This window comes from Ovis canadensis, chromosome 21 (genome assembly GCF_042477335.2).
Source record: "Ovis canadensis isolate MfBH-ARS-UI-01 breed Bighorn chromosome 21, ARS-UI_OviCan_v2, whole genome shotgun sequence".
In the NCBI taxonomy this organism is placed as follows: domain Eukaryota; kingdom Metazoa; phylum Chordata; class Mammalia; order Artiodactyla; family Bovidae; genus Ovis; species Ovis canadensis.
Genome location: NC_091265.1, coordinates 5,067,604 through 5,208,506, shown reverse-complemented (window position 1 = coordinate 5,208,506; position 140,903 = coordinate 5,067,604).

The window sequence follows — 140,903 nt, the reverse complement described above, 5'->3', positions numbered from 1 at the left end:
GGCTTCTCGAGGCTAATCACGTCTAACCACTGGAACTTGCAAAGGGTCATTCACACCCTTGCTGCAACTCAAGAAGTTCCCCGACATACCCGTCTCCACTCGAGAGGAAGCACGAGGGTCCCGCACACATGCAGGGGAGCCCCGTTTCCGCCTCCTAGCTCGAGATGAGGGATCCTTTCCCCGTTTCGTAGGGAAAGAATTCCCGGCGTTCCCGTCGCATCTCAAGAGGAGGCGCTCTCCACAGGAAAGGCGAGAGGAACTCCAGGGTCGTGCCACCATTCCAAGAGTCCCCCAGATGTGTCAGTCCATTCCAGAGGAATCTGTTTTCCCTGCACTGCCTTGACGTTCAAGCCGAGGATCGACTCCCACCACGTGTGCACGTGGGACCGCCCTGAGGGAAAGCCTCGTGGGAAAGCCTCGTGGGAAAGACTCGAGGGAAAACCATAGATTCTTTGATCCACGCGGCGGACTGCGTGACACAGCTGCTACCGCACTGGAGGAAAGCGCAAGTGCATGCCCGCATTCGAGACGAGCACTGACTCCCCTGGGGAGACTCCAGAAGTACACCAAGATCCACGTCAGCACTGGAGAGGAATCCTCAGGTTCCGGCCCCGACTCCACACAAGGGCTTAGGCCCCGGCATCGACGGCAGAGGAATCCCGAGAGGCCCCCGAGGAACTCGCATGGGGACTGGCCTTTCATGAGGCCACCAGAGCGGGTCCCTGAGGTCCCCGTCGTAAGTCGAGAGCACCTGCCGCAACTCGAGAAAATCCAGGAGGTTTTGCCCTCCAGGCGAGATGAGGACCATTTCCGCTGAGGCTTCTCGAGGCTAATCACATCTAACCACTGGAACTACCAAACGGTCCTTCACACCCTTGCTGCAACTCAAGAAGTTCCCCGACATACCCGTCTCCACTCGAGAGGAAGCACGAGGGTCCCACACACATCCAGGGGAGCCCCTTTTCCGCCTCCTAGCTCGAGATGAGGGATCCTTTCCCTGTTTCGTAGGGAAAGAATTCCTGGCGTTCCCCTCTCATCTCAAGAGGAGGCGCTCTCCACAGCAAAGGCGAGAGACACTCCAGGGTCGTGCCACCATTCCAAAAGTCCCCCAGATATTTCAGTCCATTCCAGAGGAACCTGTTTTCCCTGCACTGCCTTGACGTTCAAGCCGAGGATCCGCTCCCACCACCTGTGCACGTGGGACAGCCCTGTGGGAAAGCCTCGTGGGAAAGCCTCGTGGGAAAGACTCGAGGGAAAACCATAGATCCTTTGATCCACGCGGCGGACTGCGTGACACTGCTGCTACCGCTCTGGAGGAAAGCGCAAGTGCATTCCCACATTCGAGGCGAGGACTGACTCCCCTGGGGAGACTCCAGAAGTACCCCAAGATCCATGTCAGCACTGGAGAGGAATCCTCAGGTTCCGGCCCCGAATCCACACAAGGCCATAGGCCCCGGCATCGACGGGAGAGGAATCCGGAGAGGCCCCCGAGGCACTCGCATGGGGACTGGCCTTTCCTGAGGCCACCAGAGCGGGTCCCTGAGGTCCCCGTCGTAATTCGAGAGCACCTGCCGCAACTCGAGAAAATCCAGGAGGTTTTGCTCTCCAGGCGAGATGAGGCCCATTTCAGCTGAGGCTTCTCGAGGCTAATCACATCTAACCAGTGGAACTTCCAAAGGGTCCTTCACTCCCTTGCTGCAACTCAAGAAGTTCCCTGACATACCCGTCTCCACTCGAGAGGAAGCACGAGGGTCCCGCACACATCCAGGGGAGCCCCGTTTCCGCCTCCTAGCTCGAGATGAGGGATCCTTTCCCTGTTTCGTAGGGAAAGAATTCCCGGCGTTCCCGTCGCATCTCAAGAGGAGGCGCTCTCCACAGGAAAGGCGAGAGGAACTCCAGGGTCGTGCCACCATTCCAAGAGCCCCCCAGATGTGTCAGTCCATTCCAGAGGAACCTGTTTTCCCTGCACTGCCTTGACGTTCAAGCCGAGGATCGACTCCCACCACGTGTGCACGTGGGACAGCCCTGTAGGAAAGCCTCTTGGGGAAGCCTCGTGGGAAAGACTAGAGGGAAAACCATAGATCCTTTGATCCACGCGGCAGGCTGTGTGATACTGCTGCTACCGCTCTGGAGGAAAGCGCAAGTGCATTCCCGCATTCGAGACGAGCACTGACTCCCCTGGGGAGACTCCAGAAATACCCCAAGATCCATGTCAGCACTGGAGAGGAATCCTCAGGTTTCGGCCCCGACTCCACACAAGGTCTTAGGCCCCGGCATCGACGGGAGAGGAATCCCGAGAGGCCCCCGATGAACTCGCATGGGGACTGGCCTTTCCTGAGGCCACCAGAGCGGGTCCCTGAGGTCCCCGTCGTAAGTCGAGAGCACCTGCCGCAACTCGAGAAAATCCAGGAGATTTTGCCCTACAGGCGAGATGAGGCCCATTTCCACTGAGGCTTCTCCAGGCTAATCACATCTAACCACTGGAACTTCCAAAGGGTCCTTCACACCCTTGCTGCAAGTCCAGAAGTTCCCAGACATACCCGTCTCCACTTGAGAGGAAGCACGAGGGTCCCGCACACATCCAGGGGAGCCCCGTTTCCGCCTCCTAGCTCGAGATGAGGGATCCTTTCCCTGTTTCGTAGCGAAAGAATTCCCGGCGATCCCGTGGCATCTCAAGAGGAGGCGCTCTCCACAGGAAAGGCGAGAGGAACTCCAGGGTCGTGCCACCATTCCAAAAGTCCCCCAGATGTGTCAGTCCATTCCAGAGGAACCTGTTTTCCCTGCACTGCCTTGACGTTCACGCCGAGGATGGACTCCCAGCACGTGTGCACGTGGGACCGCCCTGTGGGAAAGCCTCGTCGGAAGCCTCGTGGGAAAGACTCGAGGGAAAACCATAGATCCTTTGATCCACGCGGCGGACTGCGTGACACTGCTGCTACCGCTCTGGAGGAAAATGCAAGTGCATGCCCGCATTCGAGACGAGGACTGACTCCCCTGGGGAGACTCCAGAAGTACCCCAAGATCCATGTCAGCACTGGAGAGGAATCCTCAGGTTCCGGCCCCGACTCCACACAAGGTCGTAGGCCCCGGCATCGACGGCAGAGGAATCCCGAGAGGCCCCCGAGGAACTCGCATGGGGACTGGCCTTTCCTGAGGCCACCAGAGCGGGTCCCTGAGGTCCCCGTCGTAAGTCGAGAGCACCTGCCGCAACTCGAGAAAATCCAGGAGGTTTTGCCCTCCAGGCGAGATGAGGCCCATTTCCGCTGAGGATTCTCGAGGCCAATCACATCTAACCCATGGAACTTCCAAAGGGTCCTTCACACCCTTGCTGCAACTCAACAAGTTCCCCGACATACCCGTCTCCACTCGAGAGGAAGCACGAGGGTCGCGCACACATCCAGGGGAGCCCCGTTTCCGCCTCCTAGCTCGAGATGAGGGATCCTTTCCCTGTTTCGTAGGGAAAGAATTCCCGGCGTTCCCGTCGCATCTCAAGAGGAGGCGCTCTCCAAAGGAAAGGCGAGAGGAACTCCAGGGTCGTGCCACCATTCCAAGAGTCCCCCAGATGTGTCAGTCCATTCCAGAGGAACCTGTTTTCCCTGCACTGCCTTGACGTTCAAGCCGAGGATCGAGTCCCACCACCTGTGCACGTGGGACCGCCCTGTGGGAAAGCCTCGTGGGAAAGCCTCGGGGGAAAGACTCGAGGGAAAACAATAGATCCTTTGATCCACGCGGCGGACTGCGTGACACTGCTGCTACCGCACTGGAGGAAAGCGCAAGTGCATGCCCGCATTCGAGACGAGCACTGACTCCCCTGGGGAGTCTCCAGAAGTACCCCAAGATCCATGTCAGCACTGGAGAGGAATCCTCAGGTTCCGGCCCTGACTCCACACAAGGTCGTAGGCCCCGGCATCGACGGGAGAAGAATCCCGACAGGCCCCCCAGGAACTCGCATGGGGACTGGCCTTTCCTGAGGCCACCAGAGCGGGTCCCTGAGGTCCCCGTTGAAAGTCGAGAGCACCTGCCGCAACTCGAGAAAATCCAAGAGGTTTTGCCCTCCAGGCGAGATGAGGCCCATTTCCGCTGAGGCTTCTCGAGGCTAATCAAGTCTAAACACTGGAACTTCCAAAGGGTCCTTCACACCCTTGCTGCAACTCAAGAAGTTCCCCGACATACACGTCTCCACTCGAGAGGAAGCACGAGGGTCCCGCACACATCCAGGGGATCCCCGTTTCCGCCTCCTAGCTCGAGATGAGGGATCTTTCCCTGTTTCGTAGGGAAAGAATTCCCGGCGTTCCCGTCGCATCTCAAGAGGAGGCGCTCTCCACAGGATAGGCGAGAGGAACTCCAGGGTTGTGGCATCATTCCAAGAGTCCCCCAGATGTTTCAGTCCATTCCAGAGGAACCTGTTATCCCTGCACTGCCTTGACGTTCAAGCAGAGGATCGACTCCCACCACGTGTGCACGTAGGACAGCCCTGTGGGAAAACCTCGTGGGAAAGCCTCGTGGGAAACACTCGAGGGAAAAACATAAATCCTTTGATCCACGCGGCGGACTGCGTGACACTGCTGCTACCTCTCTGGAGGAAAGCGCAAGTGCATGCCCGCATTCGAGACGAGCACTGACTCCCCTGGGGAGACTCCAGAAGTACCCCAAGATCCATGTCAGCACTGCAGAGAAATCCACAGGTTCCGGCCCCGACTCCACACAAGGTCTTAGGTCCCGGCATCGATGAGAGAGGAATCCCGACAGGCCCCCGAGGAACTCGCATGGGGACTGGCCTTTCCTGAGGCCACCAGAGCGGGTCCCTGAGGTCCCCGTCGTAAGTCGAGAGCACCTGCCGCAACTCGAGAAAATCCAGGAGGTTTTGCCCTCCAGGCGAGATGAGGCCCATTTCCGCTGAGGCATCTCGAGGCTCATCATATCTAACCCATGGAACTTCCAAAGGGTCCTTCACACCCTTTCTGCAACTCAAGAAGTTCCCCGACATACCCGTCTCCACTCGAGAGGAAGAACGAGGGTCCCGCACACATGCAGGGGAGCCCCGTTTCCGCCTCCTAGCTCGAGATGAGGGATCCTTTCCCCGTTTCGTAGGGAAAGAATTCCCGGCGTTCCCGTCGCATCTCAAGAGGAGGCGCTCTCCACAGGAAAGGCGAGAGGAACTCCAGGGTCGTGCCACCATTCCAAGAGTCCCCCAGATGTGTCAGTCCATTCCAGAGGAACCTGTTTTCCCTGCACTGCCTTGACGTTCAAGCCGAGGATCGACTCCCACCACGTGTGCACGTGGGACCGCCCTGAGGGAATGCCTCGTGGGAAAGCCTCGTGGGAAAGACTCGAGGGAAAACCATAGATTCTTTGATCCACGCGGCGGACTGCGTGACACTGCTGCTACCGCACTGGAGGAAAGCGCAAGTGCATGCCCGCATTCGAGACGAGAACTGACTCCCCTGGGGAGACTCCAGAAGTACCCCAAGATCCATGTCAGTACAGGAGAGGAATCCACAGGTTCCGGGCCCGACTCCACACAAGGTCTTAGGCCCCGGCATCGACGGAAGAGGAATCCCGACAGGCCCCCGAGGAACTCGCAAGGGGACTGGCCTTTCCTGAGGCCACCAGAGCGGGTCCCTGAGGTCCCCGTCGTAAGTCGAGAGCACCTGCCGCAACTCGAGAAAATCCAGGAGGTTTTGCCCTACAGGCGAGATGAGGCCCATTTCCGCTGAGGCTTTTCGAGGCTAATCACGTCTAACCACTGGAACTTGCAAAGGGTCATTCACACCCTTGCTGCAACTCAAGAAGTTCCCCGACATACCCGTCTCCACTCGAGAGGAAGCACGAGGGTCCCGCACACATGCAGGGGAGCCCCGTTTCCGCCTCCTAGCTCGAGATGAGGGATCCTTTCCCCGTTTCGTAGGGAAAGAATTCCCGGCGTTCCCGTCGCATCTCAAGAGGAGGCGCTCTCCACAGGAAAGGCGAGAGGAACTCCAGGGTCGTGCCACCATTCCAAGAGTCCCCCAGATGTGTCAGTCCATTCCAGAGGAACCTGTTTTCCCTGCACTGCCTTGACGTTCAAGCCGAGGATCGACTCCCACCACGTGTGCACGTGGGACCGCCCTGAGGGAAAGCCTCGTGGGAAAGCCTCGTGGGAAAGACTCGAGGGAAAACCATAGATTCTTTGATCCACGCGGCGGACTGCGTGACACAGCTGCTACCGCACTGGAGGAAAGCGCAAGTGCATGCCCGCATTCGAGACGAGCACTGACTCCCCTGGGGAGACTCCAGAAGTACACCAAGATCCACGTCAGCACTGGAGAGGAATCCTCAGGTTCCGGCCCCGACTCCCCACAAGGGCTTAGGCCCCGGCATCGACGGGAGAGGAATCCCGAGAGGCCCCCGAGGAACTCGCATGGGGACTGGCCTTTCATGAGGCCACCAGAGCGGGTCCCTGAGGTCCCCGTCGTTAGTCGAGAGCACCTGCCGCAACTCGAGAAAATCCAGGAGGTTTTGCCCTCCAGGCGAGATGAGGCCCATTTCCGCTGAGGCTTCTCGAGGCTAATCACATCTAACCACTGGAACTACCAAACGGTCCTTCACACCCTTGCTGCAACTCAAGAAGTTCCCCGACATACCCGTCTCCACTCGAGAGGAAGCACGAGGGTCCCACACACATCCAGGGGAGCCCCTTTTCCGCCTCCTAGCTCGAGATGAGGGATCCTTTCCCTGTTTCGTAGGGAAAGAATTCCTGGCGTTCCCCTCTCATCTCAAGAGGAGGCGCTCTCCACAGCAAAGGCGAGAGACACTCCAGGGTCGTGCCACCATTCCAAAAGTCCCCCAGATATTTCAGTCCATTCCAGAGGAACCTGTTTTCCCTGCACTGCCTTGACGTTCAAGCCGAGGATCCACTCCCACCACCTGTGCACGTGGGACAGCCCTGTGGGAAAGCCTCGTGGGAAAGCCTCGTGGGAAAGACTCGAGGGAAAACCATAGATCCTTTGATCCACGCGGCGGACTGCGTGACACTGCTGCTACCGCTCTGGAGGAAAGCGCAAGTGCATTCCCACATTCGAGGCGAGGACTGACTCCCCTGGGGAGACTCCAGAAGTACCCCAAGATCCATGTCAGCACTGGAGAGGAATCCTCAGGTTCCGGCCCCGAATCCACACAAGGCCATAGGCCCCGGCATCGACGGGAGAGGAATCCGGAGAGGCCCCCGAGGCACTCGCATGGGGACTGGCCTTTCCTGAGGCCACCAGAGCGGGTCCCTGAGGTCCCCGTCGTAATTCGAGAGCACCTGCCGCAACTCGAGAAAATCCAGGAGGTTTTGCTCTCCAGGCGAGATGAGGCCCATTTCAGCTGAGGCTTCTCGAGGCTAATCACATCTAACCAGTGGAACTTCCAAAGGGTCCTTCACTCCCTTGCTGCAACTCAAGAAGTTCCCTGACATACCCGTCTCCACTCGAGAGGAAGCACGAGGGTCCCGCACACATCCAGGGGAGCCCCGTTTCCGCCTCCTAGCTCGAGATGAGGGATCCTTTCCCTGTTTCGTAGGGAAAGAATTCCCGGCGTTCCCGTCGCATCTCAAGAGGAGGCGCTCTCCACAGGAAAGGCGAGAGGAACTCCAGGGTCGTGCCACCATTCCAAGAGCCCCCCAGATGTGTCAGTCCATTCCAGAGGAACCTGTTTTCCCTGCACTGCCTTGACGTTCAAGCCGAGGATCGACTCCCACCACGTGTGCACGTGGGACAGCCCTGTAGGAAAGCCTCTTGGGGAAGCCTCGTGGGAAAGACTAGAGGGAAAACCATAGATCCTTTGATCCACGCGGCAGGCTGTGTGATACTGCTGCTACCGCTCTGGAGGAAAGCGCAAGTGCATTCCCGCATTCGAGACGAGCACTGACTCCCCTGGGGAGACTCCAGAAATACCCCAAGATCCATGTCAGCACTGGAGAGGAATCCTCAGGTTTCGGCCCCGACTCCACACAAGGTCTTAGGCCCCGGCATCGACGGGAGAGGAATCCCGAGAGGCCCCCGATGAACTCGCATGGGGACTGGCCTTTCCTGAGGCCACCAGAGCGGGTCCCTGAGGTCCCCGTCGTAAGTCGAGAGCACCTGCCGCAACTCGAGAAAATCCAGGAGATTTTGCCCTACAGGCGAGATGAGGCCCATTTCCACTGAGGCTTCTCCAGGCTAATCACATCTAACCACTGGAACTTCCAAAGGGTCCTTCACACCCTTGCTGCAAGTCCAGAAGTTCCCAGACATACCCGTCTCCACTTGAGAGGAAGCACGAGGGTCCCGCACACATCCAGGGGAGCCCCGTTTCCGCCTCCTAGCTCGAGATGAGGGATCCTTTCCCTGTTTCGTAGCGAAAGAATTCCCGGCGATCCCGTCGCATCTCAAGAGGAGGCGCTCTCCACAGGAAAGGCGAGAGGAACTCCAGGGTCGTGCCACCATTCCAAAAGTCCCCCAGATGTGTCAGTCCATTCCAGAGGAACCTGTTTTCCCTGCACTGCCTTGACGTTCACGCCGAGGATGGACTCCCAGCACGTGTGCACGTGGGACCGCCCTGTGGGAAAGCCTCGTCGGAAGCCTCGTGGGAAAGACTCGAGGGAAAACCATAGATCCTTTGATCCACGCGGCGGACTGCGTGACACTGCTGCTACCGCTCTGGAGGAAAATGCAAGTGCATGCCCGCATTCGAGACGAGGACTGACTCCCCTGGGGAGACTCCAGAAGTACCCCAAGATCCATGTCAGCACTGGAGAGGAATCCTCAGGTTCCGGCCCCGACTCCACACAAGGTCGTAGGCCCCGGCATCGACGGCAGAGGAATCCCGAGAGGCCCCCGAGGAACTCGCATGGGGACTGGCCTTTCCTGAGGCCACCAGAGCGGGTCCCTGAGGTCCCCGTCGTAAGTCGAGAGCACCTGCCGCAACTCGAGAAAATCCAGGAGGTTTTGCCCTCCAGGCGAGATGAGGCCCATTTCCGCTGAGGCTTCTCGAGGCTAATCACATCTAACCAGTGGAACTTCCAAAGGGTCTTTTACACCCTTGCTGCAACTCAAGAAGTTCCCCGACATACCCGTCTCCACTCGAGAGGAAGCACGAGGGTCCCGCACACATCCAGGGGAGCCCCGTTTCCGCCTCCTAGCTCGAGATGAGGGATCCTTTCCCTCTTTCGTAAGGAAAGAATTCCCGGCGTTCCCGTCGCATCTCAAGAGGAGGCGCTCTCCACAGGAAAGGCGAGAGGAACTCCAGGGTCGTGCCACCATTCCAAGAGTCCCCCAGATGTGTCAGTCCATCCCAGAGGAACCTGTTTTCCCTGCACTGCCTTGACGTTCAAGCCGAGGATCGACTCCCACCACGTGTGCACGTGGGACAGCCCTGTGGGAAAACCTCGTGGGAAAGCCTCGTGGGAAAGACTCGAGGGAAAACCATAGATCCTTTGATCCACGCGGCGGACTGCGTGACACTGCTGCTACCGCTCTGGAGGAAAATGCAAGTGCATGCCCGCATTCGAGACGAGCACTGACTCCCCTGGGGAGACTCCAGAATTACCCCAAGATCCATGTCAGCACTGGAGAGGAATCCTCAGTTCCCGGCCCCGACTCCACACAAGGTCTTAGGCCCCGGCATCGACGGCAGAGGAATCCCGAGAGGCCCCCGAGGAACTCGCATGGGGACTGGTGTTTTCTGAGGCCACCAGAGCTGGTCCCTGAGGTCCCCGTCGTACGTCGAGAGCACCTGCCGCAACTCGAGGAAATCCAGGAGGTTTTGCCCTCCAGGCGAGATGAGGCCCATTTCCGCTGAGGCTTCTCGAGGCTAATCACATCTAACCACTGGAACTTCCAAAGGGTCCTTCACACCCTTGCTGCAACTCAAGAAGTTCCCCGACATACCCGTCTCCACTCGAGAGGAAGCACGAGGGTCCCGCACACATCCAGGGGAGCCCCGTTTCCGCCTCCTAGCTCGAGATGAGGGATCCTTTCCCTGTTTGGTAGGGAAAGAATTCCCAGCGTTTCCGTGGCATCTCAAGAGGCGCTCTCCACAGGAAAGGCGAGAGGAACTCCAGGGTCGTGCCACCCTTCAAAGAGTCCCCCTGATGTGTCAGTCCATTCCAGAGGAACCTGTTTTCCCTGCACTGCCTTGACGTTCAAGCCGAGGATGGACTCCCAGCACGTGTGCACGTGGGACCGCCCTGTGGGAAAGCCTCGTCGGAAAGCCTCGTGGGAAAGACTCGAGGGAAAACCATAGATCCTTTGATCCACTCGGCGGACTGCGTGACACTGCTGCTACCGCTCTGGAGGAAAGCGCAAGTGCATGCCCGCATTCGAGACGAGGACTGACTCCCCTGGGGAGACTCCAGAAATACCCCAAGATCCATGTCAGCACTGGAGAGGAATCCTCAGGTTTCGGCCCCGACTCCACACAAGGTCTTAGGCCCCGGCATCGACGGGAGAGGAATCCCGAGAGGCCCCCGATGAACTCGCATGGGGACTGGCCTTTCCTGAGGCCACCAGAGCGGGTCCCTGAGGTCCCCGTAGTAAGTCGAGAGCACCTGCCGCAACTCGAGAAAATCCAGGAGATTTTGCCCTACAGGCGAGATGAGGCCCATTTCCACTGAGGCTTCTCCAGGCTAATCACATCTAACCACTGGAACTTCCAAAGGGTCCTTCACACCCTTGCTGCAAGTCCAGAAGTTCCCAGACATACCCGTCTCCACTTGAGAGGAAGCACGAGGGTCCCGCACACATCCAGGGGAGCCCCGTTTCCGCCTCCTAGCTCGAGATGAGGGATCCTTTCCCTGTTTCGTAGCGAAAGAATTCCCGGCGATCCCGTCGCATCTCAAGAGGAGGTGCTCTCCACAGGAAAGGCGAGAGGAACTCCAGGGTCGTGCCACCATTCCAAGAGTCCCCCAGATGTGTCAGTCCATTCCAGAGGAACCTGTTTTCCCTTTACTGCCTTGACGTTCAAGCCGAGGATCGACTCCCACCACGTGTGCACGTGGGACAGCCCTGTGGGAAAGCCTCGTCGGAAGCCTCGTGGGAAAGACTCGAGGGAAAACAATAGATCCTTTGATCCACGCGGCGGACTGCGTGACACTGCTGCTACCGCTCTGGAGGAAAATGCAAGTGCATGCCCGCATTCGAGACGAGCACTGACTCCCCTGGGGAGACTCCAGAAGTACCCCAAGATCCATGTCAGCACTGGAGAGGAATCCTCAGGTTCCGGCCCCGACTCCACACAAGGTCGTAGGCCCCGGCATCAACGGCAGAGGAATCCCGAGAGGCCCCCGAGGAACTCGCATGGGGACTGGTCTTTTCTGAGGACACCAGAGCGGGTCCCTGAGGTCCCCGTCGTAAGTCGAGAGCACCTGCCTCAACTCGAGAAAATCCAGGAGATTTTGCCCTCCAGGCGAGATGAGGCCCATTTCCGCTGAGGCTTTTCGAGGCTAATCACATCTAACCACTGGAACTTCCAAAGGGTCCTTCACACCCTTGCTGCAACTCAAGAAGTTCCCCAACATACCCGTCTCCACTCGAGAGGTAGCACGAGGGTCCCACACACATCCAGGGGAGCCCCGTTTCCGTCTCCTAGCTCGAGATGAGGGATCCTTTCCCTGTTTCGTAGGGAAAGATTTCCCGGCATTCCCGTCGCATCTCAAGAGGAGGCGCTCTCCACAGGAAAGGCGAGAGGAACTCCAGGGTCGTGCCACCATTCCAAGAGTCCCCCAGATGTGTCAGTCCATTCCAGAGGAACCTGTTTTCCCTGCACTGCCTTGACGTTCAAGCCGAGGATCGACTCCCACCATGTGTGCGCGTGGGACCGCCCTGTGGGAAAGCCTCGTCGGAAAGCCTCGTGGGAAAGACTCGAGGGAAAACCATAGATCCTTTGATCCACGCGGCGGACTGGGTGACACTCCTGCTACCTCTCTGGAGGAAAGCGCAAGTGCATGCCCGCATTTGAGACGAGCACTGACTCCCCTGGGGAGACTCCAGAAGTACCCCAAGATCCATGTCAGCACTGGAGAGGAATCCTGAGGTTCCGGCCACGACTCCACACAAGGTCTTAGGCCCCGGCATCGACGGGAGAGGAATCCCGAGAGGCCCCCGAGGAACTCGCATGGGGACTGGCCTTTCCTGAGGCCACCAGAGCGGGTCCCTGAGGTCCCCGTCGTAAGTCTAGAGCACCTGCCGCAACTCGAGAAAATCCAGGAGGTTTTGCCCTCCAGGCGAGATGAGGGCCATTTCCGCTGAGGCTTCTCGAGGCTAATCACATCTAACCACTGGAACTTCCAAAGGGTCCTTCACACCCTTGCTGCAACTCAAGAAGTTCCCCGACATACCCGTCTCCACTCGAAAGGAAGCACGAGGGTCCCGCACACATCCATGGGAGCCCCGTTTCCGCCTCCTAGCTCGAGATGAGGGATCCTTTCCCTGTTTCGTAGGGAAAGAATTCCCGGTGTTCCCGTCGCATCTCAAGAGGAGGCGCTCTCCACAGGAAAGGCGAGAGGAACTCCAGGTTCGTGCCACCATTCCAAGAGTCCCCCAGATGTGTCAGTCCATTCCAGAGGAACCTGATTTCCCTGCACTGCACTGACGTTCAAGCCGAGGATCGACTCCCACCACGTGTGCACGTGGGACAGCCCTGTGGGAAAGCCTCGTGGGAAAGCCTCGTGGGAAAGACTCGAGGGAAAACCATAGATCCTTTGATCCACGCGGCGGACTGCGTGACACTGCTGCTACCGCTCAGGAGGAAAGCGCAAGTGCATGCCCGCATTCGAGACGAGGACTGACTCCCCTGGGGAGACTCCAGAAGTACCCCAAGATCCATGTCAGCACTGGAGAGGAATCCTAAGGTTCCGGCCCCGACTCCACACAAGGTCTTAGGCCTCGGCATCCACGGGAGAGGAATCCCGAGAGGCCCCCGACGAACTCGCATGCGGACTCGCCTTTCGTGAGGCCACCAGAGCGGGTCCCCGAGGTCCCCGTCGTAAGTCGAGAGCACCTGCCGCAACTCGAGAAAATCAAGGAGGTTTTGCCCTCCAGGCGAGACGAGGCCCATTTCGGCTGAGGCTTCTAGAGGCTAATCACATCTAACCACTGGAACTTCCAAAGGGTCCTTCACACACTTGCTGCAACTCAAGAAGTTCCCCGACATACCCGTCTCCACTCGAGAGGAAGCTCGAGGGTCCCGAACACATCCAGGGGTGCCCCGTTTCCGCCTCCTAGCTCGAGATGAGAGATCCTTTCCCTGTTTCATAGGGAAAGAATTCCCGGCGTTCCCGTCGCATCTCAAGAGGAGGCGCTCTCCAAAGGAAAGGCGAGAGGAACTCCAGGGTCGTGCCACCATTCCAAGAGTCCCCCAGATGTGTCAGTCCATTCCAGAGGAACCTGTTTTCCCTGAACTTCCTTGACGTTCAAGCCGAGGATTGACTCCCACCACGTGTGAACGTGGGACAGCCCTGTGGGAAAGACTCGTCGGAAAGCCTCTTGGGAAAGCCTCGAGGGAAGACCATAGATCCTTTGATCCACGCGGCCGAATGCGTGACACTGCTGCTACCGCTCTGGAGGAAAGCACAAGTGCATGCCCGCATTCTAGACGAGGACTGACTCCCCTGGGGAGACTCCAGAAGTACCCCAAGATCCATGTCAGCACTGGAGAGGAATCCTCAGGTTCCGGCCCCGACTCCACACAAGGTCTTAGGCCCCGGCATCGACGGGAGAGGAATCCCGACAGGCCCCTGAGGAACTCGCATGCGGACTGGCCTTTCGTGAGGCCACCAGAGCGGGTCCCTGAGGGCCCCGTCGTAAGTCGAGAGCACCTGCCACAACTCGAGAAAATCCAGGAGGTTTTGCCCTCCAGGCGAGATGAGGCCCATTTCCGCTGAGGCTTCTCGAGGCTAATCACATCTAACCACTGGTACTTCCAAAGGGTCCTTCACACCCTTGCTGCAACTCAAGAAGTTCCCCGACATACCTGTCTCCACTCGAGAGGAAGCACGAGGGTCCCGCACACATCCAGGGGAGCCCCGTTTCCGCCTCCTAGCTCGAGATGAGGGATCCTATCCCTGTTTCGTAGGGAAAGATTTCCCGGCGTTCCTGTCGCATCTCAAGAGGAGGCGGTCTCCACAGGAAAGGCGAGAGGAACTCCAGGATCGTGCCACCATTCCAAGAGTCCCCCAGATGTGTCAGTCCATTCCAGAGGAACCTCTTTTCCCTGCACTGCCTTGACGTTCAAGCCGAGGATCGACTCCCACCACGTGTACACGTGGGACAGCCCTGTGGGAAAGCCTGCTGGGAAAGCCTGGTGGGAAAGACTCGAGGGAAAACCATAGATCTTTGATCCACGCGGCGGACTGCGTGACACTGCTGCTACCGCTCTGGAGGAAAGCGCAAGTGCATGCCCGCATTCGAGACGAGGACTGACTCCCCTGGGGAGACTCCAGAAGTACCCCAAGATCGATGTCAGCACTGGAAAGGAATCCTCAGGTTCCGGCCTCGACTCCACACAAGGTCTTAGACCCGGCATTGACGGGAGAGGAATCCCGACAGGCCCCCGAGGAACTCGCATGGGCACTGGCCTTTCCTGAGGCCACCAGAGCGGGTCCCTGAGGTCCCCGTCGTAAGTCGAGAGCACCTGCCGCAACTCGAGAAAATCCAGGAGGTTTTGCCCTACAGGCGAGATGAGGCCCATTTCCGCTGAGGCTTCTCGAGGCTAATTACATCTAACCACTGGAACTTACAAAGGGTCCTTCACACCCTTGCTGCAACTCAAGAAGTTCCCCGACATACCCGTCTCCACTCGAGAGGAATCACGAGGGTCCCGCACACATCCAGGGGAGCCCCGTTTCCGCCTCCTAGCTCGAGATGAGGGATCCTTTCCCTGTTTCGTAGGGAAAGAATTCCCGGCGTTCCCGTCGCATCTCAAGAGGAGGCGCTCTCCACAGGAAAGGCGAGAGGAACTCCAGGGTCGTGCCACCATTCCAAGAGTCCCCCAGATGTGTCAGTCCATTCCAGAGGAACCTGTTTTCCCTGCACTGCCTTGACGTTCAAGCCGAGGATCGACTCCCACCACGTGTGCACGTGGGACCGCCCTGTGGGAAAGCCTCGTCGGAAAGCCTCGTGGGAAAGACTCGAGGGAAAACCATAGATCTTTGATCCACGCGGTGGACTGCGTGACACTGCTGCTACCGCTCTGGAGGAAAGCACAAGTGCATGCCCGCATTCGAGACGAGCACTGACTCCCCTGGGGAGACACCAGAAGTACCCCAAGTTCCATGTCAGCACTGGAGAGGAATCCTCAAGTTCCGGCCCCGACTCCACACAAGGTCTTAGGCCCTGGCATCGACGGGTGAGGAATCCCGACAGGCCCCGAGGAACTCGCATGGGGACTGGCCTTTCTTGAGGCCACAAGAGCGCGTACCTGAGGTCCCCATCGTAAGTCGAGAGCACCTGCCCCAACTCGAGAAAATCCAGGAGGTTTTGCCCTCCAGGCGAGATGAGGCCCATTTCCGCTGAGGCTTCTCGAGGCTAATCACATCTTACCACTGGAACTTCCAAAGGGTCCTTCACACCCTTGCTGCAACTCAAGAAGTTCCCCGACATACCCGTCTCCACTCGAGGGGAAGTACGTGGGGTCCCGCACACATCCAGGGGAGCCCCGTTTCCGCCTGCTAGCGCGAGATGAGGGATCCTTTCCCTGTTTCGTAGTGAAAGAATTCCCGACGTTCACGTCGCATCTCAAGAGGAGGCGCTCTCCACAGGAAAGGCGAGAGGAAGTCCAGGGTCGTGCCACCATTCCAAGAGTCCCCCAGATGTGTCAGTCCATTCCAGAGGAACCTGTTTTCCCTGCACTGCTTTGACGTTCATGCCGAGGATCGACTCCCACCACTGTGGCATGTAGGATAGCCCTGTGGGAAAGCTTCCTGGGAAAGCCTCGTGGGAAAGACTTGAGAGAAAACAATAGATCCTTTGATCCACGCGGCGGACTGCGTGACACTGCTGGTACAGCTCTCGAGGAAAGCGGAAGTGCATGCCCACATTCGAGACGAGGACTGACTCCCCTGGGGAGACTCCAGAAGTACCCCAAGATCCATGTCAGCACTGGAGAGGAATCCTAAGGTTCCGGCCCCGACTCCACACAAGGTCTTAGGCCTCGGCATCCACGGGAGAGGAATCCCGAGAGGCCCCCGACGAACTCGCATGCGGACTGGCCTTTCGTGAGGCCACCAGAGCGGGTCCCCGAGGTCCCCGTCGTAAGTCGAGAGCACCTGCCGCAACTCGAGAAAATCAAGGAGGTTTTGCCCTCCAGGCGAGACGAGGCCCATTTCGGCTGAGGCTTCTAGAGGCTAATCACATCTAACCACTGGAACTTCCAAAGGGTCCTTCACACACTTGCTGCAACTCAAGAAGTTCCCCGACATACCCGTCTCCACTCGAGAGGAAGCTCGAGGGTCCCGAACACATCCAGGGGTGCCCCGTTTCCGCCTCCTAGCTCGAGATGAGAGATCCTTTCCCTGTTTCATAGGGAAAGAATTCCCGGCGTTCCCGTCGCATCTCAAGAGGAGGCGCTCTCCAAAGGAAAGGCGAGAGGAACTCCAGGGTCGTGCCACCATTCCAAGAGTCCCCCAGATGTGTCAGTCCATTCCAGAGGAACCTGTTTTCCCTGAACTTCCTTGACGTTCAAGCCGAGGATTGACTCCCACCACGTGTGAACGTGGGACAGCCCTGTGGGAAAGACTCGTCGGAAAGCCTCTTGGGAAAGCCTCGAGGGAAGACCATAGATCCTTTGATCCACGCGGCCGAATGCGTGACACTGCTGCTACCGCTCTGGAGGAAAGCACAAGTGCATGCCCGCATTCTAGACGAGGACTGACTCCCCTGGGGAGACTCCAGAAGTACCACAAGATCCATGTCAGCACTGGAGAGGAATCCTCAGGTTCCGGCCCCGACTCCACACAAGGTCTTAGGCCCCGGCATCGACGGGAGAGGAATCCCGACAGGCCCCCGAGGAACTCGCATGCGGACTGGCCTTTCGTGAGGCCACCAGAGCGGGTCCCTGAGGGCCCCGTCGTAAGTCGAGAGCACCTGCCACAACTCGAGAAAATCCAGGAGGTTTTGCCCTCCAGGCGAGATGAGGCCCATTTCCGCTGAGGCTTCTCGAGGCTAATCACATCTAACCACTGGTACTTCGAAAGGGTCCTTCACACCCTTGTTGCAACTCAAGAAGTTCCCCGACATACCTGTCTCCACTCGAGAGGAAGCACGAGGGTCCCGCACACATCCAGGGGAGCCCCGTTTCCGCCTCCTAGCTCGAGATGAGGGATCCTATCCCTGTTTCGTAGGGAAAGATTTCCCGGCGTTCCTGTCGCATCTCAAGAGGAGGCGGTCTCCACAGGAAAGGCGAGAGGAACTCCAGGATCGTGCCACCATTCCAAGAGTCCCCCAGATGTGTCAGTCCATTCCAGAGGAACCTCTTTTCCCTGCACTGCCTTGACGTTCAAGCCGAGGATCGACTCCCACCACGTGTACACGTGGGACAGCCCTGTGGGAAAGCCTGCTGGGAAAGCCTGGTGGGAAAGACTCCAGGGAAAACCATAGATCCTTTGCTCCACGCGGCGGACTGCGTGACACTGCTGCTACCGCTCTGGAGGAAAGCGCAAGTGCATTCCCACATTCGAGACGAGGACTGACTCCCTTGGGGAGACTCCAGAAGTACCCCAAGATCCATGTCAGCAATGGAGAGGAATCCTCAGGTTCCGGCCCCGACTCCACACAAGGTCTTAGGCCCCGGCATCGACGGGAGAGGAATCCCGAGAGGCCCCCGAGGAACTCGCATGGGGACTGGCCTTTCCTTAGGCCACCAGAGCGGGTCCCTGAGGTCCCCGTCGTAAGTCGAGAGCACCTGCCGCAACTCGAGAAAATCCAGGAGGTTTTGCCCTCCAGGCGAGACGAGGCCCATTTCCGCTGAGGCTTCTCGAGGCTAATCACATCTAACCACTGGAACTTCCAAAGGGTCCTTAACACCCTTGCTGCAACTGAAGAAGTTCCCCGACATACCCGTCTCCACTCGAGAGGAAGCACGAGGGTCCCGCACACATCCAGGGGAGCCCCGTTTCCGCCTACAAGCTCGAGATGAGGGATCCTTTCCTTGTTTCGTAGGGAAAGAATTCCCGGCGTTCCCGTCGCATCTCAAGAGGAGGCGGTCTCCACAGGAAAGGCGAGAGGAACTCCAGGGTCGTGCCACCATTCCAAGAGTCCCCCAGATGTGTCAGTCCATTCCAGACGAACCTGTTTTCCCTGCACTGCCTTGACGTTCAAGCCGAGGATCGACTCCCACCACGTGTGCATGTGGGACAGTCCTGTGGGAAAGCCTAATGCGAAAGCCTCCTGGGAAAGCCTCGTGGGAAAGCCTCGAGGGAAAACCGTAGATCCTTTGCTCCACGCGGCGGACTGCGTGACACTGCTGCTACCGCTGTGGAGGAATGGGCAAGTGCATGCCCGCATTCGAGACGAGGACTGACTCCCCTGGGGAGACTCCAGAAGTACCCCAAGATCCATGTCAGCACTGGAGTGGAACCTCAGGTTCCGGCCCCGACTCCACACAAGGTCTTAGGCCCTGGCATCGAAGGGAGAGGAATCCCGATAGGCCCCCGAGGAACTCGTATGGGGACTGGCCTTTCCTGAGGCCACCTGAGTGGGTCCCCGAGGTCCCCGTCGTAAGTCGAGAGCAGCTGCCGCAACTCGAGAAAATCCAGGAGGTTTTGCCCTCCAGGCGAGACCAGGCCCATTTCCGCTGAGGCTTCTGGAGGATAATCACATCTAAAGACTGGAACTTCCAAAGGGTCCTTCACACCCTTGCTGCAACTCAAGGAGTTACCCGACATAGCCGTCTCCACTCGAGAGGAAGAACGAGGGTCCCGCACACATCCTGCGGAGCCCCGTTTCTGCTTCCTAGCTCGAGATGAGGGATCCTTTCCCTGTTTCGTAGGGAAAGAATTCCCGGCGTTCCCGTCGCATCTCAAGAGGAGGCGCTCTCCACAGGAAAGGCGAGAGGAACTCCAGGGTCGTGCCACCATTCCAAGAGTCCCCCAGATGTGTCAGTCCATTCCAGAGGAACCTGTTTTCCCTGCACTGCCTTGACGTTCAAGCCGAGGATCGACTCCCACCACGTGTGCACGTGGGACAGCCCTGTGGGAAAGCCTCGTGGGAAAGCCTCGTGGGAAAGACTCGAGGGAAAACCATAGATCCTTTGCTCCACGGGGCGGACTGCGTGACACTGCTGCTACCGCTCTGGAGGAAAGCACAAGTGCATGCCCGCATTCGAGACGAGGAGTGACTGCCCTGGGGAGACTCCAGAAGTTCCCCGAGATCCATGTGAGCACTGGAGAGGAATCCTCAGGTTCCGGCCCAGACTCCACACAAGGTCTTAGGCTCCGGCATCGACGGGAGAGCAATCCCGAGAGGACCCCGAGGAACTCGCATGGGGACTGGCCTTTCCTGAGGCCACCAGAGCTTGTCCCTGAGGTCCCCGTCGTACGGCGAGAGCACCTGCCGCAACTCGAGAAAATCCAGGAGGTTTTGCCCTCCAGGCGAGATGAGGCCCATTTCCGCTGAGGCTTTTCGAGGCTAATCACATCTAACCACTGGAACTTCCAAAGGGTCCTTCACACCCTTGCTGCAACACAAGAGGTTCCCCGACATACCCGTCTCCACTCGAGAGGAAGCACGAGGGTCCCGCACACATCCAGGGGAGCCCGGTTTCCGCCTCCTAGCTCGAGGTGAGGGATCCTTTCCCTGTTTCGTAGGGAAAGAATTCCCGGAGTTCCCGTCGCATCTCAAGAGGAGGCGCTCTCCACAGGAAAGGCGAGAGGAACTCCAGGGTCGTGCCACCATTCCAAGAGTCCCCAAGATGTGTCAGTCCATTCCAGAGGAACCTGTTTCCCTGCACTGCTTTGACGTTCAAGCCGAGGATCGACTCCCACCACGTGTGCACGTGGGACAGCCCTGTGGGAAAGCCTCGTGGGAAAGCCTCGTGGGAAAGACTCGAGGGAAAACCATAGATCCTTTGCTCCACGCGGCGGACTGCGTGACACTGCAGCTACCGCTCTGGAGGAAAGCGCAAGTGCATGCCCGCATTCGAGACGACGACTGACTCCCCTGAGGAGACTCCTGAAGTACCCCAATATCCATGTCAGCACTGGAGAGGAATCCTCAGGATCCGGCCCCGACCCCACACAAGGTCTTAGGCCCCGGCATCGACGGGAGAGGAATCCCGAGAGGCCCCCGAGGAACTCGCATGGGGACTGGACATTCCTGAGGCCAGCAGAGCCGGTCCCTGCGGGCCCCGACGTAAGTTGAGAACACCTGCCGCAAATGGAGAAAATCCAGGAGGTTTTGCCCTCCAGGCGAGATGAGGCCCATTTCCGCTGAGGTTTCTCGAGGCTAATCACATCTAACCACTGGAACTTCCAAAGGGTCCTTCACACCCTTGCTGCAACTCAAGAAGTTCCCCGACATACCCGTCTCCACTCGAGAGGAAGCACGAGGGTCTCGCACACATCCAGGGGAGCCCCGTTTCCGCCTCCTAGCTCAAGATGAGGGATCCTTTCCCTGTTTCGAAGGGAAAGAATTCCCGGCGTTCCCGTCGCATCTCAAGAGGAGGCGCTCTCCACAGGAAAGGCGAGAGGAACTTCAGGGTCGTGCCACCATTTCAAGAGTCCCCCAGATGTGTCAGTCCATTCCAGAGGAACCTGTTTTCCCTGCACTGCCTTGACGTTCAAGCCGAGGATCGACTCCCACCACGTGTGCACATGGGACAGACCTGTGGGAAAGCCTCGTGGGAAAGCCTCGTGGGAAAGACTCGAGGGAAAGCCATCGATCCCTAGATCCACGCGGCGGAGTGCGTGACACTGCTGCTACCGCTCTGGAGAAAAGCGCAAGTGCATGCCCGCATTCGAGACGAGGACTGACTCCCCTGGGGAGACTCCAGAGTACCCCAAGATACATGTCAGCACTGCGGAGGAATCCTCAGGTTCCGGCCCCGGATCACACAAGGTCTTAGGCCCCGGCATCGACGGGAGAGGAATCCCGACAGGCCCCCGAGGAACTCGCATGCGGACTGGCCTTTCCTGAGGCCACCAGAGCGGGTCCCTGAGGGCCCCGTCGTAAGTCGAGAGCACCTGCCACAACTCGAGAAAATCCAGGAGGTTTTGCCCTCCAGGCGAGATGAGGCCCATTTCCGCTGAGGCTTCTCGAGGCTAATCACATCTAACCACTGGTATTTCCAAAGGGTCCTTCACACCCTTGCTGCAACTCAAGAAGTTCCCCGACATACCTGTCTCCACTCGAGAGGAAGCACGAGGGTCCCGCACACATCCAGGGGAGCCCCGTTTCCGCCTCCTAGCTCGAGATGAGGGATCCTATCCCTGTTTCGTAGGGAAAGATTTCCCGGCGTTCCTGTCGCATCTCAAGAGGAGGCGGTCTCCACAGGAAAGGCGAGAGGAACTCCAGGATCGTGCCACCATTCCAAGAGTCCCCCAGATGTGTCAGTCCATTCCAGAGGAACCTCTTTTCCCTGCACTGCCTTGACGTTCAAGCCGAGGATCGACTCCCACCACGTGTACACGTGGGACAGCCCTGTGGGAAAGCCTGCTGGGAAAGCCTGGTGGGAAAGACTCCAGGGAAAACCATAGATCCTTTGCTCCACGCGGCGGACTGCGTGACACTGCTGCTACCGCTCTGGAGGAAAGCGCAAGTGCATTCCCACATTCGAGACGAGGACTGACTCCCTTGGGGAGACTCCAGAAGTACCCCAAGATCCATGTCAGCAATGGAGAGGAATCCTCAGGTTCCGGCCCCGACTCCACACAAGGTCTTAGGCCCCGGCATCGACGGGAGAGGAATCCCGAGAGGCCCCCGAGGAACTCGCATGGGGACTGGCCTTTCCTTAGGCCACCAGAGCGGGTCCCTGAGGTCCCCGTCGTAAGTCGAGAGCACCTGCCGCAACTCGAGAAAATCCAGGAGGTTTTGCCCTCCAGGCGAGACGAGGCCCATTTCCGCTGAGGCTTCTCGAGGCTAATCACATCTAACCACTGGAACTTCCAAAGGGTCCTTAACACCCTTGCTGCAACTGAAGAAGTTCCCCGACATACCCGTCTCCACTCGAGAGGAAGCACGAGGGTCCCGCACACATCCAGGGGAGACCCGTTTCCGCCTACAAGCTCGAGATGAGGGATCCTTTCCTTGTTTCGTAGGGAAAGAATTCCCGGCGTTCCCGTCGCATCTCAAGAGGAGGCGGTCTCCACAGGAAAGGCGAGAGGAACTCCAGGGTCGTGCCACCATTCCAAGAGTCCCCCAGATGTGTCAGTCCATTCCAGAGGAACCTGTTTTCCCTGCACTGCCTTGACGTTCAAGCCGAGGATCGACTCCCACCACGTGTGCATGTGGGACAGCCCTGTGGGAAAGCCTAATGGGAAAGACTCGTGGGAAAGCCTCGTGGGAAAGCCTCGAGGGAAAACCGTAGATCCTTTGCTCCACGCGGCGGACTGCGTGACACTGCTGCTACCGCTGTGGAGGAATGGGCAAGTGCATGCCCGCATTCGAGACGAGGACTGACTCCCCTGGGGAGACTCCAGAAGTACCCCAAGATCCATGTCAGCACTGGAGTGGAACCTCAGGTTCCGGCCCCGACTCCACACAAGGTCTTAGGCCCTGGCATCGAAGGGAGAGGAATCCCGATAGGCCCCCGAGGAACTCGTATGGGGACTGGCCTTTCCTGAGGCCACCAGAGTGGGTCCCCGAGGTCCCCGTCGTAAGTCGAGAGCAGCTGCCGCAACTCGAGAAAATCCAGGAGGTTTTGCCCTCCAGGCGAGACGAGGCCCATTTCCGCTGAGGCTTCTGGAGGATAATCACATCTAAAGACTGGAACTTCCAAAGGGTCCTTCACACCCTTGCTGCAACTCAAGGAGTTACCCGACATAGCCGTCTCCACTCGAGAGGAAGAACAAGGGTCCCGCACACATCCTGCGGAGCCCCGTTTCTGCTTCCTAGCTCGAGATGAGGGATCCTTTCCCTGTTTCGTAGGGAAAGAATTCCCGGCGTTCCCGTCGCATCTCAAGAGGAGGCGCTCTCCACAGGAAAGGCGAGAGGAACTCCAGGGTCGTGCCACCATTCCAAGAGTCCCCCAGATGTGTCAGTCCATTCCAGAGGAACCTGTTTTCCCTGCACTGCCTTGACGTTCAAGCCGAGGATCGACTCCCACCACGTGTGCACGTGGGACAGCCCTGTGGGAAAGCCTCGTGGGAAAGCCTCGTGGGAAAGACTCGAGGGAAAACCATAGATCCTTTGCTCCACGGGGCGGACTGCGTGACACTGCTGCTACCGCTCTGGAGGAAAGCACAAGTGCATGCCCGCATTCGAGACGAGGAGTGACTGCCCTGGGGAGACTCCAGAAGTTCCCCGAGATCCATGTGAGCACTGGAGAGGAATCCTCAGGTTCCGGCCCAGACTCCACACAAGGTCTTAGGCTCCGGCATCGACGGGAGAGCAATCCCGAGAGGACCCCGAGGAACTCGCATGGGGACTGGCCTTTCCTGAGGCCACCAGAGCTTGTCCCTGAGGTCCCCGTCGTACGGCGAGAGCACCTGCCGCAACGCGAGAAAATCCAGGAGGTTTTGCCCTCCAGGCGAGATGAGGCCCATTTCCGCTGAGGCTTTTCGAGGCTAATCACATCTAACCACTGGAACTTCCAAAGGGTCCTTCACACCCTTGCTGCAACACAAGAGGTTCCCCGACATACCCGTCTCCACTCGAGAGGAAGCACGAGGGTCCCGCACACATCCAGGGGAGCCCGGTTTCCGCCTCCTAGCTCGAGGTGAAGGATCCTTTCCCTGTTTCGTAGGGAAAGAATTCCCGGCGTTCCCGTCGCATCTCAAGAGGAGGCGCTCTCCACAGGAAAGGCGAGAGGAACTCCAGGGTCGTGCCACCATTCCAAGAGTCCCCCAGATGTGTCAGTCCATTCCAGAGGAACCTGTTTCCCTGCACTGCTTTGACGTTCAAGCCGAGGATCGACTCCCACCACGTGTGCACGTGGGACAGCCCTGTGGGAAAGCCTCGTGGGAAAGCCTCGTGGGAAAGACTCGAGGGAAAACCATAGATCCTTTGCTCCACGCGGCGGACTGCGTGACACTGCAGCTACCGCTCTGGAGGAAAGCGCAAGTGCATGCCCGCATTCGAGACGACGACTGACTCCCCTGAGGAGACTCCTGAAGTACCCCAATATCCATGTCAGCACTGGAGAGGAATCCTCAGGATCCGGCCCCGACCCCACACAAGGTCTTAGGCCCCGGGATCGACGGGAGAGGAATCCCGAGAGGCCCCCGAGGAACTCGCATGGGGACTGGACATTCCTGAGGCCAGCAGAGCCGGTCCCTGCGGGCCCCGACGTAAGTCGAGAACACCTGCGGCAAATGGAGAAAATCCAGGAGGTTTTGCCCTCCAGGCGAGATGAGGCCCATTTCCGCTGAGGTTTCTCGAGGCTAATCACATCTAACCACTGGAACTTCCAAAGGGTCCTTCACACCCTTGCTGCAACTCAAGAAGTTCCCCGACATACCCGTCTCCACTCGAGAGGAAGCACGAGGGTCTCGCACACATCCAGGGGAGCCCCGTTTCCGCCTCCTAGCTCAAGATGAGGGATCCTTTCCCTGTTTCGAAGGGAAAGAATTCCCGGCGTTCCCGTCGCATCTCAAGAGGAGGCGCTCTCCACAGGAAAGGCGAGAGGAACTTCAGGGTCGTGCCACCATTTCAAGAGTCCCCCAGATGTGTCAGTCCATTCCAGAGGAACCTGTTTTCCCTGCACTGCCTTGACGTTCAAGCCGAGGATCGACTCCCACCACGTGTGCACATGGGACAGACCTGTGGGAAAGCCTCGTGGGAAAGCCTCGTGGGAAAGACTCGAGGGAAAGCCATCGATCCCTTGATCCACGCGGCGGAGTGCGTGACACTGCTGCTACCGCTCTGGAGAAAAGCGCAAGTGCATGCCCGCATTCGAGACGAGGACTGACTCCCCTGGGGAGACTCCAGAGTACCCCAAGATACATGTCAGCACTGCGGAAGAATCCTCAGGTTCCGGCCCCGGATCACACAAGGTCTTAGGCCCCGGCATCGACGGGAGAGGAATCCCGAGAGGCCCCCGAGGAACTCGCATGGGGACTGGCCTTTCCTGAGGCCACTAGAGCGGGTCCCTGAGGTCCCCGTCGTACGTCGAGAGCACCTGCCGCACTCGAGAAAATCCAGGAGGTTTTGCCCTTCAGGCGAGATGAGGCCCATTTCCGCTGAGGCTTCTCGAGGCTAATCACATCTAACCACTTGAACTTCCAAAGGGTCCTTCACACCCTTGCTGCCACTCAAGAAGTTCCCCGACATACCAGTCTCCACTCGAGAGGAAGCACGAGGGTCCCGCACACATCCAGGGGAGCCCCGTTTCCGCCTCCTATCTCGAGATGAGGGATCCTTTCCCTGTTTGGTAGGGAAAGAATTCCCGGCGTTCCTGTCGCATCTCAACAGGAGGCGCTCTCCACAGGAAAGGCGAGAGGAACTCCAGGGTCGTGCCACCATTGCAAGAGTCCCCCAGATGTGTCAGTCCATTCCAGAGGAACCTGTTTTCCCTGCACTGCCGTGACGTTCAAGTCGAGGATCGACTCCCACCACGTGTGCACGTGGGACAGCCCTGGGGGAAAGCCTCGTGGGTAAGACTCGAGGGAAAACCATAGATACTTTGCTCCACGCGGCGGACTGCGTGACACTGCTGCTACCGCTCTGGAGGAAAGCGCAAGTGCATACCCGCATTCGAGACGAGGACTGACTCCCCTGGTGTGACTCCAGAGGTACCCGAAGATCCATGTAAGCACAGGAGAGGAATCCTCAGGTTCCGGCCCCGACTCCACACAAGGCCTTAGGCCCCGGAATCGATGGGAGAGGATCCCGAGAGGGCCCCGAGCTACTCGCATGGGGACTGGCCTTTCCTGAGGCCACCAGAACGGGTCCCTGAGGTCCCCGTCGTACGTCGAGAGCACCTGCCACAACTCGAGAAAATCCAGGAGGTTTTGCCCTCCAGGCGAGATGAGGCCCATTTCCGCTGAGGCTTCTCGAGGCTAATCACATCTAACCACTGCAACTTCCACAGGGTCCTTCACACCCTTACTGCAACCCAAGAAGTTCCCCGACATACCTGTCTCCACTCGAGAGGAAGCACGAGGGTCCCGCACACATCCAGGGGAGCCCCGTTTCCGCCTCCTAGCTCGAGATGAGGGATCCTTTCCCTGTTTCGTAGGGAAAGAATTTCCAGCGTTCCCGTCGCATCTCAAGAGGAGGCGCTCTCCACAGGAAAGGCGAGAGGAACTCCAGGGTCGTGCCACCATTGCAAGAGTCCCCCAGATGTGTCAGTCCATTCCAGAGGAACCTGTTTTCCCTGTACTGCCTTGACGTTGAAGCCGAGATCGACTCCCACCACGTGTGCACGTGGGACAGCCCTGTGGGAAAGCCTCGTGGGAAAGCCTCGTGGGAAAGACTCGAGGGAAAACCATAGATCCTTGGTCCACGTGGCGGACTGCGTGACGCTGCTGCTACCGCTCTGGAGGAAAGCGCAAGTGCATGCCCACATTCGAGACGAGGACTGACTCCCCTGGGGAGACTCCAGAAGTACCCCAAGATCCATGTCAGCACTGGAGAGGAATCCTCAGGTTCTGGCCCCGACTCCACACAAGGTCTTAGGCCCCGGCATCGACGGGAGAGGAATCCCGAGAGGCCCCCGAGGAACTCGCATTGGGACTGGCCTTTCCTGAGGCCACCAGAGCGGGTCCCTGAGGTCCCCGTTGTAAGTCGAGAGCACCTGCCGCAACTCGAGAAAATCCAGGAGGTTTTGCCCTCCAGGCGAGATGAGGCCCATTTCCGCTGAGGCTTCTCGAGGCTAATCACATCTAATCACTGTAACTTCCAAAGGGTACTTCACACCCTTGCTGCAACTCAAGAAGTTCCCCAACATACCCGTCTCCACTCGAGAGGAAGCACGAGGGTCCCGCACACATCCAGGGGAGCCCCGTTTCTGCCTCCTAGCTCGAGATGAGGGATCCTTTCCCTGTTTCGTAGGGAAAGAATTCCCGGCGTTCCCGTCGCATCTCAAGAGGAGGCGCTCTCCACAGGAAAGGCGAGAGGAACTCCAGGGTCATGCCACCATTCCAAGAACCCCAGATGTGTCAGTCCATTCCACAGGAACCTGTTTTCCATGCACTGCCTTGACTTTCAAGCCGAGGATCGACTCCCACCACGTGTGCACTTGGGACAGCCCTGTGGGAAAGCCTCGTGGGAAAGCCACGTGGGAAAGATTCGAGGGAAAACCATAGATCCTTTGCTCCACGCAGCGGACTGCGTGACACTGCTGCTACCGCTCTGCAGGAAAGCGCAAGTGCATGCCCGCATTGGAGACGAGGACTGACTCCCCTGGGGAGACTCCAGAAGTACCCCAAGATCCATGTTAGCACTGGAGAGGAATCCTCAGGTTCCGGCCCCGACTCCACACAAGGTCTTAGGCCCCGGCATCGACGGGAGCGGAATCCCGAGAGGCCCCAGAGGAACTCCCATGGGGACTGGCCTTTCCTGAGGCCACCAGAGCGGGTCCCTGAGGGCTCCGTCGTAATTCGAGAGCACCTGCCGCAACTCGAGAAAATGCAGGAGGTTTTGCCCTCCAGGCGAGATGAGGCCCATTTCCGCTAAGGCTTCTCGAGGCTAATCACATCTAACCACTGGAACTTCCAAAGGGTCCTTCACACCCTTGCTGCAACTCAAGAAGTTCCCCGACATACCCGTCTCCACTCGAGAGGAAGCACGAGGGTCCCGCACACATCCAGGGGAGACCCGTTTCCGGCTCCTAGCTCGAGATGAGCGATCCTTTCCCTGTTTCATAGGGAATGAATTCCCTGCGTTCCCGTCGCATCTCAAGAGGAGGCGCTCTCCACAGGAAAGGCGAGAGGAGCTCCAGGGTCGTGCCACCATTCCAAGAGTCCCCCAGATGTGTCAGTCCATTACAGAGGAACCTGTTTTCCCTGCACTGCCTTGACGTTCAAGCCGAGGATCGACTCCCACCACGTGTGTCGTGGGACAGCCTTGTGGGAAAGCCTCGTGGAAAAGACTCGAGGGAAAACCATAGATCCTTTGATTCACGCGGCGGACTGCGTGACACTGCTGCTACAGCACTGGAGGAAAGCCCAATTGCATGCCCGCATTCGAGACGAGGACTAACTCACCTGGAGAGACTCCAGAAGTACCCCAAGATCCATGTCAGCACGGGAGAATAATCCTCAGGTTCCGGCCCCGACTCCACACAAGGTCTTAGGCCCCTGCATCGATGGGAGAGGGTTCCCGAGAGGCCCCCGAGGAACTCGCTTGGGGACTGGCCTTTCCTGAGGCCACCAGTGCGGGTCCCTGCGGTCCCCATCGTAAGTCGAGAGCACCTGCCGCAACTCGAGAAAATCCAGGAGGTTTTGCCCTCCAGGCGAAATGAGGCCCATTTCCGCTGAGGCTTCTCGAGGCTAATCACATCTAACCACTGCAACTTCCAAAGGGTCCTTCACACCCTTGCTGCAACTCAAGAAGTTCCCCGACATATCCGTCTCCACTCGAGAGGAAGCACGAAGGTCCCGCACACATCCAGGGGAGCGCCGTTTCCGCCTCCTAGCTCGTGATGAGGGATCCTTTCCCTGTTTCGTAGGGAAAGAATTCCCGGCGTTCCCGTCGCATCTCAAGAGGAGGCGCTCTCCACAGGAAAGGCGAGAGGTACTCCAGGGTCGTACCACCATTCCAAGAGTCCCCCAGATGTGTCAGTCCATTCCACAGGAACCTGTTTTCCCTGCACTGCCTTGACGTTCAAGACGAGGATCGACTCCCACCACGTGTGCACGTGGGACAGCCCTGTGGGAAAGCCTCGTGGGAAAGTCACGTTGGAAAGACTAGAGGGAAACCATAGATCCTTTGCTCCACATGGCGGACTGCGTGACACTGCTGCTACCGCTCTGGAGGAAAGCGCAAGTGCATGCCCGCATTCGAGACGAGGACTGACTCCCCTGGGGAGACTCCAGAAGTACACCAAGATCCATGTCAGCACTGGAGAGGAATATCAGGTTCCCGCCCCGACTCCACACAAGGTCTTAGGGCCCGGCATCGACGGGAGAGGAATCCCGAGAGGCCCCCGAGGAACAAGCTTGGGGACTGGCCTTTCCTGAGGCCACCAGAGCGGGTCCCTGAGGGCCCCGTCGCAAGTCGAGAACACCTGCCACAGCTCGAGAAAATCCAGGAGGTTTTGCCCTCCAGGCGAGATGAGGCCCATTTCCGCTGAGGCTTCTCGAGGCTAATCACATCTAACCACTGTAACTTCCAAAGGGTCCTTCACACCCTTGCTGCAACTCAAGAAGTTCCCCGACATACCCGTCTCCACTCGAGAGGAAGCACGAGGGTCCCGCACACATCCAGGGGAGACCCGTTTCCGGCTCCTAGCTCGAGATGAGCGATCCTTTCCCTGTTTCGTAGGGAAAGAATTCCCGGCGTTCCCGTCGCATCTCAAGAGGAGGCGCTCTCCACAGGAAAGGCGAGAGGAACTCCAGGGTCGTGCCACCATTCCAAGAGTCCCCCAGATGTGTCAGTCCATTCCACAGGAACCTGTTTTCTCTGCACTGCCTTGACGTTCAAGCCGAGGATCGACTCCCACCACGTATGCATGTGGGAGAGCCCTGTGGGAAAGCCTCGTGGGAAAGCCTCGTGGGAAAGACTCGAGGGAAAACCATAGATCCTTTGATCCACACGTCGGACTGCGTGACACTGCTGCTACCGCTCTGGAGGAAAGCGCAAGTGCATGCCCGCATTCGAGACAAGGACTAACTCACCTGGAGAGACTCCAGAAGTACGCCAAGATCCATGTCAGCACGGGAGAATAATCCTCAGGTTCCGGCCCCGACTCCACACAAGGTCTTAGGCCCCGGCATCGACGGGAGAGAGTTCCCGAGAGGCCCCCGAGGAACTCGCTTGGGGACTGGCCTTTCCTGAGGCCACCAGTGCGGGTCCCTGAGGTCCCCATCGTAAGTCGAGAGCACCTGCCGCAACTCAAGAAAATCCAGGAGGTTTTGCCCTCCAGGCGAAATGAGGCCCATTTCCGCTGAGACTTCTCGAGGCTAATCACATCTAACCACTGGAACTTCCAAAGGGTCCTTCACACCCTTGCTGCAACTCAAGAAGTTCCCCGACATACCCGTCTCCACTCGAGAGGAAGCACGAGGGTCCCTCACACATCTAGGGGAGCCCCGTTTCCGCCTCCTAGCTCGAGATGAGGGATCCTTTCCCTGTTTTGTAGGGAAAGAATTCCCGGCGTTCCAGTCGCATCTCAAGAGGAGGCGCTCTCCACAGGAAAGGCGAGAGGAACTCCAGGGTCGTGCCACCATTGCAAGAGTCCCCCAGATGTGTCAGTCCATTCCAGAGGAACCTGTTTTCCCTGCACTGCCTTGACGTTGAAGCCAAGATCGACTCGGACCACGTGTTCACGTGGGACAGCCCTGTGGGAAAGCCTCGTGGGAAAGCCTCGTGGGAAAGACTCGAGGGAAAACCATAGATCCTTTGCTCCACGGGGCGGACTGCGTGACACTGCTGTTACCGCTCTGGAGGAAAGCGAAAGTGCATGCCCACATTCGAGACGAGGACTGACTCCCCTGGGGAGACTCCAGAAGTACCCCAAGATCCATGTCAGCACTGGAGAGGAATCCTAAGGTTCCGGCCCCGACTCCACACAAGGTCTTATGCCCCGGCATCGACGGGAGAGGAATCCCGATAGGCCCCCGAGGAACTCGCATGGGGACTGGCCTTTCCTGAGGCCACCATAGCGGGTCCCTGAGGTCCCCGTCGTAAGTCGAGGGCACCTGCCGCACCTCGAGAAAATCCAGGAGGTTTTACCCTCCAGGCGAGATGAGGCCCATTTCCGCTGAGGCTTCTCGAGGCTAATCACATCTAACGACTGGAACTTCCACAGGGTCCTTCACAACCTTGCTGCAAATCAAGAAGTTCCCCGACATACCCGTCTCCACTCGAGAGGAAGCACGAGGGTCCCGCACACAACCAGGGGAGCCCCGTTTCCGCCTCCTAGGTCGAGATGAGGGATCCTTTCCCTTTATCTTAGGGAAAGAATTCCCGGCGTCCCCGTCGCATCTCAAGAGGAGGCGCTCTCCACAGGCATGGCGAGAGAAACTCCAGGGTCGTGCAACCATTCCAAGAGTCCCCCAGATGTGTCAGTCCATTCCAGAGGAACCTTTTTTCCCTGCACTGCCTTGACGTTCAAGCCGAGGATAGACTCCCACCACGTGTTCACGTGGGACAGCCCTGTGGGAAAGCCTCGTGGGAAAGACTCGAGGGAAAACCATAGATCCTTTGCTCCACGCGGCGGACTGCGTGACACTGCTGCTACCGCTCTGGAGGAAAGCACAAATGCATGCCCACATTCGAGACGAGGACTGACTCCCCTGGGGAGACTCCAGAAGAACCCCAAGATCCATGTCAGCACTGGAGAGGAATCCTCAGGTTCCGGCCCCAACTCCACACAAGGTCTTAGGCCCCGGCATCGACGGGAGAGGAATCCCGAGAGGCCCCGTGAACACGCCTTTGGACTGGCCTTTCCTGAGGCCATCAGAGCGGGTCCCTGAGGTCCCCGTCGTAAGTCGAGGGCACCTGCCGCACCTCGAGAAAATCCAGGAGGTTTTGCCCTCCAGGCGAGATGAGGCCCATTTCCGCTGAGGCTTCTCGAGGCTAATCACATCTAACGACTGGAACTTCCACAGGGTCCTTCACACCCTTGCTGCAACTCAAGAAGTTCCCCGACATACCCGTCTCCACTCGAGAGGAAGCACGAGGGTCCCGCACACATCCAGGGGAGCCCCGTTTCCGCCTCCTAGCTCGAGATGAGGGATCCTTTCCCTTCTTCGTAGGGAAAGAATTCCCGGCGTTCCCGTCGCATCTCAAGAGGAGGCGCTCTCCACAGGAAAGGCGAGAGGAACTCCAGGGTCGTGCCACCATTGCAAGAGTCCCCCAGATGTGTCAGTCCATTCCAGAGGAACGTATTTTCCCTGCACTGCCTCGACGTTCACGCTGAGGATCGACTCCCAGCACGGTGGCACGTGGGACAGCCCTGTGGGAAAGCCTCGTGGGAAAGCCTCGTGGGAAAGACTGGAGGGAAAAACATAGATCCTTTGATTCCACACGCCGGACTGCATGACACTGGTGCTACCGCTCTGGAGGAAAGCGCAAGTGCATGCCCGCATTCGAGACGAGGACTGACTCCCCTGGGGAGACTCCAGAAATACCCCAAGATCCATGTCAGCTCTGGAGAGGAATCCTAAGGTTCCGGCCCCGACTCCACACAAGGTCTTAGGCCCCGGCATCGACGGGAGAGGAATCCCGAGAGGCCCCCGAGGAACTCGCCTTTGGACTGGCCTTTCCTGAGGCCACCAGAGCGGGTCCCTGAGGTCCCCGTCGTAAGTCGAGGGCACCTGCCGCAACTCGAGAAAATCCAGGAGGTTTTGCCCTCCAGGCGAGATGAGGCCCATTTCCGCTGAGGCTTCTCGAGGCTAATCACATCTAACCACTGGAACTTCCAAAGGGTTCTTCACACCCTTGCTGCAACTCAAGAAGCTCCCCGACATACCCGTCTCCACTCGAGAGGAAGCACGAGGGTCCCGCACACATCCAGGGGAGCCCCGTTTCCGCCTCCTAGCTCGAGATGAGGGATCCTTTCCCTGTTTCCTAGGGAAAGAATTCCCGGCGTTCCCGTCGCATCTCAAGAGGAGGTGCTCTCCACAGGAAAGGCGAGAGGAACTCCAGGGTCGTGCCACCATTGCAAGATTCCCCCAGATGTGTCAGTCCATTCCAGAGGAACCTGTTTTCCCTGCACTGCCTTGACGTTGAAGCCGAGATCGACTCCCACCACGTGTGCACGTGGGAGAGCCCTGTGGGAAAGCCTCGTGGGAAAGCCTCGTGGGAAAGACTCGAGGGAAAACCATAGATCCTTTGCTCCACGCGGCGGACTGCGTGACACTGCTGCTACCGCTCTGGAGGAAAGCACAAGTGTATGCCCACATTCGAGACGAGGACTGACTCCCCTGGGGAGACTCCAGAAGTACCCCAAGATCCATGTCAGCACTGGAGAGGAATCCTCAGGTTCCGGCCCTGACTCCACACAAGGTCTTAGGCCCCGGCATCGACGGGAGAGGAATCCCGAGAGGCCCCCGAGGAACTCGCATGGGGACTGGCCTTTCCTGAGGACACCAGAGCGAGTCCCTGGTGTCCCGGTCGTAAGTCGAGAGCACCTGCCGCAACTCGAGAAAATCCAGGAGGTTTTGCCCTCCAGGCGAGATGAGGCCCATTTCCGCTAAGGCTTCTCGAGGCTAATCACAACTAACCACTGGAACTTCCAAAGGGTCCTTCACACCCTTGCTGCACCTCAAGAAGTTCCCCACATACCCGTCTCCACTGGAGAGGAAGCATGAGGTTCCCGCACACATCCAGGGGAGCCCCGTTTCCGCCTCCTAGCTCGAGATGAGGGATCCTTTCCCTGTTTCGTAGTGAGAGAATTCCCGGCGTTCCCGTCGCATCTCTAGAGGAGGCGCTCTCTACAGGAAAGGTGAGAGGAACTCCAGGGTCGTGCCAACATTCCAAGAGTACCCCAGATGTGTCAGTCCATTCCAGAGGAACCTCTTTTTCCTGCACTGCCTTGACGCTGAAGCCCAGATAGCCTCCCACCACGTGTGCACGTGGGACAGCCCTGTGGGTAAGTCTCGTGGGAAAGACTCGAGGGAAAACCATAGATCCTTTGCTCCACACGGCGGACAGCGTGACACTGCTTCTACCGCTCTGGAGGAAAGCGCAAGTGCAGGCCCGCATTTGAGACGAGGACTGACTCCCCTGGGGAGACTCCAGAAGTACCCCAAGATCCATGTCAGCACTGGAGAGGAATCCTCAGGTTCCGGCCCCACTCAACACAAGGTCTTAGGCACCGGCATCGACGGGAGAGGAATCCCGACAGGCCCCCGAGGAACTTGCATGAGGACTGGCCTTTCCTGCGGCCACCAGAGCGGGTCCCTGAGGTCCCCGTCGTAAGTCGAGAGCACCTGCCACAACTCGAGAAAATCCAGGAGGTTTTGCCATCCAGGCGAGATGAGGCCCATTTCCGCTGAGGCTTCTCCAATCTAATCACATCTAACCACTGGAACTTCCAAAGGGTCCTTCACACCCTTGCTGCAACTCAAGAATTTCCCCGACATACCCGTCTCCACTCGAGAGGAAGCACGAGGGTCCCGCACACATCCAGGGGAGACCCGTTTCCGGCTCCTAGCTCGAGATGAGTTATCCTTTCCCTGTTTCGTAGGGAAAGAATTCCCGGCGTTCCCGTCGCATCTCAAGAGGAGGCGGTCTCCACAGGAAAGGCGAGAGGAACTCCAGGGTCGTGCCACCATTCCAAGAGTCCCCCAGATGTGTCAGTCCATTCCACAGGAACCTGTTTTCCCTGCACTGCCTTGACGTTCAAGCCGAGGATCGAATCCCACCACCTATGCATGTGGGAGAGCCCTGTGGGAATGCCTCGTGGGAAAGCCTCGTTGGAAAGACTCGAGGGAAAACCATAGATCTTTTGATCCACACGTCGGACTGCGTGACACTGCTGCTACCACTCTGGAGGAAAGCGCAATTGCATGCCCGCATTCGAGACGAGGACTAACTCACCTGGAGAGACTCCAGAAGTACCCCAAGATCCATGTCAGCACGGGGAATAATCCTCAGGTTCCGGCCCCGACTCCACACAAGGTCTTAGGGCCCGGCATCGACGGGAGAGGAATCCCGAGAGGCCCCCGAGGAACTCGCATGGGGACTGGCCTTTCCTGAGGCCACCAGAGCGGGTCCCTGAGGGCCCCGTCGCAAGTCGAGAACACCTGCCACAGCTCGAGAAAATCCAGGAGGTTTTGCCCTCCAGGCGAGATGAGGCCCATTTCCGCTGAGGCTTCTCGAGGCCAATCACATCTAAACACTGTAACTTCCAAAGGGTCCTTCACACCCTTGCTGCAACTCAAGAAGTTCCCCGACATACCCGTCTCCACTCGAGAGGAAGCACGAGGGTCCCGCACACATCCAGGGGAGACCCGTTTCCGGCTCCTAGCTCGAGATGAGCGATCCTTTCCCTGTTTCGTAGGGAAAGAATTCCCGGCGTTCCCATCGTATCTCAAGAGGAGGCGCTCTCCACAGGAAAGGCGAGAGGAACTCCAGGGTCGTGCCACCATTCCAAGAGTCCCCCAGATGTGTCAGTCCATTCCACAGGAACCTGTTTTCTCTGCACTGCCTTGACGTTCAAGCCGAGGATCGACTCCCACCACGTATGCATGTGGGAGAGCCCTGTGGGAAAGCCTCGTGGGAAAGCCTCGTGGGAAAGACTCGAGGGAAAACCATAGATCCTTTGATCCACACGTCGTACTGCGTGACACTGCTGCTACCGCTCTGGAGGAAAGCGAAAGTGCATGCCCACATTCGAGCCGAGGACTGACTCCCCTGGGGAGACTCCAGAAGTACCCCAAGATTCATGTCAGCACTGGAGAGGAATCCTCAGGTTCCGGCCCCGACTCCACACAAGGTCTTAGGCCCCGGCATCGACGGGAGAGGAATCCCGATAGGCCCCCGAGGAACTCGCATGGGGACTGGCCTTTCCTGAGGCCAACATAGCGGGTCCCTGAGGTCACCGTCGTAAGTCGAGGGCACCTGCCGCACCTCGAGAAAATCCAGGAGGTTTTGCCCTCCAGGCGAGATGAGGTCCATTTCCGCTGAGGCTTCTCGAGGCTAATCACATCTAACGACTGGAACTTCCACAGGGTCCTTCACAACCTTGCTGCAAATCAAGAAGTTCCCCGACATACCCGTCTCCACTCGAGAGGAAGCACAAGGGTCCCGCACACAACCAGGGGAGCCCCGTTTCCGCCTCCTAGGTCGAGATGAGGGATCCTTTCCCTTTATCGTAGGGAAAGAATTCCCGGCGTCCCCGTCGCATCTCAAGAGGAGGCGCTCTCCACAGGCATGGCGAGAGAAACTCCAGGGTCGTGCAACCATTCCAAGAGTCCCCCAGATGTGTCAGTCCATTCCAGAGGAACCTTTTTTCCCTGCACTGCCTTGACGTTCAAGCCGAGGATAGACTCCCACCACGTGTGCACGTGGGACAGCCCTGTGGGAAAGCCTCGTGGGAAAGACTCGAGGGAAAACCATAGATCCTTTGCTCCACGCGGCGAACTGCGTGACACTGCTGCTACCGCTCTGGAGGAAAGCACAAATGCATGCCCACATTCGACACGAGGACTGACTCCCCTGGGGAGACTCCAGAAGAACCCCAAGATCCATGTCTGCACTGGAGAGGAATCCTCAGGTTCCGGCCCCAACTCCACACAAGGTCTTAGGCCCCGGCATCGACGGGAGAGGAATCACGAGAGGCCCCGTGAACACGCCTTTGGACTGGCCTTTCCTGAGGCCATCAGAGCGGGTCCCTGAGGTCCCCGTCGTAAGTCGAGGGCACCTGCCGCACCTCGAGAAAATCCAGGAGGTTTTGCCCTCCAGGCGAGATGAGGCCCATTTCCGCTGAGGCTTCTCGAGGCTAATCACATCTAACGACTGGAACTTCCACAGGGTCCTTCACACCCTTGCTGCAACTCAAGAAGTTCCCCGACATTCCCGTCTCCACTCGAGAGGAAGCACGAGGGTCCCGCACACATCCAGGGGAGCCCCGTTTCCGCCTCCTAGCTCGAGATGAGGGATCCTTTCCCTTCTTCGTAGGGAAAGAATTCCCGGCGTTCCCGTCGCATCTCAAGAGGAGGCGCTCTCCACAGGAAAGGCGAGAGGAACTCCAGGGTCGTGCCACCATTGCAAGAGTCCCCCAGATGTGTCAGTCCATTCCAGAGGAACGTATTTTCCCTGCACTGCCTCGACGTTCACGCTGAGGATCGACTCCCTGCACGGTGGCACGTGGGACAGCCCTGTGGGAAAGCCTCGTGGGAAAGCCTCGTGGGAAAGACTCGAGGGAAAAACATAGATCCTTTGATTCCACACGCCGGACTGCATGACACTGGTGCTACCGCTCTGGAGGAAAGCGCAAGTGCATGCCCGCATTCGAGACGAGGACTGACTCCCCTGGGGAGACTCCAGAAATACCCCAAGATCCATGTCAGCACTGGAGAGGAATCCTAAGGTTCCGGCCCCGACTCCACACAAGGTCTTAGGCCCCGGCATCGATGGGAGAGGAATCCCGAGAGGCCCCCGAGGAACTCGCCTTTGGACTGGCCTTTCCTGAGGCCACCAGAGCGGGTCCCTGAGGTCCCCGTCGTAAGTCGAGGGCACCTGCCGCAACTCGAGAAAATCCAGGAGGTTTTGCCCTCCAGGCGAGATGAGGCCCATTTCCGCTGAGGCTTCTCGAGGCTAATCACATCTAACCACTGGAACTTCCAAAGGGTCCTTCACACCCTTGCTGCACCTCAGGAAGTTCCCCACATACCCGTCTCCACTGGAGAGGAAGCATGAGTTTCCCGCACACATCCAGGGGAGCCCCGTTTCCGCCTCCTAGCTCGAGATGAGGGATCCTTTCCCTGTTTCGTAGTGAGAGAATTCCCGGCGTTCCCGTCGCATCTCTAGAGGAGGCGCTCTCTACAGGAAAGGTGAGAGGAACTCCGGGGTCGTGCCAACATTCCAAGAGTACCCCAGATGTGTCAGTCCATTCTAGAGGAACCTCTTTTTCCTGCACTGCCTTGACGCTGAAGCCCAGATAACCTCCCAGCACGTGTGCACGTGGGACAGCCCTGTGGGTAAGTCTCGTGGGAAAGACTCGAGGGAAAACCATAGATCCTTTGCTCCATGCGGCGGATTACGTGACACTGCAGCTACCGCTCTGGAGGAAAGCGCAAGTGTATGCCGGCATTCGAGACGACGACTGACTCCCCTGGGAAGACTCCAGAATTACCCCAAGATCCATGTCAGCACTGGAGAGGAATCCTCAGGTTCCGGCCCCGACTCCACACAAGGTCTTAGGCCCCGGCATCGACGGGAGAGGAATCCCGAGAGGCCCCCGAGGAACTCGCATGGGGACTGGCCTTGCCTGAGGCCACCAGAGCGGGTCCCTGAGGTCCCCGTCGTAAGTCGAGAGCACCTGCGGCAACTCGAGAAAATCCAGGAGGTTTTGCCGTCCAGGCGAGAAGAGGCCCATTTCCGCTGAGCCTTCTCGAGGCTAATCACTTCTAACCACTGGAACTTCCAAAGGGTCCTTCACACCCTTGCTGCAACTCAAGAAGTTCCCCGTCATACCCGTCTCCACTCGAGAGGAAGCACGAGGGTCCCGCACACATCCAGGGGAGCCCCGTTTCCGCCTCCTAGCTTGAGATGAGGGATCCTTTCCCTTTATCGTAGGGAAAGAATTCCCGGCGTTCCCGTCGCATCTCAAGAGGAGGCGCTCTCCACAGGAAAGGCGAGAGGCACTCCAGTGTCGTGCCACCATTCCAAGAATCCCCCAGATGTGTCAGTCCATTTCAGAGGAACCTGTTATCCCTGCACTGCCTTGACGTTGAAGACGAGATCGACTCCCACCACGTGTGCACGTGGGGCAGCCCTGTGGGAAAGCCTGGTGGGATAGCCTCGTGGGAAAGACTCGAGGGAAAACCATAGATCCTTTGATCCACGCGGCGGAATGCGTGACACTGCTGCTACCGCTCTGGAGGAAAGAGCAAGTGCTTGCCCGCATTCGAGACGAGGACTGACTCCCCTGAGGAGACTCCAGAAGTACCCCAAGATCCATGTTAGCACTGGAGAGGAATTTTCAGGTTCTGGCCCCGTTTCCACACAAGGTCTTAGGCCCCGGCATCGACGGGAGAGGAATCCCGAGACGCCCCCGAGGAACTCGCATGGGGACTGGCCTTTCCTGAGGCCACGAGAGCGGGTCCCTGAGGGCCCCATCGTAAGTCGAGAGCACTTGCTGCAACTCGAGAAAATCCAGAAGGTTTTGCCCTCCAGGTGAGATGACGCCCATTTCCGCTGAGCCTTCTCGAGGCTAATCACATCTAACCACTGGAACTTCCAAAGGGTCCTTCACACCCTTGCTGCAACTCAAGAAGTTTCCCGACATATCCGTCTCCACTCGAGAGGAAGCAAGATGGTCCCGCACACATCCAGGGGAGCCCCGTTTCCGCCTCCTAGCTCGAGATGAGCGATCCTTTCCCTGTTTCGTAGGGAAAGAATTCCCGGCGTTCCCGTCGCATCTCAAAAGGAGGCGCTCTCCACAGGAAAGGCGAGAGGACTCCAGGGTCGTGCCACCATTCCAAGAGTCCCCCAGATGTGTCAGTCCATTCCAGAGGAACCTGTTTTCCCTGCACTGCCTTGACGTTCAAGCCGAGGATCGACTCCCACCACGTGTGCACGTGGGGCAGCCCTGTGGGAAAGCCTCTTGGGAAAGACTCGAGGGAAAACAATAGATCCTTTGCCTCACACGGCGGACTGCGTGACACTGCTTCTACCGCTCTGGAGGAAAGCGCAAGTGCATGCCCGCATTTGAGACGAGGACTGACTCCCCTGGGGAGACTCCATAAGTACCCCCAAGATCCATGTCAGCACTGGAGAGGAATCCTCAGGTTCCGGCCCGGACTCCACACAAGGTCTTAGGCCCCGGCATCGACGGGAGAGGAATCCCGAGCGGCCCCCGAGGAACTCGCATGGGGACTGGCCTTTCCTGAGGCCACCCAGAGCGGGTCCCTGAGGTCCCCGTCGCAGGTCGAGAGCACCTGCCACAACTCGAGAACATCCAGGAGGTTTTTCCCTCCAGGCGAGATGAGGCCCATTTTCGCTGAGGCTTCTCGAGGCTAATCACATCTAACCACTGGAACTTCCAAAGGGTCCTTCACACCCTTGATGCAACTCAAGATGTTCCCCGACATACCCGTCTCCACTCGAGAGGAAGCACGAGGGTCCCGCACACATCCAGGTTAGCCCCGTTTCAGCCTCCTAGCTCGAGATGAGGGATCCTTTCCCTGTTTCGTAGGGAAAGAATTCCCGGCGTTCCCGTCGCATCTCAAGAGGAGGCGCTCTCCACAGGAAAGGTGAGAGGAACTCCAGGGTCATGCCACCATTCCAAGAGTCCCCCAGATGTGTCAGTCCATTCCAGAGGAACCTGTTTTCCCTGCACTGCCTTGACGTTGAAGCCGAGATCGACTCCCACCACGTGTGCACGTGGGACAGCCCTGTGGGAAAGCCTGGTGCGAAAGCCTCGTGGGAAAGACTCGAGGGAAAACCATAGATCCTTTGATACCTGCGGCGGACTGCGTGACACTGCTGCTACCGCTCTGGAGGAAAGCGCAAGTGCATGCCCGCATTCGAGACGGGGACTGACTCCCCTGGGGAGACTCCAGAAGTACACCAAGATCCATGTCAGCACTGGAGAGGAATCCTCAGGTTCCGGCCCCGACTCCACACAAGGTCTTAGGCCCCAGCATCGACGGGAGAGGAATCCCCAGAGGCCCCCGAGGAACTCGCATGGGGACTGGCCTTTCCTGAGGCCACCAGAGCGGGTCCCTGAGGTCCCCGTCGTAAGTCGAGAGCACCTGCCGCAACTCGAGAAAATCCAGGAGGTTTTGCCCTCCAGGCGAGATGAGGCCCATTTCCGCTGAGGCTTCTCGAGGCTAATCACATCTAACCACTGGAACTTCCAAAGGGTCCTTCACACCCTTGCTGCAACTCAAGAAGTTCCCCGATGTAGCCGTCTCCACTCCAGGAAAACACGAGGGTCCCGCCCACATCCAGAGGAGCACCGTTTCCTCCTTATCGCTCGAGATGTGGGATCCTTTCCCTGCTTGGTGGGGTAAGAATTCCCGGCATTCCCATCGCATCTTAAGAGGAAGCACTCTCCAGAGGAAAAGCGAGAGGGACTCCAGGGTCGTGCCACCATTCCAAGAGTCCCCCGGATGTTTCAGTCCATTACAGAGGAACCTGTTTTCCCTGCACTGCCTCGACATTCACGCAGAGGATCGACTCACACCACGGTGGCATGTGGGACAGCCATGTGGGAAAGCCTCGTGGGAAAGCCTCGAGGGAAATCCACAGATTCCTTGATCCACACGATGGGAAGCGTGACTCTGCTGCTAGAAGCGCACGTGCATGCCCCACTCGACACGAGGACTGATGCCCCTGGGGAAACTCCAGAGGTACCCAAAGATTCATGTCAGCACTGGAGAGGAATCCTCAGGTTCCGGCCCCGACTCCACACAAGGTCTTAGGCCCCGGCATCGACGGGAGAGGAATCCCGAGAGGCCCCCTAGCAACTCGCATGGGGCCTGGCCTTTCCTGAGGCCACCAGAGCGGGTCCCTGAGGTCCCCGTCGAAAGTCGAGAGCACCTGCCGCAACTCGTGAAATCCGAGAGGTTCTCCCCTCCAGGCGAGATGAGGCGCATTTCCGCTGAGGCGCCTCGAGGCTAATCACAGAAAACATCTGGAAATTCCAAAGGGTCCTTCACACCCTTGCTACAACTCAAGAAGTTCCCCGACATACCCGTCTCCACTCGAGAGGAAGCACGAGGGTCCCGCCCACATCCAAAGGAGCCCCGTTACCACCTCGTAGCTCGAGATGAGGGATCCTTTCCCTTTTTGGTCGTCAAAGAATTCCCGGCGTTTCCGTCGCATCTCAAGAGGAGGCGCTCTCCACAGGAAAGGCGAGACTAACTCCAGGGTCGTGCCACCATTCCAATGTCCCCAAGATGTCTCAGTCCATTCAAGAGGAACCTGTTTTCCCTGCACTGCCTTGACGTTCAAGCCGAGGATCGACTCCCACCACGTGTGCACGTGGGACAGCCCTGTGGGAAAGCCTCGTGGGAAAGCCCCCTGGGAAAGCCTCGAGGGAAAGCCACAGATCCCTTGATCGACACGACGGGAAGCGTGACATTGCTGCTGCAGCTTGTCAGGAAAGCGCACGTGCAAGCCCACACTAGAGACGAGGACTGAGTCCCGTGTGGAGATTCCAGAGGTACCCAAAGGTCTTTGTCAGCACTGCAGATGAATCCTCAGGTTCTGGGCCCGACTCCACACACGGTCTTAGGCCCCGGCATCGACGGTAGAGGAATCCCTAGAGGCCCCCGAGCAACTCGCATGGGGCTGGCCTTTCTGAGGCCACCAGAGCGGGTCCCTGAGGTCCCCGTCGTAAGTGCTCTCTCCTCTCACCTGCCGCACCTCGAGAAAATCCAGGAGGTTCTCCCCTCCATGCGAATCATCAGATTTGGGCCCTGACTCAACACCAGTTCTTAGGCCTCGGCATGGTCTGGATAGTAGTCCCGAAAGTTCAGCTGATGTGTAAGGGTCACTCATCGGCCGCAAAAATGCGGAAAAGGGGATCCTCTGAATGTGGGCTGGTGCCTCGTTTTTACTCCGGAGTGGAGACGGGACTGTCAGGGAACTTCTTGATTTGTAGCAAGGGTGTGAAGGACCCTTTTGTATTTCCAGAGGTTAAGTGTGATTAGCCTCGAGACGCCTCAGAGGAAATGGACCTCATCTCGACTGGAGGGGAGAACCTCCTGGATTTTCCTGGGTTGGGAGAGGTGCTCTCAAGTTACGAGTGGGACATCAAGTACGGGATCTGTTTGCCTCAGGAAAGGCCAGTCCCCATGCGAGTAACTATGGGGCCTCTCGGCATTCCTCTGAAGACGATTCCGGGTCCTAAGACCTTCTGTGGAGTCGGGGTCAGAGCCTCAGGCGTCCTCTCCAGTGCTGACATGGATCTTGGGGGTACTTCTGGCGTCTTCACAGGGGAGTCATACCTGGTCTGCAGTGGGTGCATGCGCTTGCGCTTTCCTCCCGAGCTGTAGCAGTTGCGACTTGCTTCCTGAAGCGTGGATCAAGGGATCTGTGGCTTTCCCTCGAGGCTTACCCAGGAGGCTTTCCTACAGGGCGGTCCCAATTACCCCCATTGTGTGAGTCGATCCTCCGCTTGAAAGTCGAGGCAGTGCCGGGAAAAGAGTTTCCTCTGGTATGGACTGAGACATCTGGGGGACTCTTGTTATTGTGGCATGACCATGGAATTCCTCTCGGCTTTCCTGTTGAGAGTGCCTCCTCTTGTGATGCGACGGTAATGCCGGGCATTTTTTTCCCGACGATGTACGGAAAGATCCCTAAACTAAAGCTATGAGGTGGAATCGGGGCTCCTATGGATGTGGGCGGGACCCTCGTGCTTTCTCTCGAGTGGAGACGGATATGTCGGGGAACTTTTTAGTTTCAGCAAGGGTGTGAAGGACCTTTCGGAAGTTCAAGAGTTTAGGTGTGATTAGCCTCGAGAAGCCTCAGTGGAAATGGGCCTCATCTCGCCTGGAGAGCAAAACCTCCTGGACTTTCCCGAGTTGCGGTAGGTGCTCTCGACTTACAAAGGGGACCTCAGGGACCCGCTCTTGTGGTCGCAGGACTGGCCATTCTCGATGCGAGTTGCTCGGGGACCTCTCGGGATTCCTCTCCCTTCAATGCCGGGGCCTAAGACCTTGTGTGGAGTCGGTCCCGGAACCTGAGGATTCCTCTCCAGTGCTGACATGGATCTTGGGGTAGGTCTGGAGTCTCCCTAGGGGAGTAAGTCCTCGTCTCGAATGGGGGCATGCACGTGCGCTTTCCTCCAGAGCTGTAGCAGCAGTGTCACGCTTCCCATCGCCTGGATCAAGGGATATGTGGCTTTCCCTCGAGGGTTTCCCACGTGGCTTTGCCACAGGGATGTCCCTCGTGCCACCGTGGTGGGAGTTGATCCTCACCGTGAAAGTCGAGGCAGTGCAGGGAAAACAGGTTATTCTGGAATGGACTGAGACATCTGCGGGACTCTTGGAATGGCGGCCCGATGCTGGTGTTCCTCTCACCTTTCCTGTGGAGAGTGCCTCATCTTGAGATGCGACGGGAATGCCCAGAATTCTTTCCCAAAAAAGCAGGGAAAAGATTCCTCATCTCGAGGTAAGAGGCGGAAACGGGGCTCCTGTGGATGTGCCCGGGACCTTCGTGCTTCCTCTAGAGTGGAGACGGGTATGTCAGGGAACTTCTTGAGTTGCAGCAAGGGTGTGAAGAACCTTTTGGAAGTTCCAGAGTTTAGGTGTGATTATCCTCGAGAAGCCTCAGGGGATATGGGACTCATCTCGCCTGGAGGCCAAAACCTGGATTTTCGCGAGTTGCAGCAGGTGCTCTCGAATTACAACGGGGACCTCAGGGACCCGCTCTGGTGGCCTCAGGAAAGGCCAGTCCCCATGCGAGTTGCTCGGGGGCCTCTTGGGATTCCTCTCCCTTCGATGCCGGGGCCTAAGACCTTGTGTGGAGTCGAGCCCGCAACCTGAGGATTCCTCTCCAGTGCTGACATGGATCTTGGTGTAGGTCTGGAGTCTCCCGACGGGAGTAAGTCCTCGTCTCGAATGGGGGCATGCACGTGCGCTTTCCTCCAGAGCGGTAGCAGCAGTGTCACGCTTCCCATCGCCTGGATCAAGGGATCTGTGGCTTTCCCTAGAGGCTTTCCCACGAGGCTTTTCCACGAGGCTTTCCCACAGGGCTGTCACACGTGCCACCGTGGTGGGAGTATATCCTCGGTGTGAAAGTCGAGGCAGTGCAGGGAAACCAGGTTCCTCTAGAATGGAATGAAACATCTGGGGGTTTCTGGGAATGGTGGCACGACGCTGGAGTTCTAGCCTTTCCTGTGGAGAGCACCTCCTAATTGAGATGCGACAGGAATGCACCGAATTCTTTTCCGAACACGCAGCGAAAGGATCCCTCATCTCGAGCTGCGTAGCGGAAACGGGGCTCCTCTGGATGTGGCCGGGACCCTCGTGTTTCCTCTAGACGGGATACGGGTATGTCAGGCAACTTCTTGAGTTGCAGCAATGGTGTGAAGGACCTTTTGGAAATTCCAGAGGTTAGGTGTGATTAGCTTCGGAAAGCCTCAGTGGAAATGGGCCTCATCTCTCCTGGAGGGCAAAACCTCCTGGATTCTGTCGAGTTGCGGCAGGTGCTCTCAACTTCCAAAGGGGACCTCATGGACCCGCTCTGGTTGCCTCAGGAAAGGCCAGTCCCAATGAGAGTTGCACGGGGGCCTCTCAGGATTCATTTCCCTTCGAAGCCAGGGCCTAAGACCTTGTGTGGAGTCGGGGCCAGAACCTCAGGATTCCTCTCCAGTGCTGACATGAATCTTGGGGTACTTCTGGAGTCTCCCCAGGGGAGTAAGTCCTCGTCTCGAATGGAGGCAGGCAAGTGAGCTTTCCTCCAGAGCGGTAGCAGCAGTGTCACGCTTCCCATCGCCTGGATCAAGGGATCTGTGGCTTCCCCTCGAGGCTTTCCCACGAGGCTTTCCCACAGGGCTGTCCCACGTGCCAGCGTGGTGGGAGTCGATCCTCGGCATGGGAGTCGATCCTCGGCGTGAAAGCCGAGGTAGTGCAGGGCAAACAGGTTCCTCTGGAATGGACTGAGACATCTGGGGGACTCTTGGAATGGTGGCACGACGCTGGTGTTCCTCTAGCCTTTCCTGTGGAGAGCGCCTCCTCTTGAGGTGAGAGGGGAACGCCGGGAATTCTTTCCGGACAAAGCAGCGAAATGTCCCTCATCTCGAGTTACAAGGCGGAAACGGGGCTCCTCTGGATGTGGATGGGATCCTCGTGCTTCCTCTAGAGTGGAGACGGGTATGTCAGGCAACTTCTTGAGTTGCAGCAAGGGTGTGAAGGACCTTTTGGAAGTTCCAGAGGCTAGACGTGATTCGCCTGGAGAAGCCTCAGCGGAAATGGGCCTCATCTCGCCGGGAGGGAAAAACCTCCTGGATTTTCTCGAGTTGTGTCAGGTGCTCTCGTCTTACGACGGTGACCTAAGGGACCCGCTTTGGTGGCCTCAGGACTGGCCAGTCCCCATTCCAGTGGCTCGGGAGCCTCTTGGGATTCCTCTCCCATCGATGCCGGGCCTAAGACCTTGTGTAGAGTCAAGGCCGGATCCAACGGATTCCTCTCCAGTGCTGACATGGATCGTGGGGTACTTCTGGAGTCTCCCCAGGGCAGTCAGTCCTCGTCTCCAGAGGGGACATGCAAATGGGCTTTCCTCCCGCGCTGGAGCAGCTATGTCACGCTTCCCGTCAGGTCGATCATGGGATCTGTGGATTTCCCTCGAGGCTTTCCCCCGAGGCATTCCCACGAGGCTTTCCCACAGGGCTGCTTCACGTGCCACCGTGGTGGGTGTCGATCCTCGGCGAGAAAGTCGAGGCAATGCAGGGAAAACAGGTTCCTCTGAAATGGACTGAGACATCTGGGGGACTCGGAATGATGGCGCGACCCTGGAGTTCCTCTTGCCTTTCCTTTGGAGAATGGACTGAGACATCTGGGGGACTCGGAATGGTGGCGCGGCCCAGGAGTTCCTCTTGCCTTTCCTGTGGAGATGGCCTCCTCTTGAGATGCAACGGGAACGACGGGAATTCTTTCCCGACCAAGCAGGGAAAGGATCCCTCATCTCGAGCGGCGAGGCGGAAATGGGGCTCCTCCGGATGTGGGGGGGACCCTCGTGCTTCCTCTAGAGTGGAGAGAGGTAAGTCGGGGAAGTCCTTGAGTTGCAGCAAGGGTGTGCAGGACCTTTTGGAAGTTCCAGAGGTTAGGTGTGATTAGCCTAGAGAAACCTCAGCGGAAATGGGCCTCATCTCGCCTGCAGGGCAAAACCTCCTGGATTTTCTGGAGTTGTGGCAGGTGCTCTTGACTTACGACGGGAACCTCAGGGACCCCCTTTGGTAGCCTCAGCAAAGGCCAGTTCCCATGGGAGTTGCTCGAGGGCCCCTCGGGATTCCTCTCCCTTCGATGCCGGGGCCTAAGGCCTTGTGTGGAGGCAGGGCCGGAAACTTAGGATTCCTCTCCAGTGCTGACATGGATCATGGGGTATTTCTGGAGTTTCCCCAGGGGAGTAAGTGCTCGTCTCGAATGGGGGCATGCACGTGCGTTTTCCTTCAGAGCTGTAGCAGCAGTGTCACGTTTCCCATCGCCTGGATCAAGGGATCTGTGTCTTACCTTCGAGGCTTTCCAAAGATGCTTTTGCACGATGCTTTCCCAAAGGGCTGTCCCACGTGGCACCGTGGTGTGAGTCGATCCTCGGCGTGAAAGTCGAGGCAGTGCAGGGAAAACAGGTTCCTCTGCAATGGACTGAGACATCTGGGGGACTCTTGGAATGGTGGCACGACGCTGGAGTTCCTCTCGCCTTTCATGTGGAGAGCGTCTCTTCTTGAGTAAGGACCTGAAGGCCCAGAATTCTTTCCGGAAAAAGCAGGGAAAGAATCCCTCATCTGGGGCTACGAGGCTGAAACTGGGCTCCTCTGGATGTGGGGGGGACCCTCGTGCTTCCTCTATAGTGGAGACGGGTATGTCGGGGAACTTCCTGAGTTGCAGCAAGGGTGTGAAGGACCGTTTGGTAGTTCCAGTGGTTAGATGTGATTAGCCTCGAGAAGCCTCAGCGGAAATGGGCCTCATCTCGCCTGGAGGGCAAAACCTCCTGGATTTTCTCGAGTTGCGGCAGGTGCTCTCGACTTACGACGGGGACCTCAGGGACCCGCTCTGGTGGCCTCAGGAAAGGCCAGTCCCCATTCGAGTTCCTCGGGGGCCTCTCAGCATTCCTCTCCCGTTGATGCCGGGGTTAAGACCTTGTGTGGAGTTGGGGTTGGAACCTGAGGTTTCCTCTCCAGTGCTGACATGGATCTTGGGGTACTTCTGGAGTCTCCCCAGGGGAGTCAGTGCTCGTCTCGAATGCGGGCATGCACTTACGCTTTCCTCCAGAGCGGTAGCAGCAGTGTCACCCAGTCCGCCGCGTGGATCAAAGGATCTATGGTTTTCCCTCGAGTCTTTCCCACGAGGCTTTCCCACGAGGCTTTCCCACAGGGCTGTCCCACGTGCACACGTGGTGGGAGTCGATCCTCGGCTTGAACGTCAAGGCAGTGCAGGGAAAACAGGTTCCTCTGGAATGGACTGACACATCTGGGGGACTCTTAGAATGGTGGCACGACCCTGGAGTTCCTCTCGCCTTTCCTGTGGAGAGCGCCTCCTCTTGAGATGCGACGGGAATGCCGATAATTCTTTCCCTACGAAACAAGGAAAGGATCCCTCATCTCGAGCTAGGAGGCGGAAACGGGGCTCCCCTGGATGTGTGCGGGACCCTCGTGCTTCCTCTCGAGTGGAGACGTGTATGTCGGGGAACATCTGGACTTGCAGCAAGGGTGTGAAGGACCCTTTGGAAGTTCCAGTGGTTGGATGTGATTAGCCTAGAGAAGCCTCAGCGGAAATGGGCCTCATCTCGCCTGGAGGGCAAAACCTCCTGGATATTCTCGAGTTGAGGCAGGTGCTCTCGACTTACGACGGGGACCTCAGGGACCCGCTCTGGTGGCCTCAGGAAAGGCCAGTCCCTATGCGAGTTCTTCTGGGGCCTCTCGGGATTCCTCTCCCGTCGATGCCGGGGCCTAAGACTTGTGTGGAGTCGGGGCCGGAACCTGTGGATTCCTCTCCAGTGCTGACATGGATCTTGGGGTACTTCTGGAGTCTCCCCAGGCGAGTCAGTGCTCGTCTCGAATGCGGGCATGCACTTGCGCTTTCCTCCAGAGCGGTAGCAGCAGTGTCACCCAGTCCGCCGCGTGGATCAAAGGATCTATGGTTTTCCCTCGAGTCTTTCCCACCAGGCTTTCCCACGAGGCTTTCCCACAGGGCTGTCCCACGTGCACACGTGGTGGGAGTCGATCCTCGGCTTGAACGTCAAGGCAGTGCAGGGAAAACAGGTTCCTCTGGAATGGACTGACACATCTGGGGGACTCTTTGAAGGGTGGCACGACCCTGGAGTTCCTCTCGTCTTTCCTGTGGAGAGCGCCTCCTCTTGAGATGCGACGGGAACGCCGGGAATTCCTTCCCTACGAAACAGGGAAAGGATCCCTGATCTCGAGCTAGCAGGCGGGAACGGGGCTCCCCTGGATGTGTGCGGGACCCTCGTGCTTCCTCTCGAGTGGAGACGGGTATATCGGGGAACTTCTGGAGTTGCAGCAAGGGTGTGAAGGACCCTTTGGAAGTTCCCGTGGTTAGATGTGATTAGCCTCGAGAAGCCTCAGCGGAAATGGGCCTCATCTCGCCTGGAGGGCAAAACCTCCTGGATTTTCTCGAGTTGCGGCAGGTGCTCTCGACTTACGACGGGGACCTCAGGGACCCGCTCTGGTGGCCTCAGGAAAGGCCAGTCCCCATGCGAGTTCCTCGGGGGCCTCTCGGATTCGTCTCCCGTTGATGCCGGGGCCTAAGACCTTGTGTGGAGTTGGGGTCGGAACCTGAGGATTCCTCTCCAGTGCTGACATGGATCTTGGGGTACTTCTGGAGTCTCCCCAGGGGAGTCAGTGCTCGTCTCGAATGCGGGCATGCACTTGCATTTTCCTCCAGAGCGGTAGCAGCAGTGTCACCCAGTCCGCTGCGTGGATCAAAGGATCTATGGTTTTCCCTCGAGTCTTTCCCACGAGGCTTTCCCACGAGGCTTTCCCACAGGGCTGTCCCACGTGCACACGTGGTGGGAGTCGATCCTCGGCTTGAACGTCAAGGCAGTGCAGGGAAAACAGGGTCCTCTGGAATGGACTGACACATCTGGGGGACTCTTGAAATGGTGGCACGACCCTGGAGTTCCTCTCGCCTTCCTGTGGAGAGCGCCTCCTCTTGGGATGCGACGGGATCGCCGGGAATTCTTTCGCGAGGAAACAGGGAAAGGATCCCTCATCTCGAGCTAGGAGGCGGAAACGGGTCTCCCCTGGATGTGTGCGGGACCCTCGTGCTTCCTCTCGAATGGAGACGGGTATGTCGGGGAATTTCTTGAGTTGCAGCAAGGGTGTGAAGGACCCTTTGGAAGTTCCAGTGGTTAGATGTGATTAGCCTAGAGAAGCCTCAGCGGAAATGGGCCTCATCTCGCCTGGAGGGCAAAACCTCCTGGATTTTCTCGAGTTGAGGCAGGTGCTCTCGACTTACGACGGGGACCTCAGGGACCCGCTCTGGTGGCCTCAGGAAAGGCCAGTCCCTATGCGAGTTCCTCGGGGGCCTCTCGGGATTCCTCTGCCGTCGATGCTGGGGCCTAAGACCTTGTGTGGAGTCGGGGCCGGAACCTGAGGATTCCTCTGCAGTGCTGACATGGATCTTGGGGTACTTCTGGAGTCTCCCCAGGGGAGTCAGTGCTCGTCTCGAATGCGGGCATGCACTTGCGCTTTCCTCCAGAGCGATAGCAGCAGTGTCACGCAGTCCGCCTCGTGGATCAAAGGATCTATGGTTTTCCATCGAGTCTTTCCCACGAGGCTTTCCCACGAGGCTTTCCCACAGGGCTGTCCCACGTGCACACGTGGTGGGAGTCGATCCTCGGCTTGAACGTCAAGGCAGTGCAGGGAAAACAGGTTCCTCTGGAATGGACTGACACATCTGGGGGACTCTTGGAATGGTGGCACGACCCTGGAGTTCCTCTCGCCTTTCCTGTGGAGAGCGCCTCCTCTTGAGATGCGACGGGAACGCCGGGAATTCTTTCCCTACGAAACAGGGAAAGGATCCCTCATCTCGAGCTAGGAGGCGGAAACGGGGCTCCCCTGGATGTGTGCGGGACCCTCGTGCTTCCTCTCGAGTGGAGACGGGTATGTCGGGGAACTTCTTGAGTTGCAGCAAGGGTGTGAAGGACCCTTTGGAAGTTCCAGTGGTTAGATGTGAATAGCCTCGAGAAGCCTCAGCGGAAATGGGCCTCATCTCGCCTGGAGGGCAAAACCTCCTGGATTTTCTCGAGTTGCGGCAGGTGCTCTCGACGTACGACGGGGACCTCAGGGACCCGCTCTGGTGGCCTCAGGAAAGGCCAGTCCCCATGCGAGTTTCTCAGGGGCCTCTCGGGATTCCTCTGCCGTCGATGCCGGGGCCTAAGACCTTGTGTGGAGTCTGGGCCAGAACCTGATGATTCCTCTCCAGTGCTGACTTGGATCTTGGGGTACTTCTGGAGTCTCCCCAGGGGAGTCAGTCCTCGTCTCGAATGCGGGCATGCACTTGCGCTTTCCTCCAGAGCGGTAGCAGCAGTGTCACACAGTCCGCCGCGTGGATCAAAGGATCTATGGTTTTCCCTCGAGTCTTTCCCACGAGGCTTTCCCACGAGGCTTTCCCACAGGGCGGTCCCACGTGCACAGGTGCTGGGAGTCCATCCTCGGCTTGAACGTCAAGGCAGTGCAGACAAAACAGGTTCCTCTGGAATGGACTGACACATCTGGGGGACTCTTTGAAGGGTGGCACGACCCTGGAGTTCCTCTCGCCTTTCCTGTGGAGAACGCCTCTTGAGATGCGACGGGGACGCCGGGAATTCTTTCCCTACGAAACAGGGAAAGGATCCCTCATCTCGAGCTAGGAGGCGGGAACGGGGCTCCCCTGGATGTGTGCGGGAACCTCGTGCTTCCTCTCGAGTGGAGACGGGTATGTCGGGGAACTTCTTGAGTTGCAGCAAGGTTGTGAAGGACCCTTTGGAAGTTCCAGTGGTTAGATGTGATTAGCCTCGAGAAGCCTCAGTGGAAATGGGCCTCATCTCGCCTGGAGGGCAAAACCTCCTGGATTTTCTCGAGTTGCGGGAGGTGCTCACGACTTACGACGGGGACCTCAGGGACCAGCTCTGGTGGCCTCAGGAAAGGCCAGTCCCCATACGAGTTCCTCGGGGGCCTCTCGGGATTCCTCTCCCGTCGATGCCGGGGCCTAAGACCTAGTGTGGAGTCGGGGCCGGAACCTGAGGATTCCTCTCCTGTGCTGACATGGATCTTGGGGTACTTCTGGAGTCTCCCCAGGGGAGTCAGTCCTCGTCTCGAATGCGGGCATGCACTTGCGCTTTCCTCCAGGGCGGTAGCAGCAGTGTCACGCAGTCCGCCGCGTGGATCAAAGGATCTATAGTTTTCCCTCGAGTCTTTCCCACGAGGCTTTCCCACGAGGCTTTCCCACAGGGCTGTCCCACGTGCACACGTGGTGGGAGTCGATCCTCGGCTTGAACGTCAAGGCAGTGCAGGGAAAACAGGTTCCTCTGGAATGGACTGACACATCTGGGGGACTCTTGGAAAGGCGGCACGACCCTGGAGTTCCTCTCGCCTTTCCTGTGGAGAGCGCCTCCTCTTGAGATGCGACGGGAACGCCGGGAATTCTTTCCCTACAAAACAGGGAAAGGATCCCTCATCTCGAGCTTGGAGGCGGAAACGGGGCTCCCCTGGATGTTTGCGGGACCCTCGTGCTTTCTCTCTTATGGAGACGGGTATGTCGGGGAACTTCTTGAGTTGCAGCAAGGGTGAGAAGGACCCTTTGGATGTTCCAGTGGTTAGATGTGATTAGCCTCGAAAAGCCTCAGCGGAAATGGGCCTCATCTCGCCTGGAGGGCAAAACCTCCTGGATTTTCTCGAGTTGCGGCAGGTGCTCTCGACTTACGACGGGGACCTCAGGGACCCGCTCTGGTGGCCTCAGGAAAGGCCAGTCCCCATGCGAGTTCCTCGGGGGCCTCTCGGGATTCCTCTCCCTTCGATGCCGGGGCCTAACACCTTGTGTGGAGTCGGGGCCGGACCTGAGGATTCCTCTCCAGTGCTGACATGGATCTTGGGGTACTTCTGGAGTCTCCCCAGGGGAGTCAGTCCTCGTCTCGAATGCGGGCATGCACTTGCGCTTTCCTCCAGGGCGGTAGGAGCAGTTTCACGCAGTCCGCCTCGTGGATCAAAGGATCTATGGTTTTCCCTCGAGTCTTTCCCACGAGGCTTTCCCACGAGGCTTTCCCACAGGGCTGTCCCACGTGCACACGTGGTGGTAGTCGATCATCGGCTTGAACGTCAAGGCAGTGCAGGGAAAACAGGTTCCTCTGGAATGGACTGACACATCTGGGGGACTCTTGGAATGGTGGCACGACCCTGGATTTCCTCTCGCCTTTCCTGTGGAGAGCGCCTCCTCTTGAGATGCGACGGGAACGCCGGGAATTCTTTCCCTACGAAACATGGAAAGGATCCCTCATCTCGAGCTAGGAGGCGGAAACGGGGCTCCCCTGGATGTGTGCGGGACCCCACGTGCTTCCTCTCGAGTGGAGACGGGTATGTCGGGGAACTTCTTGAGTTGCAGCAAGGGTGTGAAGGACCCTTTGGAAGTTCCAGTGGTTAGACGTGATTAGCCTCGAGAAGCCTCAGCGGAAATGTGCCTCATCTCACCTGGAGGGCAAAACCTCCTGGATTTTCTCGAGTTGCGGCAGGTGCTCTCGACTTACGACGGGGACCTCAGGGACCCGCTCTGGTGGCCCCAGGAAAGGCCAGACCCCATGCGAGTTCCTCGGGGGCCTCTCGGAATTCCTCTCCTGTCGATGCCGGGGCCTAAGACATTGTGTGGAGTCGGGGCCGGAACCTGAGGATTCCTCTCCAGTGCTGACATGGATCTTGGGGTACTTCTGGAGTCTCCCCAGGGGAGTCAGTCCTCGACTCGAATGCGGGCATGCACTTGCGCTTTCCTCCAGAGCGGTAGCAGCAGTGTCAAGCAGTCCGCCGCGTGGATCAAAGGATCTATGGTTTTCCCTCGAGTCTTTCCCACGAGGCTTTCCCACTAGGCTTTCCCACACGGCTGTCCCACGTGCACACGTGGTGGGAGTCGATCCTCGGCTTGAACGTCAAGGCAGTGCAGGGAAAACAGGTTCCTCTGGAATGGACTGACACATCTGGGGGACTCTTGGAATGGTGGCACGACCCTGGATTTCCTCTCCCCTTTCCTGTGGAGAGCGCCTCCTCTTGAGATGCGACGGGAACGCCGGGAATTCTTTCCCTACGAAACAGGGAAAGGATCCCTCATCTCGAGCTAGGAGGCCGAAACGGGGCTCCCCTGGATGTGTGCGGGACCCTCGTGCTTCCTCTCGAGTGGAGACGGGTATGTCGGGGAACTTCTTGAGTTGCAGCAAGGGTGAGAAGGACCCTTTGGATGTTCCAGTGGTTAGATGTGATTAGCCTGGAGAAGCCTCAGCGGAAATGGGCCTCATCTCGCCTGGAGGGCAAAACCTCCTGGATTTTCTCGAGTTGCGGCAGGTGCTCTCGACTTACGACGGGGACCTCAGAGACCCGCTCTGGTGGCCTCAGGAAAGGCCAGTCCCCATGCGAGTTCCTCGGGGGCCTCTCGGGATTCCTCTCCCGTCGATGCCGGGGCCTAAAACATTGTGTGGAGTCGGGGCCGGAACCTGAGGATTCCTCTCCAGTGCTGACATGGATCTTGGGGTACTTCTGGAGTCTCCCCAGGGGAGTCAGTCCTCGACTCGACTGCGGGCATGCACTTGCGCTTTCCTCCAGAGCGGTAGCAGCAGTGTCACGCAGTCCGCCGCGTGGATCAAAGGATCTATGGTTTTCCCTCGAGTCTTTCCCACGAGGCTTTCCCACGAGGCTTTCCCACACGGCTGTCCCACGTGCACACGTGGTGGTAGTCGATCCTCGGCTTGAACGTCAAGGCAGTGCATGGAAAACAGGTTCCTCTGGAATGGACTGACACATCTGGGGGACTCTTGGAATGGTGGCATGACCCTGGAGTTCCTCTCGCCTTTCCTGTGGACAGCGCCTCCTCTTGAGATGCGACGGGAACGCCGGGAATTCTTTCCCTACGAAACAGGGAAAGGATCCCTCATCTCGAGCTAGGAGGCGGAAACGGGGCTCCCCTGGATGTGTGCGGGACCCCACGTGCTTCCTCTCGAGTGGAGACGGGTATGTCGGGGAACTTCTTGAGTTGCAGCAAGGGTGAGAAGGACCCTTTGGATGTTCCAGTGGTTAGATGTGATTAGCCTGGAGAAGCCTCAGCGGAAATGGGCCTCATCTCGCCTGGAGGGCAAAACCTCCTGGATTTTCTCGAGTTGTGGCAGGTGCTCTCGACTTACGACGGGGACCTCAGGGACCAGCTCAGGTGGCCTCAGGAAAGGCCAGTCCCCATGCGAGTTCCTCGGGGGCCTTTCGGGATTCCTCACCCGTCGATGCCGGGGCCTAAGACCTTGTGTGGAATCGGGGCCGGAACCTGAGGATTCCTCTCCAGTGCTGACATGGATCTTGGGGTACTTCTGGAGTCTCCCCAGTGGAGTCAGTCCTCGTCGTCTCGAATGCGGGCATGCACTTGCGCTTTCCTCCAGGGCGGTAGCAGCAGTGTCACGCAGTCCGCCGCCTGGATCAAAGGATCTATAGTTTTCCCTCGAGTCTTTCCCACGAGGCTTTCCCACGAGGCTTTCCCACAGGGCTGTCCCACGTGCACACGTGGTGGGGGTCGATCCTCGGCTTGAACGTCAAGGCAGTGCAGGGAAAACAGGTTCCTCTGGAATGGACTGACACATCTGGGGGACTCTTGGAATGGTGGCACGACCCTGGAGTTCCTCTCGCCTTTCCTGTGGAGAGCGCCTCCTCTTGAGATGCGACGGGAACGCCGGGAATTCTTTCCCTACGAAACAGGGAAAGGATCCCTCATCTCGAGCTAGGAGGCGGAAACGGGTCTCCCCTGGATGTGTGCGGGACCCCACGTGCTTCCTCTCGAGTGGAGACGGGTATGTCGGGGAACTTCTTGAGTTGCAGCAAGGGTGTGAAGGACCCTTTGGAAGTTCCAGTGGTTAGTCGTGATTAGCCTCGAGAAGCCTCAGCGGAAATGTTCCTCATCTCGCCTGGAGGGCAAAACCTCCTGGATTTTCTCGAGTTGAGGCAGGTGCTCTCGACTTACGACGGGGACCTCAGGGACCCGCTCTGGTGGCCTCAGGAAAGGCCAGTCCCCATGCGAGTTCCTCGGGGGCGTCTCGGGATTCCTCTCCCGTCGATGCCGGGGCCTAAGACATTGTGTGGAGTCGGGGCCGGAACCTGAGGATTCCTCTCCAGTGCTGACATGGATCTTGGGGTACTTCTGGAGTCTCCCCAAGGGAGTCAGTCCTCGACTCGAATGCGGGCATGCACTTGCGCTTTCCTCCAGAGCGGTAGCAGCAGTGTCACGCAGTCCGCCGCGTGGATCAAAGGATCTATGGTTTTCCCTCGAGTCTTTCCCACGAGGCTTTCCCACGAGGCTTTCCCACACGGCTGTCCCACGTGCACACGTGGTGGGAGTCGATCCTCGGCTTGAACGTCAAGGCAGTGCAGGGAAAACAGGTTCCTCTGGAATGGACTGACACATCTGGGGGACTCTTGGAATGGTGGCACGACCCTGGAGTTCCTCTCGCCTTTCCTGTGGAGAGCGCCTCCTCTTGAGATGCGACGGGAACGCCGGGAATTCTTTCCCTACGAAAAAGGGAAAGGATCCCTCATCTCGAGCTAGGAGGCGGAAACGGGGCTCCCCTGGATGTGTGCGGGACCCCACGTGCTTCCTCTCGAGTGGAGACGGGTATGTCGGGGAACTTCTTGAGTTGCAGCAAGGGTGTGAAGGACCCTTTGGAAGTTCCAGTGGTTAGACGTGATTAGCCTCGAGAAGCCTCAGCGGAAATGTGCCTCATCTCACCTGGAGGGCAAAACCTCCTGGATTTTCTCGAGTTGCGGCAGGTGCTCTCGACTTACGACGGGGACCTCAGGGACCCGCTCTGGTGGCCCCAGGAAAGGCCAGTCCCCATGCGAGTTCCTCGGGGGCCTCTCGGGATTCCTCTCCCGTCGATGCCGGGGCCTAAGACATTGTGTGGAGTCGGGGCCGGAACCTGAGGATTCCTCTCCAGTGCTGACATGGATCTTGGGGTACTTCTGGAGTCTCCCCAGGGGAGTCAGTCCTCGTCTCGAATGCGGGCATGCACTTGCGCTTTCCTCCAGGGCGGTAGCAGCAGTGTCACGCAGTCCGCCGCCTGGATCAAAGGATCTAAAGTTTTCCCTCGAGTCTTTCCCACGAGGCTTTCCCACGAGGCTTTCCCACAGGGCTGTCCCACGTGCACACGTGGTGGGAGTCGATCCTCGGCTTGAACGTCAAGGCAGTGCAGGGAAAACAGGTTCCTCTGGAATGGACTGACACATCTGGGGGACTCTTGGAATGGTGGCACGACCCTGGAGTTCCTCTCGCCTTTCCTGTGGAGAGCGCCTCCTCTTGAGATGCGACGGGAACGCCGGGAATTCTTTCCCTACGAAACAGGGAAAGGATCCCTCATCTCGAGCTTGGAGGCGGAAACGGGGCTCCCCTGGATGTTTGCGGGACCCTCGTGCTTCCTCTCTTGTGGAGACGGGTATGTCGGGGAACTTCTTGAGTTGCAGCAAGGGTGAGAAGGACCCTTTGGATGTTCCAGTGGTTAGATGTGATTAGCCTCGAAAAGCCTCAGCGGAAATGGGCCTCATCTCGCCTGGAGGGCAAAACCTCCTGGATTTTCTCGAGTTGCGGCAGGTGCTCTCGACTTACGACGGGGACCTCAGGGACCCGCTCTGGTGGCCTCAGGAAAGGCCAGTCCCCATGCGAGTTCTTCGGGGGCCTCTCGGGATTCCTCTCCCTTCGATGCCGGGGCCTAACACCTTGTGTGGAGTCGGGGCCGGAACCTGAGGATTCCTCTCCAGTGCTGACATGGATCTTGGGGTACTTCTGGAGTCTCCCCAGGGGAGTCAGTCCTCGTCTCGAATGCGGGCATGCACTTGCGCTTTCCTCCAGGGCGGTAGGAGCAGTTTCACGCAGTCCGCCGCGTGGATCAAAGGATCTATGGTTTTCCCTCGAGTCTTTCCCACGAGGCTTTCCCACGAGGCTTTCCCACAGGGCTGTCCCACGTGCACACGTGGTGGGAGTCGATCATCGGCTTGAACGTCAAGGCAGTGCAGGGAAAACAGGTTCCTCTGGAATGGACTGACACATCTGGGGGACTCTTGGAATGGTGGCACGACCCTGGATTTCCTCTCGCCTTTCCTGTGGAGAGCGCCTCCTCTTGAGATGCGACGGGAACGCCGGGAATTCTTTCCCTACGAAACATGGAAAGGATCCCTCATCTCGAGCTAGGAGGCGGAAACGGGGCTCCCCTGGATGTGTGCGGGACCCCACGTGCTTCCTCTCGAGTGGAGACGGGTATGTCGGGGAACTTCTTGAGTTGCAGCAAGGGTGTGAAGGACCCTTTGGAAGTTCCAGTGGTTAGACGTGATTAGCCTCGAGAAGCCTCAGCGGAAATGTGCCTCATCTCACCTGGAGGGCAAAACCTCCTGGATTTTCTCGAGTTGCGGCAGGTGCTCTCGACTTACGACGGGGACCTCAGGGACCCGCTCTGGTGGCCCCAGGAAAGGCCAGTCCCCATGCGAGTTCCTCGGGGGCCTCTCGGGATTCCTCTCCCGTCGATGCCGGGGCCTAAGACATTGTGTGGAGTCGGGGCCGGAACCTGAGGATTCCTCTCCAGTGCTGACATGGATCTTGGGGTACTTCTGGAGTCTCCCCAGGGGAGTCAGTCCTCGACTCGAATGCGGGCATGCACTTGCGCTTTCCTCCAGAGCGGTAGCAGCAGTGTCACGCAGTCCGCCGCGTGGATCAAAGGATCTATGGTTTTCCCTCGAGTCTTTCCCACGAGGCTTTCCCACGAGGCTTTCCCACACGGCTGTCCCACGTGCACACGTGGTGGGAGTCGATCCTCGGCTTGAACGTCAAGGCAGTGCAGGGAAAACAGGTTCCTCTGGAATGGACTGACACATCTGGGGGACTCTTGGAATGGTGGCACGACCCTGGAGTTCCTCTCCCCTTTCCTGTGGAGAGCGCCTCCTCTTGAGATGCGACGGGAACGCCGGGAATTCTTTCCCTACTAAACAGGGAAAGGATCCCTCATCTCGAGCTAGGAGGCCGAAACGGGGCTCCCCTGGATGTGTGCGGGACCCTCGTGCTTCCTCTCGAGTGGAGACGGGTATGTCGGGGAACTTCTTGAGTTGCAGCAAGGGTGAGAAGGACCCTTTGGATGTTCCAGTGGTTAGATGTGATTAGCCTGGAGAAGCCTCAGCAGAAATGGGCCTCATCTCGCCTGGAGGGCAAAACCTCCTGGATTTTCTCGAGTTGCGGCAGGTGCTCTCGACTTACGACGGGGCCCTCAGGGACCCGCTCTGGTGGCCTCAGGAAAGGCCAGTCCCCATGAGAGTTCCTCGGGGGCCTCTCGGGATTCCTCTCCCGTCGATGCCGGGGCCTAAGACATTGTGTGGAGTCGGGGCCGGAACCTGAGGATTCCTCTCCAGTGCTGACATGGATCTTGGGGTACTTCTGGAGTCTCCCCAGGGGAGTCAGTCCTCGACTCGAATGCGGGCATGCACTTGCGCTTTCCTCCAGAGCGGTAGCAGCAGTGTCACGCAGTCCGCCGCGTGGATCAAAGGATCTACGGTTTTCCCTCGAGTCTTTCCCACGAGGCTTTCCCACGAGGCTTTCCCACACGGCTGTCCCACGTGCACACGTGGTGGGAGTCGATCCTCGGCTTGAACGTCAAGGCAGTGCATGGAAAACAGGTTCCTCTGGAAACGACTGACACATCTGGGGGACTCTTGGAATGGTGGCATGACCCTGGAGTTCCTCTCGCCTTTCCTGTGGACAGCGCCTCCTCTTGAGATGCGACGGGAACGCCGGGAATTCTTTCCCTACGAAACAGGGAAAGGATCCCTCATCTCGAGCTAGGAGGCGGAAACGGGGCTCCCCTGGATGTGTGCGGGACCCCACGTGCTTCCTCTCGAGTGGAGACGGGTATGTCGGGGAACTTCTTGAGTTGCAGCAAGGGTGAGAAGGACCCTTTGGATGTTCCAGTGGTTAGATGTGATTAGCCTGGAGAAGCCTCAGCGGAAATGGGCCTCATCTCGCCTGGAGGGCAAAACCTCCTGGATTTTCTCGAGTTGCGGCAGGTGCTCTCGACTTACGACGGGGACCTCAGGGACCCGCTCTGGTGGCCTCAGGAAAGGCCAGTCCCCATGCGAGTTCCTCGGGGGCTTCTCGGGATTCCTCTCCCGTCGATGCCGGGGCCTAAGACCTTGTGTGGAGTCCGGGCCGGAACCTGAGGATTCCTCTCCAGTGCTGACATGGATCTTGGGGTACTTCTGGAGTCTCCCCAGGGGAGTCAGTCCTCGTCTCGAATGCGGGCATGCACTTGCGCTTTCCTCCAGAGCGGTAGCAGCAGTGTCACGCAGTCCGCCGCGTGGATCAAAGGATCTATGGTTTTCCCTCGAGTCTTTCCCACGAGGCTTTCCCACGAGGCTTTCCCACAGGGCTGTCCCACGTGCACACGTGGTGGGAGTCGATCCTCGGCTTGAACGTCAAGGCAGTGCAGGGAAAACAGGTTCCTCTGGAATGGACTGACACATCTGGGGGACTCTTGGAATGGTGGCACGACCATGGAGTTCCTCTCGCCTTTCCTGTGGAGAGCGCCTCCTCTTGAGATGCGACGGGAACGCCGGGAATTCTTTCCCTAGGAAACAGGGAAAGGATCCCTCATCTCGAGCTAGGAGGCGGAAACGGGGCTCCCCTGGATGTGTGCGGGACCCTCGGGCTTCCTCTCGAGTGGAGACGGTATGTCGGGGAACTTCTTGAGTTGCAGCAAGGGTGTGAAGGACCCTTGGGAAGTTCCAGTGGTTAGATGTGATTAGCCTCGAGAAGCCTCAGCGGAAATGGGCCTCATCTCGCCTGCAGGGCAAAACCTCCTGGATTTTCTCGACTTGCGGCAGGTGCTCTCCACTTATGACGGGGACTTCAGGGACCCGCTCTGGTGGCCTCAGGAATGGCCAGTCCCCATGCGAGTTCCTCGGGGGCCTCTCGGGATTCCTCTCCATTCGATGCCGGGGCCTAAGACCTTGTGTGGATTCGGGGCCGGAACCTGAGGATTCCTCTCCAGTGCTGACATGGATCTTGGGGTACTTCTGGAGTCTCCCCAGGGGAGTCAGTCCTCGTCTCGAATGCGGGCATGCACTTGCGCTTTCCTCCAGAGCGGTAGTAGCAGTGTCACGCAGTCCGCCGCGTGGATCAAAGATCTATGGTTTTCCCTCGAGTCTTTCCCACGAGGCTTTCCCACGAGGCTTTCCCACAGGGCTGTTCCACGTGCACACGTGGTGGGAGTCGATCCTCAGCTTGAACGTCAAGGCAGTGCAGGGAAAACAGGTTCCTCTGGAATGGACTGACACATCTGGGGGACTCTTGGAATGGTGGCACGACCCTGGAGTTCCTCTCGCCTTTCCTGTGGAGAGCGCCTCCTCTTGAGATGCGACGGGAACGCCGGGAATTCTTTCCCTACGAAACAGGGAAAGGATCCCTCATCTCGAGCTAGGAGGCGGAAACGGGGCTCCCCTGGATGTGTGCGGGACCCCACGTGCTTCCTCTCGAGTGGAGACGGGTATGTCGGGGAACTTCTTGAGTTGCAGCAAGGGTGTGAAGGACCCTTTGGAAGTTCCAGTGGTTAGACGTGATTAGCCTCGAGAAGCCTCAGCGGAAATGGGCCTCATCTCGCCTGGAGGGCAAAACCTCCTGGATTTTCTCGAGTTGCGGCAGGTGCTCTCGACTTACGACGGGGACCTCAGGGACCCGCTCTGGTGGCCTCAGGAAAGGCCAGTCCCCATGCTAGTTCCTCGGGGGCCTCTCGGGATTCCTCTCCCGTCGATGCCGGGGCCTAAGACCTTGTGTGGAGTCGGGGCCGGAACCTGAGGATTCCTCTCCAGTGCTGACATGGATCTTGGGGTACTTCTGGAGTCTCCCCAGGCGAGTCAGTCCTCGTCTCGAATGCGGGCATGCACTTGCGCTTTCCTCCAGAGCGGTAGCAGCAGTGTCACGCAGTCCGCCGCGTGGATCAAAGGATCTATGGTTTTCCCTCGAGTCTTTCCCACGAGGCTTTCCCACGAGGCTTTCCCACAGGGCTGTCCCACGTGCACACGTGGTGGGAGTCGATCCTCGGCTTCAACGTCAGGCAGTGCAGGGAAAACAGGGTCCTCTGTAATGGACTGACACATCTGGGGGACTCTTGGAATGGTGGCACGACCCTGGAGTTCCTCTCGCCTTTCCTGTGGAGAGCGCCTCCTCTTGAGATGCGACGGGAACGCCGGGAATTCTTTCCCTGCGAAACAGGGACAGGATCCCTCATCTCGAGCTAGGAGGCGGAAACGGGGCTCCCCTGGATGTGTGCGGGACCCCACGTGCTTCCTCTCGAGTGGAGACGGGTATGTCGGGGAACTTCTTGAGTTGCAGCAAGGGTGTGAAGGACCCTTTGGAAGTTCCAGTGGTTAGACGTGATTAGCCTCGAGAAGCCTCAGCGGAAATGGGCCTCATCTCGCCTGGAGGGAAAAACCTCCTGGATTTTCTCGAGTTGCGGCAGGTGCTCTCGACTTACGACGGGGACCTCAGGGACCCGCTCTGGTGGCCTCAGGAAAGGCCAGTCCCCATGCGAGTTCCTCGGGGGCCTCGGGGGATTCCTCTCCCGTCGATGCCGGGGCCTAAGACCTTGTGTGGAGTCGGGGCCGGAACCTGAGGATTCCTCTCCAGTGCTGACATGGATCTTGGGGTACTTCTGGAGTCTCCCCAGGGGAGTCAGTCCTCGTCTCGAATGCTGGCATGCACTTTCCCTTTCCTCCAGAGTGGTAGCAGCAGTGTCACGCAGTCCGCCGCGTGGATCAAAGGATCTATGGTTTTCCCTCGAGTCTTTCCCACGAGGCTTTCCCACGAGGCTTTCCCACAGGGCTGTCCCACGTGCACACGTGGTGGGAGTCGATCCTCGGCTTGAACGTCAAGGCAGTGTAGGGAAAACAGGTTCCTCTGGAATGGACTGACACATCTGGGGGACTCTTGGAATGGTGGCACGACCCTGGAGTTCCTCTCTCCTTTCCTGTGGAGAGCGCCTCCACTTGAGATGCGACGGGAACGCTGCGAATTCTTTCCCTACGAAACAGGGAAAGGATCCCTCATCTCGAGCTAGAAGGCGGAAACGGGGCTCCCCTGGATGTGTGCGGGACCCCACGTGCTTCCTCTCGAGTGGAGACGGGTATGTCGGGGAACTTCTTGAGTTGCAACAAGGGTGTGAAGGACCCTTTGGAAGTTCCAGTGGTTAGATGTGATTAGCCTCCAGAAGCCTCAGCGGAAATGGGCCTCATCTCGCCTGGAGGGCAAAACCTCCTGGATTTTCTCGGGTTGCCTCAGGTGCTCTCGACTTACGACTGGGACCTCAGGGACCAGCTCTGGTGGCCTCAGGAAAGGCCAGTCCCCATGCGAGTTCCTCAGGGGCCTCTCGGGATTCCTCTCCCGTCGATGCCGGGGCCTAAGACCTTGTGTGGAGTCGGGGCCGGAACCTGAGGATTCCTCTCCAGTGCTGACATGAATCTTGGGGTACTTCTGGAGTCTCCCCAGGGGAGTCAGTCCTCGTCTCGAATGCGGGCATGCACTTGCGCGTTCCTCCAGAGCGGTAGCAGCAGTGTCACGCAGTCCGCCGCGTGGATCAAAGGATCTATGGTTTTCCCTCGAGTCTTTCCCACGAGGCTTTCCCACGAGGCTTTCCCACAGGGCTGTCCCACGTGCACACGTGGTGGGTGTCGATCCTCGGCTTGAACGTCAAGGCAGTGCAGGGAAAACAGGTTCCTCTGGAATGGACTGACACATCTGGGGGACTCTTGGAATGGTGCACGACCATGGAGTTCCTCTCGCCTTTCCTGTGGAGAGCGCCTCCTCTTGAGATGCGACGGGAACGCCGGGAATTCTTTCCCTAGGAAACAGGGAAAGGATCCCTCATCTCGAGCTAGGAGGCGGAAACGGGGCTCCCCTGGATGTGTGCGGGACCCTCGGGCTTCCTCTCGAGTGGAGACGGTATGTCGGGGAACTTCTTGAGTTGCAGCAAGGGTGTGAAGGACCCTTGGGAAGTTCCAGTGGTTAGATGTGATTAGCCTCGAGAAGCCTCAGCGGAAATGGGCCTCATCTCGCCTGCAGGGCAAAACCTCCTGGATTTTCTCGACTTGCGGCAGGTGCTCTCCACTTATGACGGGGACTTCAGGGACCCGCTCTGGTGGCCTCAGGAATGGCCAGTCCCCATGCGAGTTCCTCGGGGGCCTCTCGGGATTCCTCTCCCTTCGATGCCGGGGCCTAAGACCTTGTGTGGATTCGGGGCCGGAACCTGAGGATTCCTCTCCAGTGCTGACATGGATCTTGGGGTACTTCTGGAGTCTCCCCAGGGGAGTCAGTCCTCGTCTCGAATGCGGGCATGCACTTGCGCTTTCCTCCAGAGCGGTAGTAGCAGTGTCACGCAGTCCGCCGCGTGGATCAAAGATCTATGGTTTTCCCTCGAGTCTTTCCCACGAGGCTTTCCCACGAGGCTTTCCCACAGGGCTGTCCCACGTGCACACGTGGTGGGAGTCGATCCTCAGCTTGAACGTCAAGGCAGTGCAGGGAAAACAGGTTCCTCTGGAATGGACTGACACATCTGGGGGACTCTTGGAATGGTGGCACGACCCTGGAGTTCCTCTCGCCTTTCCTGTGGAGAGCGCCTCCTCTTGAGATGCGACGGGAACGCCGGGAATTCTTTCCCTACGAAACAGGGAAAGGATCCCTCATCTCGAGCTAGGAGGCGGAAACGGGGCTCCCCTGGATGTGTGCGGGACCCCACGTGCTTCCTCTCGAGTGGAGACGGGTATGTCGGGGAACTTCTTGAGTTGCAGCAAGGGTGTGAAGGACCCTTTGGAAGTTCCAGTGGTTAGACGTGATTAGCCTCGAGAAGCCTCAGCGGAAATGGGCCTCATCTCGCCTGGAGGGCAAAACCTCCTGGATTTTCTCGAGTTGCGGCAGGTGCTCTCGACTTACGACGGGGACCTCAGGGACCCGCTCTGGTGGCCTCAGGAAAGGCCAGTCCCCATGCTAGTTCCTCGGGGGCCTCTCGGGATTCCTCTCCCGTCGATGCCGGGGCTTAAGACTTGTGTGGAGTCGGGGCCGGAACCTGAGGATTCCTCTCCAGTGCTGACATGAATCTTGGGGTACTTCTGGAGTCTCCCCAGGGGAGTCAGTCCTCGTCTCGAATGCGGGCATGCACTTGCGCGTTCCTCCAGAGCGGTAGCAGCAGTGTCACGCAGTCCGCCGCGTGGATCAAAGGATCTATGGTTTTCCCTCGAGTCTTTCCCACGAGGCTTTCCCACGAGGCTTTCCCACAGGGCTGTCCCACGTGCACACGTGGTGGGTGTCGATCCTCGGCTTGAACGTCAAGGCAGTGCAGGGAAAACAGGTTCCTCTGGAATGGACTGACACATCTGGGGGACTCTTGGAATGGTGCACGACCATGGAGTTCCTCTCGCCTTTCCTGTGGAGAGCGCCTCCTCTTGAGATGCGACGGGAACGCCGGGAATTCTTTCCCTACGATACAGGGAAAGGATCCCTCATCTCAAGCTAGGAGGCGGAAACGGGGCTCCCCTGGATGTGTGCGGGACCCTCGTGCTTCCTCTCGAGTGGAGACGGGTATGTCGGGGAACTTCTTGAGTTGCAGCAAGGGTGAGAAGGACCCTTTGGATGTTCCAGTGGTTAGATGTGATTAGCCTGGAGAAGCCTCAGCGGAAATGGGCCTCAACTCGCCTGGAGGGCAAAACCTCCTGGATTTTCTCGAGTTGTGGCAGGTGCTCTCGACTTACGACGGGGACCTCAGGGACCCGCTCTGGTGGCCTCAGGAAAGGCCAGTCCCCATGCGAGTTCCTTGGGGGCCTCTCGGGATTCCTCACCCGTCGATGCCGGGGCCTAAGACCTTGTGTGGAATCGGGGCCGGAACCTGAGGATTCCTCTCCAGTGCTGACATGGATCTTGGGGTACTTCTGGAGTCTCCCCAGGGGAGTCAGTCCTCGTCTCGAATGCGGGCATGCACTTGCGCTTTCCTCCAGGGCGGTAGCAGCAGTGTCACGCAGTCCGCCGCCTGGATCAAAGGATCTATAGTTTTCCCTCGAGTCTTTCCCACGAGGCTTTCCCACAAGGCTTTCCCACAGGGCTGTCCCACGTGCACACGTGGTGGGAGTCGATCCTCGGCTTGAACGTCAAGGCAGTGCAGGGAAAACAGGTTCCTCTGGAATGGACTGACACATCTGGGGGACTCTTGGAATGGTGGCACGACCCTGGAGTTCCTCTCGCCTTTCCTGTGGAGAGCGCCTCCTCTTGAGATGCGACGGGAACGCCGGGAATTCTTTCCCTACTAAACAGGGAAAGGATCCCTCATCTCGAGCTAGGAGGCGGAAACGGGGCTCCCCTGGATGTGTGCGGGACCCTCGTGCTTCCTCTCGAGTGGAGACGGTATGTCGGGGAACTTCTTGAGTTGCAGCAAGGGTGTGAAGGACCCTTTGGAAGTTCCAGTGGTTAGATGTGATTAGCCTCCAGAAGCCTCAGCGGAAATGGGCCTCATCTCGCCTGGAGGGCAAAACCTCCTGGATTTTCTCGAGTTGCCGCAGGTGCTCTCGACTTACGACGGGGACATCAGGGACCCGCTCTGGTGGCCTCAGGAAAGGCCAGTCCCCATGCGAGTTCCTCGGGGGCCTCTCGGGATTCCTCTCCCGTCGATGCCGGGGCCTAAGACCTTGTGTGGAGTCGGGGCCGGAACCTGAGGATTCCTCTCCAGTGCTGACATGGATCTTGGGCTACTTCTGGAGTCTCCCCAGGGGAGTCAGTCCTCGTCTCGAATGCGGGCATGCACTTGCGCTTTCCTTCAGAGCGGTAGCAGCAGTGTCACGCAGTCCGCCGCGTGGATCAAAGGATCTATGGTTTTCCCTCGAGTCTTTCCCACGAGGCTTTCCCACGAGGCTTTCCCACAGGGCTGTCCCACGTGCACACGTGGTGGGAGTCGATCCTCGGCTTGAACGTCAAGGCAGTGCAGGGAAAACAGGTTCCTCTGGAATGGACTGACACATCTGGGGGACTCTTGGAATGGTGGCACGACCCTGGAGTTCCTCTCCCCTTTCCTGTGGAGAGCGCCTCCTCTTGAGATGCGACGGGAACGCCGGGAATTCTTTCCCTACGAAACAGGGAAAGGATCCCTCATCTCGAGCTAGGAGGCGGAAACGGGGCTCCCCTGGATGTGTGCGGGACCCCAAGTGCTTCCTCTCGAGTGGAGACGGGTATGTCGGGAACTTCTTGAGTTGCAGCAAGGGTGTGAAGGACCCTTTGGAAGTTCCAGTGGTTAGATGTGATTTGCCTCGAGAAGCCTCAGCGGAAATGGGCCTCATCTCACCTGGAGGGCAAAACCTCCTGGATTTTCTCTAGTTGCGGCAGGTGCTCTCGACTTACGACGGGGACCTCAGGGACCCGCTCTGGTGGCCTCAGGAAAGGCCAGTCCCCATACGAGTTCCTCGGGGGCCTCTCGGGATTCCTCTCCTGTCGATGCCGGGGACTAAGACCTTGTGTGGAGTCGGGGCCGGAACCTGAGGATTCCTCTCCAGTGCTGACATGGATCTTGGGGTTCTTCTGGAGTCTCCCCAGGGGAGTCAGTCCTCGTCTCGAATGCGGGCATGCACTTGCGCTTTCCGCCAGAGCGGTAGCAGCAGTGTCACGCAATCCGCCGCGTGGATCAAAGGATCTATGGTTTTCCCTCGAGTCTTTCCCACGAGGCTTTCCCACGAGGCTTTCCCACAGGGCTGTCCCACGTGCACACGTGGTGGGAGTCGATCCTCAGCTTGAACGTCAAGGCAGTGCAGGGAAAACAGGTTCATCTGGAATGGACTGACACATCTGGGGGACTCTTGGAATTGTGGCACGACCCTGGAATTCCTCTCGCCTTTCCTGTGGAGAGCGCCTCCTCTTGAGATGCGACGGGAACGCCGGGAATTCTTTCCCTACGAAACAGGGACAGGATCCCTCATCTCGAGCTAGGAGGCGGAAACCGGGCTCCCCTGGATGTGTGCGGGACCCTCGTGCTTCCTCTCGAGTGGAGACGGGTATGTCGGGGAACTTCTTGAGTTGCAGCAAGGGTGAGAAGGACCCTTTGGATGTTCCAGTGGTTAGATGTGATTAGCCTCGAGAAGCCTCAGCAGAAATGGGCCTCATCTCGCCTGGAGGGCAAAACCTCCTGGATTTTCTCGAGTTGCGGCAGGTGCTCTCCACTTACGACGGGGACCTCAGGGACCCGCTCTCGTGGCCTCAGGAAAGGCAAGTCCCCATGCGAGTTCCTCGGGGGCCACTAGAGATTCCTCTCCCGTCGATGCCGGGGCCTAAGACCTTGTGTGGAGTCAGGGCCGGAACCTGAGGATTCCTCTCCAGTGCTGACATGGATCTTGGGGTACTTCTGGAGTCTCCCCAGGGGAGTCAGTCCTCGTCTCGAATGCGGGCATGCACTTGCGCTTTCCTCCAGGGCGGTAGGAGCAGTTTCACGCAGTCCGCCGCGTGGATCAAAGGATCTATGGTTTTCCCTCGAGTCTTTCCCACGAGGCTTTCCCACGAGGCTTTCCCACAGGGCTGTCTCACGTGCACACGTGGTGGTAGTCGATCCTAGTCTTGAACGTCAAGGCAGTGCAGGGAAAACAGGTTCCTCTGGAATGGACTGACACATCTGGGGGACTCTTGGAATGGTGGCACGACCCTGGAGTTCCTCTCGCCTTTCCTGTGGAGAGCGCCTCCTCTTGAGATGCGACGGGAACGCCGGGAATTCTTTCCCTACGAAACAGGGAAAGGATCCCTCATCTCGAGCTAGGAGGCGGAAACGGGGCTCCCCTGGATGTGTGCGGGACCCACGTGCTTCCTCTCGAGTGGAGACGGGTATGTCGGGGAACTTCTTGTGTTGCAGCAAGGGTGTGAAGGACCCTTTGGAAGTTCCAGTGGTTAGATGTGATTAGCCTCGAGAAGCCTCAGCGGAAATGGGCCTTATCTAGCCTGGAGGGCAAAACCTCCTGGATTTTCTCGAGTTGCGGCAGGTGCTCTCGACTTACCACGGGGACCTCAGGGACCCGCTCTGGTGGCCTCAGGAAAGGCCAGTCCCCATGCGAGTTCCTCGGGGGCCTCTCGGGATTCCTCTCCCGTCGATGCCGGGGCCTAAGACCTTGTGTGGAGTCGGGGCCGGAACCTGAGGATTCCTCTCCAGTGCTGACATGGATCTTGGGGTACTTCTGGAGTCTCCCCAGGGGAGTCAGTCCTCGTCTCGAATGCGGGCATGCACTTGCGCTTTGCTCCAGAGCGGTAGCAGCAGTGTCACGCAATCCGCCGCGTGGATCAAAGGATCTATGGTTTTCCCTCGAGTCTTTCCCATGAGGCTTTCCCACGAGGCTTTCCCACAGGGCTGTCCCACGTGCACACGTGGTGGGAGTCGATCCTCGGCTTGAACGTCAAGGCAGTGCAGGGAAAACAGGTTCCTCTGGAATGGACTGACACATCTGGGGGACTCTTGGAATGGTGGCACGACCCTGGAGTTCCTCTCGCCTTTCCTGTGGAGAGCGCCTCCTCTTGAGATGCGACGGGAACGCCGGAAATTCTTTCCCTCCGAAACAGGGAAAGGATCCCTCATCTCGAGCTAGGAGGCGGAAACGGGGCTCCCCTGGATGTGTGCGGGACCCTCGTGCTTCCTCTCGAGTGGAGACGGGTATGTCGGGGAACTTCTTGAGTTGCAGCAAGGGTGAGAAGGACCCTTTGGATGTTCCAGTGGTTAGATGTGATTAGCCTCGAGAAGCCTCAGCGGAAATGTGCCTCATCTCGCCTGGAGGGCAAAACCTCCTGGATTTTCTCGAGTTGCGGCAGGTGCTCTCGACTTACGACGGGGACCTCAGGGACCCGCTCTGGTGGCCTCAGGAAAGGCCAGTCCCCATGCGAGTTCCTCGGGGGCCTCTCGGGATTCCTCTCCCGTCGATGCCGGGGCCTAAGACCTTGTGTGGAGTCGGGGCCGGAACCTGAGGATTCCTCTCCAGTGCTGACATGAATCTTGGGGTACTTCTGGAGTCTCCCCAGGGGAGTCAGTCCTCGTCTCGAATGCGGGCATGCACTTGCGCTTTCCTCCAGAGCGGTAGGAGCAGTGTCACGCAGTTCGCCGCGTGGATCAAAGGATCTATGGTTTTACCTCGAATCTTTCCCACGAGGCTTTCCCACGAGGCTTTCCCACAGGGCTGTCCCACGTGCACACGTGGTGGGAGTCGATCCTCGGCTTGAACGTCAAGGCAGTGCAGGGAAAACAGGTTCCTCTGGAATGGACTGACACATCTGGGGGACTCTTGGAATGGTGGCACGACCCTTGCGTTCCTCTCGCCTTTCCTGTGGAGAGCGCCTCCTCTTGAGATGCGACGGGAACGCCGGGAATTCTTTCCCTATGAAACAGGGAAAGGATCCCTCATCTCGAGCTAGGAGGCGGAAACGGGGCTCCCCTGGATGTGTGCGGGACCCTCGTGCTTCCTCTCGAGTGGAGACGGGTATGTCGGGGAACTTCTTGAGTTGCAGCAAGGGTGAGAAGGACCCTTTGGATGTTCCAGTGGTTAGATGTGATTAGCCTGGAGAAGCCTCAGCGGAAATGTGCCTCATCTCGCCTGGAGGGCAAAACCTCCTGGATTTTCTCGAGTTGCGGCAGGTGCTCTCGACTTACGACGGGGACCTCAGGGACCTGCTCTGGTGGCGTCAGGAAAGGCCAGTCCCCATGCGAGTTCCTCGGGGGCCTCTCGGGATTCCTCTCCCATCGATGCCGGGGCCTAAGACCTTGCGTGGAGTCGGGGACGGAACATGAGGATTCCTCTCCAGTGCTGACAAAGATCTTGGGGTACTTCTGGAGTCTCCTCAGGGGAGTCAGTCCTCGTCTCGAATGCGGGCATGCACTTGCGCTTTCCTCCAGAGCGGTAGCAGCAGTGTCACGCAGTCCGCCGCGTGGATCAAAGGATCTATGGTTTTCCCTCGAGTCTTTCCCACGAGGCTTTCCCACGAGGCTTTCCCACAGGGCTGTCCCACGTGCACACGTGGTGGGAGTCGATCCTCGGCTTGAACGTCAAGGCAGTGCAGGGAAAACAGGTTCCTCTGGAATGGACTGACACATCTGGGGGACTCTTGGAATGGTGGCACGACCCTTGAGTTCCTCTCGCCTTTCCTGTGGAGAGCGCCTCCTCTTGAGATGCGACGGGAACGCCGGGAATTCTTTCCCGACGAAACAGGGAAAGGATCCCTCATCTCGAGCTAGGAGGCGGAAACGGGGCTCCCCTGGATGTGTGCGGGACCCTCGTGCTTCCTCTCGAGTGGAGACGTGTATGTCGGGGAACTTCTTGAGTTGCAGCAAGGGTGAGAAGGACCCTTTGGATGTTCCAGTGGTTAGATGTGATTAGCCTGGAGAAGCCTCAGCGGAAATGGGCCTCATCTCGCCTGGAGGGCAAAACCTCCTGGATTTTCTCGAGTTGCGGCAGGTGCTCTCGACTTACGACGGGGACCTCAGGGACCCGCTCTGGTGGCCTCAGGAAAGGCCAGTCCCCATGCGAGTTCCTCGGGGGCCTCTCGGGATTCCTCTCCCTTCGATGCCGGGGCCTAACACCTTGTGTGGAGTCGGGGCCGGAACCTGAGGATTCCTCTCCAGTGCTGACATGGATCTTGGGGTACTTCTGGAGTCTCCCCAGGGGAGTCAGTCCTCGTCTCGAATGCGGGCATGCACTTGCGCTTTCCTCCAGGGCGGTAGGAGCAGTTTCACGCAGTCCGCCGCGTGGATCAAAGGATCTATGGTTTTCCCTCGAGTCTTTCCCACGAGGCTTTCCCACGAGGCTTTCCCACAGGGCTGTCCCACGTGCACACGTGGTGGGAGTCGATCATCGGCTTGAACGTCAAGGCAGTGCAGGGAAAACAGGTTCCTCTGGAATGGACTGACACATCTGGGGGACTCTTGGAATGGTGGCACGACCCTGGATTTCCTCTCGCCTTTCCTGTGGAGAGCGCCTCCTCTTGAGATGCGACGGGAACGCCGGGAATTCTTTCCCTACGAAACATGGAAAGGATCCCTCATCTCGAGCTAGGAGGCGGAAACGGTGCTCTCCTGGATGTGTATGGGACCCCACGTGCTTCCTCTCGAGTGGAGACGGGTATGTCGGGGAACTTCTTGAGTTGCAGCAAGGGTGTGAAGGACCCTTTGGAAGTTCCAGTGGTTAGACGTGATTAGCCTCGAGAAGCCTCAGCGGAAATGTGCCTCATCTCGCCTGGAGGGCAAAACCTCCTGGATTTTCTCGAGTTGCGGCAGGTGCTCTCGACTTACGACGGGGACCTCAGGGACCCGCTCTGGTGGCCTCAGGAAAGGCCAGTCCCCATGCGAGTTCCTCGGGGGCCTCTCGGGATTCCTCTCCCGTCGATGCCGGGGCCTAAGACATTGTGTGGAGTCGGGGCCGGAACCTGAGGATTCCTCTCCAGTGCTGACATGGATCTTGGGGTACTTCTGGAGTCTCCCCAGGGGAGTCAGTCCTCGACTCGAATGCGGGCATGCACTTGCGCTTTCCTCCAGAGCGGTAGCAGCAGTGTCACGCAGTCCGCCGCGTGGATCAAAGGATCTATGGTTTTCCCTCGAGTCTTTCCCACGAGGCTTTCCCACGAGGCTTTCCCACAGGGCTGTCCCACGTGCACACGTGGTGGGAGTCGATCCTCGGCTTGAACGTCAAGGCAGTGCAGGGAAAACAATTTCCTCTGGAATGGACTGACACATCTGGGGGACTCTTGGAATGGTGGCACGACCCTTGAGTTCCTCTCGCCTTTCCTGTGGAGAGCGCCTCCTCTTGAGATGCGACGGGAACGCCGGGAATTCTTTCCCGACGAAACAGGGAAAGGATCCCTCATCTCGAGCTAGGAGGCGGAAACGGGGCTCCCCTGGATGTGTGCGGGACCCTCGTGCTTCCTCTCGAGTGGAGACGTGTATGTCGGGGAACTTCTTGAGTTGCAGCTAGGGTGAGAAGGACCCTTTGGATGTTCCAGTGGTTAGATGTGATTAGCCTGGAGAAGCCTCAGCGGAAATGGGCCTCATCTCGCCTGGAGGGCAAAACCTCCTGGATTTTCTCGAGTTGTGACAGGTGCTCTCGACTTACGACGGGGACCTCAGGGACCCGCTCTGGTGGCCTCAGGAAAGGCCAGTCCCCATGCGAATTCCTCGGGGGCCTCTCGGGATTCCTCACCCGTCGATGCCGGGGCTTAAGACCTTGTGTGGAATCGGGGCCGGAACCTGAGGATTCCTCTCCAGTGCTGACATGGATCTTGGGGTACTTCTGGAGTCTCCCCAGGGGAGTCAGTTCTCGTCTCGAATGCGGGCATGCACTTGCGCTTTCCTCCAGGGCGGTAGCAGCAGTGTCACGCAGTCCGCCGCGTGGATCAAAGGATCTATAGTTTTCCCTCGAGTCTTTCCCACGAGGCTTTCCCACAAGGCTTTCCCACAGGGCTGTCCCACGTGCACACGTGGTGGGAGTCGATCCTCGGCTTGAACGTCAAGGCAGTGCAGGGAAAACAGGTTCCTCTGGAATGGACTGACACATCTGGGGGACTCTTGGAATGGTGGCACGACCCTTGAGTTCCTCTCGCCTTTCCTGTGGAGAGCGCCTCCTCTTGAGATGCGACGGGAACGCCGGGAATTCTTTCCCTTCTAAACAGGGAAAGGATCCCTCATCTCGAGCTAGGAGGCGGAAACGGGGCTCCCCTGGATGTGTGCGGGACCCTCGTGCTTCCTCTCGAGTGGAGACGGGTATGTCGGGGAACTTCTTGAGTTGCAGCAAGGGTGTGAAGGACCCTTTGGAAGTTCCAGTGGTTAGACGTGATTAGCCTCGAGAAGCCTCAGCGGAAATGGGCCTCATCTCGCCTGGAGGGCAAAACCTCCTGGATTTTCTCGAGTTGCGGCAGGTGCTCTCGACTTACGACGGGGACCTCAGGGACCCGCTCTGGTGGCCTCAGGAAAGGCCAGTCCCCATGCGAGTTCCTCGGGGGCCTCTCGGGATTCCTCTCCCGTCGATGCCGGGGCCTAAGACCTTGTGTGGAGTCGGGGCCGGAACCTGAGGATTCCTCTCCAGTGCTGACATGGATCTTGGGGTACTTCTGGAGTCTCCCCAGGGGAGTCAGTCCTCGTCTCGAATGCGGGCATGCACTTGCGCTTTCCTCCAGAGCGGTAGCAGCAGTGTCACGCAGTCCGCCGCGTGGATCAAAGGATCTATGGTTTTCCCTCGAGTCTTTCCCACGAGGCTTTCCCACGAGGCTTTCCCACAGGGCTGTCCCACGTGCACACGTGGTGGGAGTCGATCCTCGGCTTGAACGTCAAGGCAGTGCAGGGAAAACAGGTTCCTCTGGAATGGACTGACACATCTGGGGGACTCTTGGAATGGTGGCACGACCCTTGAGTTCCTCTCGCCTTTCCTGTGGAGAGCGCCTCCTCTTGAGATGCGACGGGAACGCCGGGAATTCTTTCCCTACTAAACAGGGAAAGGATCCCTCATCTCGAGCTAGGAGGCGGAAACGGGGCTCCCCTGGATGTGTGCGGGACCCTCGTGCTTCCTCTCGAGTGGAGACGGGTATGTCGGGGAACTTCTTGAGTTGCAGCAAGGGTGTGAAGGACCCTTTGGAAGTTCCAGTGGTTAGACGTGATTAGCCTCGAGAAGCCTCAGCGGAAATGGGCCTCATCTCGCCTGGAGGGCAAAACCTCCTGGATTTTCTCGAGTTGCGGCAGGTGCTCTCGACTTACGACGGGGACCTCAGGGACCCGCTCTGGTGGCCTCAGGAAAGGCCAGTCCCCATGCGAGTTCCTCGGGGGCCTCTCGGGATTCCTCTCCCGTCGATGCCGGGGCCTAAGACCTTGTGTGGAGTCGGGGCCGGAACCTGAGGATTCCTCTCCAGTGCTGACATGGATCTTGGGGTACTTCTGGAGTCTCCCCAGGGGAGTCAGTCCTCGTCTCGAATGCGGGCATGCACTTGCGCTTTCCTCCAGAGCGGTAGCAGCAGTGTCACGCAGTCCGCCGCGTGGATCAAAGGATCTATGGTTTTCCCTCGAGTCTTTCCCACGAGGCTTTCCCACGAGGCTTTCCCACAGGGCTGTCCCACGTGCACACGTGGTGGGAGTCGATCCTCGGCTTGAACGTCAAGGCAGTGCAGGGAAAACAGGTTCCTCTGGAATGGACTGACACATCTGGGGGACTCTTGGAATGGTGGCACGACCCTTGAGTTCCTCTCGCCTTTCCTGTGGAGAGCGCCTCCTCTTGAGATGCGACGGGAACGCCGGGAATTCTTTCCCTACGAAACAGGGAAAGGATCCCTCATCTCGAGCTAGGAGGCGGAAACGGGGCTCCCCTGGAAGTGTGCGGGACCCCAAGTGCTTCCTCTCGAGTGGAGACGGGTATGTCGGGAACTTCTTGAGTTGCAGCAAGGGTGTGAAGGACCCTTTGGAAATTCCAGTGGTTAGATGTGATTTGCCTCGAGAAGCCTCAGCGGAAATGGGCCTCATCTCACCTGGAGGGCAAAACCTCCTGGATTTTCTCGAGTTGCGGCAGGTGCTCTCGACTTACGACGGGGACCTCAGGGACCCGCTCTGGTGGCCTCAGGAAAGGCCAGTCCCCATGCGAGTTCCTCGGGGGCCTCTCGGGATTCCTCTCCTGTCGATGCCGGGGACTAAGACCTTGTGTGGAGTCGGGGCCGGAACCTGAGGATTCCTCTCCAGTGCTGACATGGATCTTGGGGTTCTTCTGGAGTCTCCCCAGGGGAGTCAGTCCTCGTCTCGAATGCGGGCATGCACTTGCGCTTTCCGCCAGAGCGGTAGCAGCAGTGTCACGCAATCCGCCGCGTGGATCAAAGGATCTATGGTTTTCTCTCGAGTCTTTCCCACGAGGCTTTCCCACGAGGCTTTCCCACAGGGCTGTCCCACGTGCACACGTGGTGGGAGTCGATCCTCAGCTTGAACGTCAAGGCAGTGCAGGGAAAACAGGTTCATCTGGAATGGACTGACACATCTGGGGGACTCTTGGAATTGTGGCACGACCCTGGAGTTCCTCTCGCCTTTCCTGTGGAGAGCGCCTCCTCTTGAGATGCGACGGGAACGCCGGGAATTCTTTCCCTACGAAACAGGGACAGGATCCCTCATCTCGAGCTAGGAGGCGGAAACCGGGCTCCCCTGGATGTGTGCGGGACCCTCGTGCTTCCTCTCGAGTGGAGACGGGTATGTCGGGGAACTTCTTGAGTTGCAGCAAGGGTGAGAAGGACCCTTTGGATGTTCCAGTGGTTAGATGTGATTAGCCTCGAGAAGCCTCAGCAGAAATGGGCCTCATCTCGCCTGGAGGGCAAAACCTCCTGGATTTTCTCGAGTTGCGGCAGGTGCTCTCCACTTACGACGGGGACCTCAGGGACCCGCTCTCGTGGCCTCAGGAAAGGCAAGTCCCCATGCGAGTTCCTCGGGGGCCACTCGGGATTCCTCTCCCGTCGATGCCGGGGCCTAAGACCTTGTGTGGAGTCGGGGCCGGAACCTGAGGATTCCTCTCCAGTGCTGACATGGATCTTGGGGTACTTCTGGAGTCTCCCCAGGGGAGTCAGTCCTCGTCTCGAATGCGGGCATGCACTTGCGCTTTCCTCCAGGGCGGTAGGAGCAGTTTTACGCAGTCCGCCGCGTGGATCAAAGGATCTATGGTTTTCCCTCGAGTCTTTCCCACGAGGCTTTCCCACGAGGCTTTCCCACAGGGCTGTCCCACGTGCACACGTGGTGGTAGTCGATCCTCAGCTTGAACGTCAAGGCAGTGCAGGGAAAACAGGTTCCTCTGGAATGGACTGACACATCTGGGGGACTCTTGGAATGGTGGCACGACCCTGGAGTTCCTCTCGCCTTTCCTGTGGAGAGCGCCTCCTCTTGAGATGCGACGGGAACGCCGGGAATTCTTTCCCTACGAAACAGGGAAAGGATCTCTCATCTCGAGCTAGGAGGCGGAAACGGGGCTCCCCTGGATGTGTGCGGGACCCCACGTGCTTCCTCTCGAGTGGAGACGGGTATGTCGGGGAACTTCTTGAGTTGCAGCAAGGGTGTGAAGGACCCTTTGGAAGTTCCAGTGGTTAGACCTGATTAGCCTCGAGAAGCCTCAGCGGAAATGGGCCTCATCTCGACTGGAGGGCAAAACCTCCTGGATTTTCTCGAGTTGCGGCAGGTGCTCTCGACTTACGACGGGGACCTCAGGGACCCGCTCTGGTGGCCTCAGGAAAGGCCAGTCCCCATGCGAGTTCCTCGGGGGCCTCTCGGGATTCCTCTCCGGTCGATGCCCGGGCCTAAGACCTTGTGTGGAGTAGGGGCCCGAACCTGAGGATTCCTCTCCAGTGCTGACATGGATCTTGGGGTACTTCTGGAGTCTCCCCAGGGGAGTCAGTCCTCGTCTCGAATGCGGGCATGCACTTGCGCTTTCCTCCAGAGCGGTAGCAGCAGTGTCACGCAGTCCGCCGCGTGGATCAAAGGATCTATGGTTTTCCCTCGAGTCTTTCCCACGAGGCTTTCCCACGAGGCTTTCCCACAGGGCTGTCCCACGTGCACACATGGTGGTAGTCGATCCTAGTCTTGAACGTCAAGGCAGTGCAGGGAAAACAGGTTCCTCTGGAATGGACTGACACATCTGGGGGACTCCTGGAATGGTGGCACGACCCTGGAGTTCCTCTCGCCTTTCCTGTGGAGAGCGCCTCCTCTTGAGATGGGACGGGAACGCCGGGAATTCTTTCCCTACGAAACAGGGAAAGGATCCCTCATCTCGAGCTAGGAGGCGGAAACGGGGCTCCCCTGGATGTGTGCGGGACCCACGTGCTTCCTCTCGAGTGGAGACGGGTATGTCGGGGAACTTCTTGTGTTGCAGCAAGGGTGTGAAGGACCCTTTGGAAGTTCCAGTGGTTAGATGTGATTAGCCTCGAGAAGCCTCAGCGGAAATGGGCCTTATCTAGCCTGGAGGGCAAAACCTCCTGGATTTTCTCGAGTTGCGGCAGGTGCTCTCGACTTACCACGGGGACCTCAGGGACCCGCTCTGGTGACCTCAGGAAAGGCCAGTCCCCATGCGAGTTCCTAGGGGGCCTCTCGGGATTCCTCTCCCGTCGATGCCGGGGCCTAAGACCTTGTGTGGAGTCGGGGCCGGAACCTGAGGATTCCTCTCCAGTGCTGACATGGATCTTGGGGTACTTCTGGAGTCTCCCCAGGGGAGTCAGTCCTCGTCTCGAATGCGGGCATGCACTTGCGCTTTCCTCCAGAGCGGTAGCAGCAGTGTCACGCAATCCGCCGCAGGGATCAAAGGATCTATGGTTTTCCCTCGAGTCTTTCCCATGAGGCTTTCCCACGAGGCTTTCCCACAGGGCTGTCCCACGTGCACACGTGGTGGGAGTCGATCCTCGGCTTGAACGTCAAGGCAGTGCAGGGAAAACAGGTTCCTCTGGAATGGACTGACACATCTGGGGGACTCTTGGAATGGTGGCACGACCCTGCAGTTCCTCTCGCCTTTCCTGTGGAGAGCGCCTCCTCTTGAGATGCGACGGGAACGCCGGAAATTCTTTCCCTCCGAAACAGGGAAAGGATCCCTCATCTCGAGCTAGGAGGCGGAAACGGGGCTCCCCTGGATGTGTGCGGGACCCTCGTGCTTCCTCTCGAGTGGAGACGGGTATGTCGGGGAACTTCTTGAGTTGCAGCAAGGGTGAGAAGGACCCTTTGGATGTTCCAGTGGTTAGATGTGATTAGCCTCGAGAAGCCTCAGCGGAAATGTGCCTCATCTCGCCTGGAGGGCAAAACCTCCTGGATTTTCTCGAGTTGCGGCAGGTGCTCTCAACTTACGACGGGGACCTCAGGGACCCGCTCTGGTGGCCTCAGGAAAGGCCAGTCCCCATGCGAGTTCCTCGGGGGCCTCTCGGGATTCCTCTCCCGTCGATGCCGGGGCCTAAGACCTTGTGTGGAGTCGGGGCCGGAACCTGAGGATTCCTCTCCAGTGCTGACATGAATCTTGGGGTACTTCTGGAGTCTCCCCAGGGGAGTCAGTCCTCGTCTCGAATGCGGGCATGCACTTGCGCTTTCCTCCAGAGCGGTAGCAGCAGTGTCACGCAGTCCGCCGCGTGGATCAAAGGATCTATGGTTTTACCTCGAATCTTTCCCACGAGGCTTTCCCACGAGGCTTTCCCACAGGGCTGTCCCACGTGCACACGTGGTGGGAGTCGATCCTCGGCTTGAACGTCAAGGCAGTGCAGGGAAAACAGGTTCCTCTGGAATGGACTGACACATCTGGGGGACTCTTGGAATGGTGGCACGACCCTTGAGTTCCTCTCGCCTTTCCTGTGGAGAGCGCCTCCTCTTGAGATGCGACGGGAACGCCGGGAATTCTTTCCCTATGAAACAGGGAAAGGATCCCTCATCTCGAGCTAGGAGGCGGAAACGGGGCTCACCTGGATGTGTGCGGGACCCTCGTGCTTCCTCTCTTGTGGAGACGGGTATGTCGGGGAACTTCTTGAGTTGCAGCAAGGGTGAGAATGACCCTTTGGATGTTCCAGTGGTTAGATGTGATTAGCCTGGAGAAGCCTAAGCGGAAATGGGCCTCATATCGCCTGGAGGGCAAAACCTCCTGGATTTTCTCGAGTTGCGGCAGGTGCTCTCGACTTACGACGGGGCCCTCAGGGACCCGCTCTGGTGGCCTCAGGAAAGGCCAGTCCCCATGCGAGTTCCTCGGGGGCCTCTCGGGATTCCTCTCCCTTCGATGCCGGGGCCTAACACCTTGTGTGGAGTCGGGGCCGGAACCTGAGGATTCCTCTCCAGTGCTGACATGGATCTTGGGGTACTTCTGGAGTCTCCCCAGGGGAGTCAGTCCTCGTCTCGAATGCGGGCATGCACTTGCGCTTTCCTCCAGGGCGGTAGGAGCAGTTTCACGCAGTCCGCCGCGTGGATCAAAGGATCTATGGTTTTCCCTCGAGTCTTTCCCACGAGGCTTTCCCACGAGGCTTTCCCACAGGGCTGTCCCACGTGCACACGTGGTGGGAGTCGATCATCGGCTTGAACGTCAAGGCAGTGCAGGGAAAACAGGTTCCTCTGGAATGGACTGACACATCTGGGGGACTCTTGGAATGGTGGCACGACCCTGGAGTTCCTCTCGCCTTTCCTGTGGAGAGCGCCTCCTCTTGAGATGCGACGGGAACGCCGGGAATTCTTTCCCTACGAAACATGGAAAGGATCCCTCATCTCGAGCTAGGAGGCGGAAACGGTGCTCCCCTGGATGTGTGCGGGACCCCACGTGCTTCCTCTCGAGTGGAGAAGGGTATGTCGGGGAACTTCTTGAGTTGCAGCAAGGGTGTGAAGGACCCTTTGGAAGTTCCAGTGGTTAGACGTGATTAGCCTCGAGAAGCCTCAGCGGAAATGTGCCTCATCTCGCCTGGAGGGCAAAACCTCCTGGATTTTCTCGAGTTGCGGCAGGTGCTCTCGACTTACGACGGGGACCTCAGGGACCCGCTCTGGTGGCCTCAGGAAAGGCCAGTCCCCATGCGAGTTCCTCGGGGGCCTCTCGGGATTCCTCTCCTGTCGATGCCGGGGCCTAAGACATTGTGTGGAGTCGGGGCCGGAACCTGAGGATTCCTCTCCAGTGCTGACATGGATCTTGGGGTACTTCTGGAGTCTCCCCAGGGGAGTCAGTCCTCGACTCGAATGCGGGCATGCACTTGCGCTTTCCTCCAGAGCGGTAGCAGCAGTGTCACGCAGTCCGCCGCGTGGATCAAAGGATCTATGGTTTTCCCTCGAGTCTTTCCCACGAGGCTTTCCCACGAGGCTTTCCCACAGGGCTGTCCCACGTGCACACGTGGTGGGAGTCGATCCTCGGCTTGAACGTCAAGGCAGTGCAGGGAAAACAGGTTCCTCTGGAATGGACTGACACATCTGGGGGACTCTTGGAATGGTGGCACGACCCTTGAGTTCCTCTCGCCTTTCCTGTGGAGAGCGCCTCCTCTTGAGATGCGACGGGAACGCCGGGAATTCTTTCCCGACGAAACAGGGAAAGGATCCCTCATCTCGAGCTAGGAGGCGGAAACGGGGCTCCCCTGGATGTGTGCGGGACCCTCGTGCTTCCTCTCGAGTGGAGACGTGTATGTCGGGGAACTTCTTGAGTTGCAGCAAGGGTGAGAAGGACCCTTTGGATGTTCCAGTGGTTAGATGTGATTAGCCTGGAGAAGCCTCAGCGGAAATGGGCCTCATCTCGCCTGGAGGGCAAAACCTCCTTGATTTTCTCGAGTTGTGACAGGTGCTCTCGACTTACGACGGGGACCTCAGGGACCCGCTCTGGTGGCCTCAGGAAAGGCCAGTCCCCATGCGAGTTCCTCGGGGGCCTCTCGGGATTCCTCACCCGTCGATGCCGGGGCTTAAGACCTTGTGTGGAATCGGGGCCGGAACCTGAGGATTCCTCTCCAGTGCTGACATTGATCTTGGGGTACTTCTGGAGTCTCCCCAGGGGAGTCAGTTCTCGTCTCGAATGCGGGCATGCACTTGCGCTTTCCTCCAGGGCGGTAGCAGCAGTGTCACGCAGTCCGCCGCGTGGATCAAAGGATCTATAGTTTTCCCTCGAGTCTTTCCCACGAGGCTTTCCCACAAGGCTTTCCCACAGGGCTGTCCCACGTGCACACGTGGTGGGAGTCGATCCTCGGCTTGAACGTCAAGGCAGTGCAGGGAAAACAGGTTCCTCTGGAATGGACTGACACATCTGGGGGACTCTTGGAATGGTGGCACGACCCTGGAGTTCCTCTCGCCTTTCCTGTGGAGAGCGCCTCCTCTTGAGATGCGACGGGAACACCGGGAATTCTTTCCCTACGAAACAGGGAAAGGATCCCTCATCTCGAGCTAGGAGGCGGAAACGGGGCTCCCCTGGATGTGTGCGGGACCCTCGTGCTTCCTCTCTTGTGGAGACGGGTATGTCGGGGAACTTCTTGAGTTGCAGCAAGGGTGAGAATGACCCTTTGGATGTTCCAGTGGTTAGATGTGATTAGCCTGGAGAAGCCTCAGCGGAAATGGGCCTCATATCGCCTGGAGGGCAAAACCTCCTGGATTTTCTCGAGTTGCGGCAGGTGCTCTCGACTTACGACGGGGACCTCAGGGACCCGCTCTGGTGGCCTCAGGAAAGGCCAGTCCCCATGCGAGTTCCTCGGGGGCCTCTCGGGATTCCTCTCCCTTCGATGCCGGGGCCTAACACCTTGTGTGGATTCGGGGCCGGAACCTGAGGATTCCTCTCCAGTGCTGACATGGATCTTGGGGTACTTCTGGAGTCTCCCAAGGGGAGTCAGTCCTCGTCTCGAATGCGGGCATGCACTTGCGCTTTCCTCCAGGGCGGTAGGAGCAGTTTCACGCAGTCCGCCGCGTGGATCAAAGGATCTATGGTTTTCCCTCGAGTCTTTCCCACGAGGCTTTCCCACGAGGCTTTCCCACAGGGCTGTCCCACGTGCACACGTGGTGGGAGTCGATCATCGGCTTGAACGTCAAGGCAGTGCAGGGAAAACAGGTTCCTCTGGAATGGACTGACACATCTGGAGGACTCTTGGAATGGTGGCACGACCCTGGATTTCCTCTCGCCTTTCCTGTGGAGAGCGCCTCCTCTTGAGATGCGACGGGAACGCCGGGAATTCTTTCCCTACGAAACATGGAAAGGATCCCTCATCTAGAGCTAGGAGGCGGAAACGGTGCTCCCCTGGATGTGTGCGGGACCCCACGTGCTTCCTCTCGAGTGGAGACGGGTATGTCGGGGAACTTCTTGAGTTGCAGCAAGGGTGTGAAGGACCCTTTGGAAGTTCCAGTGGTTAGACGTGATTAGCCTCGAGAAGCCTCAGCGGAAATGTGCCTCATCTCGCCTGGAGGGCAAAACCTCCTGGATTTTCTCGAGTTGCGGCAGGTGCTCTCGACTTACGACGGGGACCTCAGGGACCCGCTCTGGTGGCCTCAGGAAAGGCCAGTCCCCATGCGAGTTCCTCGGGGGCCTCTCGGGATTCCTCTCCCATCGATGCCGGGGCCTAAGACATTGTGTGGAGTCGGGGCCGGAACCTGAGGATTCCTCTCCAGTGCTGACATGGATCTTGGGGTACTTCTGGAGTCTCCCCAGGGGAGTCAGTCCTCGACTCGAATGCGGGCATGCACTTGCGCTTTCCTCCAGAGCGGTAGCAGCAGTGTCACGCAGTCCGCCGCGTGGATCAAAGGATCTATGGTTTTCCCTCGAGTCTTTCCCACGAGGCTTTCCCACGAGGCTTTCCCACACGGCTGTCCCACGTGCACACGTGGTGGGAGTCGATCCTCGGCTTGAACGTCAAGGCAGTGCAGGGAAAACAGGTTCCTCTGGAATGGACTGACACATCTGGGGGACTCTTGGAATGGTGGCACGACCCTGGAGTTCCTCTCGCCTTTCCTGTGGAGAGCGCCTCCTCTTGAGATGCGACGGGAACGCCTGGAATTCTTTCTCTACGAAACAGGAAAAGGATCCCTCATCTCGAGCTAGGAGGCCGAAACGGGGCTCCCCTGGATGTGTGCGGGACCCCACGTGCTTCCTCTCGAGTGGAGACTGGTATGTCGGGGAACTTCTTGAGTTGCAGCAAGGGTGAGAAGGACCCTTTGGATGTTCCAGTGGTTAGATGTGATTAGCCTGGAGAAGCCTCAGCGGAAATGGGCCTCATCTCGCCTGGAGGGCAAAACCTCCTGGATTTTCTCGAGTTGCGGCAGGTGCTCTCGACTTACGACGGGGACCTCAGGGACCCGCTCTGGTGCCCTCAGGAAAGGCCAGTCCCCATGCGAGTTCCTCGGGGGCCTCTCGGGATTCCTCTCCCTTCGATGCCGGGGCCTAAGACCTTGCGTGGAGTCGGGGCCGGAACATGAGGATTCCTCTCCAGTGCTGACAAAGATCTTGGGGTACTTCTGGAGTCTCCTCAGGGGAGTCAGTCCTCGTCTCGAATGCGGGCATGCACTTGCGCTTTCCTCCAGAGCGGTAGCAGCAGTGTCAATCAGTCCGCCGCGTGGATCAATGGATCTATGGTTTTCCCTCGAGTCTTTCCCACGAGGCTTTCCCACGAGGCTTTCCCACAGGGCTGTCCCACGTGCACACGTGGTGGGAGTCGATCCTCGGCTTGAACGTCAAGGCAGTGCAGGGAAAACAGCTTCCTCTGTAATGGACTGACACATCTGGGGGTCTCTTGAAATGGTGGCACGACCCTTGAGTTCCTCTCGCCTTTCCTGTGGAGAGCACCTCCTCTTGAGATGCGTCGGGAACGCCGGGAATTCTTTCCCTACGAAACAGGGATAGGATCCCTCATCTCGAGCTAGGAGACGGAAACGGGGCTCCCCTGGATGTGTGCGGGACCCCACGTGCTTCCTCTCGAGTGGAGACGGGTATGTGGGGAACTTCTTGAGTTGAGGCAAGGGTGCGAAGGACACTTTGGAAGTTCCAGTGGTTAGATGTGATTAGCCTCGAGAAGCCTCAGCGGAAATGGGCCTCATCTCGCCTGGAGGGCAAAACCTCCTGGATTTTCTCGAGTTGCGGCAGGTGCTCTCGACTTACGACGGAAACCTCAGGGACCCGCTCAGGTGGCCTCAGGAAAGGCCAGTCCCCATGCTAGTTCCTCGGGGGCCTCTCGGGATTCCTCTCCCGTCGATGCCGGGGCCTAAGACCTTGTGTGGAATCGGGGCCGGAACCTGAGGATTCCTCTCCAGTGCTGACATGGATCTTGGGGTACTTCTGGAGTCTCCCCAGGGGAGTCAGTCCTCGTCTCGAATGCGGGCATGCACTTGCGCTTTCCTCCAGGGCGGTAGCAGCAGTGTCACGCAGTCCGCCGCATGGATCAAAGGATCTATGGTTTTCCCTCGAGTCTTTCCCACGAGGCTTTCCCACGAGGCTTTCCCACAGGGCTGTCCCACGTGCACACGTGGTGGGAGTCGATCCTCGGCTTGAACGTCAAGGCAGTGCAGGGAAAACAGGGTCCTCTGTAATGGACTGACACATCTGGGGGACTCTTGGAATGGTGGCACGACCCTGGAGTTCCTCTCGCCTTTCCTGTGGAGAGCGCCTCCTCTTGAGATGCGACGGGAACGCCGGGAATTCTTTCCCTACGAAACAGGGACAGGATCCCTCATCTCGAGCTAGGAGGCGGAAACGGGGCTCCCCTGGATGTGTGCGGGACCCCACGTGCTTCCTCTCGAGTGGAGACGGGTATGTCGGGGAACTTCTTGAGTTGCAGCAAGGGTGTGAAGGACCCTTTGGAAGTTCCAGTGGTTAGACGTGATTAGCCTCGAGAAGCCTCAGCGGAAATGGGCCTCATTTCGCCTGGAGGGCAAAACCTCCTGGATTTTCTCGAGTTGCGGCAGGTGCTCTCGACTTACGACAGGGACCTCAGGGACCCGCTCTGGTGGCCTCAGGAAAGGCCAGTTCCCATACGAGTTCCTCGGGGGCCTCTCGGGATTCCTCTCCCGTCGATGCCGGGGCCTAAGACCTTGTGTGGAGTCGTGGCCGGAACCTGAGGATTCCTCTCCAGTGCTGACATGGATCTTGGGGTACTTCTGGAGTCTCCCCAGGGGAGTCAGTCCTCGTCTCGAATGCTGGCATGCACTTTCCCTTTCCTCCAGAGCGGTAGCAGCAGTGTCACGCAGTCCGCCGCGTGGATCAAAGGATCTATGGTTTTCCCTCGAGTCTTTCCCACGAGGCTTTCCCACGAGGCTTTCCCACAGGCTGTCCCACGTGCACACGTGGTCGGAGTCGATCCTCGGCTTGAACGTCAAGGCAGTGCAGGGAAAACAGGTTCCTCTGGAATGGACTGACACATCTGGGGGACTCTTGGAATGGTGGCACGACCCTGGAGTTCCTCGCTCCTTTCCTGTGGAGAGCGCCTCCACTTGAGATGCGACGGGAACGCCTCGAATTCTTTCCCATGAAACAGGGAAAGGATCCCTCATCTCGAGCTAGGAGGCGGAAACGGGGCTCCCCTGGATGTGTGCGGGACCCCACGTGCTTCCTTTCGAGTGGAGACGGGTATGTCGGGGAACTTCTTGAGTTGCAGCAAGGGCGTGAAGGACCCTTTGGAAGTTCCAGTGGTTAGATGTGGTTAGCCTCCAGAAGCCTCAGCGGAAATGGGCCTCATCTCGCCTGGAGGGAAAAACCTCCTGGATTTTCTCGAGTTGCGGCAGGTGCTCTCGACTTACGACGGGGACCTCAGGGACCCGCTCTGGTGGCCTCAGGAAAGGCCAGTCCCCATGCGAGTTCCTCGGGGGCCTCTCGGGATTCCTCTCCCGTCGATGCCGGGGCCTAAGACCTTGTGTGGAGTCGGGGCCGGAACCTGAGGATTCCTCTCCAGTGCTGACATGGATCTTGGGGTACTTCTGGAGTCTCCCCAGGGGAGTCAGTCCTCGTCTCGAATGCGGGCATGCACTTGCTCTTTCCTCCAGAGCGGTAGCAGCAGTGTCACGCAGTCCGCCGCGTGGATCAAAGGATCTATGGTTTTCCCTCGAGTCTTTCCCACGGGGCTTTCCCACGAGGCTTTCCCACAGGGCTGTCCCACGTGCACACGTGGTGGGAGTCGATCCTTGGCTTGAACGTCAAGGCAGTGCAGGGAAAACAGGTTCCTCTGGAATGGACTGACACATCTGGGGGACTCTTGGAATGGTGGCACGACCCTTGAGTTCCTCTCGCCTTTCCTGTGGAGAGCGCCTCCTCTTGAGATGCGAGGGGAACGCCGGGAATTCTTTCCCTACTAAACAGGGAAAGGATCCCTCATCTCGAGCTAGGAGGCGGAAACGGGGCTCCCCTGGATGTGTGCGGGACCCTCGTGCTTCCTCTCGAGTGGAGACTGGTATGTCGGGGAACTTCTTGAGTTGCAGCAAGGGTGAGAAGGACCCTTTGGATGTTCCAGTGGTTAGATGTGATTAGCCTGGAGAAGCCTCAGCGGAAATGGGCCTCATCTCGCCTGGAGGGCAAAACCTCCTGGATTTTCTCGAGTTGTGGCAGGTGCTCTCGACTTACGACGAGGACCTCAGGGACCCGCTCTGGTGGCCTCAGGAAAGTCCAGTCCCCATGCGAGTTCCTCGGGGGCCTCTCGGGATTCCTCACCCGTCGATGCCGGGGCCTAAGACCTTGTGTGGAATCGGGGCCGGAACCTGAGGATTCCTCTCCAGTGCTGACATGGATCTTGGGGGACTTCTGGAGTCTCCCCAGGGGAGTCAGTCCTCGTCTCGAATGCGGGCATGCACTTGCGCTTTCCTCCAGGGCGGTTGCAGCAGTGTCACGCAGTCCGCCGCCTGGATCAAAGGATCTATAGTTTTCCCTCGAGTCTTTCCCACGAGGCTTTCCCACAAGGCTTTCCCACAGGGCTGTGCCACGTGCACACGTGGTGGGAGTCGATCCTCGGCTTGAACGTCAAGGCAGTGCAGGGAAAACAGGTTCCTCTGGAATGGACTGACACATCTGGGGGACTCTTGGAATGGTGGCACGACCCTGGAGTTCCTCTCGCCTTTCCTGTGGAGAGCGCCTCCTCTTGAGATGCGACGGGAACGCCGGGAATTCTTTCCCTACGAAACAGGGAAAGGATCCCTCATCTCGAGCTAGGAGGCGGAAACGGGGCTCCCCTGGATGTGTGCGGGACCCTCGTGCTTCCTCTCTTGTGGAGACGGGTATGTCCGGGAACTTCTTGAGTTGCAGCAAGGGTGAGAATGACCCTTTGGATGTTCCAGTGGTTAGATGTGATTAGCCTGGAGAAGCCTCAGCGGAAATGGGCCTCATCTCGCCTGGAGGGCAAAACCTCCTGGATTTTCTCGAGTTGCGGCAGGTGCTCTCGACTTACGACGGGGACCTCAGGGACCCGCTCTGGTGGCCTCAGGAAAGGCCAGTCCCCATGCGAGTTCCTCGGGGGCCTCTCGGGATTCCTCTCCCTTCGATGCCGGGGCCTAACACCTTGTGTGGAGTCGGGGCCGGAACCTGAGGATTCCTCTCCAGTGCTGACATGGATCTTGGGGTACTTCTGGAGTCTCCCCAGGGGAGTCAGTCCTCGTCTCGAATGCGGGCATGCACTTGCGCTTTCCTCCAGGGCGGTAGGAGCAGTTTCACCCAGTCCGCCGCGTGGATCAAAGGATCTATGGTTTTCCCTCGAGTCTTTCCCACGAGGCTTTCCCACGAGGATTTCCCACAGGGCTGTCCCACGTGCACACGTGGTGGGAGTCGATCATCGGCTTGAACGTCAAGGCAGTGCAGGGAAAACAGGTTCCTCTGGAATGGACTGACACATCTGGGGGACTCTTGGAATGGTGGCACGACCCTGGATTTCCTCTCGCCTTTCCTGTGGAGAGCGCCTCCTCTTGAGATGCGACGGGAACGCCGGGAATTCTTTCCCTAAGAAACATGGAAAGGATCCCTCATCTCGAGCTAGGAGGCGGAAACGGGGCTCCCCTGGATGTGTGCGGGACCCCACGTGCTTCCTCTCGAGTGGAGACGGGTATGTCGGGGAACTTCTTGAGTTGCAGCAAGGGTGTGAAGGACCCTTTGGAAGTTCCAGTGGTTAGACGTGATTAGCCTCGAGAAGCCTCAGCGGAAATGTGCCTCATCTCGCCTGGAGGGCAAAACCTCCTGGATTTTCTCGAGTTGCGGCAGGTGCTCTCGACTTACGACGGGGACCTCAGGGACCCGCTCTGGTGGCCTCAGGAAAGGCCAGTCCCCATGCGAGTTCCACGGGGGCCTCTCGGGATTCCTCTCCCGTCGATGCCGGGGCCTAAGACATTGTGTGGAGTCGGGGCCGGAACCTGAGGATTCCTCTCCAGTGCTGACATGGATCTTGGGGTACTTCTGGAGTCTCCCCAGGGGAGTCAGTCCTCGACTCGAATGCGGGCATGCACTTGCGCTTTCCTCCAGAGCGGTAGCAGCAGTGTCACGCAGTCCGCCGCGTGGATCAAAGGATCTATGGTTTTCCCTCGAGTCTTTCCCACGAGGCTTTCCCACGAGGCTTTCCCACAGGGCTGTCCCACGTGCACACGTGGTGGGAGTCGATCCTCGGCTTGAACGTCAAGGCAGTGCAGGGAAAACAGCTTCCTCTGTAAAGGACTGACACATCTGGGGGTCTCTTGGAATGGTGGCACGACCCTTGAGTTCCTCTCGCCTTTCCTGTGGAGAGCACCTCCTCTTGAGATGCGTCGGGAACGCCGGGAATTCTTTCCCTACGAAACAGGGAAAGGATCCCTCATCTCGAGCTAGGAGACGGAAACTGGGCTCCCCTGGATGTGTGCGGGACCCCACGTGCTTCCTCTCGAGTGGAGACGGGTATGTGGGGAACTTCTTGAGTTGAGGCAAGGGTGTGAAGGACACTTTGGAAGTTCCAGTGGTTAGATGTGATTAGCCTCGAGAAGCCTCAGCGGAAATGGGCCTCATCTCGCCTGGAGGGCAAAACCTCCTGGATTTTCTCGAGTTGCGGCAGGTGCTCTCGACTTACGACGGAAACCTCAGGGACCCGCTCTGGTGGCCTCAGGAAAGGCCAGTCCCCATGCTAGTTCCACGGGGGCCTCTCGGGATTCCTCTCCCGTCGATGCCGGGGCCTAAGACCTTGTGTGGAATCGGGGCCGGAACCTGAGGATTCCTCTCCAGTGCTGACATGGATCTTGGGGTACTTCTGGAGTCTCCCCAGGGGAGTCAGTCCTCGTCTCGAATGCGGGCATGCACTTGCGCTTTCCTCCAGGGCGGTAGCAGCAGTGTCACGCAGTCCGCCGCGTGGATCAAAGGATCTATGGTTTTCCCTCGAGTCTTTCCCACGAGGCTTTCCCACGAGGCGTTCCCACAGGTCTGTCCCACGTGCACACGTGGTGGGAGTCGATCCTCGGCTTGAACGTCAAGGCAGTGCAGGGAAAACAGGTTCCTCTGGAATGGACTGACACATCTGGGGGACTCTTGGAATGGTGTCACGACCCTTTAGTTCCTCTCGCCTTTCCTGTGGAGAGCGCCTCCTCTTGAGATGCGACGGGAACGCCGGGAATTCTTTCCCTATGAAACAGGGAAAGGATCCCTCATCTCGAGCTAGGAGGCGGAAACGGGGCTCCCTTGGATGTGTGCGGGAACCTCGTGCTTCCTCTAGAGTGGAGACGGGTATGTCGGGGAACTTCTTGAGTTGCAGCAAGGGTGAGAAGGACCCTTTGGATGTTCCAGTGGTTAGATGTGATTAGCCTCGAGAAGCCTCAGCGGAAATGGGCCTCATCTCGCCTGCAGGGCAAAACCTCCTGGATTTTCTCGACTTGCGGCAGGTGCTCTCCACTTATGACGGGGACCTCAGGGACCTGCTCTGGTGGCCTCAGGAATGGCCAGTCCCCATGCGAGTTCCTCGGGGTCCTCTCGGGATTCCTCTCCCTTCGATGCCGGGGCCTAAGACCTTGTGTGGATTCGGGGCCGGAACCTGAGGATTCCTCTCCAGTGCTGACATGGATCTTGGGGTACTTCTGGAGTCTCCCCAGGGGAGTCAGTCCTCGTCTCGAATGCGGGCATGCACTTGCGCTTTCCTCCAGAGGGGTAGCAGCAGTGTCACGCAGTCCGCCGCGCGGATCAAAGGATCTATGTTTTTCCCTCGAGTCTTTCCCACGAGGCTTTCCCACGAGGCTTTCCCACAGGGCTGTCCCACGTGCACACGTGGTGGGAGTCGATCCTCGGCTTGAACGTCAAGGCAGTGCAGGGAAAACAGGTTCCTCTGGAATGGACTGACACATCTGGGGGTCTCTTGGAATGGTGCCACGACCCTGGAGTTCCTCTCCTCTTTCCTGTGGAGAGCGCCTCCTCTTGAGATGCGACGGGAACGCCGGGAATTCTTTCCCTACGAAACAGGGAAAGGATCCCTCATCTCGAGCTAGGAGGCGGAAACGGGGCTCCCCTGGATGTGTGCGGGACCCCAAGTGCTTCCTCTCGAGTGGAGACGGGTATGTCGGGAACTTCTTGAGTTGCAGCAAGGGTGTGAAGGACCCTTTGGAAATTCCAGTGGTTAGATGTGATTTGCCTCGAGAAGCCTCAGCGGAAATGGGCCTCATCTCACCTGGAGGGCAAAACCTCCTGGATTTTCTCGAGTTGCGGCAGGTGCTCTCGACTTACGACGGGGACCTCAGGGACCCGCTCTGGTGGCCTCAGGAAAGGCCAGTCCCCATGCGAGTTCCTCGGGGGCCTCTCGGGATTCCTCTCCTGTCGATGCCGGGGACTAAGACCTTGTGTGGAGTCGGGGCCGGAAACTGAGGATTCCTCTCCAGTGCTGACATGGATCTTGGGGTTCTTCTGGAGTCTCCCCAGGGGAGTCAGTCCTCGTCTCGAATGCGGGCATGCACTTGCGCTTTCCTCCAGAGCGGTAGCAGCAGTGTCACGCAATCCGCCGCGTGGATCAAAGGATCTATGGTTTTCCCTCGAGTCTTTCCCACAAGGCTTTCCCACGAGGCTTTCCCACAGGGCTGTCCCACGTGCACACGTGGTGGGAGTCGATCCTCAGCTTGAACGTCAAGGCAGTGCAGGGAAAACAGGTTCCTCTGGAATGGACTGACACATCTGGGGGACTCTTGGAATTGTGGCACGACCCTGGAGTTCCTCTCGCCTTTCCTGTGGAGAGCGCCTCCTCTTGAGATGCGACGGGAACGCCGGGAATTCTTTCCCTAAGAAACAGGGAAAGGATCCCTCATCTCGAGCTAGGAGGCGGAAACCGGGCTCCCCTGGATGTGTGCGGGACCCTCGTGCTTCCTCTCGAGTGGAGACGGGTATGTCGGGGAACTTCTTGAGTTGCAGCAAGGGTGAGAAGGACCCTTTGGATGTTCCAGTGGTTAGAAGTGATTAGCCTCGAGAAGCCTCAGCAGAAATGGGCCTCATCTCGCCTGGAGGGCAAAACCTCCTGGATTTTCTCGAGTTGCGGCAAGTGCTCTCGACTTACGACGGGGACCTCAGGGACCCGCTCTGGTGGCCTCAGGAAAGGCAAGTCCCCATGCGAGTTCCTCGGGGGCCTCTCGGGATTCCTCTCCCGTCGATGCCGGGGCCTAAGACCTTGTGTGGAGTCGGGGCCGGAACCTGAGGATTCCTCTGCAGTGCTGACATGGATCTTGGGGTACTTCTGGAGTCTCCCCAGGGGAGTCAGTCCTCGTCTCGAATGCGGGCATGCACTTGCGCTTTCCTCCAGAGCGGTAGCAGCAGTGTCACGCAGTCCGCCGCGTGGATCAAAGGATCTATGGTTTTCCCTCGAGTCTTTCCCACGAGGCTTTCCCACGAGGCTTTCCCACAGGGCTGTCCCACGTGCACACGTGGTGGGAGTCGATCCTCGGCTTGAACGTCAAGGCAGTGCAGGGAAAACAGGGTCCTCTGTAATGGACTGACACATCTGGGGGACTCTTGGAATGGTGGCACGACCCTGGAGTTCCTCTCGCCTTTCCTGTGGAGAGCGCCTCCTCTTGAGATGCGACGGGAACGCCGGGAATTCTTTCCCTACGAAACAGGGACAGGATCCCTCATCTCAAGCTAGGAGGCGGAAACGGGGCTCCCCTGGATGTGTGCGGGACCCCACGTGCTTCCTCTCGAGTGGAGACGGGTATGTCGGGGAACTTCTTGAGTTGCAGCAAGGGTGTGAAGGACCCTTTGGAAGTTCCAGTGGTTAGACGTGATTAGCCTCGAGAAGCCTCAGCGGAAATGGGCCTCATCTCGCCTGGAGGGCAAAACCTCCTGGATTTTCTCGAGTTGCGGCAGGTGCTCTCGACTTACGACCGGGACCTCAGGGACCCGCTCTGGTGGCCTCAGGAAAGGCCAGTCCCCATGCGAGTTCCTCGGGGGCCTCTCGGGATTCCTCTCCCGTCGATGCCGGGGCCTAAGACCTTGTGTGGAGTCGTGGCCGGAACCTGAGGATTCCTCTCCAGTGCTGACATGGATCTTGGGGTACTTCTGGAGTCTCCCCAGGGGAGTCAGTCCTCGTCTCGAATGCTGGCATGCACTTTCCCTTTCCTCCAGAGCGGTAGCAGCAGTGTCACGCAGTCCGCCGCGTGGATCAAAGGATCTATGGTTTTCCCTCGAGTCTTTCCCACGAGGCTTTCCCACGAGGCTTTCCCACAGGGCTGTCCCACGTGCACACATGGTGGGAGTCGATCCTCTGCTTGAACTTCAAGGCAGTGCAGGGAAAACAGGTTCCTCTGGAATGGACTGACTCATCTGGGGACTCTTGGAATGGTGGCACGACCCTGGAGTTCCTCTCTCCTTTCCTGTGGAGAGCGCCTCCACTTGAAATGCGACGGGAACGCCGCGAATTCTTTCCCTATGAAACAGGGAAAGGATCCCTCATCTCGAGCTAGGAGGCGGAAACGGGGCTCCCCTGGATGTGTGCGGGACCCCACGTGCTTCCTCTCGAGTGGAGAGGGGTATGTCGGGGAACTTCTTGAGTTGCAGCAAGGGTGTGAAGGACCCTTTGGAAGTTCCAGTGGTTAGATGTGATTAGCCTCGAGAAGCCTCAGCGGAAATGGGCCTCATCTCGCCTGGAGGGCAAAACCTCCTGGATTTTCTCGAGTTGCGGCAGGTGCTCTCGACTTACGACGGGGACCTCAGGGACCCGCTCTGGTGGCATCAGGAAAGGCCAGTCCCCATGCGAGTTCCTCGGGGGCCTCTCGGGATTCCTCTCCCGTCGATGCCGGGGCCTAAGACCTTGTGTGGAGTCGGGGCCGGAACCTGAGGATTCCTCTCCAGTGCTGACATGAATCTTGGGGTACTTCTGGAGTCTCCCCAGGGGAGTCAGTCCTCGTCTCGAATGCGGGCATGCACTTGCGCTTTCCTCCAGAGCGGTAGCAGCAGTGTCACGCAGTCCGCCGCGTGGATCAAAGGATCTATGGTTTTCCCTCGAGTCTTTCCCACGAGGCTTTCCCACGAGGCTTTCCCACAGGGCTGTCCCACGTACACACGTGGTGGGAGTCGATCCTCGGCTTGAACGTCAAGTCAGTGCAGGGAAAACAGGTTCCTCTGGAATGGACTGACACATCTGGGGGACTCTTGGAATGGTGGCACGACCCTGGAGTTCCTCTCGCCTTTCCTGTGGAGAGCGCCTCCTCTTGAGATGCGACGGGAACGCCGGGAATTCTTTCCCTACGAAACAGGGAAAGGATCCCTCATCTCGAGCTAGGAGGCGGAAACGGGGCTCCCCTGGATGTGTGCGGGACCCCACGTGCTTCCTCTCGAGTGGAGACGGGTATGTCGGGGAACTTCTTGAGTTGCAGCAAGGGTGTGAAGGACCCTTTGGAAGTTCCAGTGGTTAGAGGTGATTAGCCTCGAGAAGCCTCAGCGGAAATGGGCCTCATCTCGCCTGGAGGGCAAAACCTCCTGGATTTTCTCGAGTTGGGGCAGGTGCTCTCGACTTACGACCGGGACCTCAGGGACCCGCTCTGGTGGCCTCAGGAAAGGCCAGTCCCCATGCGAGTTCCTCGGGGGCCTCTCGGGATTCCTCTCCCGTCGATGCCGGGGCCTAAGACCTTGTGTGGAGTCGGGGCCCGAACCTGAGGATTCCTCTCCAGTGCTGACATGGATCTTGGGGTACTTCTGGAGTCTCCCCAGGGGAGTCAGTCCTCGACTCGAATGCGGGCATGCACTTGCGCTTTCCTCCAGAGCGGTAGCAGCAGTGTCACGCAGTCCGCCGCGTGGATCAAAGGATCTATGGTTTTCCCTCGAGTCTTTCCCACGAGGCTTTCCCACGAGGCTTTCCCACAGGGCTGTCCCACGTGCACACGTGGTGGGAGTCGATCCTCGGCTTGAACGTCAAGGCAGTGCAGGGAAAACAGGTTCCTCTGGAATGGACTGACACATCTGGGGGACTCTTGGAATGGTGGCACGACCCTGGAGTTCCTCTCCCCTTTCCTGTGGAGAGCGCCTCCTCTTGAGATGCGACGGGAACGCCGGGAATTCTTTCCCTACGAAACAGGGAAAGGATCCCTCATCTCGAGCTAGGAGGCGGAAACGGGCCTCCCCTGGATGTGTGCGGGACCCTCGTGCTTCCTCTCGAGTGGAGACGGGTATGTCGGGGAACTTCTTGAGTTGCAGCAAGGTTGAGAAGGACCCTTTGGATGTTCCAGTGGTTAGATGTGATTAGCCTCGAGAAGCCTCAGCAGAAATGGGCCTCATCTCGCCTGGAGGGCAAAACCTCCTGGATTTTCTCGAGTTGCGGCAGGTGCTCTCGACTTACGACGGGGACCTCAGGGACCCGCTCTGGTGGCCTCAGGAAAGGCCAGTCCCCATGCGAGTTCCTCGGGGGCCTCTCGGGATTCCTCTCCCGTCGATGCCGGGGCCTAAGACCTTGTGTGGAATCGGGGCCGGAACCTGAGGATTCCTCTCCAGTGCTGACATGGATCTTGGGGTACTTCTGGAGTCTCCCCAGGGGAGTCAGTCCTCGTCTCGAATGCGGGCATGCACTTGCGCTTTCCTCCAGGGCGGTAGCAGCAGTGTCACGCAGTCCGCCGCGTGGATCAAAGGATCTATGGTTTTCCCTCGAGTCTTTCCCACGAGGCTTTCCCACGAGGCTTTCCCACAGGGCTGTCCCACGTGCACACGTGGTGGGAGTCGATCCTCGGCTTGAACGTCAAGGCAGTGTAGGGAAAACAGGGTCCTCTGGAATGGACTGACACATCTGGGGGACTCTTGGAATGGTGGCACGACCCTGGAGTTCCTCTCGCCTTTCCTGTGGAGAGCGCCTCCTCTTGAGATGCGACGGGAACGCCGGGAATTCTTTCCCTACGAAACAGGGAAAGGATCCCTCATCTCGAGCTAGGAGGCGGAAACGGGGCTCCCCTGGATGTGTGCGGGACCCCACGTGCTTCCTCTCGAGTGGAGACGGGTATGTCGGGGAACTTCTTGAGTTGCAGCAAGGGTGTGAAGGACCCTTTGGAAGTTCCAGTGGTTAGACGTGATTAGCCTCCAGAAGCCTCAGCGGAAATGGGCCTCATCTCGCCTGGAGGGCAAAACCTCCTGGATTTTCTCGAGTTGCGGCAGGTGCTCTCGACTTACGACGGGGACCTCAGGGACCCGCTCGGGTGGCCTCAGGAAAGGCCAGTCCCCATGCGAGTTCCTCGGGGGCCTCTCGGGATTCCTCTCCCGTCGATTCCGGGACCTAAGACTTTGTGTGGAGTCGGGTCCGGAACCTGAGGATTCCTCTCCAGTGCTGACATGGATCTTGGGGTACTTCTGGAGTCTCCCCAGGGGAGTCAGTCCTCGTCTCGAATGCTGGCATGCACTTTCCCTTTCCTCCAGAGCGGTAGCAGCAGTGTCACGCAGTCCGCCGCGTGGATCAAAGGATCTATGGTTTTCCCTCGAGTCTTTCCCACGAGGCTTTCCCACAGGGCTGTCCCACGTGCACACGTGGTGGGAATCGATCCTCGGCTTGAACGTCAAGGCAGTGCAGGGAAAACAGGTTCCTCTGGAATGGACTGACACATCTGGGGGACTCTTGGAATGGTGGCACGACCCTTGAGTTCCTCTCGCCTTTCCTGTGGAGAGCGCCTCCTCTTGAGATGCGACGGGAACGCCGGGAATTCTTTCCCTACGAAACAGGGAAAGGATCCCTCATCTCGAGCTAGGAGGCGGAAACGGGGCTCCCATGGATGTGTGCGGGACCCCACGTGCCTCCTCTCGAGTGGAGACGGGTATGTCGGAGAACTTCTTGAGTTGCAGCAAGGGTGTGAAGGACCCTTTGGAAGTTCCAGTGGTTAGATGTGATTAGCCTCGAGAAGCCTCAGCGGAAATGGGCCTCATCTCGCCTGGAGGGCAAAACCTCCTGGATTTTCTCGAGTTGCGGCAGGTGCTCTCGACTTACGATGGGGACCTCAGGGACCCGCTCTGGTGGCCTCAGGAAAGGCCAGTCCCCATGCGAGTTCCTCGGGGGCCTCTCGGGATTCCTCTCCCTTCGATGCCGGGGCCTAACACCTTGTGTGGAGTCGGGGCCGGAACCTGAGGATTCCTCTCCAGTGCTGACATGGATCTTGGGGTACTTCTGGAGTCTCCCCAGGGGAGTCAGTCCTCGTCTCGAATGCGGGCATGCACTTGCGCTTTCCTCCAGGGCGGTAGGAGCAGTTTCACGCAGTCCGCCGCGTGGATCAAAGGATCTATGGTTTTCCCTCGAGTCTTTCCCACGAGGCTTTCCCACGAGGCTTTCCCACAGGGCTGTCCCACGTGCACACGTGGTGGGAGTCGATCCTCTGCTTGAACGTCAAGGCAGTGCAGGGAAAACAGGTTCCTCTGGAATGGACTGACACATCTGGGGGACTCTTGGAATGGTGGCACGACCCTGGATTTCCTCTCGCCTTTCCTGTGGAGAGCGCCTCCTCTTGAGATGCGACGGGAACGCCGCGAATTCTTTCCCTACGAAACAGGGAAAGGATCCCTCATCTCGAGCTAGGAGGCTGAAACGGGGCTCCCCTGAATGTGTGCGGGACCCCACGTGCTTCCTCTCGAGTGGAGACGGGTATGTCGGGGAACTTCTTGAGTTGCAGCAAGGGTGTGAAGGACCATTTGGAAGTTCCAGTGGTTAGACGTGATTAGCCTCGAGAAACCTCAGCGGAAATGGGCCTCATCCCGCCTGGAGGGCAAAACCTCCTGGATTTTCTCGAGTTGCGGCAGGTGCTCTCGACTTACCACGGGGACCTCAGGGACCCGCTCTGGTGGCCTCAGGAAAGGCCAGTCCCCATGCGAGTTCCTCGGGGGCCTCTCGGGATTCCTCTCCCGTCGATGCCGGGGCCTAAGACATTGTGTGGAGTCGGGGCCGGAACCTGAGGATTCCTCTCCAGTGCTGACATGGATCTTGGGGTACTTCTGGAGTCTCCCCAGGGGAGTCAGTCCTCGACTCGATTGCGGGCATGCACTTGCGCTTTCCTCCAGAGCGGTAGCAGCAGTGTCACGCAGTCCGCCGCGTGGATCAAAGGATCTATGGTTTTCCCTCGAGTCTTTCCCACACGGCTGTCCCACGTGCACACGTGGTGGGAGTCGATCCTCGGCTTGAACGTCAAGGCAGTGCAGGGAAAACAGGTTCCTCTGGAATGGACTGACACATCTGGGGGACTCTTGGAATGGTGGCACGACCCTGGAGTTCCTCTCGCCTTTCCTGTGGAGAGCGCCTCCTCTTGAGATGCGACGGGAACGCCGGGATTTATTTCCCTACTAAACAGGGAAAGGATCCCTCATCTCGAGCTAGGAGGCGGAAACGGGGCTCCCCTGGATGTGTGCGGGACCCTCGTGCTTCCTCTCGAGTGGAGACGGGTATGTCGGGGAACTTCTTGAGTTGCAGCAAGGGTGAGAAGGACCCTTTGGATGTTCCAGTGGTTAGATGTGATTAGCCTGGAGAAGCCTCAGCGGAAATGGGCCTCATCTCGCCTGGAGGGCAAAACCTCCTGGATTTTCTCGAGTTGCGACAGGTGCTCTCGACTTACGACGGGGACCTCAGGGACCCGCTCTGGTGGCCTCAGGAAAGGCCAGTCCCCATGCGAGTTCCTCGGGGGCTTCTCGGGATTCCTCTCCCGTCGATGCCGGGGCCTAAGACCTTGTGTGGAGTCCGGGCCGGAACCTGAGGATTCCTCTCCAATGCTGACATAGATCTTGGGGTACTTCTGGAGTCTCCCCAGGGGAGTCAGTCCTCGTCTCGAATGCGGGCATGCACTTGTGCTTTCCTCCAGAGCGGTAGCAGCAGTGTCACGCAGTCCGCCGCCTGGATCAAAGGATCTATAGTTTTCCCTCTAGTCTTTCCCACGAGGCTTTCCCACAAGGCTTTCCCACAGGGCTGTCCCACGTGCACACGTGGTGGGAGTCGATCCTCGGCTTGAACGTCAAGGCAGTGCAGCGAAAACAGGTTCCTCTGGAATGCACTGACACATCTGGGGGACTCTTGGAATGGTGGCACGACCCTGGAGTTCCTCTCGCCTTTCCTGTGGAGAGCGCCTCCTCTTGAGATGCGACGGGAACGCCGGGAATTCTTTCCCTACTAAACAGGGAAAGGATCCCTCATCTCGAGCTAGGAGGCGGAAACGGGGCTCCCCTGGATGTGTGCGGGACCCTCGTGCTTCCTCTCGAGTGGAGACGGGTATGTCGGGGAACTTCTTGAGTTGCAGCAAGGGTGAGAATGACCCTTTGGATGTTCCAGTGGTTAGATGTGATTAGCCTGGAGAAACCTCAGCGGAAATGGGCCTCATCTCGCCTGGAGGGCAAAACCTCCTGGATTTTCTCGAGTTGCGGCAGGTGCTCTCGACTTACGACGGGGACCTCAGGGACCCGCTCTGGTGGCCTCAGGAAAGGCCAGTCCCCATGCGAGTTCCTCGGGGGCCTCTCGGGATTCCTCTCCCTTCGATGCCGGGGCCTAACACCTTGTGTGGAGTCGGGGCCGGAACCTGAGGATTCCTCTCCAGTGCTGACATGGATCTTGGGGTACTTCTGGAGTCTCCCCAGGGGAGTCAGTCCTCGTCTCGAATGCGGGCATGCACTTGCGCTTTCCTCCAGGGCGGTAGGAGCAGTGTCACGCAGTCCGCCGCGTGGATCAAAGGATCTATGGTTTTCCCTCGAGTCTTTCCCACGAGGCTTTCCCACGAGGCTTTCCCACAGGGCTGTCCCACGTGCACACGTGGTGGTAGTCGATCCTCAGCTTGAACGTCAAGGCAGTGCAGGGAAAACAGGTTCCTCTGGAATGGACTGACACATCTGGGGGACTCTTGGAATGGTGGCACGACCCTGGAGTTCCTCTCGCCTTTCCTGTGGAGAGCGCCTCCTCTTGAGATGCGACGGGAACGCCGGGAATTCTTTCCCTACGAAACAGGGAAAGGATCCCTCATCTCGAGCTAGGAGGCGGAAACGGGGCTCCCCTGGATGTGTGCGGGACCCCACGTGCTTCCTCTCGAGTGGAGACGGGTATGTCGGGGAACTTCTTGAGTTGCAGCAAGGGTGTGAAGGACCCTTTGGAAGTTCCAGTGGTTAGAGGTGATTAGCCTCGAGAAGCCTCAGCGGAAATGGGCCTCATCTCGCCTGGAGGGCAAAACCTCCTGGATTTTCTCGAGTTGGGGCAGGTGCTCTCGACTTACGACCGGGACCTCAGGGACCCGCTCTGGTCGCCTCAGGAAAGGCCAGTCCCCATGCGAGTTCCTCGGGGGCCTCTCGGGATTCCTCTCCCGTCGATGCCGGGGCCTAAGACCTTGTGTGGACTCGGGGCCCGAACCTGAGGATTCCTCTCCAGTGCTGACATGGATCTTGGGGTACTTCTGGAGTCTCCCCAGGGGAGTCAGTCCTCGTCTCGAATGCGGGCATGCACTTGCGCTTTCCTCCAGAGCGGTAGCAGCAGTGTCACGCAGTCCGCCGCGTGGATCAAAGGATCTGTGGTTTTCCCTCGAGTCTTTCCCACGAGGCTTTCCCACGAGGCTTTCCCACAGGGCTGTCCCACGTGCACACGTGGTGGGAGTCGATCCTCGGCTTGAACGTCAAGGCAGTGCAGGGAAAACAGGTTCCTCTGGAATGGACTGACACATCTGGGGGACTCTTGGAATGGTGGCACGACCCTGGAGTTCCTCTCGCCTTTCCTGTGGAGAGCGCCTCCTCTTGAGATGCGACGGGAACGCCGGGAATTCTTTCCCTACGAAACAGGGAAAGGATCCCTCATCTCGAGCTAGGAGGCGGAAACGGGCCTCCCCTGGATGTGTGCGGGACCCTCGTGCTTCCTCTCGAGTGGAGACGGGTATGTCGGGGAACTTCTTGAGTTGCAGCAAGGTTGAGAAGGACCCTTTGGATGTTCCAGTGGTTAGATGTGATTAGCCTCGAGAAGCCTCAGCAGAAATGGGCCTCATCTCGCCTGGAGGGCAAAACCTCCTGGATTTTCTCGAGTTGCGGCAGGTGCTCTCGACTTACGACGGGGACCTCAGGGACCCGCTCTGGTGGCCTCAGGAAAGGCCAGTCCCCATGCGAGTTCCTCGGGGGCCTCTCGGGATTCCTCTCCCGTCGATGCCGGGGCCTAAGACCTTGTGTGGAGTCGGGGCCGGAACCTGAGGATTCCTCTCCATTGCTGACATGAATCTTGGGGTACTTCTGGAGTCTCCCCAGGGGAGTCAGTCCTCGTCTCGAATGCGGGCATGCACTTGCGCTTTCCTCCAGAGCGGTAGCAGCAGTGTCACGCAGTCCGCCGTGTGGATCAAAGGATCTATGGTTTTCCCTCGAGTCTTTCCCACGAGGCTTTCCCACGAGGCTTTCCCACAGGGCTGTCCCACGTGCACACGTGGTGGGAGTAGATCCTCGGCTTGAACGTCAAGGCAGTGCAGGGAAAACAGGTTCCTCTGGAATGGACTGACACATCTGGGGGACTCTTGGAATGGTGGCACGACCCTTGAGTTCCTCTCGCCTTTCCTGTGGAGACCGCCTCCTCTTGAGATGCGACGGGAACGCCGGGAATTCTTTCCCTACGAAACAGGGAAAGGACCCCTCATCTCGAGCTAGGAGGCGGAAACGGGGCTCCCCTGGATGTGTGCGGGACCCCACGTGATTCCTCTCGAGTGGAGACGGGTATGTCGGGGAACTTCTTGAGTTGCAGCAAGGGTGTGAAGGACCCTTTGGAAGTTCCAGTGGTTAGACGTGATTAGCCTCCAGAAGCCTCAGCGGAAATGGGCCTCATCTCGCCTGGAGGGCAAAACCTCCTGGATTTTCTCGAGTTGCGGCAGGTGCTCTCGACTTAAGACGGGGACCTCAGGGACCCGCTCTGGTGGCCTCAGTAAAGGCCAGTCCCCATGCGAGTTCCTGGGGGCCTCTCGGGATTCCTCTCCCGTCGATGCCGGGGCCTAAGACCTTGTGTGGACTCGGGGCCGGAACCTGAGGATTCCGCTCCAGTGCTGACATGGATCTTGGGGTACTTCTGGAGTCTCCCCAGGGGAGTCAGTCCTCGTCTCGAATGCGGGCATGCACTTGCGCTTTCCTCCAGAGCGGTAGCAGCAGTGTCACGCAATTCGCCGCGTGGATCAAAGGATCTATGGTTTTCCCTCGAGTCTTTCCCACGAGGCTTTCCCACGAGGCTTTCCCACAGGGCTGTCCCACGTGCACACGTGGTGGGAGTCGATCCTCGGCTTGAACGTCAAGGCAGTGCAGGGAAAACAGGTTCCTCTGGAATGGACTGAAACATCTGGGGGACTCTTGGAATGGTGGCACGACCCTGGAGTTCCTCTCGCCTTTCCTGTGGAGAGCGCCTCCTCTTGAGATGCGACGGGAACGCCGGGAATTCTTTCCCTACGAAACAGGGAAAGGATCCCTCATCTCGAGCTAGGAGGCGGAAACGGGGCTCCCCTGGATGTGTGCGGGACCCTCGTGCTTTCTCTCGAGTGGAGACGGGTATGTCGGGGAACTTCTTGAGTTGCAGCAAGGGTGAGAAGGACCCTTTGGATGTTCCAGTGGTTAGATGTGATTAGCCTCGAGAAGCCTCAGCGGAAATGGGCCTCATCTCGCCTGGAGGGCAAAACCTCCTGGATTTTCTCGAGTTGCGGCAGGTGCTCTCGACTTACGACGGGGACCTCAGGGACCCGCTCTGGTGGCCTCAGGAAAGGCCAGTCCCCATGCGAGTTCCTCGGGGGCCTCTCGGGATTCCTCTCCCGTCGATGCCGGGGCCTAAGACCTTGTGTGTAGTCGGGGCCGGAACCTGAGGATTACTCTCCAGTGCTGACATGGATCTTGGGGTTCTTCTGGAGTCTCCCCAGGGGAGTCAGTCCTCGTCTCGAATGCGGGCATGCGCTTGCGCTTACCTCCAGAGCGGTAGCAGCAGTGTCACGCAGTCCACCGCGTGGATCAAAGGATCTATGGTTTTCCCTCGAGTCTTTCCCACGAGGCTTTCCCACAGGGCTGTCCCACGTGCACACGTGGTGGGAATCGATCCTCGGCTTGAACGTCAAGGCAGTGCAGGGAAAACAGGTTCCTCTGGAATGGACTGACACATCTGGGGGACTCTTGGAATGGTGGCACGACCCTTGAGTTCCTCTCGCCTTTCCTGTGGAGAGCGCCTCCTCTTGAGATGCGACGGGAACGCCGGGAATTCTTTCCCTACGAAACAGGGAAAGGATCCCTCATCTCGAGCTAGGAGGCGGAAACGGGGCTCCCATGGATGTGTGCGGGACCCCACGTGCTTCCTCTCGAGTGGAGACGGGTATGTCGGAGAACTTCTTGAGTTGCAGCAAGGGTGTGAAGGACCCTTTGGAAGTTCCAGTGGTTAGATGTGATTAGCCTCGAGAAGCCTCAGCGGAAATGGGCCTCATCTCGCCTGGAGGGCAAAACCTCCTGGATTTTCTCGAGTTGCGGCAGGTGCTCTCGACTTACGATGGGGACCTCAGGGACCCGCTCTGGTGGCCTCAGGAAAGGCCAGTCCCCATGCGAGTTCCTCGGGGGCCTCTCGGGATTCCTCTCCCTTCGATGCCGGGGCCTAAGACCTTGTGTGGAGTCGGGGCCGGAACCTGAGGATTCCTCTCCAGTGCTGACATGGATCTTGGGGTACTTCTGGAGTCTCCCCAGGGGAGTCAGTCCTCGTCTCGAATGCGGGCATGCACTTGCGCTTTCCTCCAGGGCGGTAGGAGCAGTTTCACGCAGTCCGCCGCGTGGATCAAAGGATCTATGGTTTTCCCTCGAGTCTTTCCCACGAGGCTTTCCCACGAGGCTTTCCCACAGGGCTGTCCCACGTGCACACGTGGTGGGAGTCGATCCTCTGCTTGAACGTCAAGGCAGTGCAGGGAAAACAGGTTCCTCTGGAATGGACTGACACATCAGGGGGACTCTTGGAATGGTGGCACGACCCTGGATTTCCTCTCGCCTTTCCTGTGGAGAGCGCCTCCTCTTGAGATGCGACGGGAACGCCGCGAATTCTTTCCCTACGAAACAGGGAAAGGATCCCTCATCTCGAGCTAGGAGGCGGAAACGGGGCTCCCCTGAATGTGTGCGGGACCCCACGTGCTTCCTCTCGAGTGGAGACGGGTATGTCGGGGAACTTCTTGAGTTGCAGCAAGGGTGTGAAGGACCATTTGGAAGTTCCAGTGGTTAGACGTGATTAGCCTCGAGAAACCTCAGCGGAAATGGGCCTCATCTCGCCTGGAGGGCAAAACCTCCTGGATTTTCTCGAGTTGCGGCAGGTGCTCTCGACTTACCACGGGGACCTCAGGGACCCGCTCTGGTGGCCTCAGGAAAGGCCAGTCCCCATGCGAGTTCCTCGGGGGCCTCTCGGGATTCCTCTCCCGTCGATGCCGGGGCCTAAGACATTGTGTGGAGTCGGGGCCGGAACCTGAGGATTCCTCTCCAGTGCTGACATGGATCTTGGGGTACTTCTGGAGTCTCCCCAGGGGAGTCAGTCCTCGACTCGATTGCGGGCATGCACTTGCGCTTTCCTCCAGAGCGGTAGCAGCAGTGTCACGCAGTCCGCCGCGTGGATCAAAGGATCTATGGTTTTCCCTCGAGTCTTTCCCACACGGCTGTCCCACGTGCACACGTGGTGGGAGTCGATCCTCGGCTTGAACGTCAAGGCAGTGCAGGGAAAACAGGTTCCTCTGGAATGGACTGACTCATCTGGGGGACTCTTGGAATGGTGGCACGACCCTGGAGTTCCTCTCGCCTTTCCTGTGGAGAGCGCCTCCTCTTGAGATGCGACGGGAACGCCGGGAATTCTTTCCCTACTAAACAGGGAAAGGATCCCTCATCTCGAGCTAGGAGGCGGAAACGGGGCTCCCCTGGATGTGTGCGGGACCCTCGTGCTTCCTCTCGAGTGGAGACGGGTATGTCGGGGAACTTCTTGAGTTGCAGCAAGGGTGAGAAGGACCCTTTGGATGTTCCAGTGGTTAGATGTGATTAGCCTGGAGAAGCCTCAGCGGAAATGGGCCTCATCTCGCCTGGAGGGCAAAACCTCCTGGATTTTCTCGAGTTGCGACAGGTGCTCTCGACTTACGACGGGGACCTCAGGGACCCGCTCTGGTGGCCTCAGGAAAGGCCAGTCCCCATGCGAGTTCCTCGGGGGCTTCTCGGGATTCCTCTCCCGTCGATGCCGGGGCCTAAGACCTTGTGTGGAGTCGGGGCCGGAACCTGAGGATTCCTCTCCAGTGCTGACATGGATCTTGGGGTACTTCTGGAGTCTCCCCAGGGGAGTCAGTCCTCGTCTCGAATGCGGGCATGCACTTGCGCTTTCCTCCAGGGCGGTAGGAGCAGTGTCACACAGTCCGCCGCGTGGATCAAAGGATCTATGGTTTTCCCTCTAGTCTTTCCCACGAGGCTTTCCCACGAGGCTTTCCCACAGGGCTGTCCCACGTGCACACGTGGTGGTAGTCGATCCTCAGCTTGAACGTCAAGGCAGTGCAGGGAAAACAGGTTCCTCTGGAATGGACTGACACATCTGGGGGACTCTTGGAATGGTGGCACGACCCTGGAGTTCCTCTCGCCTTTCCTGTGGAGAGCGCCTCCTCTTGAGATGCGACGGGAACGCCGGGAATTCTTTCCCTACGAAACAGGGAAAGGATCCCTCATCTCGAGCTAGGAGGCGGAAACGGGGCTCCCCTGGATGTGTGCGGGACCCCACGTGCTTCCTCTCGAGTGGAGACGGGTATGTCGGGGAACTTCTTGAGTTGCAGCAAGGGTGTGAAGGACCCTTTGGAAGTTCCAGTGGTTAGAGGTGATTAGCCTCGAGAAGCCTCAGCGGAAATGGGCCTCATCTCGCCTGGAGGGCAAAACCTCCTGGATTTTCTCGAGTTGGGGCAGGTGCTCTCGACTTACGACCGGGACCTCAGGGACCCGCTCTGGTCGCCTCAGGAAAGGCCAGTCCCCATGCGAGTTCCTCGGGGGCCTCTCGGGATTCCTCTCCCGTCGATGCCGGGGCCTAAGACCTTGTGTGGAGTCGGGGCCCGAACCTGAGGATTCCTCTCCAGTGCTGACATGGATCTTGGGGTACTTCTGGAGTCTCCCCAGGGGAGTCAGTCCTCGTCTCGAATGCGGGCATGCACTTGCGCTTTCCTCCAGAGCGGTAGCAGCAGTGTCACGCAGTCCGCCGCGTGGATCAAAGGATCTATGGTTTTCCCTCGAGTCTTTCCCACGAGGCTTTCCCACGAGGCTTTCCCACAGGGCTGTCCCACGTGCACACGTGGTGGGAGTCGATCCTCGGCTTGAACGTCAAGGCAGTGCAGGGAAAACAGGTTCCTCTGGAATGGACTGACACATCTGGGGGACTCTTGGAATGGTGGCACGACCCTGGAGTTCCTCTCGCCTTTCCTGTGGAGAGCGCCTCCTCTTGAGATGCGACGGGAACGCCGGGAATTCTTTCCCTACGAAACAGGGAAAGGATCCCTCATCTCGAGCTAGGAGGCGGAAACGGGCCTCCCCTGGATGTGTGCGGGACCCTCGTGCTTCCTCTCGAGTGGAGACGGGTATGTCGGGGAACTTCTTGAGTTGCAGCAAGGTTGAGAAGGACCCTTTGGATGTTCCAGTGGTTAGATGTGATTAGCCTCGAGAAGCCTCAGCAGAAATGGGCCTCATCTCGCCTGGAGGGCAAAACCTCCTGGATTTTCTCGAGTTGCGGCAGGTGCTCTCGACTTACGACGGGGACCTCAGGGACCCGCTCTGGTGGCCTCAGGAAAGGCCAGTCCCCATGCGAGTTCCTCGGGGGCCTCTCGGGATTCCTCTCCCGTCGATGACGGGGCCTAAGACCTTGTGTGGAATCGGGGCCGGAACCTGAGGATTCCTCTCCAGTGCTGACATGGATCTTGGGGTACTTCTGGAGTCTCCCCAGGGGAGTCAGTCCTCGTCTCGAATGCGGGCATGCACTTGCGCTTTCCTCCAGGGCGGTAGCAGCAGTGTCACGCAGTCCGCCGCGTGGATCAAAGGATCTATGGTTTTCCCTCGAGTCTTTCCCACGAGGCTTTCCCACGAGGCTTTCCCACAGGGCTGTCCCACGTGCACACGTGGTGGGAGTCGATCCTCGGCTTGAACGTCAAGGTAGTGTAGGGAAAACAGGGTCCTCTGGAATGGACTGACACATCTGGGGGACTCTTGGAATGGTGGCACGACCCTGGAGTTCCTCTCGCCTTTCCTGTGGAGAGCGCCTCCTCTTGAGATGCGACGGGAACGCCGGGAATTCTTTCCCTACGAAACAGGGAAAGGATCCCTCATCTCGAGCTAGGAGGCGGAAACGGGGCTCCCCTGGATGTGTGCGGGACCCCACGTGCTTCCTCTCGAGTGGAGACGGGTATGTCGGGGAACTTCTTGAGTTGCAGCAAGGGTGTGAAGGACCCTTTGGAAGTTCCAGTGGTTAGACGTGATTAGCCTCAAGAAGCCTCAGCGGAAATGGGCCTCATCTCGCCTGGAGGGCAAAACCTCCTGGATTTTCTCGAGTTGCGGCAGGTGCTCTCGACTTACGACGGGGACCTCAGGGACCCGCTCGGGTGGCCTCAGGAAAGGCCAGTCCCCATGCGAGTTCCTCGGGGGCCTCTCGGGATTCCTCTCCCGTCGATGCCGGGGCCTAAGACCTTGTGTGGAGTCGGGTCCGGAACCTGAGGATTCCTCTCCAGTGCTGACATGGATCTTGGGGTACTTCTGGAGTCTCCCCAGGGGAGTCATTCCTCGTCTCGAATGCGGGCATGCACTTGCGCTTTCCTCCAGAGCGGTAGCAGCAGTGTCACGCAGTCCGCCGCGTGGATCAAAGGATCTATGGTTTTCCCTCGAGTCTTTCCCACGAGGCTTTCCCACGAGGCTTTCCCACAGGGCTGTGCCACGTGCACACGTGGTGGGAGTCGATCCTCGGCTTGAACGTCAAGGCAGTGCAGGGAAAACAGGTTCCTCTGGAATGGACTGACACATCTGGGGGACTCTTGGAATGGTGGCACGACCCTGGAGTTCCTCTCGCCTTTCCTGTGGAGAGCGCCTCCTCTTGAGATGAGACGGGAACGCCGGGAATTCTTTCCCTACTAAACAGGGAAAGGATCCCTCATCTCGAGCTAGGAGGCGGAAACGGGGCTCCCCTGGATGTGTGCGGGACCCTCGTGCTTCCTCTCTTGTGGAGACGGGTATGTCGGGGAACTTCTTGAGTTGCAGCAAGGGTGAGAATGACCCTTTGGATGTTCCAGTGGTTAGATGTGATTAGCCTGGAGAAGCCTCAGCGGAAATGGGCCTCATCTCGCCTGGAGGGCAAAACCTCCTGGATTTTCTCGAGTTGCGGCAGGTGCTCTCGACTTACGACGGGGACCTCAGGGACCCGCTCTGGTGGCCTCAGGAAAGGCCAGTCCCCATGCGAGTTCCTCGGGGGCCTCTCGGGATTCCTCTCTCTTCGATGCCGGGGCCTAACACCTTGTGTGGAGTCGGGGCCGGAACCTGAGGATTCCTCTCCAGTGCTGACATGGATCTTGGGGTACTTCTGGAGTCTCCCCAGGGGAGTCAGTCCTCGTCTCGAATGCGGGCATGCACTTGCCCTTTCCTCCAGGGCGGTAGGAGCAGTTTCACGCAGTCCGCTGCGTGGATCAAAGGATCTATGGTTTTCCCTCGAGTCTTTCCCACGAGGCTTTCCCACGAGGCTTTCCCACAGGGCTGTCCCACGTGCACACGTGGTGGGAGTCGATCATCGGCTTGAACGTCAAGGCAGTGCAGGGAAAACAGGTTCCTCTGGAATGGACTGACACATCTGGGGGACTCTTGGAATGGTGGCACAACCCTGGAGTTCCTCTCTCCTTTCCTGTGGAGAGCGCCTCCACTTGAGATGCGACGGGAACCCCGCAATTCTTTCCCTACGAAACAGGGAAAGGATCCCTCATCTCGAGCTAGGAGGCGGAAACGGGGGTCCCCTGGATGTGTGCGGGACCCCACGTGCTTCCTCTCGAGTTGAGACGGGTATGTTGGGGAACTTCTTGAGTTGCAGCAAGGGTGTGAAGGACCCTTTGGAAGTTCCAGTGGTTAGATGTGATTAGCCTCCAGAAGCCTCAGCGGAAATGTGCCTCATCTCGCCTGGAGGGCAAAACCTCCTGGATTTTCTCGAGTTTCGGCAGGTGCTCTCGACATACGACGGGGACCTCAGGGACCCGCTCTGGTGGCCTCAGGAAAGGCCAGTCCCCATGCGAGTTCCTCGGGGGCCTCTCGGGATTCCTCTCCCGTCGATGCCGGGGCCTAAGACCTTGTGTGGAGTCGGGGCCGGAACCTGAGGATTCCTCTCCAGTGCTGACATGAATCTTGGGGTACTTCTGGAGTCTCCCCAGGGGAGTCAGTCCTCGTCTCGAATGCGGGCATGCACTTGCGCTTTCCTCCAGAGCGGTAGCAGCAGTGTCACGCAGTCCGCCGTGTGGATCAAAGGATCTATGGTTTTCCCTCGAGTCTTTCCCACGAGGCTTTCCCACGAGGCTTTCGCACAGGGCTGTCCCACGTGCACACGTGGTGGGAGTCGATCCTCGGCTTGAACGTCAAGGCAGTGCAGGGAAAACAGGTTCCTCTGGAATGGACTGACACATCTGGGGGACTCTTGGAATGGTGGCACGACCCTTGAGTTCCTCTCGCCTTTCCTGTGGAGACCGCCTCCTCTTGAGATGCGACGGGAACGCCGGGAATTCTTTCCCTACGAAACAGGGAAAGGACCCCTCATCTCGAGCTAGGAGGCGGAAACGGGGCTCCCCTGGATGTGTGCGGGACCCCACGTGATTCCTCTCGAGTGGAGACGGGTATGTCGGGGAACTTCTTGAGTTGCAGCAAGGGTGTGAAGGACCCTTTGGAAGTTCCAGTGGTTAGACGTGATTAGCCTCCAGAAGCCTCAGCGGAAATGGGCCTCATCTCGCCTGGAGGGCAAAACCTCCTGGATTTTCTCGAGTTGCGGCAGGTGCTCTCGACTTAAGACGGGGACCTCAGGGACCCGCTCTGGTGGCCTCAGTAAAGGCCAGTCCCCATGCGAGTTCCTGGGGGCCTCTCGGGATTCCTCTCCCGTCGATGCCGGGGCCTAAGACCTTGTGTGGACTCGGGGCCGGAACCTGAGGATTCCGCTCCAGTGCTGACATGGATCTTGGGGTACTTCTGGAGTCTCCCCAGGGGAGTCAGTCCTCGTCTCGAATGCGGGCATGCACTTGCGCTTTCCTCCAGAGCGGTAGCAGCAGTGTCACGCAATTCGCCGCGTGGATCAAAGGATCTATGGTTTTCCCTCGAGTCTTTCCCACGAGGCTTTCCCACGAGGCTTTCCCACAGGGCTGTCCCACGTGCACACGTGGTGGGAGTCGATCCTCGGCTTGAACGTCAAGGCAGTGCAGGGAAAACAGGTTCCTCTGGAATGGACTGAAACATCTGGGGGACTCTTGGAATGGTGGCACGACCCTGGAGTTCCTCTCGCCTTTCCTGTGGAGAGCGCCTCCTCTTGAGATGCGACGGGAACGCCGGGAATTCTTTCCCTACGAAACAGGGAAAGGATCCCTCATCTCGAGCTAGGAGGCGGAAACGGGGCTCCCCTGGATGTGTGCGGGACCCTCGTGCTTTCTCTCGAGTGGAGACGGGTATGTCGGGGAACTTCTTGAGTTGCAGCAAGGGTGTGAAGGACCCTTTGGAAGTTCCAGTGGTTAGACGTGATTAGCCTCCAGAAGCCTCAGCGGAAATGGGCCTCATCTCGCCTGGAGGGCAAAACCTCCTGGATTTTCTCGAGTTGCGGCAGGTGCTCTCGACTTAAGACGGGGACCTCAGGGACCCGCTCTGGTGGCCTCAGTAAAGGCCAGTCCCCATGCGAGTTCCTGGGGGCCTCTCGGGATTCCTCTCCCGTCGATGCCGGGGCCTAAGACCTTGTGTGGACTCGGGGCCGGAACCTGAGGATTCCGCTCCAGTGCTGACATGGATCTTGGGGTACTTCTGGAGTCTCCCCAGGGGAGTCAGTCCTCGTCTCGAATGCGGGCATGCACTTGCGCTTTCCTCCAGAGCGGTAGCAGCAGTGTCACGCAATTCGCCGCGTGGATCAAAGGATCTATGGTTTTCCCTCGAGTCTTTCCCACGAGGCTTTCCCACGAGGCTTTCCCACTGGGCTGTCCCACGTGCACACGTGGTGGGAGTCGATCCTCGGCTTGAACGTCAAGGCAGTGCAGGGAAAACAGGTTCCTCTGGAATGGACTGAAACATCTGGGGGACTCTTGGAATGGTGGCACGACCCTGGAGTTCCTCTCGCCTTTCCTGTGGAGAGCGCCTCCTCTTGAGATGCGACGGGAACGCCGGGAATTCTTTCCCTACGAAACAGGGAAAGGATCCCTCATCTCGAGCTAGGAGGCGGAAACGGGGCTCCCCTGGATGTGTGCGGGACCCTCGTGCTTTCTCTCGAGTGGAGACGGGTATGTCGGGGAACTTCTTGAGTTGCAGCAAGGGTGAGAAGGACCCTTTGGATGTTCCAGTGGTTAGATGTGATTAGCCTCGAGAAGCCTCAGCGGAAATGGGCCTCATCTCGCCTGGAGGGCAAAACCTCCTGGATTTTCTCGAGTTGCGGCAGGTGCTCTCGACTTACGACGGGGACCTCAGGGACCCGCTCTGGTGGCCTCAGGAAAGGCCAGTCCCCATGCGAGTTCCTCGGGGGCCTCTCGGGATTCCTCTCCCGTCGATGCCGGGGCCTAAGACCTTGTGTGTAGTCGGGGCCGGAACCTGAGGATTACTCTCCAGTGCTGACATGGATCTTGGGGTTCTTCTGGAGTCTCCCCAGGGGAGTCAGTCCTCGTCTCGAATGCGGGCATGCGCTTGCGCTTACCTCCAGATCGGTAGCAGCAGTGTCACGCAGTCCACCGCGTGGATCAAAGGATCTATGGTTTTCCCTCGAGTCTTTCCCACGAGGCTTTCCCACAGGGCTGTCCCACGTGCACACGTGGTGGGAATCGATCCTCGGCTTGAACGTCAAGGCAGTGCAGGGAAAACAGGTTCCTCTGGAATGGACTGACACATCTGGGGGACTCTTGGAATGGTGGCACGACCCTTGAGTTCCTCTCGCCTTTCCTGTGGAGAGCGCCTCCTCTTGAGATGCGACGGGAACGCCGGGAATTCTTTCCCTACGAAACAGGGAAAGGATCCCTCATCTCGAGCTAGGAGGCGGAAACGGGGCTCCCATGGATGTGTGCGGGACCCCACGTGCTTCCTCTCGAGTGGAGACGGGTATGTCGGAGAACTTCTTGAGTTGCAGCAAGGGTGTGAAGGACCCTTTGGAAGTTCCAGTGGTTAGATGTGATTAGCCTCGAGAAGCCTCAGCGGAAATGGGCCTCATCTCGCCTGGAGGGCAAAACCTCCTGGATTTTCTCGAGTTGCGGCAGGTGCTCTCGACTTACGATGGGGACCTCAGGGACCCGCTCTGGTGGCCTCAGGAAAGGCCAGTCCCCATGCGAGTTCCTCGGGGGCCTCTCGGGATTCCTCTCCCTTCGATGCCGGGGCCTAACACCTTGTGTGGAGTCGGGGCCGGAACCTGAGGATTCCTCTCCAGTGCTGACATGGATCTTGGGGTACTTCTGGAGTCTCCCCAGGGGAGTCAGTCCTCGTCTCGAATGCGGGCATGCACTTGCGCTTTCCTCCAGGGCGGTAGGAGCAGTTTCACGCAGTCCGCCGCGTGGATCAAAGGATCTATGGTTTTCCCTCGAGTCTTTCCCACGAGGCTTTCCCACGAGGCTTTCCCACAGGGCTGTCCCACGTGCACACGTGGTGGGAGTCGATCCTCTGCTTGAACGTCAAGGCAGTGCAGGGAAAACAGGTTCCTCTGGAATGGACTGACACATCTGGGGGACTCTTGGAATGGTGGCACGACCCTGGATTTCCTCTCGCCTTTCCTGTGGAGAGCGCCTCCTCTTGAGATGCGACGGGAACGCCGGGAATTCTTTCCCTACGAAACAGGGAAAGGATCCCTCATCTCGAGCTAGGAGGCGGAAACGGGGCTCCCCTGAATGTGTGCGGGACCCCACGTGCTTCCTCTCGAGTGGAGACGGGTATGTCGGGGAACTTCTTGAGTTGCAGCAAGGGTGTGAAGGACCATTTGGAAGTTCCAGTGGTTAGACGTGATTAGCCTCGAGAAACCTCAGCGGAAATGGGCCTCATCTCGCCTGGAGGGCAAAACCTCCTGGATTTTCTCGAGTTGCGGCAGGTGCTCTCGACTTACCACGGGGACCTCAGGGACCCGCTCTGGTGGCCTCAGGAAAGGCCAGTCCCCATGCGAGTTCCTCGGGGGCCTCTCGGGATTCCTCTCCCGTCGATGCCGGGGCCTAAGACATTGTGTGGAGTCGGGGCCGGAACCTGAGGATTCCTCTCCAGTGCTGACATGGATCTTGGGGTACTTCTGGAGTCTCCCCAGGGGAGTCAGTCCTCGACTCGATTGCGGGCATGCACTTGCGCTTTCCTCCAGAGCGGTAGCAGCAGTGTCACGCAGTCCGCCGCGTGGATCAAAGGATCTATGGTTTTCCCTCGAGTCTTTCCCACACGGCTGTCCCACGTGCACACGTGGTGGGAGTCGATCCTCGGCTTGAACGTCAAGGCAGTGCAGGGAAAACAGGTTCCTCTGGAATGGACTGACACATCTGGGGGACTCTTGGAATGGTGGCACGACCCTGGAGTTCCTCTCGCCTTTCCTGTGGAGAGCGCCTCGTCTTGAGATGCGACGGGAACGCCGGGAATTATTTCCCTACTAAACAGGGAAAGGATCCCTCATCTCGAGCTAGGAGGCGGAAACGGGGCTCCCCTGGATGTGTGCGGGACCCTCGTGCTTCCTCTCGAGTGGAGACGGGTATGTCGGGGAACTTCTTGAGTTGCAGCAAGGGTGAGAAGGACCCTTTGGATGTTCCAGTGGTTAGATGTGATTAGCCTGGAGAAGCCTCAGCGGAAATGGGCCTCATCTCGCCTGGAGGGCAAAACCTCCTGGATTTTCTCGAGTTGCGACAGGTGCTCTCGACTTACGACGGGGACCTCAGGGACCCGCTCTGGTGGCCTCAGGAAAGGACAGTCCCCATGCGAGTTCCTCGGGGGCTTCTCGGGATTCCTCTCCCGTCGATGCCGGGGCCTAAGACCTTGTGTGGAGTCCGGGCCGGAACCTGAGGATTCCTCTCCAATGCTGACATAGATCTTGGGGTACTTCTGGAGTCTCCCCAGGGGAGTCAGTCCTCGTCTCGAATGCGGGCATGCACTTGTGCTTTCCTCCAGAGCGGTAGCAGCAGTGTCACGCAGTCCGCCGCCTGGATCAAAGGATCTATAGTTTTCCCTCTTGTCTTTCCCACGAGGCTTTCCCACAAGGCTTTCCCACAGGGCTGTCCCACGTGCACACGTGGTGGGAGTCGATCCTCGGCTTGAACGTCAAGGCAGTGCAGCGAAAACAGGTTCCTCTGGAATGCACTGACACATCTGGGGGACTCTTGGAATGGTGGCACGACCCTGGAGTTCCTCTCGCCTTTCCTGTGGAGAGCGCCTCCTCTTGAGATGCGACGGGAACGCCGGGAATTCTTTCCCTACTAAACAGGGAAAGGATCCCTCATCTCGAGCTAGGAGGCGGAAACGGGGCTCCCCTGGATGTGTGCGGGACCCTCGTGCTTCCTCTCGAGTGGAGACGGGTATGTCGGGGAACTTCTTGAGTTGCAGCAAGGGTGAGAATGACCCTTTGGATGTTCCAGTGGTTAGATGTGATTAGCCTGGAGAAACCTCAGCGGAAATGGGCCTCATCTCGCCTGGAGGGCAAAACCTCCTGGATTTTCTCGAGTTGCGGCAGGTGCTCTCGACTTACGACGGGGACCTCAGGGACCCGCTCTGGTGGCCTCAGGAAAGGCCAGTCCCCATGCGAGTTCCTCGGGGGCCTCTCGGGATTCCTCTCCCTTCGATGCCGGGGCCTAACACCTTGTGTGGAGTCGGGGCCGGAACCTGAGGATTCCTCTCCAGTGCTGACATGGATCTTGGGGTACTTCTGGAGTCTCCCCAGGGGAGTCAGTCCTCGTCTCGAATGCGGGCATGCACTTGCGCTTTCCTCCAGGGCGGTAGGAGCAGTGTCACGCAGTCCGCCGCGTGGATCAAAGGATCTATGGTTTTCCCTCGAGTCTTTCCCACGAGGCTTTCCCACGAGGCTTTCCCACAGGGCTGTCCCACGTGCACACGTGGTGGTAGTCGATCCTCAGCTTGAACGTCAAGGCAGTGCAGGGAAAACAGGTTCCTCTGGAATGGACTGACACATCTGGGGGACTCTTGGAATGGTGGCACGACCCTGGAGTTCCTCTCGCCTTTCCTGTGGAGAGCGCCTCCTCTTGAGATGCGACGGGAACGCCGGGAATTCTTTCCCTACGAAACAGGGAAAGGATCCCTCATCTCGAGCTAGGAGGCGGAAACGGGGCTCCCCTGGATGTGTGCGGGACCCCACGGGCTTCCTCTCGAGTGGAGACGGGTATGTCGGGGAACTTCTTGAGTTGCAGCAAGGGTGTGAAGGACCCTTTGGAAGTTCCAGTGGTTAGAGGTGATTAGCCTCGAGAAGCCTCAGCGGAAATGGGCCTCATCTCGCCTGGAGGGCAAAACCTCCTGGATTTTCTCGAGTTGGGGCAGGTGCTCTCGACTTACGACCGGGACCTCAGGGACCCGCTCTGGTCGCCTCAGGAAAGGCCAGTCCCCATGCGAGTTCCTCGGGGGCCTCTCGGGATTCCTCTCCCGTCGATGCCGGGGCCTAAGACCTTGTGTGGAGTCGGGGCCCGAACCTGAGGATTCCTCTCCAGTGCTGACATGGATCTTGGGGTACTTCTGGAGTCTCCCCAGGGGAGTCAGTCCTCGTCTCGAATGCGGGCATGCACTTGCGCTTTCCTCCAGAGCGGTAGCAGCAGTGTCACGCAGTCCGCCGCGTGGATCAAAGGATCTATGGTTTTCCCTCGAGTCTTTCCCACGAGGCTTTCCCACGAGGCTTTCCCACAGGGCTGTCCCACGTGCACACGTGGTGGGAGTCGATCCTCGGCTTGAACGTCAAGGCAGTGCAGGGAAAACAGGTTCCTCTGGAATGGACTGACACATCTGGGGGACTCTTGGAATGGTGGCACGACCCTGGAGTTCCTCTCGCCTTTCCTGTGGAGAGCGCCTCCTCTTGAGATGCGACGGGAACGCCGGGAATTCTTTCCCTACGAAACAGGGAAAGGATCCCTCATCTCGAGCTAGGAGGCGGAAACGGGCCTCCCCTGGATGTGTGCGGGACCCTCGTGCTTCCTCTCGAGTGGAGACGGGTATGTCGGGGAACTTCTTGAGTTGCAGCAAGGTTGAGAAGGACCCTTTGGATGTTCCAGTGGTTAGATGTGATTAGCCTCGAGAAGCCTCAGCAGAAATGGGCCTCATCTCGCCTGGAGGGCAAAACCTCCTGGATTTTCTCGAGTTGCGGCAGGTGCTCTCGACTTACGACGGGGACCTCAGGGACCCGCTCTGGTGGCCTCAGGAAAGGCCAGTCCCCATGCGAGTTCCTCGGGGGCCTCTCGGGATTCCTCTCCCGTCGATGACGGGGCCTAAGACCTTGTGTGGAATCGGGGCCGGAACCTGAGGATTCCTCTCCAGTGCTGACATGGATCTTGGGGTACTTCTGGAGTCTCCCCAGGGGAGTCAGTCCTCGTCTCGAATGCGGGCATGCACTTGCGCTTTCCTCCAGGGCGGTAGCAGCAGTGTCACGCAGTCCGCCGCGTGGATCAAAGGATCTATGGTTTTCCCTCGAGTCTTTCCCACGAGGCTTTCCCACGAGGCTTTCCCACAGGGCTGTCCCACGTGCACACGTGGTGGGAGTCGATCCTCGGCTTGAACGTCAAGGCAGTGTAGGGAAAACAGGGTCCTCTGGAATGGACTGACACATCTGGGGGACTCTTGGAATGGTGGCACGACCCTGGAGTTCCTCTCGCCTTTCCTGTGGAGAGCGCCTCCTCTTGAGATGCGACGGGAACGCCGGGAATTCTTTCCCTACGAAACAGGGAAAGGATCCCTCATCTCGAGCTAGGAGGCGGAAACGGGGCTCCCCTGGATGTGTGCGGGACCCCACGTGCTTCCTCTCGAGTGGAGACGGGTATGTCGGGGAACTTCTTGAGTTGCAGCAAGGGTGTGAAGGACCCTTTGGAAGTTCCAGTGGTTAGATGTGATTAGCCTCCAGAAGCCTCAGCGGAAATGGGCCTCATCTCGCCTGGAGGGCAAAACCTCCTGGATTTTCTCGAGTTGCGGCAGGTGCTCTCGACTTACGACCGGGACCTCAGGGACCCGCTCGGGTGGCCTCAGGAAAGGCCAGTCCCCATGCGAGTTCCTCGGGGGCCTCTCGGGATTCCTCTCCCGTCGATGCCGGGACCTAAGACTTTGTGTGGAGTCGGGTCCGGAACCTGAGGATTCCTCTCCAGTGCTGACATGGATCTTGGGGTACTTCTGGAGTCTCCCCAGGGGAGTCAGTCCTCGTCTCGAATGCTGGCATGCACTTTCCCTTTCCTCCAGAGCGGTAGCAGCAGTGTCACGCAGTCCGCCGCGTGGATCAAAGGATCTATGGTTTTCCCTCGAGTCTTTCCCACGAGGCTTTCCCACGACGCTTTCCCACAGGGCTGTGCCACGTGCACACGTGGTGGGAGTCGATCCTCGGCTTGAACGTCAAGGCAGTGCAGGGAAAACAGGTTCCTCTGGAATGGACTGACACATCTGGGGGACTCTTGGAATGGTGGCACGACCCTGGAGTTCCTCTCGCCTTTCCTGTGGAGAGCGCCTCCTCTTGAGATGCGACGGGAACGCCGGGAATTCTTTCCCTACTAAACAGGGAAAGGATCCCTCATCTCGAGCTAGGAGGCGGAAACGGGGCTCCCCTGGATGTGTGCGGGACCCTCGTGCTTTCTCTCGAGTGGAGACGGGTATGTCGGGGAACTTCTTGAGTTGCAGCAAGGGTGAGAAGGACCCTTTGGATGTTCCAGTGGTTAGATGTGATTAGCCTCGAGAAGCCTCAGCGGAAATGGGCCTCATCTCGCCTGGAGGGCAAAACCTCCTGGATTTTCTCGAGTTGCGGCAGGTGCTCTCGACTTACGACGGGGACCTCAGGGACCCGCTCTGGTGGCCTCAGGAAAGGCCAGTCCCCATGCGAGTTCCTCGGGGGCCTCTCGGGATTCCTCTCCCGTCGATGCCGGGGCCTAAGACCTTGTGTGTAGTCGGGGCCGGAACCTGAGGATTACTCTCCAGTGCTGACATGGATCTTGGGGTTCTTCTGGAGTCTCCCCAGGGGAGTCAGTCCTCGTCTCGAATGCGGGCATGCGCTTGAGCTTACCTCCAGAGCGGTAGCAGCAGTGTCACGCAGTCCACCGCGTGGATCAAAGGATCTATGGTTTTCCCTCGAGTCTTTCCCACGAGGCTTTCCCACAGGGCTGTCCCACGTGCACACGTGGTGGGAATCGATCCTCGGCTTGAACGTCAAGGCAGTGCAGGGAAAACAGGTTCCTCTGGAATGGACTGACACATCTGGGGGACTCTTGGAATGGTGGCACGACCCTTGAGTTCCTCTCGCCTTTCCTGTGGAGAGCGCCTCCTCTTGAGATGCGACGGGAACGCCGGGAATTCTTTCCCTACGAAACAGGGAAAGGATCCCTCATCTCGAGCTAGGAGGCGGAAACGGGGCTCCCATGGATGTGTGCGGGACCCCACGTGCTTCCTCTCGAGTGGAGACGGGTATGTCGGAGAACTTCTTGAGTTGCAGCAAGGGTGTGAAGGACCCTTTGGAAGTTCCAGTGGTTAGATGTGATTAGCCTCGAGAAGCCTCAGCGGAAATGGGCCTCATCTCGCCTGGAGGGCAAAACCTCCTGGATTTTCTCGAGTTGCGGCAGGTGCTCTCGACTTACGATGGGGACCTCAGGGACCCGCTCTGGTGGCCTCAGGAAAGGCCAGTCCCCATGCGAGTTCCTCGGGGGCCTCTCGGGATTCCTCTCCCGTCGATGCCGGGGCCTAACACCTTGTGTGGAGTCGGGGCCGGAACCTGAGGATTCCTCTCCAGTGCTGACATGGATCTTGGGGTACTTCTGGAGTCTTCCCAGGGGAGTCAGTCCTCGTCTCGAATGCGGGCATGCACTTGCGCTTTCCTCCAGGGCGGTAGGAGCAGTTTCACGCAGTCCGCCGCGTGGATCAAAGGATCTATGGTTTTCCCTCGAGTCTTTCCCACGAGGCTTTCCCACGAGGCTTTCCCACAGGGCTGTCCCACGTGCACACGTGGTGGGAGTCGATCCTCTGCTTGAACGTCAAGGCAGTGCAGGGAAAACAGGTTCCTCTGGAATGGACTGACACATCTGGGGGACTCTTGGAATGGTGGCACGACCCTGGATTTCGTCTCGCCTTTCCTGTGGAGAGCGCCTCCTCTTGAGATGCGACGGGAACGCCGGGAATTCTTTCCCTACGAAACAGGGAAAGGATCCCTCATCTCGAGCTAGGAGGCGGAAACGGGGCTCCCCTGAATGTGTGCGGGACCCCACGTGCTTCCTCTCGAGTGGAGACGGGTATGTCGGGGAACTTCTTGAGTTGCAGCAAGGGTGTGAAGGACCATTTGGAAGTTCCAGTGGTTAGACGTGATTAGCCTCGAGAAACCTCAGCGGAAATGGGCCTCATCTCGCCTGGAGGGCAAAACCTCCTGGATTTTCTCGAGTTGCGGCAGGTGCTCTCGACTTACCACGGGGACCTCAGGGACCCGCTCTGGTGGCCTCAGGAAAGGCCAGTCCCCATGCGAGTTCCTCGGGGGCCTCTCGGGATTCCTCTCCCGTCGATGCCGGGGCCTAAGACATTGTGTGGAGTCGGGGCCGGAACCTGAGGATTCCTCTCCAGTGCTGACATGGATCTTGGGGTACTTCTGGAGTCTCCCCAGGGGAGTCAGTCCTCGACTCGATTGCGGGCATGCACTTGCGCTTTCCTCCAGAGCGGTAGCAGCAGTGTCACGCAGTCCGCCGCGTGGATCAAAGGATCTATGGTTTTCCCTCGAGTCTTTCCCACACGGCTGTCCCACGTGCACACGTGGTGGGAGTCGATCCTCGGCTTGAACGTCAAGGCAGTGCAGGGAAAACAGGTTCCTCTGGAATGGACTGACACATCTGGGGGACTCTTGGAATGGTGGCACGACCCTGGAGTTCCTCTCGCCTTTCCTGTGGAGAGCGCCTCGTCTTGAGATGCGACGGGAACGCCGGGAATTATTTCCCTACTAAACAGGGAAAGGATCCCTCATCTCGAGCTAGGAGGCGGAAACGGGGCTCCCCTGGATGTGTGCGGGACCCTCGTGCTTCCTCTCGAGTGGAGACGGGTATGTCGGGGAACTTCTTGAGTTGCAGCAAGGGTGAGAAGGACCCTTTGGATGTTCCAGTGGTTAGATGTGATTAGCCTGGAGAAGCCTCAGCGGAAATGGGCCTCATCTCGCCTGGAGGGCAAAACCTCCTGGATTTTCTCGAGTTGCGACAGGTGCTCTCGACTTACGACGGGGACCTCAGGGACCCGCTCTGGTGGCCTCAGGAAAGGACAGTCCCCATGCGAGTTCCTCGGGGGCTTCTCGGGATTCCTCTCCCGTCGATGCCGGGGCCTAAGACCTTGTGTGGAGTCCGGGCCGGAACCTGAGGATTCCTCTCCAATGCTGACATAGATCTTGGGGTACTTCTGGAGTCTCCCCAGGGGAGTCAGTCCTCGTCTCGAATGCGGGCATGCACTTGTGCTTTCCTCCAGAGCGGTAGCAGCAGTGTCACGCAGTCCGCCGCCTGGATCAAAGGATCTATAGTTTTCCCTCTTGTCTTTCCCACGAGGCTTTCCCACAAGGCTTTCCCACAGGGCTGTCCCACGTGCACACGTGGTGGGAGTCGATCCTCGGCTTGAACGTCAAGGCAGTGCAGCGAAAACAGGTTCCTCTGGAATGCACTGACACATCTGGGGGACTCTTGGAATGGTGGCACGACCCTGGAGTTCCTCTCGCCTTTCCTGTGGAGAGCGCCTCCTCTTGAGATGCGACGGGAACGCCGGGAATTCTTTCCCTACTAAACAGGGAAAGGATCCCTCATCTCGAGCTAGGAGGCGGAAACGGGGCTCCCCTGGATGTGTGCGGGACCCTCGTGCTTCCTCTCGAGTGGAGACGGGTATGTCGGGGAACTTCTTGAGTTGCAGCAAGGGTGAGAATGACCCTTTGGATGTTCCAGTGGTTAGATGTGATTAGCCTGGAGAAACCTCAGCGGAAATGGGCCTCATCTCGCCTGGAGGGCAAAACCTCCTGGATTTTCTCGAGTTGCGGCAGGTGCTCTCGACTTACGACGGGGACCTCAGGGACCCGCTCTGGTGGCCTCAGGAAAGGCCAGTCCCCATGCGAGTTCCTCGGGGGCCTCTCGGGATTCCTCTCCCTTCGATGCCGGGGCCTAACACCTTGTGTGGAGTCGGGGCCGGAACCTGAGGATTCCTCTCCAGTGCTGACATGGATCTTGGGGTACTTCTGGAGTCTCCCCAGGGGAGTCAGTCCTCGTCTCGAATGCGGGCATGCACTTGCGCTTTCCTCCAGGGCGGTAGGAGCAGTGTCACGCAGTCCGCCGCGTGGATCAAAGGATCTATGGTTTTCCCTCGAGTCTTTCCCACGAGGCTTTCCCACGAGGCTTTCCCACAGGGCTGTCCCACGTGCACACGTGGTGGTAGTCGATCCTCAGCTTGAACGTCAAGGCAGTGCAGGGAAAACAGGTTCCTCTGGAATGGACTGACACATCTGGGGGACTCTTGGAATGGTGGCACGACCCTGGAGTTCCTCTCGCCTTTCCTGTGGAGAGCGCCTCCTCTTGAGATGCGACGGGAACGCCGGGAATTCTTTCCCTACGAAACAGGGAAAGGATCCCTCATCTCGAGCTAGGAGGCGGAAACGGGGCTCCCCTGGATGTGTGCGGGACCCCACGTGCTTCCTCTCGAGTGGAGACGGGTATGTCGGGGAACTTCTTGAGTTGCAGCAAGGGTGTGAAGGACCCTTTGGAAGTTCCAGTGGTTAGAGGTGATTAGCCTCGAGAAGCCTCAGCGGAAATGGGCCTCATCTCGCCTGGAGGGCAAAACCTCCTGGATTTTCTCGAGTTGGGGCAGGTGCTCTCGACTTACGACCGGGACCTCAGGGACCCGCTCTGGTCGCCTCAGGAAAGGCCAGTCCCCATGCGAGTTCCTCGGGGGCCTCTCGGGATTCCTCTCCCGTCGATGCCGGGGCCTAAGACCTTGTGTGGAGTCGGGGCCCGAACCTGAGGATTCCTCTCCAGTGCTGACATGGATCTTGGGGTACTTCTGGAGTCTCCCCAGGGGAGTCAGTCCTCGTCTCGAATGCGGGCATGCACTTGTGCTTTCCTCCAGAGCGGTAGCAGCAGTGTCACGCAGTCCGCCGCGTGGATCAAAGGATCTATGGTTTTCCCTCGAGTCTTTCCCACGAGGCTTTCCCACGAGGCTTTCCCACAGGGCTGTCCCACGTGCACACGTGGTGGGAGTCGATCCTCGGCTTGAACGTCAAGGCAGTGCAGGGAAAACAGGTTCCTCTGGAATGGACTGACACATCTGGGGGACTCTTGGAATGGTGGCACGACCCTGGAGTTCCTCTCGCCTTTCCTGTGGAGAGCGCCTCCTCTTGAGATGCGACGGGAACGCCGGGAATTCTTTCCCTACGAAACAGGGAAAGGATCCCTCATCTCGAGCTAGGAGGCGGAAACGGGCCTCCCCTGGATGTGTGCGGGACCCTCGTGCTTCCTCTCGAGTGGAGACGGGTATGTCGGGGAACTTCTTGAGTTGCAGCAAGGTTGAGAAGGACCCTTTGGATGTTCCAGTGGTTAGATGTGATTAGCCTCGAGAAGCCTCAGCAGAAATGGGCCTCATCTCGCCTGGAGGGCAAAACCTCCTGGATTTTCTCGAGTTGCGGCAGGTGCTCTCGACTTACGACGGGGACCTCAGGGACCCGCTCTGGTGGCCTCAGGAAAGGCCAGTCCCCATGCGAGTTCCTCGGGGGCCTCTCGGGATTCCTCTCCCGTCGATGCCGGGGCCTAAGACCTTGTGTGGAATCGGGGCCGGAACCTGAGGATTCCTCTCCAGTGCTGACATGGATCTTGGGGTACTTCTGGAGTCTCCCCAGGGGAGTCAGTCCTCGTCTCGAATGCGGGCATGCACTTGCGCTTTCCTCCAGGGCGGTAGCAGCAGTGTCACGCAGTCCGCCGCGTGGATCAAAGGATCTATGGTTTTCCCTCGAGTCTTTCCCACGAGGCTTTCCCACGAGGCTTTCCCACAGGGCTGTCCCACGTGCACACGTGGTGGGAGTCGATCCTCGGCTTGAACGTCAAGGCAGTGTAGGGAAAACAGGGTCCTCTGGAATGGACTGACACATCTGGGGGACTCTTGGAATGGTGGCACGACCCTGGAGTTCCTCTCGCCTTTCCTGTGGAGAGCGCCTCCTCTTGAGATGCGACGGGAACGCCGGGAATTCTTTCCCTACGAAACAGGGAAAGGATCCCTCATCTCGAGCTAGGAGGCGGAAACGGGGCTCCCCTGGATGTGTGCGGGACCCCACGTGCTTCCTCTCGAGTGGAGACGGGTATGTCGGGGAACTTCTTGAGTTGCAGCAAGGGTGTGAAGGACCCTTTGGAAGTTCCAGTGGTTAGATGTGATTAGCCTCCAGAAGCCTCAGCGGAAATGGGCCTCATCTCGCCTGGAGGGCAAAACCTCCTGGATTTTCTCGAGTTGCGGCAGGTGCTCTCGACTTACGACCGGGACCTCAGGGACCCGCTCGGGTGGCCTCAGGAAAGGCCAGACCCCATGCGAGTTCCTCGGGGGCCTCTCGGGATTCCTCTCCCGTCGATGCCGGGACCTAAGACTTTGTGTGGAGTCGGGTCCGGAACCTGAGGATTCCTCTCCAGTGCTGACATGGATCTTGGGGTACTTCTGGAGTCTCCCCAGGGGAGTCAGTCCTCGTCTCGAATGCTGGCATGCACTTTCCCTTTCCTCCAGAGCGGTAGCAGCAGTGTCACGCAGTCCGCCGCGTGGATCAAAGGATCTATGGTTTTCCCTCGAGTCTTTCCCACGAGGCTTTCCCACGACGCTTTCCCACAGGGCTGTGCCACGTGCACACGTGGTGGGAGTCGATCCTCGGCTTGAACGTCAAGGCAGTGCAGGGAAAACAGGTTCCTCTGGAATGGACTGACACATCTGGGGGACTCTTGGAATGGTGGCACGACCCTGGAGTTCCTCTCGCCTTTCCTGTGGAGAGCGCCTCCTCTTGAGATGCGACGGGAACGCCGGGAATTCTTTCCCTACTAAACAGGGAAAGGATCCCTCATCTCGAGCTAGGAGGCGGAAACGGGGCTCCCCTGGATGTGTGCGGGACCCTCGTGCTTTCTCTCGAGTGGAGACGGGTATGTCGGGGAACTTCTTGAGTTGCAGCAAGGGTGAGAAGGACCCTTTGGATGTTCCAGTGGTTAGATGTGATTAGCCTCGAGAAGCCTCAGCGGAAATGGGCCTCATCTCGCCTGGAGGGCAAAACCTCCTGGATTTTCTCGAGTTGCGGCAGGTGCTCTCGACTTACGACGGGGACCTCAGGGACCCGCTCTGGTGGCCTCAGGAAAGGCCAGTCCCCATGCGAGTTCCTCGGGGGCCTCTCGGGATTCCTCTCCCGTCGATGCCGGGGCCTAAGACCTTGTGTGTAGTCGGGGCCGGAACCTGAGGATTACTCTCCAGTGCTGACATGGATCTTGGGGTTCTTCTGGAGTCTCCCCAGGGGAGTCAGTCCTCGTCTCGAATGCGGGCATGCGCTTGCGCTTACCTCCAGAGCGGTAGCAGCAGTGTCACGCAGTCCACCGCGTGGATCAAAGGATCTATGGTTTTCCCTCGAGTCTTTCCCACGAGGCTTTCCCACAGGGCTGTCCCACGTGCACACGTGGTGGGAATCGATCCTCGGCTTGAACGTCAAGGCAGTGCAGGGAAAACAGGTTCCTCTGGAATGGACTGACACATCTGGGGGACTCTTGGAATGGTGGCACGACCCTTGAGTTCCTCTCGCCTTTCCTGTGGAGAGCGCCTCCTCTTGAGATGCGACGGGAACGCCGGGAATTCTTTCCCTACGAAACAGGGAAAGGATCCCTCATCTCGAGCTAGGAGGCGGAAACGGGGCTCCCATGGATGTGTGCGGGACCCCACGTGCTTCCTCTCGAGTGGAGACGGGTATGTCGGAGAACTTCTTGAGTTGCAGCAAGGGTGTGAAGGACCCTTTGGAAGTTCCAGTGGTTAGATGTGATTACCCTCGAGGAGCCTCAGCGGAAATGGGCCTCATCTCGCCTGGAGGGCAAAACCTCCTGGATTTTCTCGAGTTGCGGCAGGTGCTCTCGACTTACGATGGGGACCTCAGGGACCCGCTCTGGTGGCCTCAGGAAAGGCCAGTCCCCATGCGAGTTCCTCGGGGGCCTCTCGGGATTCCTCTCCCTTCGATGCCGGGGCCTAACACCTTGTGTGGAGTCGGGGCCGGAACCTGAGGATTCCTCTCCAGTGCTGACATGGATCTTGGGGTACTTCTGGAGTCTCCCCAGGGGAGTCAGTCCTCGTCTCGAATGCGGGCATGCACTTGCGCTTTCCTCCAGGGCGGTAGGAGCAGTTTCACGCAGTCCGCCGCGTGGATCAAAGGATCTATGGTTTTCCCTCGAGTCTTTCCCACGAGGCTTTCCCACGAGGCTTTCCCACAGGGCTGTCCCACGTGCACACGTGGTGGGAGTCGATCCTCTGCTTGAACGTCAAGGCAGTGCAGGGAAAACAGGTTCCTCTGGAATGGACTGACACATCTGGGGGACTCTTGGAATGGTGGCACGACCCTGGATTTCCTCTCGCCTTTCCTGTGGAGAGCGCCTCCTCTTGAGATGCGACGGGAACGCCGGGAATTCTTTCCCTACGAAACAGGGAAAGGATCCCTCATCTCGAGCTAGGAGGCGGAAACGGGGCTCCCCTGAATGTGTGCGGGACCCCACGTGCTTCCTCTCGAGTGGAGACGGGTATGTCGGGGAACTTCTTGAGTTGCAGCAAGGGTGTGAAGGACCATTTGGAAGTTCCAGTGGTTAGACGTGATTAGCCTCGAGAAACCTCAGCGGAAATGGGCCTCATCTCGCCTGGAGGGCAAAACCTCCTGGATTTTCTCGAGTTGCGGCAGGTGCTCTCGACTTACCACGGGGACCTCAGGGACCCGCTCTGGTGGCCTCAGGAAAGGCCAGTCCCCATGCGAGTTCCTCGGGGGCCTCTCGGGATTCCTCTCCCTTCGATGCCGGGGCCTAAGACATTGTGTGGAGTCGGGGCCGGAACCTGAGGATTCCTCTCCAGTGCTGACATGGATCTTGGGGTACTTCTGGAGTCTCCCCAGGGGAGTCAGTCCTCGACTCGATTGCGGGCATGCACTTGCGCTTTCCTCCAGAGCGGTAGCAGCAGTGTCACGCAGTCCGCCGCGTGGATCAAAGGATCTATGGTTTTCCCTCGAGTCTTTCCCACACGGCTGTCCCACGTGCACACGTGGTGGGAGTCGATCCTCGGCTTGAACGTCAAGGCAGTGCAGGGAAAACAGGTTCCTCTGGAATGGACTGACACATCTGGGGGACTCTTGGAATGGTGGCACGACCCTGGAGTTCCTCTCGCCTTTCCTGTGGAGAGCGCCTCGTCTTGAGATGCGACGGGAACGCCGGGAATTATTTCCCTACTAAACAGGGAAAGGATCCCTCATCTCGAGCTAGGAGGCGGAAACGGGGCTCCCCTGGATGTGTGCGGGACCCTCGTGCTTCCTCTCGAGTGGAGACGGGTATGTCGGGGAACTTCTTGAGTTGCAGCAAGGGTGAGAAGGACCCTTTGGATGTTCCAGTGGTTAGATGTGATTAGCCTGGAGAAGCCTCAGCGGAAATGGGCCTCATCTCGCCTGGAGGGCAAAACCTCCTGGATTTTCTCGAGTTGCGACAGGTGCTCTCGACTTACGACGGGGACCTCAGGGACCCGCTCTGGTGGCCTCAGGAAAGGACAGTCCCCATGCGAGTTCCTCGGGGGCTTCTCGGGATTCCTCTCCCGTCGATGCCGGGGCCTAAGACCTTGTGTGGAGTCCGGGCCGGAACCTGAGGATTCCTCTCCAATGCTGACATAGATCTTGGGGTACTTCTGGAGTCTCCCCAGGGGAGTCAGTCCTCGTCTCGAATGCGGGCATGCACTTGTGCTTTCCTCCAGAGCGGTAGCAGCAGTGTCACGCAGTCCGCCGCCTGGATCAAAGGATCTATAGTTTTCCCTCTTGTCTTTCCCACGAGGCTTTCCCACAAGGCTTTCCCACAGGGCTGTCCCACGTGCACACGTGGTGGGAGTCGATCCTCGGCTTGAACGTCAAGGCAGTGCAGCGAAAACAGGTTCCTCTGGAATGCACTGACACATCTGGGGGACTCTTGGAATGGTGGCACGACCCTGGAGTTCCTCTCGCCTTTCCTGTGGAGAGCGCCTCCTCTTGAGATGCGACGGGAACGCCGGGAATTCTTTCCCTACTAAACAGGGAAAGGATCCCTCATCTCGAGCTAGGAGGCGGAAACGGGGCTCCCCTGGATGTGTGCGGGACCCTCGTGCTTCCTCTCGAGTGGAGACGGGTATGTCGGGGAACTTCTTGAGTTGCAGCAAGGGTGAGAATGACCCTTTGGATGTTCCAGTGGTTAGATGTGATTAGCCTGGAGAAACCTCAGCGGAAATGGGCCTCATCTCGCCTGGAGGGCAAAACCTCCTGGATTTTCTCGAGTTGCGGCAGGTGCTCTCGACTTACGACGGGGACCTCAGGGACCCGCTCTGGTGGCCTCAGGAAAGGCCAGTCCCCATGCGAGTTCCTCGGGGGCCTCTCGGGATTCCTCTCCCTTCGATGCCGGGGCCTAACACCTTGTGTGGAGTCGGGGCCGGAACCTGAGGATTCCTCTCCAGTGCTGACATGGATCTTGGGGTACTTCTGGAGTCTCCCCAGGGGAGTCAGTCCTCGTCTCGAATGCGGGCATGCACTTGCGCTTTCCTCCAGGGCGGTAGGAGCAGTGTCACGCAGTCCGCCGCGTGGATCAAAGGATCTATGGTTTTCCCTCGAGTCTTTCCCACGAGGCTTTCCCACGAGGCTTTCCCACAGGGCTGTCCCACGTGCACACGTGGTGGTAGTCGATCCTCAGCTTGAACGTCAAGGCAGTGCAGGGAAAACAGGTTCCTCTGGAATGGACTGACACATCTGGGGGACTCTTGGAATGGTGGCACGACCCTGGAGTTCCTCTCGCCTTTCCTGTGGAGAGCGCCTCCTCTTGAGATGCGACGGGAACGCCGGGAATTCTTTCCCTACGAAACAGGGAAAGGATCCCTCATCTCGAGCTAGGAGGCGGAAACGGGGCTCCCCTGGATGTGTGCGGGACCCCACGTGCTTCCTCTCGAGTGGAGACGGGTATGTCGGGGAACTTCTTGAGTTGCAGCAAGGGTGTGAAGGACCCTTTGGAAGTTCCAGTGGTTAGAGGTGATTAGCCTCGAGAAGCCTCAGCGGAAATGGGCCTCATCTCGCCTGGAGGGCAAAACCTCCTGGATTTTCTCGAGTTGGGGCAGGTGCTCTCGACTTACGACCGGGACCTCAGGGACCCGCTCTGGTCGCCTCAGGAAAGGCCAGTCCCCATGCGAGTTCCTCGGGGGCCTCTCGGGATTCCTCTCCCGTCGATGCCGGGGCCTAAGACCTTGTGTGGATTCGGGGCCCGAACCTGAGGATTCCTCTCCAGTGCTGACATGGATCTTGGGGTACTTCTGGAGTCTCCCCAGGGGAGTCAGTCCTCGTCTCGAATGCGGGCATGCACTTGCGCTTTCCTCCAGAGCGGTAGCAGCAGTGTCACGCAGTCCGCCGCGTGGATCAAAGGATCTATGGTTTTCCCTCGAGTCTTTCCCACGAGGCTTTCCCACGAGGCTTTCCCACAGGGCTGTCCCACGTGCACACGTGGTGGGAGTCGATCCTCGGCTTGAACGTCAAGGCAGTGCAGGGAAAACAGGTTCCTCTGGAATGGACTGACACATCTGGGGGACTCTTGGAATGGTGGCACGACCCTGGAGTTCCTCTCGCCTTTCCTGTGGAGAGCGCCTCCTCTTGAGATGCGACGGGAACGCCGGGAATTCTTTCCCTACGAAACAGGGAAAGGATCCCTCATCTCGAGCTAGGAGGCGGAAACGGGCCTCCCCTGGATGTGTGCGGGACCCTCGTGCTTCCTCTCGAGTGGAGACGGGTATGTCGGGGAACTTCTTGAGTTGCAGCAAGGTTGAGAAGGACCCTTTGGATGTTCCAGTGGTTAGATGTGATTAGCCTCGAGAAGCCTCAGCAGAAATGGGCCTCATCTCGCCTGGAGGGCAAAACCTCCTGGATTTTCTCGAGTTGCGGCATGTGCTCTCGACTTACGACGGGGACCTCAGGGACCCGCTCTGGTGGCCTCAGGAAAGGCCAGTCCCCATGCGAGTTCCTCGGGGGCCTCTCGGGATTCCTCTCCCGTCGATGCCGGGGCCTAAGACCTTGTGTGGAATCGGGGCCGGAACCTGAGGATTCCTCTCCAGTGCTGACATGGATCTTGGGGTACTTCTGGAGTCTCCCCAGGGGAGTCAGTCCTCGTCTCGAATGCGGGCATGCACTTGCGCTTTCCTCCAGGGCGGTAGCAGCAGTGTCACGCAGTCCGCCGCGTGGATCAAAGGATCTATGGTTTTCCCTCGAGTCTTTCCCACGAGGCTTTCCCACGAGGCTTTCCCACAGGGCTGTCCCACGTGCACACGTGGTGGGAGTCGATCCTCGGCTTGAACGTCAAGGCAGTGCAGGGAAAACAGGTTCCTCTGGAATGGACTGACACATCTGGGGGACTCTTGGAATGGTGGCACGACCCTGGAGTTCCTCTCGCCTTTCCTGTGGAGAGCGCCTCCACTTGAGATGCGACGGGAACCCTTCGATTCTTTCCCTACGAAACAGGGAAAGGATCCCTCATTTCGAGCTAGGAGGCGGAAACGGGGGTCCCCTGGATGTGTGCGGGACCCCACGTGCTTCCTCTCGAGTTGAGACGGGTATGTCGGGGAACTTCTTGAGTTGCAGCAAGGGTGTGAAGGACCCTTTGAAAGTTCCAGTGGTTAGATGTGATTAGCCTCCAGAAGCCTCAGCGGAACTGTGCCTCATCTCGCCTGGAGGGCAAAACCTCCTGGATTTTCTCGAGTTTCGGCAGGTGCTCTCGACTTACCACGGGGACCTCAGGGACCCGCTCTGGTGGCCTCAGGAAAGGCCAGTCCCCATGCGAGTTCCTCGGGGGCCTCTCGGGATTCCTCTCCCGTCGATGCCGGGGCCTAAGACCTTGTGTGGAGTCGGGGCCGGAACCTGAGGATTCCTCTCCAGTGCTGACATGAATCTTGGGGTACTTCTGGAGTCTCCCCAGGGGAGTCAGTCCTCGTCTCGAATGCGGGCATGCACTTGCGCTTTCCTCCAGAGCGGTAGCAGCAGTGTCACGCAGTCCGCCGTGTGGATCAAAGGATCTATGGTTTTCCCTCGAGTCTTTCCCACGAGGCTTTCCCACGAGGCTTTCCCACAGGGCTGTCCCACGTGCACACGTGGTGGGAGTAGATCCTCGGCTTGAACGTCAAGGCAGTGCAGGGAAAACAGGTTCCTCTGGAATGGACTGACACATCTGGGGGACTCTTGGAATGGTGGCACGACCCTTGAGTTCCTCTCGCCTTTCCTGTGGAGACCGCCTCCTCTTGAGATGCGACGGGAACGCCGGGAATTCTTTCCCTACGAAACAGGGAAAGGACCCCTCATCTCGAGCTAGGAGGCGGAAACGGGGCTCCCCTGGATGTGTGCGGGACCCCACGTGCTTCCTCTCGAGTGGAGACGGGTATGTCGGGGAACTTCTTGAGTTGCAGCAAGGGTGTGAAGGACCCTTTGGAAGTTCCAGTGGTTAGACGTGATTAGCCTCCAGAAGCCTCAGCGGAAATGGGCCTCATCTCGCCTGGAGGGCAAAACCTCCTGGATTTTCTCGAGTTGCGGCAGGTGCTCTCGACTTACGACGGGGACCTCAGGGACCCGCTCTGGTGGCCACAGGAAAGGCCAGTCCCCATGCGAGTTCCTCGGGGGCCTCTCGGGATTCCTCTCCCGTCGATGCCGGGACCTAAGACTTTGTGTGGAGTCGGGTCCGGAACCTGAGGATTACTCTCCAGTGCTGACATGGATCTTGGGGTACTTCTGGAGTCTCCCCAGGGGAGTCAGTCCTCGTCTCGAATGCTGGGATGCACTTTCCCTTTCCTCCAGAGAGGTAGCAGCAGTGTCACGCAGTCCGCCGCGTGGATCAAAGGATCTATGCTTTTCCCTCGAGTCTTTCCCACGAGGCTCTCCCACGAGGCTTTCCCACAGGGCTGTCCCACGTGCACACGTGGTGGGAGTCGATCCTCGGCTTGAACGTCAAGGCAGTGCAGGGAAAACAGGTTCCTCTGGAATGGACTGACACATCTGGGGGACTCTTGGAATGGTGGCACGACCCTTGAGTTCCTCTCGCCTTTCCTGTGGAGAGCGCCTCCTCTTGAGATGCGACGGGAACGCCGGGAATTCTTTCCCTAGGAAACAGGGAAAGGATCCCTCATCTCGAGCTAGGAGGCGGAAACGGGGCTCCCCTGGATGTGTGCGGGACCCCACGTGATTCCTCTCGAGTGGAGACGGGTATGTCGGGGAACTTCTTGAGTTGCAGCAAGGGTGTGAAGGACCCTTTGGAAGTTCCAGTGGTTAGACGTGATTAGCCTCCAGAAGCCTCAGCGGAAATGGGCCTCATCTCGCCTGGAGGGCAAAACCTCCTGGATTTTCTCGAGTTGCGGCAGGTGCTCTCGACTTACCCCGGGGACCTCAGGGACCCGCTCTGATGACCTCAGGAAAGGCCAGTCCCCATGCGAGTTCCTGGGGGCCTCTCGGGATTCCTCTCCCGTCGATGCCGGGGCCTAAGACCTTGTGTGGAGTCGGGGCCGGAACCTGAGGATTCCGCTCCAGTGCTGACATGGATCTTGGGGTACTTCTGGAGTCTCCCCAGGGGAGTCAGTCCTCGTCTCGAATGCGGGCATGCACTTGCGCTTTCCTCCAGAGCGGTAGCAGCAGTGTCACGCAGTCCGCCGCGTGGATCAATGGATCTATGGTTTTCCCTCGAGTCTTTCCCACGAGGCTTTCCCACGAGGCTTTCCCACAGGGCTGTCCCACGTGCACACGTGGTGGGAGTCGATCCTCGGCTTGAACGTCAAGGCAGTGCAGGGAAAACAGGTTCCTCTGGAATGGACTGACACATCCGGGGGAGTCTTGGAATGGTGGCACAACCCTGGAGTTCCTCTCGCCTTTCCTGTGGAGAGCGCCTCCTCTTGAGATGCGACGGGAACGCCAGGAATTCTTTCCCTACGAAACAGGGAAAGGATCCCTCATCTCGACCTAGGAGGCGGAAACGGGGCTCCCCTGGATGTGTGCGGGACCCTCGTGCTTCCTCTCGAGTGGAGACGGGTATGTCGCGGAACTGCTTGAGTTGCAGCAAGGGTGTGAAAGACCCTTTGGAAGTTCCAGTGGTTAGATGTGATTAGCCTCGAGAAGCCTCAGCGGACATGGGCCTCATCTCGCCTGGAGGGCAAAACCTCCTGGATTTTCTCGAGTTGCGGCAGGTGCTCTCGACTTACGACGGGGAACTCAGGGACCCGCTCTGGTGGCGTCAGGAAAGGCCGGTCCCCATGCGAGTTCCTCGGGGGCCTCTCGGGATTCCTCTCCCATCGATGCCGGGGCCTAAGACCTTGTGTGGAGTCGGGGCCGGAACCTGAGGATTCCTCTCCAGTGCTGACATGGATCTTGGGGTACTTCTGGAGTCTCCCCAGGGGAGTCAGTCCTCGTCTCGAATGCGGGCCTTCACTTGCGCTTTCCTCCAGAGCGGTAGCAGCAGTGTCACGCAGTCCGCCGCGTGGATCAAAGGATTTATGGTTTTCCCTCGAGTCTTTCCCACGAGGCTTTCCAACGAGGCTTTCCCACAGGGCTGTCCCACGTGCACACGTGGTGGGAGTCGATCCTCTGCTTGAACGTCAAGGCAGTGCAGGGAAAACAGGTTCCTCTGGAATGGACTGACACATCTGGGGGACTCTTGGAATGGTGGCACGACCCTGGAGTTCCTCTCGCCTTTCCTGTGGAGAGCGCCACCTCTTGAGATGCGACGGGAACGCCGGGAATTCTTTCCCTAGGAAACAGGGAAAGGATCCCTCATCTCGAGCTAGGAGGCGGAAACGGGGCTCCCCTGGATGTGTGCGGGACCCCACGTGCTTCCTCTCGAGTGGAGATGGGTATGTCGGGGAACAACTTGAGTTGCAGCAAGGGTGTGAAGGACCCTTTGGAAGTTCCAGTGGTTAGATGTGATTAGCCCCGAGAAGCCTCAGCGGAAATGGGTCTCATCCCCCCTGGAGGGCAAAACCTCCTGTATTTTCTCGAGTTGCGGCAGGTGCTCTCGACTTACGACGGGGACCTCAGGGACCCGCTCTGGTGGCGTCAGGAAAAGCCAGTCCCCATGCGAGTTCCACGGGGGCCTCTCGGGTTTCCTCTCCCATCGATGGCGGGGCCTAAGACCTTGTGTGGAGTCGGGGCCGGAACCTGAGGATTCCTCTCCAGTGCTGACATGGATCTTGGGGTACTTCTGGAGTCTCCCCAGGGGAGTCAGTCCTCGTCTCGAATGCGGGCATTCACTTGCGCTTTCCTCCAGAGCGGTAGCAGCAGTGTCACGCAGTCCGCCGCGTGGATCAAAGGATTTATGGTTTTCCCTCGAGTCTTTCCCACGAGGCTTTCCAACGAGGCTTTCCCACAGGGCTGTCCCACGTGCACACGTGGTGGGAGTCGATCCTCGGCTTGAACGTCAAGGCAGTGCAGGGAAAACAGGTTCCTCTGGAATGGACTGACACATCTGGGGGACTCCTGGAATGGTGGCACGACCCTGGAGTTCCTCTCGCCTTTCCTGTGGAGAGCGCCACCTCTTGAGATGCGACGGGAACGCCGGGAATTCTTTCCCTAGGAAACAGGGAAAGGATCCCTCATCTCGAGCTAGGAGGTGGAAACGGGGCTCCCCTGGATGTGTGCGGGACCCCACGTGCTTCCTCTCGAGTGGAGACGGGTATGTCGGGGAACAACTTGAGTTGCAGCAAGGGTGTGAAGGACCCTTTGGAAGTTCCAGTGGTTAGACGTGATTAGCCTCGAGAAGCCTCAGCGGAAATGGGTCTCATCTCGCCTGGAGGGCAAAACCTCCTGGATTTTCTCGAGTTGCGGCAGGTGCTCTCGACTTACGACCGGGACCTCAGGGACCCGCTCTGGTGGCCTCAGGAAAGGCCAGTCCCCATGCGAGCTCCTCGGGGGCCTCTCGGGTTTCCTCTCCCTTCGATGCCGGGGCCTAAGACCTTGTGTGGAGTCGGGGCCGGAACCTGAGGATTGCTCTCCAGTGCTGACATGGATCTTGGGGTACTTCTGGAGTCTCCCCAGGGGAGTCAGTCCTCGTCTCGAATGCGGGCATGCACTTGCGCTTTCCTCCAGAGCGGTAGCAGCAGTGTCACGCAGTCCGCCGCGTGGATCAAAGGATCTATGGTTTTCCCTCGAGTCTTTCCCACGAGGCTTTCCCACGAGGCTTTCCCACAGGGCTGTCCCACGTGCACACGTGGTGGGAGTCGATCCTCGGCTTGAACGTCAAGGCAGTGCAGGGAAAACAGGTTCCTCTGGAATGGACTGACACATCCGGGGGAGTCTTGGAATGGTGGCACGACCCTGGAGTTCCTCTCGCCTTTCCTGTGGAGAGCGCCTCCTCTTGAGATGCGACGGGAACGCCGGGAATTCTTTCCCTACGAAACAGGGAAAGGATCCCTCATCTCGAGCTAGGAGGCGGAAACGGGTCTCCCCTGGATGTGTGCGGGACCCCACGTGCTTCCTCTCGAGTGGAGACGGGTATGTCGCGGAACTGCTTGAGTTGCAGCAAGGGTGTGAAGGACCCTTTGGAAGTTCCAGTGGTTAGACGTGATTAGCCTCGAGAAGCCTCAGCGGAAATGGGCCTCATCTCGCCTGGAGGGCAAAACCTCCTGGATTTTCTCGAGTTGCGGCAGGTGCTCTCGACTTACCCCGGGGACCTCAGGGACCCGCTCTGATGACCTCAGGAAAGGCCAGTCCCCATGCGAGTTCCTCGGGGGCCTCTCGGGATTCCTCTCCCGTCGATGCCGGGGCCTAAGACCTTGTGTGGAGTCGGGGCCGGAACCTGAGGATTCCTCTCCAGTGCTGACATGGATCTTGGGGTACTTCTGGAGTCTCCCCAGGGGAGTCAGTCCTCGTCTCGAATGCGGGCATGCACTTGCGCTTTCCTACAGAGCGGTAGCAGCAGTGTCTCGCAATCCGCCGCGTGGATCAAAGGATCTATGTTTTTCCCTCGAGTCTTTCCCACGAGGCTTTCCCACGAGGCTTTCCCACAGGGCTGTCCCACGTGCACACGTGGTGGTAGTCGATCCTCAGCTTGAACGTCAAGGCAGTGCAGGGAAAACAGGTTCCTCTGGAATGGACTGACACATCTGGGGGACTCTTGGAATGGTGGCACGACCCTGGAGTTCCTCTCGCCTTTCCTGTGGAGAGCGCCTCCTCTTGAGATGCGACGGGAACACCGGGAATTCTTTCCCTAGGAAACAGGGAAAGGATCCCTCATCTCGAGCTAGGAGGCGGAAACGGGGCTCCCCTGGATGTGTGCGGGACCCCACGTGCTTCCTCTCGAGTGGAGACGGGTATGTCGGGGAACTTCTTGAGTTGCAGCAAGGGTGTGAAGGACCCTTTGGAAGTTCCAGGGGTTAGACGTGATTAGCCTCGAGAAGCCTCAGCGGAAATGGCCCTCATCTCGCCTGGAGGGCAAAACCTCCTGGATTTTCTCGAGTTGCGGCAGGTGCTCTCGACTTACGACAGGGACCTCAGGGACCCGCTCTGGTGGCCTCAGGAAAGGCCAGTCCCCATGCGAGTTCCTCGGGGGCCTCTCGGGATTCCTCTCCCGTCGATGCCGGGGCCTAAGACCTTGTGTGGAGTCGGGGCCCGAACCTGAGGATTCCTCTCCAGTGCTGACATGGATCTTGGGGTACTTCTGGAGTCTCCCCAGGGGAGTCAGTCCTCGTCTCGAATGCGGGCATGCACTTGCGCTTTCCTCCAGAGCGGTAGCAGCAGTGTCACGCAGTCCACCGCGTGGATCAAAGGATCTATGGTTTTCCCTCGAGTCTTTCCCACGAGGCTTTCCCACGAGGCTTTCCCACAGGGCTGTCCCACGTGCACACGTGGTGGGAGTCGATCCTCGGCTTGAACGTCAAGGCAGTGCAGGGAAAACAGGTTCCTCTGGAATGGACTGACACATCTGGGGGACTCTTGGAATGGTGGCACGACCCTGGAGTTCCTCTCGCCTTTCCTGTGGAGAGCGCCTCCTCTTGAGATGCGACGGGAACGCCGGGAATTCTTTCCCTACGAAACAGGGAAAGGATCCCTCATCTCGAGCTAGGAGGCGGAAACGGGGCTCCCCTGGATGTGTGCGGGACCCTCGTGCTTCCTCTCGAGTGGAGACGGGTATGTCGGGGAACTTCTTGAGTTACAGCAAGGGTGAGAAGGACCCTTTGGATGTTCCAGTGGTTAGATGTGATTAGCCTCGAGAAGCCTCAGCAGAAATGGGCCTCATCTCGCCTGGAGGGCAAAACCTCCTGGATTTTCTCGAGTTGCGGCAGGTGCTCTCGACTTACGACGGGGACCTCAGGGACCCGCTCTGGTGGCCTCAGGAAAGGCCAGTCCCCATGCGAGTTCCTCGGGGGCCTCTCGGGATTCCTCTCCCGTCGATGCCGGGGCCTAAGACATTGTGTGGAATCGGGGCCGGAACCTGAGGATTCCTCTCCAGTGCTGACATGGATCTTGGGGTACTTCTGGAGTCTCCCCAGGGGAGTCAGTCCTCGTCTCGAATGCGGGCATGCACTTGCGCTTTCCTCCAGGGCGGTAGCAGCAGTGTCACGCAGTCCGCCGCGTGGATCAAAGGATCTATGGTTTTCCCTCGAGTCTTTCCCACGAGGCTTTCCCACGAGGCTTTCCCACAGGGCTGTCCCACGTGCACACGTGGTGGGAGTCGATCCTCGGCTTGAACGTCAAGGCAGTGCAGGGAAAACAGGGTCCTCTGTAATGGACTGACACATCTGGGGGACTCTTGGAATGGTGGCACGACCCTGGAGTTCCTCTCGCCTTTCCTGTGGAGAGCGCCTCCTCTTGAGATGCGACGGGAACGCCGGGAATTCTTTCCCTACGAAACAGGGAAAGGATCCCTCATCTCGAGCTAGGAGGCGGAAACGGGGCTCCCCTGGAAGTGTGCGGGACCCCACGTGCTTCCTCTCGAGTGGAGACGGGTATGTCGGGGAACTTCTTGAGTTGCAGCAAGGGTGTGAAGGACCCTTTGGAAGTTCCAGTGGTTAGACGTGATTAGCCTCCAGAAGCCTCAGCGGAAATGGGCCTCATCTCGCCTGGAGGGCAAAACCTCCTGGATTTTCTCGAGTTGCGGCAGGTGCTCTCGACTTACGACGGGGACCTCAGGGACCCGCTCTGGTGGCCTCAGGAAAGGCCAGTCCCCATGCGAGTTCCTCGGGGGCCTCTCGGGATTCCTCTCCCGTCGATGCCGGGACCTAAGACTTTGTGTGGAGTCGGGGCCGGAACCTGAGGATTCCTCTCCAGTGCTGACATGGATCTTGGGGTACTTCTGGAGTCTCCCCAGGGGAGTCAGTCCTCGTCTCGAATGCTGGCATGCACTTTCCCTTTCCTCCAGAGCGGTAGCAGCAGTGTCACGCAGTCCGCCGCGTGGATCAAAGGATCTATGGTTTTCCCTCGAGTCTTTCCCACGAGGCTTTCCCACGAGGCTTTCCCACAGGGCTGTCCCACGTGCACACGTGGTGGGAGTCGATCCTCGGCTTGAACGTCAAGGCAGTGCAGGGAAAACAGGTTCCTCTGGAATGGACTGACACATCTGGGGGACTCTTGGAATGGTGGCACGACCCTGGAGTTCCTCTCGCCTTTCCTGTGGAGAGCGCCTCCTCTTGAGATGCGACGGGAACGCCGGGAATTCTTTCCCTACGAAACAGGGAAAGGATCCCTCATCTCGAGCTAGGAGGCGGAAACGGGGCTCCCCTGGATGTGTGCGGGACCCTCGTGCTTCCTCTCTTGTGGAGACGGGTATGTCGGGGAACTTCTTGAGTTGCAGCAAGGGTGAGAATGACCCTTTGGATGTTCCAGTGGTTAGATGTGATTAGCCTGGAGAAGCCTCAGCGGAAATGGACCTCATCTCGCCTGGAGGGCAAAACCTCCTGGATTTTCTCGAGTTGCGGCAGGTGCTCTCGACTTACGACGGGGACCTCAGGGACCCGCTCTGGTGGCCTCAGGAAAGGCCAGTCCCCATGCGAGTTCCTAGGGGGCCTCTCGGGATTCCTCTCCCTTCGATGCCGGGGCCTAACACCTTGTGTGGAGTCGGGGCCGGAACCTGAGGATTCCTCTCCAGTGCTGACATGGATCTTGGGGTACTTCTGGAGTCTCCCCAGGGGAGTCAGTCCTCGTCTCGAATGCGGGCATGCACTTGCGCTTTCCTCCAGGGCGGTAGGAGCAGTTTCACGCAGTCCGCCGCGTGGATCAAAGGATCTATGGTTTTCCCTCGAGTCTTTCCCACGAGGCTTTCCCACGAGGCTTTCCCACAGGGCTGTCCCACGTGCACACGTGGTGGGAGTCGATCATCGGCTTGAACGTCAAGGCAGTGCAGGGAAAACAGGTTCCTCTGGAATGGACTGACACATCTGGGGGACTCTTTGAATGGTGGCACGACCCTGGATTTCCTCTCGCCTTTCCTGTGGAGAGCGCCTCCTCTTGAGATGCGCCGGGAACGCCGGGAATTCTTTCCCTACGAAACAGGGAAAGGATCCCTCATCTCGAGCTAGGAGGCGGAAACGGGGCTCCCCTGGATGTGTGCGGGACCCCACGTGCTTCCTCTCGAGTGGAGACGGGTATGTCGGGGAACTTCTTGAGTTGCAGCAAGGGTGTGAAGGACCCTTTGGAAGTTCCAGTGGTTAGACGTGATTAGCCTCGAGAAGCCTCAGCGGAAATGGGCCTCATCTCGCCTGGAGGGCAAAACCTCCTGGATTTTCTCGAGTTGCGGCAGGTGCTCTCGACTTACGACCGGGACCTCAGGGACCAGCTCTGGTGGCCTCAGGAAAGGCCAGTCCCCATGCGAGTTCCTCGGGGGCCTCTCGGGATTCCTCTCCCGTCGATGCCGGGGCCTAAGACCTTGTGTGGAGTCGGGGCCGGAACCTGAGGATTCCTCTCCAGTGCTGACATGGATCTTGGGGTACTTCTGGAGTCTCCCCAGGGGAGTCAGTCCTCGTCTCTAATGCGGGCATGCACTTGCGCTTTCCTCCAGAGCGGTAGCAGCAGTGTCACGCAGTCCGCCGCGTGGATCAAAGGATCTATGGTTTTCCCTCGAGTCTTTCCCACGAGGCTTTCCCACGAGGCTTTCCCACAGGGCTGTCCCACGTGCACACGTGGTGGGAGTCGATCCTCGGCTTGAACGCCAAGGCAGTGCAGGGAAAACAGGTTCCTCTGGAATGGACTGACACATCTGGGGGACTCTTGGAATGGTGGCACGACCCTGGAGTTCCTCTCGCCTTTCCTGTGGAGAGCGCCTCCTCTTGAGATGCGACGGGAACGCCGGGAATTCTTTCCCTACGAAACAGGGAAAGGATCCCTCATCTCGAGCTAGGAGGCGGAAACGGGGCTCCCCTGGATGAGTGCGGGACCCTCGTGCTTCCTCTCGAGTGGAGACGGGTATGTCGGGGAACTTCTTGAGTTGCAGCAAGGGTGAGAAGGACCCTTTGGATGTTCCAGTGGTTAGATGTGATTAGCCTCGAGAAGCCTCAGCAGAAATGGGCCTCATCTCGCCTGGAGGGCAAAACCTCCTGGATTTTCTCGAGTTGCGGCAGGTGCTCTCGACTTACGACGGGGAACTCAGGGACCCGCTCTGGTGGCCTCAGGAAAGGCCAGTCCCCATGCGAGTTCCTCGGGGGCCTCTCGGGATTCCTCTCCCGTCGATGCCGGGGCCTAAGACCTTGTGTGGAATCGGGGCCGGAACCTGAGGATTCCTCTCCAGTGCTGACATGGATCTTGGGGTACTTCTGGAGTCTCCCCAGGGGAGTCAGTCCTCGTCTCGAATGCGGGCATGCACTTGCGCTTTCCTCCAGAGCGGTAGCAGCAGTGTCACGCAGTCCGCCGCGTGGATCAAAGGATCTATGGTTTTCCCTCGAGTCTTTCCCACGAGGCTTTCCCACGAGGCTTTCCCACAGGGCTGTCCCACGTGCACACGTGGTGGGAGTCGATCCTCGGCTTGAACGTCAAGTGCAGCGAAACAGGTTCCTCTGGAATGGACTGACACATCTGGGGGACTCTTGGAATGGTGGCACGACCCTGGAGTTCCTCTCGCCTTTCCTGTGGAGAGCGCCTCCTCTTGAGATGCGACGGGAACGCCGGGAATTCTTTCCCTACGAAACAGGGAAAGGATCCCTCATCTCGAGCTAGGAGGCGGAAACGGGGCTCCCCTGGATGTGTGCGGGACCCCACGTGCTTCCTCTCGAGTGGAGACGGGTATGTCGGGGAACTTCTTGAGTTGCAGCAAGGGTGTGAAGGACCCTTTGGAAGTTCCAGTGGTTAGACGTGATTAGCCTCCAGAAGCCTCAGCGGAAATGGGCCTCATCTCGCCTGGAGGGCAAAACCTCCTGGATTTTCTCGAGTTGCGGCAGGTGCTCTCGACTTACGACGGGGACCTCAGGGACCCGCTCTGGTGGCCACAGGAAAGGCCAGTCCCCATGCGAGTTCCTCGGGGGCCTCTCGGGATTCCTCTCCCGTCGATGCCGGGACCTAAGACTTTGTGTGGAGTCGGGTCCGGAACCTGAGGATTCCTCTCCAGTGCTGACATGGATCTTGGGGTACTTCTGGAGTCTCCCCAGGGGAGTCAGTCCTCGTCTCGAATGCTGGGATGCACTTTCCCTTTCCTCCAGAGAGGTAGCAGCAGTGTCACGCAGTCCGCCGCGTGGATCAAAGGATCTATGCTTTTCCCTCGAGTCTT